At 48.0% G+C, this 118,901-nt stretch overlaps 6 protein-coding genes across 16 annotated transcripts; 2 read left to right on the top strand and 4 right to left on the bottom strand.

Annotated features, from left to right (window-relative positions):
• Nucleotides 1–8,834: 8,834 nt before the first annotated feature.
• ZBTB46 (zinc finger and BTB domain containing 46) lies at nt 8,835–62,148 on the top strand. 7 transcript variants are annotated; one of them, XM_048321580.1, is made up of 11 exons: nt 8,835–8,945; nt 9,393–9,573; nt 15,904–16,031; nt 17,760–17,899; nt 24,434–25,403; nt 40,084–40,365; nt 46,256–46,428; nt 47,580–47,631; nt 47,723–48,034; nt 53,815–53,990; nt 57,278–62,148. In XM_048321580.1, exons 4-11 carry the CDS (start codon nt 17,846–17,848, stop codon nt 57,662–57,664), a joined length of 2,406 nt encoding a protein of 801 aa, XP_048177537.1. In that variant the 5' UTR covers nt 8,835–8,945; nt 9,393–9,573; nt 15,904–16,031; nt 17,760–17,845; the 3' UTR covers nt 57,665–62,148. The 7 variants fall into 7 exon arrangements, with proteins under 7 accessions (XP_048177537.1, XP_048177540.1, XP_048177541.1 ...); XM_048321583.1 differs by having other exon boundaries at nt 9,364–9,573; XM_048321581.1 differs by lacking the exon at nt 8,835–8,945 and adding an exon at nt 8,952–9,261.
• Nucleotides 62,149–62,615: 467 nt separating this feature from the next.
• SLC2A4RG (SLC2A4 regulator) lies at nt 62,616–67,480 on the bottom strand. The gene is made up of 9 exons (XM_048322227.1): nt 67,327–67,480; nt 67,111–67,139; nt 66,049–66,200; nt 65,221–65,330; nt 64,900–65,147; nt 64,430–64,530; nt 64,065–64,323; nt 63,887–63,966; nt 62,616–63,802 (listed from the first exon to the last, which is right to left on the bottom strand). Exons 1-9 carry the CDS (start codon nt 67,478–67,480, stop codon nt 63,691–63,693), a joined length of 1,245 nt encoding a protein of 414 aa, XP_048178184.1. The 3' UTR covers nt 62,616–63,690.
• A 4,014-nt stretch (nt 67,481–71,494) lies between these two features.
• LIME1 (Lck interacting transmembrane adaptor 1) lies at nt 71,495–78,645 on the bottom strand. The gene is made up of 7 exons (XM_048322301.1): nt 78,302–78,645; nt 76,017–76,267; nt 74,130–74,282; nt 73,578–73,626; nt 73,402–73,489; nt 72,821–73,233; nt 71,495–72,611 (listed from the first exon to the last, which is right to left on the bottom strand). The coding sequence occupies exons 3-7, from the start codon at nt 74,243–74,245 to the stop codon at nt 72,225–72,227; spliced, it is 1,053 nt and encodes a 350-aa protein (XP_048178258.1). The 5' UTR covers nt 74,246–74,282; nt 76,017–76,267; nt 78,302–78,645; the 3' UTR covers nt 71,495–72,224.
• Nucleotides 78,646–78,751: 106 nt separating this feature from the next.
• On the bottom strand, nt 78,752–86,377 carry ZGPAT (zinc finger CCCH-type and G-patch domain containing). Its single transcript, XM_048321611.1, has 6 exons — nt 85,307–86,377; nt 84,525–84,658; nt 83,625–83,783; nt 82,462–82,593; nt 81,324–81,735; nt 78,752–80,879 (listed from the first exon to the last, which is right to left on the bottom strand). Exons 1-6 carry the CDS (start codon nt 85,945–85,947, stop codon nt 80,741–80,743), a joined length of 1,617 nt encoding a protein of 538 aa, XP_048177568.1. The 5' UTR covers nt 85,948–86,377; the 3' UTR covers nt 78,752–80,740.
• A 136-nt stretch (nt 86,378–86,513) lies between these two features.
• On the top strand, nt 86,514–98,377 carry ARFRP1 (ADP ribosylation factor related protein 1). The gene is made up of 8 exons (XM_048321618.1): nt 86,514–86,619; nt 87,653–87,752; nt 88,134–88,221; nt 88,691–88,773; nt 89,401–89,482; nt 89,645–89,715; nt 95,833–95,933; nt 97,436–98,377. Exons 2-8 carry the CDS (start codon nt 87,660–87,662, stop codon nt 97,521–97,523), a joined length of 606 nt encoding a protein of 201 aa, XP_048177575.1. The 5' UTR covers nt 86,514–86,619; nt 87,653–87,659; the 3' UTR covers nt 97,524–98,377.
• Nucleotides 98,378–110,006: 11,629 nt separating this feature from the next.
• TNFRSF6B (TNF receptor superfamily member 6b) lies at nt 110,007–117,595 on the bottom strand. 5 transcript variants are annotated; one of them, XM_048321615.1, is made up of 5 exons: nt 117,231–117,595; nt 116,459–116,535; nt 115,603–115,981; nt 113,258–113,452; nt 110,007–110,922 (listed from the first exon to the last, which is right to left on the bottom strand). In XM_048321615.1, exons 2-5 carry the CDS (start codon nt 116,498–116,500, stop codon nt 110,645–110,647), a joined length of 894 nt encoding a protein of 297 aa, XP_048177572.1. In that variant the 5' UTR covers nt 116,501–116,535; nt 117,231–117,595; the 3' UTR covers nt 110,007–110,644. The 5 variants fall into 5 exon arrangements, with proteins under 5 accessions (XP_048177572.1, XP_048177573.1, XP_048177570.1 ...); XM_048321616.1 differs by lacking the exon at nt 117,231–117,595 and adding an exon at nt 116,957–117,062; XM_048321613.1 differs by lacking the exon at nt 117,231–117,595 and adding an exon at nt 116,677–116,893.
• Between the last annotated feature and the right edge of the window lie 1,306 nt (nt 117,596–118,901).

Genomic DNA, 118,901 nt, shown 5'->3' with positions numbered 1-118,901 from the left:
CACACCTTTGCCTCCCAGCTCTCCAGCAGCAGCCATGGCTCTCCCATGGCTGGTTCCTCCAGCCCCTCACAGAAGGCATTAGCAGAACAAGGGAGTTTAATTATCTGGATTTTCTTCCAGGAGGGCATGAACCTGTCTCTCCCTTGAATTTATCAATTGCTGCCAGATTTTATCTCTTGCTTTCAATTTGCTTGTGATGGTGTTTTCTGCACCAGGGGCACCATGTCAGCAGCTCCCTCCTCGCTCACCACAGACACAGTGAATGATCTCTCTCGTCCCTCTGTGCCATCGAGTCCTGGGTGCTTTCTCCAACACCCATGGGTGCTCAAACTGGATTCACATCCATTACTGACCATGGCATTGCCCACCCAGCAGAGCCACGGAGCAAAGTTGGAGCGACGACAGCACCAGGAGTGCATCTCGCCCTGGGGCTCTGCTGAGATCCACGGCCCCACCAGTCATACCCAGAGATGAAGGGCCCCCATTTTCAAGTGACTCAGACTCACCCTTCCTTCCTCAGGAAAACCTGTGATCAGATAAAGCCATCAAACTATCTGGTGAGAATAAACACGCTGCATCTGCACGGATGCAGGCTGTACCCCTGCTAACCCCGCAGAGCCCAGGCAGCCTCTGCTGCCATAACCCCATCCTTCGGAGGGACACCTCCAGCCCCAGGCAGCACAGCGGGGATTGCACACGCATGTGCAAGGCTGGGACCTGCTCTCACTGTGACCAGCACTCACTGGAGGTTGGGAGGCCCAATTCCCAACTGGTACTGGGCACAGCATCTCCCCATCCTCCCTCATCCCACTGGGCTGTATCCATGCTGCACCAGCAAGAAACACATGGACAAAGCAAAGGGCGAGAAGAGGAGGAGCGGAGGGTGGAGGAGAAAGAGGGAGGGAGGGAAAACATTTTAAAAAACCCGCAACTGCCAGCAGATGGGCACTGCCCCCGCCAAGGTGCTGCACTGGCAGGCGGAGGGGCTGGCGAAGAAAAGAGCAAAGGAGGGTGTGAAGATTTCCCTGCAGATTAAACTAAACCCACACTGCTCTGGTGCTCACTGACGCAAGACTGGTCTAGGAAAACGGCGGGGTTGGGGTTTGGGGTTCCATTCTGACACAGGCAGGACCCCTTCAGGTCCCCCAAATCCCCACAGCTCTTAGCCCTGTCTGTGAGATGTCAGGGGTGCTCAGGATCAGACTGTTCCCACACTACATGGGGGATTGCATGACACTGAAGGGGCCAAGAGCCCATCTCTGGAGGCAGCTCTGCTCCCCTCACCCCAAAATACCCTTGGAGGTTGGGAATGAAGGAGCGTGGTGCTAGGATGTGGCTACAGGTGCTAGGGGAAGTTGCACCAGCAGCTCCAGCACTGCCTTCTCTGGGAAAAGCAAGGATGGAGTGGGATGTGAGCAAGACAGAGGGGAAGCACAACAGGGCTGCTTAAACTGATGCTGGGTCCAGCAGGATGTGGAGCTCAGGGCTGGTGTGACAGTGAAGGAGCAGATAATGTATTACAGGGAACTCCTGGAGGGATAATCAAAATGAGTGGGTTGGGTTTAGAAAAGAGCTGAGAACACAGACGTTTTTGTAGGGGGTTGGAACTACTAAACCCAGGAGGAAAGAAAATAAAGAAAGCATCTGTCTTTGCCCACATCCCTGTGCTACTTCCCAGAGATCAGGGGCTCTCCTGGGCTTTGGGGCCAGCGGTGGTTCTGCCTCTGCTTGGGAGCACCCCTGAGCCTGGGTGTGGGTGCTGGCCCCGCCGGCACAGCTCCAGCTGGGACAGGCTCCAGGGCTCACCAGGCACCGGGTGACACGGGGCCCTGCCTGCCCTGGACCCCCACACCCCCAGGGCCGATACCCCCGGCCATGGCCCCGGGCGATGCTGAGCTCTGCCCTGCCTGACCGGAGAAGAGGAAACATCTTCCCGACGGCGGCTGGCTCCGGGAGGGATTTTCCGCTGCCTGTTGGCCACGTGCTGCTGGAGCCAGCTCAGGTGCTGGATCTCCCTGGCTGTAATTTCATCCCTGGGCTCCTGTAACAGCTCTGGCTGGGCGGCACGAGGGAAGTGACCGGGGCGCAGGTCCGAGCCCCAGCCCGGAGCTGCATCCGCCCAGCGTTTCCAGCCCAGCCTTATCTGGCGGCTCTCCCTGTGACTCCCCATTTTCCTCCTCTCCCCTCCTTTCCCCCACTCCACCCCGTGCTCCCGGCAGAGCTTCCTGCAGCAGGGCGAGGGCTGGGGGCTGCGGTGTGCCTGGCCGGACCCCTCCCTGCTGACCCCGGCTCTGCCCAGATAGGAAATCCTGCGGGAACTGAAGCCTGGGAACAGCGGCCGAGTTCTCCCCAGGGCTTGGCAGCACTGGGATTTGGCCTACGGGTCACATCAGCCAGCCGGGCTTCTCTGGGAAAAGCTAGGATGAGCTGGGAGAAACCCTGGGAAGGGCATGGAGACCACCATGAAGTGCTCATGATGGACACCCATCACCTAAATGTGCCATTTACAACAAGAGGATTTTGGCACTTAAATGAGCCACTTTCCCATTGGGAGTGGTGGGAGGAGAGGGCATCACAGCAGGAGGATGCTGACCAGAGTCATGCACGGCCACTGGCGTGACCCAGCTGTGCAGGAACCAGGTGGGTGTTCACAGAAGGCCATGGTGATGCAAAATGCCGTTAGCAGCCTTTGAACAGCTTCAAATATAAAATGATTATTGACAGCCTCATCGCTCCTCCTGACAAGCAATTTAATATAGATTCAAATATTGTGCAAACCCCTTCTTATTTATTTGAGAGCATTTTGTGAATGTTTTTCCAGAGTCCTCCTGATTTTTCTTGTTATTATTTTAGAAAGGGAAGCAACCAGAGATGTGCTGCTCCCCACACCCTGCAGCTCAGCTCCAGCACAGCCCTGCGGGGAACCCTGAAATTGGAGCTGTCTGAGCAAATTCAAGACACTGGAGGTAAAACCAAACAGAAGCATCAGGGTAGGAGCAAAAGGAAGACAAGCTCTCCACACTCTCTGAGCTGAGGAGGTCGAGAATGGAGGTGGGTTAATGCTCCCAGAGTGGAGTGTCATCCCAAGCTCCACATCAACCAGAGCAAAACTTGACTCAGTGTTTAACCCAGCTAAACCCTGGCTGTGGCCTGAGTCGTTAGGAGAACCAGCAATTGCCTGCTGAAACCCCAAACCACACTTCCCAAACTCCAGGAGTTACATATATGTATATTTTAACTGTTGCCTCTGCCTGTTGCCGGCAAGGTTCCATGACAGGCACGGCTTACACGGATCACACTGAGCCAAGGACTTGCATGCAGCCCTGCAATTTCCTTGGGTTCTGAAGAAAACCAAATCTTTGCAAACAGAGGGGTCTATTACAGTGAAATCTCTCTTAAACCCTGAGTTTGTAGGTGTTGCAGTAAAGGGGGTTGGGCCTGACTGAAAGACAAATCAGACTTTGAAGGATGCAGGACCAGGGGGATGTCCCTGCTTCTGTCTCCTGAAAATGGGTTTGTCCGTTTCTAAAGGGATGCTGTGAGCCCCTGGTAATGGCCAGGAAAGGTCTCAGGAGTGAAGGAGGGTGATAGTGGAGGAGGAAGGATCAAAATTTATTCTGAATGTGCTGACGTTTTGCTGTTGATGTCAGGACAAAGCCTGGCCCAAGCACCAGCACTTCCCAGATGTACAGAGGTGACAGTCAGCAAAAAGCTGCAAAAGGAGAAGATCTGGTTAAAGAGCACTGTCCAAAGTGCACAGCAGTGAACTGCTCCTGATCCATACCTGGAATAGGAGGAAACCTGGGAGGGGATGAAGTACCAGAGCACTATGATGCAAAATACAGCAGGAAACAACTCTGAGAAGAACCCAAGCTCAGAGAAAGGAAAGTGGAGATCTTTTATTGCAGGAGGAGGGTGGTGTCAGCTGAGCATGGGGATCTCTTGAGCTCCAACTAACACACAAATGGTCTGCGGCGTCTGGGTGGGACTTGGAGGGGCCCCAGGTTGGCTCCAGGCTCCCAGTGAAGTCTGCAAGAATCAGTGTTTGGCTACTGCTGGGCCACTCCAGGGAGGGGAACAGAGCCAGAGCAGCAAGTCAAGGACAGTGGAGATGGAGCAGCCAGGAGAAGGAGGGGACAGAGCTTGTTGCACCCTCCTGCACCCCCAGTGCCATGGCCCCAGCATCATTCATCCTTATCATCACTGTAGGTCTTGGGGGGAACCTAAAGGGACACCCCAGAGCTGAGCTCACCCAGGCCACAAGAGGTTGGGAGTGGGGGACTGAATTTGACAGCCTGGATGCTTCTCCACTTGAGAAGCTTTGAAAGGGAATGTATTTTTGGAGCATTAAAGATCAACTGTTTGACTCTGGCCAATCCCTTTCAAGAAGAGCACCAAAGGAGGTCAGTGGGATGTGTCTGGTCAAATATTTTGTACATGACCATCATCTCTCACCCCCTCAAGTATTTACAGACCTGAGAGCATTTCCTGCTGTTCCCCCCTGTTGAGTATGTGGCGTCTCTGCTCCAGCAGGATGGTCCTGTGGCCATGAAGGACCACCCCAACACTGCCCTTGGGTGCAGAAAACAAAACGAAATCAGCACGATGTGTTTAGTCCCACAAATGGCAGCAGGTTTACCCAGCCAGCAGTGAAACACAGCGCACGATAATGAGAACAAATCTGCGGGGGTGGTGGTGGTGGTGGGGAGATGGGGTGGAAAGAGGGAGGTTTATTCTCCAGGGTTTTTTTGTAATCTTCACTCACCATATTTAGTAGGCTTGTGACTTGCCCTTGCTAGCTCATGGAGAATTCCCCCAAGTGTTTACTCCCACAGCCTAGCAAATGCCTCAATACACATCATGGAAAAAATACAATCGACATCTTCACTCCCACTAGAGAAGGAATTCCGACTTGCCCGGCACAGACCGGGAGTATAAGCCTGTGAGAGAGACAAATGTTGCTTCATTAGCTCCCCTCAGATGTGGTTTACTCCTCAAATGACCTGGTCAGGGCTGCACCACCTCCCTCCTTTCCTTCACCTAAGGAACCCCTGACCTTTGGTCAGGGCAGTGGGGACAGGAATGTGGGTCCTTTAACCCTTTCCTCCAACATCCACCAGCTGCTCTCCATGCAGTTCACAAAGCTGATGGTCCCGGGATTTCCAGGGATCCAGAGATGCCGTGAAGGCAGGAGCAGAGCTCTGCAAAATGGCTTTCTTCCTGCTGTACCTAGAGAAGAGCAGGATTTGATGGAGAGCCAAGGCTACCTCGTACAGAACATTGAAACAAAATGGGGATCACTGAAAGCAGAGACCACATATCACAGATTGCCCAGGATTGCTTTGGAACCTCTTTTTCTACAAAACTTTAGCAGAGGAAAAAAACAGTAATTAGGCCCTTTGGACTTTGTCAACGTGTTCCCGAATGGCCCACATGACACGGACACACAGGAAATCATTTTAATTTATCAGATGAAGAATCTCCTAAAACTGCAATGAACATGAAGTAGAGGAGAGCTGGAGAGAGGAGCTGAAATGAGAATGCTCAGTGCTTCTGATGATTTGGCATTTCTGACCAGGAATTTCTTTGTCCATATTGGCAAATTTTGGGAATTTCTGCTGAGGGAAGCGGTGGAATCTCCATCCCTAGAAGTGTTCAAAAAACTTGTAGATGTGGCACTTGGGGACATAGTTTAGTGGTGGGTTTGGTAGTGCTGGGTTAACGGCTGGACTCAATGATCTCGGAGGTCTTTTCCCACCTCACCAATTCCGTATTTTTACAAATGGGGCATGGTGTGAATGCAGCACCCAGCCAGCTCTCCTCTGCTGCTGCTCTCCCCTGGTCTGGTCCCATCATACCCCAGCACAGGAGACAGCAGGAAGATGATGCTGACTTATTTGCACTGGAGAGGTCTTGGAGATTGTGCAGGGAGCAATCACAGAGGTGCAGGGACACTGAAAAGGCAGCGAAATTCAACAGCACATGTGCAAGTCCATGGTGCTTAATTTGCCCACTCAGTGAGGATGATCAGCCATGGAGCACTGGCATGTGGTATCAGTGTAGCTGTGCCGGGGGTTCAAATGCTCACATGCTCTTGGTAGAGCAAAAGGAACACCTTAGGGTAACTCCAAGCACTCCTGTGCTAAAGGAATATGATCTTTACCTGTTTTCCCAGTGGCTAAAACCCATCAATAGCGTGATACCACCTGTCTCTGCCAGGGTAGAACCTGTGCTATGGTGGCTAGCGAGGGATGTGGAGTCAGGCTGGAAACACGTGGTCTGTAACCCCTCACATGGTACTACACTCCTAATCTCTCCTTTGCACACTAAAAATCACAGGAACTACCCCCATGACCGTGATTTTTCCTCCAGCTCTTGTTTTTCCACACACATCCTTTCCTTCTTCATGAGGAGAAAGCACCTCTCAGGGCACGCTGAGCTATTGCAGTATTACCCAAAATACAATACAAATACAATACAAACTTCTAATTAAAGGAGAGGGGGCTTGGCAAAAAAAGCTTTTCAAGTCTGCTGAAATCCTTTGTGTGGAACGGCTTTGGGAAATGGGGCCTGCTGCCACCCTCCCCCTCTTGGGAGTGTTCCCCAGGGCAGTGCCCGGGCAGCAGCTGCTGCTGCTCCGGGGGAGTCAGCCCAGCCTGACACACAAATAAATACCACAGGAAGAAATGCTTTCTTCCAACAAAGACCTGGGGAAGAACCCCTGGGTAGAAGGAGAGGAGGGGAGCGTACATCCTGCACCTGAGGAGCTTTGGGGTAGTGGGGGAAGCTTGGTCTGAAATAGAGGAGTGAGGAAAGGCAGGAATGGTTACAGCTGCAACCAGGTATGATGCAGATGTCATGCAAAACAGACATAACTGCATAAAGATAAAGCTCCACTTTCAACAGCCCCTTTAACCTTTGTATTTCAGCCTAAAATAAAGGACAGACTTAAAGCACAGGAGGATTTAATACCTGCAGGCATGGGGGTGACAGATTCACATGAAAACCAGCACGAGTGTTTAGGGTGGAAAAGGGATTTTGTTTGCTCAGCTCTGGTGCTCCTCACCCACAGGTGACAGAGGTTGGAAAATGTGTTCTGCACAGGATTGTGTGTGCAGAAAGAGCAGGTGGCAGAAGGAACCCCCACCCAGTGCCGACTCTGAGTTGCTCAAGTCTAAGAAATTGTGTCCTTGGTTGCATGAACAACTTCTGCAAAGTCTTCATTTGCATTTTAATGGAACTCTTTCTAGGAAGGTGGTGCTTGGACTCTGTTGCAATATAAAATGAAGAGGTAATTAAAAACATGCTGGAGTGAAAAGGCATTTTGTTTTCATTAATCAGGTTTATTCAGAGTCTTTTCAAAATTAAAGGTATTTAGGGTATGTGGGAGGAAACGGGGGGAGGAAAACACATGACGGAACATCCGTTTATTTAAATTACAGATTAAAAAGTGGAAACCACACTTTTTGTGAGGGGATGTCCTAGGGATTAAAAGCACCTTACAGAAATGGATTTGAATGAAGAATAGGCATAAAAGCCAAGTCTAAGATTTCAACAGCAGGTCTGCCTACTTGAACGCCAGAGATGAAGGAAATACATAGGATGAGGGAAAGGAAACCACGGAGGAAATTTTTAAACCTTCGGCACGCAATTATCCAAGCAATTACTGTGATTGCACACCTAAGTCAGTTAACTATGCAAATGACCAACCCCGTTGGTCAGACACGTATTTCCCCAATTTCGGGCGCAATCACAGCACGCAGATGTTGATAAACAGTTTGCGAACGTTTTATCTGCTGGACCAGCTCCTGCTTTCACAATCCAGCGACCGCACAGCATCGAGAGCGATCCCCCCGCTCACCGCAGCCATCGTGCGATCGCGCCGACTTCCCCCACGCTCCAGACCTATCCTGCCCTGTTAAGCTCCGTCCTTTGAAATATAGGGCACTTTCTGTCAGATCCTTCAGCGCGACAGTCAAAAGGGCAAAGCCCTGCCCTTTGTTGCAGCGGGAGGTTTTCCATCGCGGAGCTGACTGTGATCCCCATCCGCTGTGATCTCCATCCTTCCCCGACCACCGGCCTCGTTCTCCGGCCATTACGGGTCAGGGGGCTCCGAACTGCACTTATTTTACATTATTTCATTTCAGGGAATTGTGTGAAATACATCTCAGTGCGTACAAGAGGAGAAAAGTGATTTTTTTTTTTTTTTTTTCTCCCGGCAAGGTCCGGAGGAAGCTGCGGCACTGCCCCGCTCCAATACCCACCATCCTCCATCCCGCCGTGGGGCTTAGGGGACGCGCCCCGCTGAGGGCGCACAGCCGCCCCTCCCGGGACCAGGCGCACCTGCCGGGGGCAGGAAACACCCGTGGAGGCGCAGAGAGGTCCGGAGCAGGAGCAGGACCGGAGTTAGGACAGGGACCGGGACCAGGACAGGGAGCGCTGCCGGGGTCCCGCCGCCGCCCCCGCCTCAGCGCAGCCCCCGCGCTGTCCCGGCGTGCCCCGCGCGCCGCGCGCCCCCGCCCTCCTTCACTTCCGGTGTCCGGCAGTGGCAGCGCCGCCGGCGGCGCCCCCGCTCCCCGGGCGCGAGGGGAGGGGGGCGCGGCAAAGGGGCGTGGCCGGCGGAGGGGCCGCCGCCCAATCACCGCCCGCCGCTGGGGGAGAGTGGGCGGGGACAGCGCCGGCACGCGCCGCGCGGCACCGCCCCCCGCCCCCCCCCCCCCGCCCGCCGCGGGCTCGCGCCCCGCGCGCCCGAGGGAGCGTCGGGAGCGCGCCCGGGCGCCCCCCCCCCCTTCCCCCCCTCCGCCGGGTTCTCCCCCCCCCCCCCCTCCTCCGCCCTCCGCCCCCCCTTCCCCTTCCCCTCCCCACCCGGGAGGAGAGGCACGGAGTGACCGACGGAGCCACCGCTCCGGCCGCTCCGACACCCCGCTCTCCTCCATGGGGCACAGGTAAGCGCGCCGCCCCCCGCCCCCCGGGGTGAGCGGGGGTCGCCATGGCTGCCCCCCCACCCCTCGAGGGGCGGCGGGGAGCCCCCCCCGCTGCTCCCGCACCTCCGCCCCCGGTGTTATCCCCGTTATTATCCCCCTTATTATCCCCGTTTTTATCCTTATCCCCGTTTTTATCCCCGTTTTTATCCCCGTTATTCCCCCCCTGCCCGCTCGCCGCGGGGGGAGCGCGGCCGGTCGCGCCCTGCCCGCCGAGGGGGGCACGGAGCCTTCTTTGGGACGCGATGTCCTATTTGGTGTGGGTGGATGGCTTAACTTGGTAAGTGCCGGGTTTAACCCCCCTCCCCCGGCCCTCCCCTCCCCTCGCTCCTCCGCCCGCCCCCCCCCCCTCCCCGTAACCTCCAAAAGGGGAATTTTCCAGCTGGTAATTTCTGCTGCGTCAACACCCAGCTCAAGGGAGAGGAGAAGAGACAAGGGGGCATTTTAACAGCAGCTCCACTTGCGGATAGCCAGCCTCAATCCCGGCTCCAGCATTAAAACCCTTTCCGCCCCCTAAAAACCAGCATCCGTGCAAGTTGGACCAAGAGTTTGTCAGGAGTGTGGTTCAAAACTGCTTGGAAAAAGGGATGAGGTAATAATACTGGTGAAGCATGTTGTATTTCTCTCTTTCTGCCTGTCTCTCTTTCTCTTTCTCCCTCTCCTCTCCTTTTTTTTTTTTTTTTTTTTTTTTTTTTTTTTTTTTTTTTTTAAGCCAGGCCTGTTTTGGGTTATTGTCTCCCCCTAAAGCCAGACATAGATCGCCTGGCCTTGCCTCCATTTTAATTGCAGGCTGAAATGGGGGAAGTGACCCTCTTTAAAAAAAAGAAATATAAAAAAACCCAACAAGCAAACAAACAAAAAAAAACCTTGAAAAAATAATGCTGTTCCTTTGGGGGGGTATAGGTGGTTTTTGATAAGGCTGTAACAAGTGCAAAAGTGGCTGGAAATGTTCTCTGTCATGCTGGGAAACTAGTGAGGTGTCCTCCCCCCTCCCCAGAAAAAAGTGCTGGTAGAATTTGGTGGAGGGGAGGAGAGGTGCTGGGAAAAGCAGGGGTTGTGCTGTTGGATTGCCTTTGTGTCTCTGTAAATAGACATGTCAGTTCCCAAAGTAATACAAGTAGTGTCTGATAACTCAATCCCAGATGACAAATAGAGAATGGAGCAGATTTTCAGGACTGTAATAGTGGGAGGATTTCTCTTTTGAAACGGAGAGGAAAAAAATGTTGGTACCTCCTGAGGAGGTTCTTCCCCGGCGCGTTATTGTGAACTGGAGCATTCGGATGGAATCCGGAGACATAAACCCATATTTATTTATTTTTACACCTGACCGGGGAAAGATAAACAAAGGAGAGTTTAACAGCTCTTTAATGAATTCCTCATGCTTTTTATTTTGCAATCCCAATGATTCATTTGGCAAGCCTTACAGGACGGGATTATTATCAGCATTGTTTAAAGCCGTGCTAATTAGGAGATGTGTTTAGCAAACAGTGGCATTGTAGACACCTGTACCAAAGTTCTTGCGTGCATTTTAATAGCATCACTGGTATAATTTTTAGCATTTAGTCTCTGTCATAGAGATGCAGGTCTCAGTTTGTGGACTCAATCAAGTATTTATTGAGTGTGGGTTCTCTGTGTGCACAGATCAGCCCTGCTACTAATGCATTTTTCTCAAAAAAGACAGGGAGTGTTTTTTCACTTTTTATTTTCCTGTGGGGATGATAAGAAAAGGCAGTGATACCCAAGAAGAGTGAGAAAAACATAATTTTGGAAGAAGAAGCTTTCTGTGACTGCATAGCTCTCTCACTTTAATCAATACCTCACTTTTATGCTTTTATAGCCTCTTTTAATTGGAATTGGAATTTGACTTTCCCCTTCTAAACTCTCTGTTTGTCAAGTTTTATATTTTGAAATCCTTAGTGATGGAAAAAATGGGTGGAGTGTATTATTAGTCACAATATTTTTCAACATGCGGTGAGGAATTACAGCTTTGAGGTGTTTTTTGGGAACCGACCGGGAATGGGCAGAGGAGCTGCCCCGTGGGCTGAAGGGAGAGCAACAGGACGGGATTCACGGGCTCCCAAATGCACATTGCTGAAAAATATTCCGTGGTTTGGTGCATTCATGGGATAACTGTAGCCAAAATAGAAAACGAATCTTTCGGTTTTGATGCAGTGTGTCCAGGAGGGGGAAACTCACTCACAGCGAAACTTCTCTCGCGGTTGTTTTCATAGACTGTGTGTTTGCCTGGGTGGAATTGAGACAATTTCAGTCTGGTACCAAAAACGGGGCATTCTAGTAACTCTCACGTTAGGTGTGTATGCCTGTGCTTAAAATGCTGCTCCATTCTGGAGTGTGTAGGACTCAGCCTTTGAAAACATGACCTGTACTCAGGGTTCTTGGAGACTGGAGAAAATGGGCCACTTTCTCCCCGTGGTCTTTGTTTTCTGGGACAGTTGTACAACAGTGGATATGTTCTTCGCAAGAGGATTTTTTTTTTTTTTTAATTTTAATATCTGGAAGTGCTTAGAGGAAAACCAGTTTAGCAGCTCCCCCTTCCCCAGCAGCCCTCTGTCAAAATGAAAAATACCTCATGTTTGGAAGATCTGTTAATTGCCTGCTTTTCCTCTGCTGATGTGTTGTGTTGCTGTGAGGTTGAACATATTCTTTTTGTCTTTGCTATCCACTCGGGTGGATTTTTTTTTTTTTTTTTTTAAGATCCATGTTTTTGAAGTTTCTAAGCAAAGTTTCCTGTCCTCCCAGCAGCAGTGCAGAGCAGGCTGACACCCAATCCAAACTGCCACTGCCTGCTTTCAGGGCAGAATTATTTCATAAACAGCTCAACCTTTCCCAGGACATTTTTCCCTTCGTGTTGCCGATTTTACTGGCTGCTCCAGAGCACTCTGTAACGCTTTCCAGACTCCCCCTAAATTGGTAAATAGCATTCACAGGGGTTTTCCATGCTCCTGTGTGCTTAGTTTAATGGGCAAACAGAAGGGCAGGGAGAGGGCTTAGTTTAAGTCTTTGAAGAGCTACCTGCAGTTGTAATGGTTATCCCACATGTCCGTTATAGTTCCCAGGAGGCAGCAATCTGTGTCCATTCCTGGCTGGGAGCATTACCCTGGAAAATTCTGACACTTTACACAGAGAGATTAATTCCGTTTTTTGATATTTCGCTCCTGGCTTGTGTTTGGCTCGAATATTTTGAAGTGTGGGGCTCACCTGTGTTTTGTGTGTGTGGTATTTGAAACTTGAAGTGTGTTAATAGTGAAAGCAAGCGTGCCGCAGGTTGTGCGCAGAGGGGTCACGTTAGGAGAGAGCACGAGGAGCGACCGCGGCTGCGAGGCAGAGGCAGGAATTTGGTCTGCGGGAAGTCCTGCAATCCTAATCCATCCCTAAAGCATCTCTGTGGGAGTTTTTATGATATTTGGGCAAGCACAATAACAGTCAGGGCTCCAGTGTTAAAATTCGTTGTTTCGAAACTTCACTTTATTCCCTTCCTGAGGACTTTTTGTATGTTTGTGTTTGCAGCCCCCTTAAATACGTCCTTCAGTAGTTGGGTTTCTCAGTTTGCTCTGGATCTTCAGTCCTTTAGGCAGGATGAGAAATAAAAGCCTGTATCGCTTCGTGCAGGGCTTCTTTCCATGAGATGCAAGAGGGAAGAATCTCAACTTCCCTAAACAGTTCAGTGGTTTTCTGGTTTGTGCTGCCTTGGTGTATTTGGGTGCACAAGGATGCCCAGTTTAGAGGGAAAGCTGCTCTTTGGGACTCAGTGCCCATCCTCCAGCTGTTGATTGAACGTGCTGGTGTGTAACTTCTTGTTACCCATCTCCCATTCTGTCAAACAGGAGTTCACTCGGCTCTCCCAAACATTTTGTGTTATATTGATGAAAAATTGTGTTAGAAGTGCTTATTCTTCGTAAAGGCAAACCCGTGTGAAGTCCTGGCTGAATTCCCTCTGGGATGTGGTGGAGTCCAGAGGCTCGTGGGTGGGGTTTGCTGTCCCTTACCAAGTCAGCTGTGGTGCAGTTATTTTCTGAACAGTTGCTTTAACTTTCTTTCATAGCCATGTATTTAAGAAACATCAGGCTGCTGTTGAGATGTTGGTTTGGAATAGCTTCTAAGCGCTCCAGAGGCAGGGTGAGATCCTTGACAGCCATTCTAATGAGATGGAAATGTGTCCCACTTGACAGTGTTCAGTTGTGCATAGGTAAGGATGTCCCTGGCACAGGAGGGGAGAGGTGGTTTTGCTGAAATGTAACAGGTAGATGCTGAGTTAGAGCTGAAACTCACCTTTTTGCCTTGATTTTTGGGGATGTGGCTGGCTTTTATTCCAGACCAGACAGTGATGATCTTGTCCTGTTGCTTACTTGACTCATGTGTGCACTTGGGATGAAAAAGTCCCAGTGAATGTTGGAAGTTGCCCTGTGTTTGCTTTATAGTCACTCTGAGTTGGCATCTCCTGTAGTGGAAAGAGGCACCAAGGTGTCAAAAAAATTCTACAAACATACCTATGAGCTTTGTGTGTGGATTAAAATACACTTGTTAATGAAAATATCAGTGTGTAGTACCAGGACCTTACCTGCCCAAGAACCTTACTTAGAAAAGGGTTTTATATATTAAGGAGTATATTTATAACCTCTGTATACTGAAATACCTCGTTATATTTCCTAATTGTTTCCTTGTCATATGTTGGCCAGACTGCTTATTCCATCCAAGGGAGTTTGCTTCCTGGTATTTCTCACCCCGTGGAGAAGAGCTCTGCAGAAAGCTGTTATTTCAGGGGTTTGGCTCGCTCTCTTTGAGGAAAGGGTTAAACGAAATTTGCACCTTTTGCATTGATACAGCATCAGAGGAAATACCTTCCTGACTAGTGCTCAGATCATGCCCTGAAACAGAAGAATCAATGGTCTGTATTGGATTTTAGGTGCTTAAAATACCCAAACCCAACTGGTTAAGTGCTGATAAACAAAGTAGTCAGTGCCCAGTTGCTCCTAACAGTCCTGCTACTATAAGGTCGGAGAATGAGGTGGTGGCTAAATATAAAATGAGCTTTTTGACTTCCTTCTTGTTACCACTGTGTCCTTCTTGGCTTCACTCCACTTCTTTTTTTTTTTTTTTTTAATAGTAGTTGATCAAATCTGGATTATGAGATTTGTGCTAAAAAGTAAACCAGGATCCTTACCCAAGGCATGGAAGGCTTGTACCACGAATTACACGAGCAGAATTAGGTTGTTCTCAGAGCCCCTCATATGTTATCTTTAGTTTCGCACTGGTTGATTCTTTTACTCTTAGATTATTCATGACTCCTTGTGTGTCTTTTCTGTCTTTTAGGTGATCTTTCTCTTGGTTTATACCCCTGCTTTACTTCTTTTTAAAAATCACCTCATGATTCTTCCTCCTTTGGCTCCCTCCCTTTTTACGTATTGAGTTTGGGAACTTTGGCAAAGATCCCCTAATTAAAAAGCCAAAAACCAGTGAGAAAGTTTGGGGGAAACCATTCTTCAGGGCAATTCCCAGTGTGATAAGTTTACAGTTCTCTAATCCTCTTTTTTTTTAAGGTAGTTTTTATGTTGTTTTTTGACTAATAGATGCACAAGGGTAGAGTTTTTTTGCTTAGATTTCTTTTGTGACTTTTTAAAGTAAAAGCTTAAGATCTTGCAGGAGATCTTAGTGAGATCTAATGGCACTTGGACAAGTAAGTGTCATATGAGCCACAGGCATTTGAATTTTTTCAGGTTGTTTTTTAATCTTCACTGCTGGAGTAGCAGATCTATCTGTAGCTAAATTCTTCTATTTTTTTGATGTCACCAGACTTCTCAAGCCTGGTACCCTGTACCAGTTCTGCCAAGTTCTTGCTGTGTTCTGCACGGTCCATGACATGAGTAGTGTTGGATCTGTTCTTCTCCTGGTGCAACCAGATGAGAGAGAGAACAGAGATCAAAAATAGGGGAATGATTCGAGCAACGGTTACTGCACCATGATGGAGAGAGGATGGAGAGACAGGCAGATGGAGAGAGTTGGAAGTTACAGGGAAATGAATAAGGGAAATGCAGAGGAAATCCAAGTGCAGTGGAAATATTACTGCAAGTGAGCAGTTGGAACTGGGTGCACACACCTGTGCCCTGTTGGAAAGGTGTATCCTGTCGTATTAGCAACTTGTTACCCACTGGAATATTGTATTTCAGGCTGCATAGCTTTTACAAGCATGGAAAGTAAAGCTTCTGTTAGTTATTTGTGTCTTCATTTTTGTGTTTGGGGTTTTTTTCCCAAGTTTTTTAATGTTTGCAAGAGGAGCAAAGTGCTTTCCTTGGTACCTTTGTGGATGCTGCTTTGTAGTTGAAATCTGAGGGTCATGCTGGCTTTTGAAGGTTGTGATTCAGTCAAGATGGATGGGAATAAAACTCAAATATCTTCCTTTTGTACAACATGGACACATGATTTTTCTGTAAGCGTAGGCAAATATTTTGGTTTGGAGGGGAATCACTGTAACCAAGAGGTGAGATTAATTCTGACCCCATTTAAAGTGTGTGGGTGGCAGAGGTCACAGAAACATTAACTGAAACTTACATGTCAACTGAAACAATGTTGTTAAATTTTTTTTAAATCCTTTTATAAAGTGCAGGTTTTTTACAGTGACTTTTTCAAAGCACTCCTATCTGGAAGCATAGTCAGAAGTTGTTAATAGTCTTAATATTGGTATGTTAAACTCTTTCTTTACATTAACACAAGGGCCAAATAATTTTTCCTGCATTATTAATTATAGGAATATATTGGAATGCTTCTTGTTGAAATGGCAAACAGTGTTGTAAATGTGCAGTTATTTTAAATGTTGCTTGTAATTATGTGACACTGAAGGGCTTTATATTGAGTTAAAGTTTGGATTTTAATGTTTGCCTCCTATTCTTTCCTTTTCCAAACACAGGACATCTGATGAACTTTTTGGAGCTTCTTACCAGAGACCATTCTCCTCTCTTCATTGAAACATGCACTGTCCAGCTGTGAAACATTGCAAGGTTTATTTTTGCTGACAGGAAAAACTTTCAAGTATCGGTAAGTTCTCATCATTTAGAGATATTTTTGTCTAGTGGTATGGGAAAGAGAAGGAGGACCTGGAGATAACATTGTCATGAGGGCTGACAGTTCTTCATAAAACTTGACTTAACATTGGTAACAAGGGCTCATTTAGAAATCTTAGTTAACTGCAAAGTTGGAGAAATACCTCTGGCTGTTGTGCTCCTTCCTTGTGGCAGAGGTGTCTCCATCCATCACGGTCACTCGGTTCTCATCTGTTTGATCAGAAGAGGAGAACAGGTGCAGAGCTCAAAGCAAGAGGAAAAGGTGCCAGGCTCAGCTTTGCCCTTTTTACCAGTCTGTTCTGGCTCTTTTTGTGCTCTGGGACAGGTGTGAGAGTTTTAGCAGTAACAGCCACAAGTCTAAGTAGAAACACATACACTTTGTTACACTTTGCTACCAAAGTAATTTCCCGTTTGTCTGGGCTGGTCTGGCTCCCTCTCTTCACCACTTTGTTTTTTCTTAACTGTCCGAGTAACAGGACTAAAAAGAGCTCGCCAAAACAATTGCTATGGAGAAGCAATCAGAATTAGAGAAAGGCAAGACTTGGCAGTCCAGAATAGAAACTGAGAACAAAGTCACTGGTGTTTGCTTCAATTGGGTCATATTTGTTTTCAAGATTTTCAGTTCTGCTGTTTGCCATAAGAATGCTTGAATTTTCCTTATTACTTCCTTTGTTTATTAGATATTTTATTTCACCTTCTATAATGGCATTAATTTGTGTTGGAGAAGGTTTCTTAATTTTTATCTTCTGACGTTTCCTTTCACAATCTGTTACTACAGAAGGTCAGTCTTGAAATCACCAGTATTGATTTATAGCTTATTTTCATCAAGAGAGCTAATCTGTGTATTGAAGATGTTTGAAATGCAGAGATCAAAAAAGACTTTTTCATGGCTAACAATATAAAGCTTTGAATAAAATGGACTCAGAAGTGTGAGTTGTAAGTTAAATGTTTGCCAGTGTGGTGTATATGTTATTCTGAAGAAAATAAACTCTGTTTTATATTAGAAAAATAGGTGCTCAAGATGACAGTTTTAATGGATGTGTCCTCACAGACAAAAGCCTTGGTGTAGGTGAACTATTCCTACTCCTTGTACCTTGTAACCATCAACACTCAGGTTTTCTCTGAGAAGCCTATCTGTAAATGTGTCTTACTATACCTAAATAGCTGTATTTTACACAAAACTTTAAAAATCTTGGGATTGTTTGGTCTCTTAACCCAGAATGGTGTCAGCCACTAGAAACTGGCAACTAAACATTTCAAGAGGAAATTCTCCTGAGTGTTCCACTGCAAATTTCTTTCAGGAGCTGTACTGGTAGCTTTTAAACCTCAGTATTTTATAGGTCAGATAAGGTGAGTCTCTTTAAAGAGAGTCATTAAAGTGAGAATGTTTTGAAAAGCTCCCAAACAGGAAACCCTGTTGTTCAAGGGTCTGATTGAAGTTTTAGTAGCTAAAATTAGAGTTTTTGTTCCCGTACCTTTAAGAAGTAACTCTTGTTTACATTATTGCAAAGTGGTAGCCAGGCTTTAATTACTTTCAATGTATTGATGTGCTTGGAGTTGACTTTTTTGGAATTCATTAACTCCTAAGTAAGGCTATCATAATTGTGAGTTTGGAGGGAAAGGACTTCAAAACATCTCACTGTTGTTCAGTCGTCTTGTAGTTTATTGCTAATAGTTTCTTCTGGTTTTGTTTTTGTCATAGTTCTGTCTTTCTCCTACAAGAGTTCACACCAGTGCTGTCAGAAGGTCACGGAACAGGGCACTACCTGTGCTGCTCTGGGGCTGTTGATGTCCTCAGCTGTTGTAGGAGAAACACTAGACCTGGAACCCAGTTTGTTACTGGTAAGAAGTAATTGTCTTGGATTTTATTTGTTTATTTATTCAATATTACAGTTTACATGTCTAACAAAATCAGCAAAAATCACTTGTTACTTTTAAGAACAATATAGCAAAATATGCGTATCTGGTCTTTTCTTTTTTCCCCCCTATTATTTTTAACTTTACAGTTTCTAAATTTCTAATTCTAATTACCTTCCTCCCAAAATACAGAGGACAGCAATTTTCACTTACTTCTTATTTTCAGTCCTGCTTTTCTCTTGAAATTCTTCATGTGCTGTCAGAGCTAATGAAGGTTAATAAATGGATTTTTCTATGAAATCCTGTGTTTTGATTGCACTTTTATGTTGTCCAGCTCCTTCACATTGGTTGACCCATAACTTCAGGGAGATGGTTTGACAAGTCAAAGGCCACAGCCATGTCTCTGGTTTAAAGTTCTGGAGTAGAGAGTGAAATGTGTAATGATGATTCCCTGCTATTTTAAGTTTTGCTGTTGAAGTTAGATTTTGCTTGTGATTCATGTCTGGACCATGGAAACAAAGCTTTAGTGGTATGATGAAATGCTGGAAGTGTGTAGTGTTCAACCCTGCTGTTTGAACTTTGCTCATGGACTTTCTGGATTGTATCTGCTACAGAGATTCTAAACAAAGATTGTTTTAATGCTGTCAGTGATGAGGCACTGTTGGCTTGAAGTTGGAGAAGTTTTAGTGAATCCTGATCAGATTGATGGTAACAAATTTATGTAGGGACTTGAGGTTCTTTTTGCCCTGCAATCAATGACAATTCAGTGGGCCTATCAAATTTGGTAATAAAAACTGAATTAGTATTTTTCTTTAAGTTTACTGAAAATCATTTGCCTCCCAAATCCTTGCCCCTTCTGTACTTCTGTAGTACTTCTCAAACTGAATGATGAAACTTATTTTCTTCCTGTGACTCCCAGCTCATGAGGCTGAACATGCACTGTTGGGCTGCAATTAAACGTTCCCATCCCCAGTCATCAGGGAGAAGTGGTACATGTTGTTTGCATGAAACCCTGAGCTCTGAGTAGCCCCTCTGGCTCAAGGGTCTGGTTTGGTCTGTTTACAAACATCTGCCTCTTTCTCCTCGAGTTCAGAGTTGTGGTTGAAATGACCAACTTGAAACAACAGATGATTGGTTTCGGGAATCAGAATAGGGTCAAGGAGTTTCTTTTTTTGGCAACTGTTAATTTTTGTAAGCTGTTACTTATATCTATTTTGGACAAAGCTGAGCATATGAATATAATTTGGTGTTCTCTAGTATCAAGAAATTAAAACTCTTTCAGAGTTGTGTGCTGCTGTTCCTCAAAGACACTTGTGAGATAACACTGCCCTTGTGAAGATTTGTGCTTGTAAAGCTCCTGAGCAGTGTCTTTGCAGGGAGTTACCATCCATGAATATCCTGAGTCTTCTTTTTCTCTCCTTTACTGTCCTTTTCCGTTCCTAAGGGGTTTTGTTCTCCCTTCTTTTCAGCACAGGGCAGATGGAGAGTAGGAATCCTGTGCATTTCTGTTGTCTTTAATTGAATAAAAGTGAAACTTGCATACACACTGTGTCTTGTTGTGCAAGGAAGCATTTCAAGCCCAATCTCACCTTACAGAGCTCCTTTGCACAGGAATTCAAAAAATGTTGGAATGTCTTGGGAGTGGAAACATGGACAGGACTCAGGGGAAGCAGAGAAGTGGGGTGTGTTTGTTGGGTTTTTGTGTAATAAAGCATTGGAGTGAATTGGAGTTCTTCCTTAATCTGTTTTTACTTTTCTCTGAAGGGAGAGGGGGGAGGAAACAACACATTTTTGGTTAAATTCCAGTTGGCATGTTTTCTCTAGGGAGCAGAGTGGTGGAAGAGTGCACTAGTGAGCATTTTGGTGCTCTTTAACTTGGGTCCTTGGTATTAAGTGTAGAAATGCGCTGAGAAAATTGAAACAAAGTGCCATGTAGTTTAAATCTTCAGTTGCCTTTCATTCTGAGAGAAGAAAAAGTAAACAACCCACCAAATAAATCCTAACAACAACAAATCCCCCCCCAAAAACCTCCAGGCCATTTTTTTCCCTGTTTTCTTTCTGAGGGAAGGAAGTTTATTTTTGTCCCCACTGTTTCTCAGGGGACTGCCCTGTAGAGGATTTTGTGTGCAATTCATTTCTTATCTGTGACTTTTTGTCAAAATTTAAGCAATGCACTGAGATTTAGGTGCAACAAATTTGTGCCCCCTAATTTTAGTGATGTTAAGATTGTGGTTAGGAGACTCATTCCTGGGGTGTGCGCTGAGAAGTTTGCCAGTAAATAAATATTTGTGTAACTCTTCTTGAAACCTTTCCAGTGGGAAGTGAAGTGTGATTTAGATGCTTACTGTGCCTTCAGGTGCTATTTTCATGTTTAAATAACTGTACTGACAGCGCTAAATAAACCACTTCCATAGGTTCACTCTAGCTGGGGTTAAAGATTGTATAAATTATTAATGCTTACTTCAAGACCAGGGTTTTTTTGATATGAAAAATAAAAGCAGGCCCGTAGCTTGACAGAAGCTTGCATGAAAGTGACTCTTAAATCTGCTTGCTTTGTGTTCTTTTTGCTGTTATGTGCAATAGTTTGGTTTGGGACATTTTTTTTTTTTAGTTATTTTTGGAAAAGTAATAGACTTGAATTACTGTACTGCTACAATTTTATTTTGTGGAAAATCTTCAGATGAACTTTCATGGTTCGTTGGCTTCCTGGAAAGCTGTGTTGTGGCCATGTGGCCTAAAGAATTCTAGTAGATGCTCAACTTTGAAAACCTTCATGTACTAAAGAGACCTGAGATAAACCAAAAAATACATCATTAATCTTTGAGGTCTGTTTCTAAGAAATCTCCACAGTTTATTCCATCTTCACTGAGCTTCTACAGAAGTTTGAAGGGTACAGCTTTTCAGAAGAAATGTTTCCACAACACTTTTTAAGTGGAAATAAGTATCCTTACCAGGGGAAGGTTAAAAAAAAAAAAAGAAAAACAAACCATCAACAAGCCACAAAACAGCATGTAAAATTGGAACACAAGACACAGGGTTTTAAAGCTTCCTGAATTTTTAACTACTAGCAAATTGCCTTAAATTTAACTTGGATTAATTCCCTAGGGATCCTTGACATTAAACGGATGTTCTGGTTTGACATGGGTAGACAGAAAACTAATTAATTCCTCTGAATTTGAGGCATATTTAATTTTCTCCCCCAAAGACCTCTCGTTTAAAAGGTACAATGCTGTGACAGATGTTGGATGTGTGTGAGGGAGCAGACCTTGTGACAGGGGAAGATCAAGACATCTACAGTAATAATTCCTGGTTTGGAAACCGTTACATTTTATTGATTCCACTGAACACGGGAGTATCCACTTCACTGCTCACTTGAAAGTGCTATAATGTGCCCACCTCAGTGGCCAGTAAGGAGTCTTGCATAGATTTTTGTGTCTTTGTGTTTAGTAAAAATTCCCTGATATCTTTTCTCTGACCTTATCTTCTATTTCCTGAAGAGATGAGCAAGTGCTCCATCCATCCATCCATCCGTATTAGTCAATGCCTGACCCTCAAACTGCTCCAGTCTAAACCAAAAGTAGCAAGAGACATATTTTAAATTCTGTATTTCTGCCACAGGCAGTTTAAAAAAGGACAAGATGTATCTGAAATGGACTTTTATCAGTGGGGGGGGAACCCGACCTGCTGAACTAAACTGAATAAATGTATGAGAGAGCGGAGAAATAGTCTTGAGGAATTGATGTAATTTCCAGTTGAAGAACGTTTCCAGTTGAGGAAGGAAAAATGTTGTGCCATAAATTCACAAGGGCAAGTAGAGACATTTACAAATACTGTGATGCTAATCTGTACAAAATTGAGGAAGAGAAAATTATCCTTGCAGGAGATTTCCTGCCCCTCCTCCCCACAGTTCCAGGGAGTTGGTGTCTTGGAATATGGATTTTAATATCCATGAAGGAACAGTAAAAGGAAATGCCATATCTAAAACATTCTGATCCTTTCCTCAGTGTGGGCTCTGAGGTTTTCTTACATCTTCCCCTGAATTGTTTGGATATGGCAGCTGTTGGAGACACGAATGGTGATGGACAACTCACTTTATCCTATGTGGCAATTCATATTTCCTAAGGGGACTAAGCTGACTCTTCAACTCCTAAAAGTAGATGCAGTAGTGGTTTCTGGAATAAAGACAAAACTGAACTGTCACTCTGCCTTAAGAGGTGGTTCTTTCCAACATGGAGATGTTGGGAAGTGCTGGCAGTCGCCTCCAGAGCCTGGATTAGAGAGATGCTGTGCTGGCTGGGGCCATCACAACCTTTTCAGGCCAAACACCTGAAAATTTATTTATTTATTTTCCCATACTCCCTAACCTTGATTCTTGGTTTGATTTTCATTGATATGTTTTATTTGAGACAGAGATGCTGTCTGGGTGGGAATTTGGTTTGAGGTCTCTGGGCAGATTTCTGTGGTAAATAGGAGTGTGCAGCTGCACTGGTATTGACCTCTTCTAGTTCAATTAAAAAAAAAAGATTGGCTTCTCTGTGCATTCTGTGCTTAATTCTGCAGAAAAGCTGCACAGCTTTGAAGTGGATGAACACAGTTCAGCCTGTTTGTGTTGCAGGGAGATGGTCCTTCCTCTCTCGAGGGAAGCAAACATTTCTCAATGATCAGGGACCAGCTGGCCTTGCAAATTAGGATTTCCGGGGCTGCAGAGAGGCAGCTCCATCCTTGCAGAACTGGAGGAGCTTGAAGCAGTCTTGCATAACTTGAACTTTTGAATCATCAGGTGGCTCTCTAGGAGAAGGTCCCACCTCACGGATGTTCTGTGGGCTGGGAGGTGCTTTTCTAGCCATGAGTGTTCACTAAACTGCAGCTATTTTGCTCCTGCCGATGATAATAATAGCACAGAGTAGGGGAAGGGGGCAGGGTGCTTGTGGATCTGTGTTCCACAGCCCAGGAAACAGACTTGCTTGTGCCAAGTAAACTTCCTTAATCACGGCTGTGCTGCCCACTGCTGTGAGCCAGTTTGAGCAGATGGGACTGAATTTGTGTGTGAACTCTGTGGATGTTAGAAAGGTGCTCCAGGCTGGAAACAGCCTCCTTAATGCCAGTGCTAACACTGAACCATGTGTGCTTCAAGGCTGTAAGACCTCAGAGATTTTGTTTTTATAAGTAACAACCAGTAGCCTAAATCCAGGCTTCTAATGTGTGTGTCTGCACATAATAACATTTGGAACTGGGTCCAATTTTACAGTTGTGTGTTGACATGTGGACCCTCATATCAATTCTACAGTTGGGACTTTTTATATTGGAACAAATTTTAAGCTTTTGAGTGAAAGGAGTAAGATATTCTTCACCTTGGTGCTCTTAATTAGTTGGACCATAAACCACTGTTACATGGTAAATAAATCTTGATAGTAAGTTCCAAAAAAAAGTGGTAAAACCTAGAGAAAATGGCAGAATTGAATGCAGAAGGATTTGTAAAGCTGTGGCATCAAAGGCAAATATGGAATTGCAAAGATAGTAACTGGAAAAAATTCAATCTGAAAATCCTGGCACTGCTGATTACTGTCAACATTTAGGATCTTGTTTTCTGTTTTGGAATTTAAGAGGAGGATAATCTGGAGCATAACTTACAGGATAACTTGCTGCTGGCACTAAATGGCCTTTTATTTTGGATAATACTGCCAAATTTTATGAAAAGTGATCAAAAGCCCTGTGAATTTTTCTCAGCTTTATGTTGGTCGTAAGGATCCTTTTTTTAGGTGATCATGAGAATTTCTCTACTCAGTATCTGAGGGTTGCTGTGGGGTAAACTTGGAGATGTAAACCCAAGGAAATAACATGTTTATTGCAAAGTATTGCTTGTAAGTAGTAACCTTCAAATAACATTAATTTCATAGTTGTGCTCTATTGCCAGTTTACTTTGGGTGGGGACTTAAAACTTTGTTATCTGTGGTCTTGGATTTGCTTGTTGCTCTTCTGACTTTTAAACCATGTTTATAGCCCCTCTATGGCAGTATAAGAAGGGAAATTCTGGGTTCAATCAGCTCTTGCTCTTTGAGGATTTCTGCTCTTCTGTGTGCTACACACGATGCTTGTTCCCTCGAGGAAAATGTGTTACAGTGTGCCCCTCAGTAGTCTGTGGGCATCTGAACATGATTTCAAGTGTAGCATCTCTTTCAAAACCAAACTCCAACAAATTCACCGTAAAAACTGACAGCTGTTGTTCTCCGGTTACTTCAGATGGGTTTTCTTACAAGTCTGTAGTAACTTCAAGAAACGTTTCTCTGGGATGTTATGAGCCACTGGAGGATTGGCTTCAAATCTAGTCCTTTTTAACATAAATTATTTGAAGTCTGGGCAAAGTAAGGTGCATTTTGTAACGAATGTGGAGGATTGTAGGCAGTAGCTGTATTTGTGGCACTCTTCCCAGATGAACCTGTTGCTTCTTTTGGTACAACCTGGGGTTTGTCTCAGTCTTGTCCTGGATTTTGTAATCCTGTCATTTCCTTCCCCCCGCAGGACTTGTGGAAGAGGAAACATAAAGATCTCCAAATGAATAACCGAAAGGAAGATATGGAGATTGCTTCCCACTACCGTCACCTGCTGCGGGAGCTGAACGAGCAGAGGCAGCACGGGATCCTCTGCGACGTCTGCATCATCGTGGAGGGCAAGATCTTCAAGGCTCACAAAAACGTTCTCCTGGGGAGTAGCCGCTACTTCAAAACCCTCTACTGCCAGGTGCAGAAAACCTCTGACCAGGCCACAGTCACCCACCTGGACATCGTCACTGCCCAGGGCTTTAAGGCAATCATTGACTTCATGTATTCCGCACACCTGGCGCTGACCAGCAGGAACGTCATCGAGGTGATGTCGGCTGCCAGCTACCTGCAGATGACAGACATCGTGCAGGCCTGTCACAACTTCATCAAAGCAGCTCTGGACATAAGCATCAAGTCTGATGCCTCGGAGGACCTGGTCGATTATGAGCTGGGAGCCCCTTCCAGCAGCAGCACGGACGCTCTGATTTCGGCAGTCGTGGCTGGCAGGAGTATATCCCCCTGGTTAGCTCGGAGAACGAGCCCAGCAAACTCCTCCGGGGACTCAGCCATTGCCAGCTGCCACGAGGGAGGGAGTAGTTATGGGAAAGAGGATCAAGAACCAAAACCAGACAGCCACGAAGACATTTCATCCCAGTCTCTCTGGGCTAGTGACATGGGCTATGGGTCTTTGCGTATCAAAGAGGAGCAGGTCTCACCGTCCCATTACGGAGGGGGTGAGCTGCATCCTGCCAAGGATAGTGCAATACAGAGTGGGTTCTCAGAGCAAGGAGTGGGGGATGGCTGGCAGCCCACCGGCCGCAGGAAGAACAGGAAAAACAAAGAAACTGTGAGACATATTACGCAGCAAGTGGAGGATGACAGCAGGGCAAATTCTCCTGTGCTGTCCCTTTTACCTGCCTCAGGATGGCCGTACAGCAGTCGAGACCCAAGTAAGTCATTCTTCCAGTTTTTAGGGATGAAACTGAAAACGTTAATTAGATCTATTTATGGGATGATCTTATCAGCCTCTGAAATAGGAGCTTGCCAGAAACAGAAAAATGTAGAAACTTGTGTTGCCAGCAATTCAGAAGCACCAAGCACTGTGTGGTTCAGTCAGGAGCCTCGATGGAGGCTGGTTCTCCTGTGAAAGTGGTAGTTTTGTTTTGGCCTTGAACAGCCTAAATCACCCCAAAACCACCACTCTAATTGTTGGAATTAATGAGAGAAAAGGTTAAAGGAATTTATTTGAGCAGGTGTGTGCATTGATGTCAAGGTTGAAGAATTTTCCTTGCGCCGTATATTGATGATGTAATTACACCACACACACAGGTGTAATTTAGTCTTACCGATACCATCTTCAGAATTTCCTGATATTCAGGTGTCACTTTCTCTTGGGTAAGAAAACCACCACAGCTTGTCACTGCTTATGGCAGGATAAGTGTTTAGTAACTCTCGAGAACAACATGTTTTTCTGAGGCGCTACTATGGCTTCAAGTGTATTTTGATGTGTGACTACTTGTGGTCTGAGACAAGTGGCTGCGTTTAAAGTGTGTAGCCAGCGAGAAAATTGTTTTCTTGACTTCCCATGAATCTTCAGTAGTTATTTTTTTGTCTCAAGATAACTGTCCCATTTGATTCATTAATCAGTGGCAATAAATAGATTCAGGAATGCTTCTGAACTAGGAGTTTTGGATTTTTTTTCTAAGGACTTTAAGGAAGTGTGTTAGTAAACTGTCTCAGGCTGACTTCAAGAACTTAGTCTGTGCTGTGAGTTAGCCTGTGTTTCATTGCATACCAGAATCCAAGTCATCCAGGAGAAGGGTGTGTGAGATTATAGACTTTTATGTTGCCAAATTTGGATGAAAAAAACAATACAAAGAGTACTGAAAGTCTTAAAAGTCTTTATGGGCTGAAAAAGGAGGCTGAAGTTGCTCACATACTGGAGCTTAAATGTGGTTTTCATTGAACAGTAGCTCTGCAAATGTCTTGAGATTTATTATGCTTTATGGTTATCTGCTGCAGCAAGCTTGCATGTAATTATTCTAATTAGCTGATGATACAATCTAAACAACGTCAGTTAGAAGAAAAATGCGAGATAATTTAAGATAACAGTGATTTATGAAGAATCTCATTTTTACGATGCATGTATTTTATCCTTGTTTTGAGTGAAGACTCAGCATGGATTTCCTGGTCTCTGTTCTCATGCAACTATTTTTCATTTTCCGTGGCATCCCATAAAAACAGCTTGATCACTTGTACTGTCTGAGGGGTGTGGGTCTGGACAGGTATCTGGAGTGAGCCAGACATGTTGGAGTGGCTGCAGAAACAGAGCTGCAGCTCTGAGCCTTTTGGAAAGCTGGGTATAGATTGAGTGTCTTTACTGAAAATAGTGCAGAATAGAAGAGATTATATTACTGGAAGCTGAATGAAACTTAGATTATTTAATTCCTAATTGTTAAGGAATTAAATTGCAGTGCCTGTTTGCAGATGAGAGGAAGGTGGCTTGAGGGGTTGACTCAGCACAGTGCTGAGACAGCACGTCAGCAGGCACATCAAATTATTTGTTCCCAATCTTGTCTGAAATGCAGTTTCCAATAAAGGAGGTGGTTCCAGTGGTGGGAAAAGAGCAGCTGAGTGGTGGTGGCTGGGGGGAAGAGTTTCAATATTCCAGTAGTGCTGGTAAAAGAAAAAGAAAAAATTAATGGCAACACTTCTTGCTGTCCAAACTGAACAGGCTCAGAGGCTGCCTGTGCTGGCAGAGAGCAGCGTGTCCGTGAGGAAAAAGGGGGGGTGTGTGGAGACTGAGCTGCTCCTGGATTCCCCATATTTGCCATCTGGAAAGGTGAATGCAGGTGAAATTCTCCTTTCTGCCCTGCTGGCAAGGGAGGTTCCTCTGCATTGTGGGGTCTGAAATTGTGGGGCGAGTGCCTGTGGGCTTAACAGCCAGGATTGTCTCTGCAAGCCCTGCATGTGTCTTAGGTCAAGTTGGTGTCCTTGGGGATTTTTTTGGTAAGATTTCAAAGGATTTGAGATCCATACATGTTCAGTTTTAGTTAACCATGGACACCTTGTCCATAGGCAGCCTCTCGTGTGGTAAACCTGTGGTTTGGAGGAAATCAGATGGGCACTCAGGTGAGGCTGCTGCTCTTTCACTGCGAAGTAAAAGCAACCCTGTTACCCCAAAAACATCCCTGTCTGGAGCCCTGCAAGCAGCAGGATCTTCTGGTCTTGCATGGGTCTTTCCCATATCCAGCAGATGGGAGATATTTTCCTGCAAACTTCTCCACCTCCTGAGCTACAGGGTTGTGCCTAGGTTGGGTTTTGATACCCCAGGTTTTTCCCTCTCCTGTTAGAACTCAGCAGTGCTGTCGGGGTGTTGCAGACTTGACTCGTAAGTGTGAACAATAATTGATTTTTCTTGTGTGCAATTGGATAATGACACAGTGCAGACACTTGTAACAAGTATTTGGGTTGTGTTTAAATTTCAGCTTGAAGTTGTCTTTGATTTAGTCATGTCAGGTTTCATTTCTTAAAACAGGCTTCATAGTCTAGGGCTCTCTTTTACCTCATTTATTTACAAGTGTCCCTGTCAGCAATGTTCACAGCTAAGATGGAAAGCTGCTCACTTACGGAGGAAATGGGTGTTGAATGTTCTTTCAGAAGTAACTGAGAGGAAAGAAAGTTACCTAGAACTCTTTGTTCTTTGGGGCTCGTTCACTTTTCTGATCTAATCAGTTATTCTAAGATGCTGCTTGCTAAGGCTGAAAGCTCTTGTTGGGATCACTGGGGTGCTGTTTACAAATGCCTCTATACTGCTGGGCTAACACGTGCCCTCTGGAAATGCAAAAGCTGATTTAGGAGAATACTTCTTCAAAGTTCAGTCTTCCTCCTGAAATTGTGCAAGATACTCTTTTGGTCGTGGTTGCAAGCAGCACTGCATTTCAGCAGCATTTTGGAAGGGGAATCTTGTAAGTAACTATTGTGTCACCCTTTGAATTCAGTGATTATTTGGGGCAGGATATTCACAGATGAAAAATATGCTTCCTACTCCTCTGTTATATAGGGTTACTTAATTCCTGTTATATTACAAAGAAGCACATTGCAATCACTGAAACTTTGCTTTTGGAACAACTCAGCTCGTTCATACTCAGCAGTGGTGCTGCTTTCAGTGGGAAAAACATTCTTACCAGTACAGGCAGGTGTATTAAAGTGTTCCAAATATTTAAGTAGACTATTTAAATACAAATCAATGACATCTCAAAAAAAGGCACAGGTTTTATTTAAATTGAAAGGGTAAGAAAATTCTTTGTGAACAGTTGATTTCCCATATGCTGGTGGGGTGCTGTTGAGAGTCTTTGAATTTGACAACATTGGAGATTAAAATAAAAAGGAATGTCTGGAGTAATCTTATTAATGGTAATCTAACATAATGGAAATAGCAAGAGATTGTTAATGTCTGCCATGAAGATTGTCTTTTTCATCCAAGAAGGAATAATCAAATACGATTTGCAAAAGAATACAAATGAAAAACTGAGGTGCTGGATTGAGACCGTGATTCAGCTCTCAGTTTCCCAGGGTGGTGTCAGTCAAGCACAAAGCTTGATGAGCACCATCTTTTCATGCTAGTTCCTATTTATTAATTTGGACTGTCTGTTTAGCATCAAACACATTAGGTTTTCTCTTTCTCATCCTGTTTGGGTTGTTCAGGATGTCAGTCTGTCATTCCTTGTAGGAAACATTCATATATATGTTTTCCTCACCAAGCCACATTAACTTGAAGCAGCAGTTCTCCAAAGTAAACTGAAGGATGGGCTTTTATAAATAATAACTTTCTTCATAACTGAGCCAAGAAGAATTTCCTCCATGGACTTGCCAAAAGAACAGGTCTGCCTTTTATTTTATCCCTTTTTCTTGAATTTCATAGGTTTTCTAAAGAAACATATTGCTGTTTGTTAGTTTTTGTGTCAAAGATGCTTATGAAATTCAGAAGCAGTCGTGTGCCTTGAACATCTTTATTTGCCTTAGGTTCCTGTTCCTTTAACCTTGCTGGATAAAATTTTTACAGGATTACACATCCTGAGTGCATGGACTACAGGATCAGGTGGTGTTTGAAAGGCTCTTGCCAAAGAGGATGGATATCTTCACTGTTAAGCCAGCAAAGTGTTGCTGGCTTTGCCTCTTCACATAATGGAAAACTCTGCCACTTGAAGGGTGTCTTTTGAAGGATTTATTGACGGCTTTATTAATGTGTTAGTTCAAGCATGGTGGTTATGATTCAGGAATTTATTTCCAAGGAAATACTCCCACGCATCTTCTGAGTGTTTGCACCCAAAAGCTGCAAGTGAATTTCTGTGTGCCAATTGACTGTGAAATGAAGCTAATTATTTTAAAAACAGAACAGCCCTTTTTAAAGGTGCTGCAGTTGGGGAACTCTTTCCTTTCCTTTAATATATGTAGTGGAATTTCTGTGTTCTGTTAAGAAGAGCTTCAGAACTTGAGTAAGCCCAGAGTGGTGACCTCCATGGGAAGGACAGGCAGGACTTCACTGTATCCTTCTGACTTTGCAGAGTTCACAGTTCCTTTAACATTTTCCCCATCAAAATCTTTAATTATGCACAAGTTTCCTCCCTCCCGGTGAGGAGACATTCAAGTAGCTCGTTTTCCAGTGACACACATGTGATTGCAGTGGCTGCTGCAGGGAGCTGCTGGCTCCCTGGGAAGCCTGAAGACAGCTGGTGTCATCAGCCTTTTCCCATCCCTTTTTCTGTCTTGGTTTCCAGAGAGCAAATTATGATTACAGGAGCTGTTGGGGAGCACAGATGCTGAACAGTTGGATCACATAGTGAGCTTACATTGCAAAAGGCTTCAGAGACAGGCAAGAAAGAGCTCTTTCCAGATGAGCTCAACTAATTTTCTGCAGGTGAGGTCTCTGGACCTGAGTGCAGGCAGGTGAATTTGTGGATTGCCTTATTACAGGACAATTTTATTCTTGAAAAAAAGTTGGTTTTTTCTCAGCAAGCTACTGGGCTTCCTATAACTTTGTCCCATTGTCAATGCATATCTTCAAATCTTCACTTGATTCATGTTTTCAAGTCATTATTAAATAAGTAATTCCCCTGAAAATTCTCCTGTTTCCATTGTGGTATTTGGCAAGCATATTAGTCCAACTAGAGGAATCCAGATTTTGCAAAATGAGAAAAGGAGGGAAATATGAGTGAGGTGTTGGTACTCAGAATTCAGGTGTTTAAGGAACTCCTAAAGATTTTTGCTCTGTTCTACAAGACAAAAATGAAGGTATTGAAGGAGGTGCTGAGAGAAGTTTTGGAAGCATGTAGTGTTGAAATAATCCAGCCAGAAAAATCACTGGGACAGAATACAGGAAGTTACTCTTCCTTTAAATGGACTTTGCTTTGAAGAAAGGGAGTCTCCAGTCCACCTGCTGTGGTCTGAGTCCTGGTTGCAGTGGGAAAACTTCAGGTGTTTAATGGTTTGTTACAGCCATGACTGAAAACTGGGCTGGCTAAAATTTCAGTTGTCAGATGAATGTCTGATGTCCTAAAAACCAACACAGGCTCAAATTTTAATACTTTACTGCTGTTAGTTTGTTACTTAAACCTCTTTTATACCTCACTTTGGAAAGATCACTTTTTAAGCAGGATAGATATTTTGGATCAAAACAGCTTATTGGAAAGGTGTTGGAGTATTTTTTGAGGGTAGGTAATAGTAAACTACAAATTGCCTGCCACTTGGAAAATTAAGTTCATTACTGCATTTTCCCACCTTCTTTTACAGCCATGACGATGCAGTTATGGTGCAAGGTATTAAAACCGTCTTTGCTACAATTGAGGGGGTTTTGCTGGGGAGATATTTTGACACCATAAGCCCTGGTGGCCAGTGATGCAGCCAGACGTGGAGGGGTTACAGCTCTGTGCTCTTATGCCACCCCCTGAATTCTTTCTTAGCCCGAAATCGGCTTAGCCTGCATTCCTCAGGCTTAGGAGCTGCCCAGGTTTCTGGACCCTCTCTGGAACTCTTGGTGTGCCTGAAGCACCAGTGCACAGCATGGAGGTGGCTGAGAGTTGCCTCGAAATGCAAAACTAAAGGGAAAAAAACCCACGCCGAACACCACTGATCTCTGTGTCCATATGGAGAATTTTGCAGAGGGTGCTCAGTGAATAATTCAGGTTCTCTGTATCACCACAGGTACAGCCTAATGGGGTTATCAGGATACAATCTTTGCAGGAGTAACTTTGGAGTTTGTTATTGAAGGGTTAGGTCAGGTTATTTTCAAGTTTGGAAACTAAAATCGTTGCTTTAAACCCAGACACACTTACTCCCTGGCTACACCCTGGCTTTAAAATGGTTCCACCCTAAACCAGCTTTAGCTCAAAGCTCAGTGTCTGTTTCCTTTCCCCACCCTGCATTCCATTTTCCCCAGGCTCCCAAGCCCTCCTCCTCCTTCTCCTCTTCCTCCTCCCCGTGGTAGCAGTTCTGATTCTGTTAATCTGCTTTAACTCCAGAGATCAGAGGCATTTCCCCTCTCCTGAGTGCCCTTCTCACTATTTTATTTGTTCCTTGTGCTTTTCTTTACAGAGATCTCAACTTTTCCAAAACTTTTTACCCCTTTTGATTCTTTACTTTGAAATTACAAGTGAGAAATCAAGAAGGTTTTAGTATTTTAACATAAATTCTAGTCCTACTTTGCAATCAGCCCTGTCCAGGACTTTAATTTCCCTACTTGCAGTGCTGCTGTTGCATTAAAACATAGTAGGAATTAATTCTTCAGATGCAGTGCCTGGGAATCAAACCCAACCTTCTTTGTACTGGTTTTTGATTTATTTTTCATTCTATCTTTTTTTTTTTTTTTTCAAGGCACTTGTTTCCAAAGGAAAACATTTTATTTCTGTCCCTTCATGTTTGTGTCTGCCTCTGTCCCAAGGAGCAGCAGGGAATAGTGTCACTCCTTTTACTGCCTGAATTAGGAGACTTGGAAAAAGAGGTTAATATTATAGTACTTTTAAAGTGATATAGTACTTTTAAAGTGATTTTAAAGTGACTATCACTTTACTGCACAATTCTCTGCATATTTTGGAGAAACAAGAGTGGCTTCAGGTATTTCTGCACTGCCCAGTCATTCTTGCTCCTGCAAAGATACTTCATTATCCCATTTTAGAAGAGTTTCAGAAACAATTAACTCACCCAGTTTAACCATTCTTCTCTTTTTTGGATTGGTTCTGTTTATCCTTTTTTAGGAAGATCAGCAGTTGGCCAGATTTGCTCTGTAGCGCAAGGAACGGTTGAGTTGAGGTCACTAACAGGAGGTGGGGGAGCAGCAACAAGCAGCAGGGTTTGGGCCAGGAGCTCCTTTTGCTGACCACAGAAAAGTGTCTGCAGAGCTTGATTCAATGGTAGAAAAACAAATATTATGGGAAAGAGATGAAAATTGATTATTTTTTTTCCAGGTGCCTGGAAGAGTGGAGGGAATTTTCCAGTTACTTGTACACTGATTACTGTTTTGAGGAGGATGACAAAGATGGGGATACGCTTGAGCTTTTGGAATACGCTGCAGGAATAGCAACGTAAAACCAGGTCATATTTGCGTAGAACAAGCCTGGTTTATTTTAGCAATAGTGTTCTAGAGCTGGTGAGGAGAATGTTTCTGTTGGTGAAACACAGATAATGAACATCCTATGGCTGTAGGCTAGGAAATTATATTGAAGCCTCAGTTGGCATGGGCTCCTCCTGAGCCCTCCAGAAACAGAAGCAGCATTGGGAATCGGCACTTTCCTGCAGGATTGTGTTTTTCAGAACTCAAATCCTGACAGTGCCAGGTCACCCTGCTTTGAGTCGTGGTGGAAAAGCTGTAGTGGGACTCAAATCTGAAAGAAGAGGGGTGGGAAAGCACAGCCTCAAGGAGACCAAGTTTTTGATTCCATAAGGATTCACTTAATATATCTTACTGCCTTTAACATAAAGGCAGTTTTTAATGATCATATGTGTTGTGGTTAAATATCTATGTTTGCTTGATTGTTTCCTGCTCTAGGAAATTGGAGCTGATTCTGAATGCTGTGCACATTTATTGTATCCACATGTCTGCTGTTATGCTTGTAAAACAGTGCAAATCAAACCCGATATAACTCATGGCATCACTTCCCCGTGTAAATATTGCAGTGGGTGAGAACGCTGGGGTTTGCTTAACAAACAGTGAGTTGTGAAACACTTTTGGAAGATTTCTGTTAGAAAGGAGGAGGGAACTGAAATACAAACTTCAAGGATATTTTTAGCAGCTGGTAAAACATTGTCATTTTTCTGCCAGCCTGTGTGCTCTTTTTTTTTTTTTTTTTAATTCCCAATCAAAAAGCACACTATGAAATGAAAGCTATTTTTTCTTTTTTTTCCCTGAGAGTTTAAAAATTAATTGTCTTTTGTACAGAAGGAGATCAAGCCAAACCTTCCTAAACCTGCACAAGAAACATCATCCCTGGAATTCTAGATAAAATCTACTGTCAAGCAGATACTTGACCCAAATAAGTAGAAGAACCTTAGAAAATTAAATCTTTGATTTCACCTAAGTTTTTTTGGGTCACAATTTGGCAGTGTACCTGAAACAAAAGCTGAGTTTAAGTGGCTCCCACTTTCCTTTGGTATTTAATTGCACCCCCACGCTCTCCTGCAGTTGTTCCGGTGAAAATCTCCGTGCAACCATGTAGAGAACCAGAGAGAGGAACTGATCTGTATTTAAAAATAACTTTTTAAAATAAATCGGTTTATTTTTAACATATTAGTTCCTGTCTCAAGTTCAATCACAGCTATATGTGTGGTCTTGGTACCACTGAGGGGGTAGCAGGAGGAGGGTGCAGGAATTTGGGGTGGGAGAAGTTGCTGATGCTGAGACCTCTTCCCTTTCTGCTTGTCATGTTGTAAACAACAAAAAAACCCCTAAATTTTCCATCACACTGAAAATTATCCAGCTGTGTGCAGGAGATCCAAAACATCTGCCCCAGAAAGTGTGATGCCTGCATCCATCACAGGCTGCTTCCAGGCCCGATGCTGTTGACTTTGTTCATTAACAAGTCGTGTGGTGGGATGTTGTGAACCCTCAAGTGAGTTGTTGGATGGCACCAGGCTGGGAGGGATGACTGGCTGGAAGGCAGCGGTGCCAGGCACAGCAGGAATTCCACCAAGACAAGTGTGAAGTCCTGCATGTGGGACAGGATAACCCTGTGCAGCAGTTTGGGTTGGCAGCCAAGGAGAGTGAAAGCAGCTTTGCAGAAAATGTCTTCTGGTGAGTAAGGAGCTGAAGAGGAGCCTGTGTGCCCTGGCAGCCAGGGAAGGCTGGCTGCCTGCCTTAGGAAGAGCATTTGGAGTACAGGATCCAGTTTGGGGATCTCCAGGCCAAGAAAGACTTTGACAAGCTTGAGCAAGCGCAGCTGAGGCCATCAAGATGATGTGTGTGAGGAGAGGCTGAGACAGCTTGGTTTAAAACCTTGAAGAAGAGAAGGGGGGTGGGTGGATTATCCAGGGCCAGACCCTTGTCAGATGTGCCTTGAGAAAGGATGAGAGGTAATGAACACGAATTACAGGAAGGGAGATTCTGATGGGGTGAAAGGAGGAGATTCCTCACAAAGTGGTCAAAAGGTGGAGGAAGCACCTGGGGAAGTTCTGCTCTGTCTTCCCTGCTGGTATTCACAACTGGGCTGTACAAGCCACTGAAATCTAAATCTAAAAGTAGCTCTGAAGTTACTTTCAAGGTAATTTATTCTGCAATTCTTAGAGATGACTCCAGGTGACAGAGCAGTAACGCTGCCCTAGGTCAGGATGATTTCTCACTCCCCTGTCTGGTGACACCACTTCAGGTGTAATTCCAGCTGCTCCTCTTTCCAGACTGTACTTTCCCTGGTTCTTGCCTTGCTGACAGCAAGACTCCTGTACTCAAAAGTGTCTTTCCTTCTGTTCACCTTTCCACAGTAATTCTGCCAAAATGGGTCCTGCAGTGAGTGAGCTACAGGAAAGGGTCAGGAGCTTTTTGTGGCAGGAGGTGACTTGAATTGCCATCGTCTTTGGAGGTTGTGGGACTTGCAGAGAGTTTACTCCAGGTGCTGATCAGTGAGACCTCCAGTTCAGAAAGGTGTGCTGGAGGAATGGCTCATGAAACACCCCTGCATTCCAGGGGGGCTGAGGAGGGGTTGGGAGTGCTCCTCAGAGATTGCTGAAATTTGCCAGGTTGATGGAGAAACACACAGGAACTGTTTTAAAGCTCTGTAAATGGTAAGTGAGGTACTGTTGCCATCCTTTGAAGGACTCCAGTGCCTGTGGCTGGCTCCCCCCTCACTGCTGGAGGTCACCTCCGTCACACAACCCCGGCATCCCAGAGACTCGGAACACCGAGGGAGAAACATCCCTGCTTTGTGCTCCTGCCACACTAAACAGGGCTTTGAAGAGAGGATGAAAGATTTCTTGGATCCCCTCTTATCTCAAGACTGTAATGAAAAGGGCAATATTGAGAAAGAGCGACCTGGCAAAACATTGCCTTTAGTTCTTGGGGAAAAAGCTTGTTTCTTTGAGTTTTCCAGCAGCCGATGCAACCTTGTATGGCTTTTATTCACGCCTTTCTCTCTTCTCATGGGTTTAGTTCTCCAGCTACTGATTTCTAGATGTTCAACTGTCTACGTAAGAGAGCAGGAATAAAAGATGAAAAGGGGGAAAAATAATTAAAAAAAAAAAAAATGAAAGAGAATAATAGCATTGGGAGTCTGGGAAACCCCACTGGGGGTTTACTGAGAAGGTTAAAACACAGTACAAACAAGAAATAAGTGGTGTGAGAGAAGCAGACGCTGAGGAAGTACTTTGGTAACAGCTGAGTTTAAGATGTAATGAGAAAAAATGATAGAAACAGGGAGAAGAAATATAAGAAAAAGAATTGGTTTGCTTATTAAAGTAATTAATTAAGGTAGTAAATGGAGTCTTTAAAATGGAGCTTTTCCTAGCTGTTTCTGGGATGGCATGTGTGTTTTGCTCAGTCATTGGACTAGGTTTAATGCTTTTTACTGTCAGCTTCTTCCTAGATCTTTGAAAATAAATTATCACATTAACATTTGGATACTTCTAGTACATTGCATTACTTTGATTTGTGCCATAGCCCTTTCCAAGGGGCTGCCAGATGTCTGTAGTGCTTGATTTTCTTTGACAAGTGGAACTTGGTTTTCCCATTCCTGGGTTTGTGACAGGAGCTTGGTTTATAGGACTTCCAGAGCTCACACAGTAGCCACTCTGGGTGTGTTGGGAATATTGTGCTGCTTCTGTTGTCCTGGTGTGAGGTTTATTCCTCTTCTTGGATCTATTAAAGCCTGGCTGGTTTGTGTGGCTGGGAATGAAGTGTGTTTTGAGCTCAGCTGGGACGGGTGACCTCTGTGATACAGTCCTTGTACCCCTGTTATGTGATGCTTTCATGTGTAGGGAAGAACTTTACTATTGTTTCCAGAATTGCATGGAAGTACTGTTGCCAAAATGGTCAAAAAATAGGCCCTGTGTTTTATTTGACAGTAAAAGCTAACAATAAAATATTCATCCAAGTCAACAAACTTAAGAAAGCTTTTCTAAAGCTTCTGTGTTTTGGAAAGTAGGCTGGTGTAATAGAATAACTGCAAAATAATGATTTGCTAAAGAGACTAATGAGCTCAGTTTTCCGAGCAGCATTAATCCCGTGTTTAGCTCGGGATTTCCTGCGTGTGGAGCCCTGAAGTCCCAGGGGCTGTCCCAGCAGGGTGAAAAACGAGCTCTGGAGGGCTGGGATGGAGCTCTGGGCCCCGTGGCAGTGAATAATTGCAGAATAGAAGCTCATTGACTAAAGCCTGGTTTACGTGGGGCTGAAGCGCTGTAGTAAACAGTTTGGATTACTGGGAAGTGACGGATGCTTTCGATTCATATAATTCTTTGGCTAAATCTTGTTAAAAGGAGCTGCATTCTAGAGAAAAGAGAAGTGGTTTTGGAGGCACCGTGGAGAGGAACTTGGTGCATTTTTTGGGTTTTGGTGTGCTGAGAGTATTTTAGTACTTATGTGACTAAGTGGATATTTATTTTGCCATAATGTGTGTTTGATTAGATTACATCAGCTATAAATACTGGGAGCTCTGAAGCATCTATTTCGTTGTCTGTCTCTAATCTTGGCTTTTGAGGAACATTTAATGTCTTGTTGTGGTTACAATTAATCTGCGTGTGTTTTAGCAATTAGTGTTTATGTGCAGCGGGCAGCAGCCGATTCTGGCAACTGTCAATCAGCAGCTGTAACAGGCTCTGAGAAAGGAGGGCAGAAAGCACAAGGTGATTCCCTGCCTGCCTGGTTATTTGGGAACACATTTTTGTGGGCAGACACCCTTTCTGGCCTGAGTTACGTGCTATGATTCCCCGTGTAGGCAGTGGAACAGGGCTGTTATCGTGGCTTTGATGTGATGAAGCTCTCTGTCACCTTACCAGTTTAATGGGCTAAAGTTTAATTTGCTTCCTTCACCACCTTTTGTAACAGCTGCTGGTTTTTTACTGTCTTCTAATTTTTTTTTAATGTAGGCATGCTGGCTGGTTTTAAAAAAATCTTCATTATCATCTAGAAAAGTGGATATCCTGTGAGCTGCTGACAGAGGGATGACGAAATACGTAAAAATTCAAAGTATTTGAATTCTTCTGCTTGGCTAAGATTTAATAAAACTGATAATATGAAATAATACAAGCAAAACACAGATGGAGGAGGGAAAATGGTTTGTTTTAAACAGAGAACATCTCTGGTAGTTCACATTTATGAACTTCCTCCTGTGTTTGTAGCCCCCGGCCTTGGGCTTTCCCTACATCTCCGGGGTGTGGGAACACTCTGCCTGTGATTGCTTTTTCCTTATTGTTTCCTTTGAGGCTGTTTGTTTTTTAAAGGGACAGCCTAGCAGTAGGATGTACTGGCAGAACAGTGCAGCTTAGTAAAACCAATCTGAACATATTCTGGAATCTGATATGCTCTGAGCTGGGACTGAGAAATTCACCGGCTGCCTGGCTCCGCAAGCTGGACACCTTGAGTGAGTCCCCGCATCTTTCTCTGGCAGCCACCACCTGTAAAATGGAGTTAAAAATAATGATCTTCCTTCAGCTGTTTTCCAGGTTACAGGAGGTGGGCACAGTCCCAGTGTCCTCATTAGCATTTTTTAATAAGGCTCTGCAGGTTAATGCCTTGCCCTGGTTTGAAGTTGCGGAAGCCGAGTGCTGGAGTGTCCCCACTCTGCCTCCTCCCCTCTCCTGAGCTTCTGTTCAGGAGTGAGTTTATTGCACTGCTATGTGTGGACAACACCTGAATTCTTTGCCCTGAAGAGCGCAAGGTGAATGTGTGAAAGCAGCAGGTATTAATTTTGTACGTATCCTACCACTGGTTTGAGCTCTAATAGTACCCTCTTGCATTAAGTAGATTTAAATGTCTTTTAAACTAGGAGGCAATAAAATATTCAGGATCTGCGAAACAGCTTCTTTTTGCATCTGATAGCTCATTATCTGAGCCTTCTCTTTGGATATGGGTTTTTTCCCTCTACATTGAGAGGAGAAATGCCACAAAGGCATAAGTTTGTTGGGAAGCTTCAGCTCCATTTGCCAGGTGCTCAGCTGGGCTTTGAGTGTGTCAGCTGTGTTTGCTGCTGCAGATCGTGGAGTAGGTAATTGCAATTTGTTTAATGCACTTTAAAAATGGGCCAACAGCCCTTTTTGTGTGTAATTTTTGTAGTTTCATGTGAAGAATAGAGAGGAGTCTGAGAGTCATTTTCCTTTACATAAAAATACTTAAATTATTTAAGCTGGTAAGAGAGTCAAAGTTCAAACAAAAGAGGCTCTTCAATTAGACCTCCCCAAAAAATACAAAAATAAACTGTGTTTTCACAGGAAGGAATTTACCGTATCATAGCTTTTTTGGTTTTGTTTGGGTTCAGTAATTGATACATTTATACTAATATGTTTTATATTTATACAGTTTCTTTGTAGTTACATGTTGTAAAGTGGCTGATTGGTATCTTTTTTTTTTTTTTTAACTGTATCACTTCTGTATAAAACCCACCCTGTGCTATATGCTGGGAACCACTGGTTACTGTGTATTTTTTAGAGTAGGTGACCCCAAGGGATTTATACTCAGCTTTTAGAGGCTGCTTATTACTGGATTTCTCAAAACCTGCATCATGGGGAAGAAATGAAAGAGTGAAAATTTGGACTACCAGAGTGTCAAATTAGGGAGAAAATAGAACTTTAACCTTTGAATGTAATTTCAGTACTAGCAAACCATCCTGAATTCTTTGTTTAAGATAAATAAATAGTTTTATCCAGGTTGTGGGTAAAATATACATCCCCTCCCTCAGCCCTGCCTTCATAGCGTGTGGTACTGAACTGATGCCCAGTTGGTGAGGCAGGAGGGAACAGGCTGGAAAAACAGAACCCCCAGCTGTGAGGCAGGAAAAGGGGGATGAGAAGCAGCACTGCCACGTGAAAAGCAAAGCCAAAATAATTGTTGCTGCATTCCTGGTTCTGTTTCCCAGATGCACAGTGAGGCAGGTGCATGGTCCTGGTCCCAGGGCCGGGAGTTTTCCCGTGTCTCTGACAGCATCTTCCCTCCTGCAGGTGCTGATGTGGCCGGGACGGAGCCCAGCAGCTCTGACAGCAGGGTGGAGCGGCCGGACCCCTACGCCAACGTGGAGGAAGCGCTGCTGGGCGGGGAATCCAGCTACATCCATCAGCCCCTGACTCCGGACAAGGAGGATGCGCTCCAGGCCGCCACCGTGGCCAACCTGCGCGCGGCTCTGATGAGTAAGAACAGTTTGCTGTCGCTGAAAGCCGACATGCTGGGCGAGGACAGCTCGCTGCTCTTCGAGTACCTCCCCAAAGGCACGCACTCACTCTCCCGTAAGTTGGTGTTCTTCTCTTGGATTTTTTTTTTTTTTGTTTACTGACACTTTAAGGGAAGTCTTTAGCGAGAAGAAAATACACATCACCGCCTCGTTGGTTGCTGGTGATGTGTTTATATCCAGGTTTAAATCCTGCTTAATCCCACTTTCTATAAAATTTGGAAACTTTTGTCTGATATTGACCCATCCTTAATGTTAACTGCTGAAGTCATAGAAGAAAATATTCAGCCTGTAGCGCTTGTCCTCAAATTTGTTTTGCTTGTTTGCACAATGGTACTTACAAACAAAATACAAACTATTTGAGTCATTATGGGAAAGGTTTTGAATCCAAACTTGATTGATGTTGAACAGCTTGAATGTTGCTCCTGCGTCTGTGGAAATAATTGGGGTGTTGTAGATTGCATGATCTTTACTTCTTGCAGTTTAATTTTAGAGCTGTAAGTAATGAGCAGCTATTGATTTTGTTATACTTGCACCTGGAAATGAATGTTCTTCTTCTGGTGGTCTGTTGGAGACAGCTGATGTGAACCATTAGGTGTGGACAGCTGATTTTTCAGCATATTTTCGTGTTTCCTTCATTGCAGCTTGATTGTCTAGTGCATAAAGAAAGAGACATGTTATTATGCTGTGTTTTAGTAATACTCTGAGAAGATATATCATTTGTGAACTAGACTAGAGCAAGCAGCAGCTTTCTGAGTACCACATGTTAATTTCCAGAAGAAAAGGTTCCTTTTCATCTATGCTGAGGAAACTGATCAGGTAAATAGAATGAAAAGTTCACTTAGGGATATCTATTACTCTGTTTTCTTTTAGCTTCTTCAATGGCAAAAGACAGAGAACTTTAATGGTCATAGAATTAGAGAATGGATCATAGAGTCCTAGAATGGTTTGGGTTGGAAGGGACTTTGAACATCATCCTGTTCCAACCCATTTCCATGTGCAGGGACACTTACCACTAGACCAGGTTGCTCCAAGCCCCTTCCAAGTGGCCAGCTGGTCACAGGAGTTGTGTGACAAAGGGAATTAACTGCACAATGCAGTGTCAGACTTAGTGTCTCTTTTCACTTCTCATGTCTGAACAGTGGGATTGTTTTTAAAAAAACTCCAAAAACCTTCAAGTTTCTGTACCTTATTCTGTAGCTTAAATATTTGTGGGGAATGGCTGGTGCAGTGTTCTGGTTTCTTTCACAGTAACTCACTTCCCGAAGGATTTCCAGTTAAATCACATTTCAGATTGGCCTCCAGGGCTGAAAATCCCTTAGTTGCAGTGGAGCAGCACAGATGTGGCTCAGTTCAGTGGCAGGGTTTGGGTGCAGGGAGCAGAGTGCCCTGAGCTGGCACCAGGATGGGTGGGAGCCTGGGTCGATGTGCCACCGCGGGTGATGGATGCACCGCGGGCTCGGATCTGTGTCTCCTGACGGGTGAAATCAGCAGTTTCATCTTCTGTCTTGATAAATTGGAATAATGGTGGCACTGCCCTCTATCCATCATCCTTCTCCTCGTTGGAGGTTTTTAGGTTTTGCTTTAAAACTGAAGCACCACTTGATGTAAAGATAAATGTGTATGAAGCAGTCATAAATCCGGGTTAAAAATTAGAGATTGCCCAACCAGCTGAGAAGCGGAGTTTGGGAATGGGCATGGTGCAGGCAGGAGACCAGCTGGATTTAAAATAAAGCTTGATACATTTAGAAAAGGGGGTGGTTGATAGCTCACTAAGGGGGTGGCATGGCTCAGGAGGTCCTGTCCAGCCTGTATTTGAGGTCCTTATTTTCCAGTCTTCTCACTAGTACTTGGATTTCATTCAGCTGAGCTTCAATTATCTCATCTTTATGGAAGCAAAGTGAAATGCCCAAGTCAAAAAGAAGACCTCCTGCTTGGTCTGTAGCTCTCATAGCAGTTGGGGATGTGGCATTGGCCTGGTAAGAGGGTTTTTATAGAAGCCAGGAGTTAAGAGACATATTTTTCTTTCATCTTATTCAGATTCACAGGTATCAGTTTATTTTAATAACTTGAAAAAGATCTTGTGATATACGATTCCCTTTTAAGTGGTCATTACTGAATACAACAGGACATCAAGCTTGATGAGAATTTTCGGTGTTTAAAATGACAGTGGTAGGCAGATAGTGGAGATGTAAAAGCACAGTCTAGGTTGGTGCTGGCTTTGTAGGTGTTTTTGACATTTTTCTTCAAAAACAATTTGAGGATGTTGAGTCATTTTAAGTCCTGGGTTATATTACAAAAAAAAAAAAAAAGAGGAGGGGGTAGGCAGGAGCACAATGAAAAAGATTGAATTTAACCAGACAACCAAACCCAGCGGTTTTCATCTGTCTTGATTTGAAAAGAAATGCGCTAATTTCAGGGGTTATAAGTGATCAGTCTCTCTTGACCTTAAAGAAGTGAAGTGTTTTTTAATCTTGGCTGCTATCACTGGATTGTCTTCTCTTACAAAGCACTGCAGTACATAACTGCCTCAAGGAGCAGTATTCAGGTTTTGTTTTGGTTTTTTTTTTCTGGAGGAAAAAAGACTTATTGGAGGTGGACAGATGCAAAGAGGATGTTAAACATGTTTAAAATTTGGATGAGCCATTTCTAAAGGGGATATTACTCTCCAAGTTACTGCACACATTAAAAGTTTTCACTTGCTGTTCCACATAATTCATCCTGTTTTAGAAGTTAGGGGCTACCTCAAGGTTTTCCTTTTACCTCATGTTCTTTTTAACTAATTCATTATATGATCATATGAGGTATGAAGTTGACATTCTGCTGGTGGAAAATGAAGCCCAGAATGTGTGTGGGGGGGTGTTGTATCACTATGGTGAATTTCTGAAGTTAATCAGTTCAAACTCATTTAAAATCAGAAGGAAAAACTTAAATATCTTGCCATTTGGTTAGCACAGTTGCCAGATAACCTGCAGCTGAAGGGCTCTGAGAGTTTGATGTTCATGGTGTGTGATCAAGATTGACGTTGTTCATATGCTTGTCAGAAACCTGGAACACACAGGTTTTACAGAAAAAAAATGTGTGAGTTACTCATGGGTAACACCGAGGTTCTCTGGGGAACTGTTGGTTACTGAACCTGCCTGGGTTGTTGCTGGGGGTGCCTTTCAGATAAGACATCCTGAGAGTTTTCCTGGTCTTGCCGTGTTTTCCTGGTTTGTCTCTAAAAGCAGGTGGTGCTTGTGTGATTTCCACTCCAGCAGAGCTGCTCTGCAGAGCTCCTTGGTTTAATAACGTGTCTTATTTCATTTATGAGCCTGAACTTTGGTAGCATTGTTCTGCACGGTTACATCACACATCCAGAAGTCTCAAAGGCTTCAGTCGAGTGTTTTGAGCTGGTTTTGCCAAGTATAATCAAGAGAACAAGGATTTTAATATTCATTAGAAAATGAGGCTGTTAGGTTTACATCCTTGTTTTCTCATTAAAAAAGAAAAGTTTCAGGTCGTGGGGGGGACCAACTCCCTTAAAGGGCGACTTCCACATTTCAGAATAGCACATTTGAAGGCTTTTTTATATGGCTAAGTTTGGCTTTTCCTGTTTACCCTGTTGCAACTGAAACTGTTTATAGAAGCAATTCCTATGAAGCTTCCAGTCCAAGTGATTACATGGTACACAGAGCCCTTTTCTTTTGGGCAAACCAGCTAATAGATTATTTTTAGTTAGTGGTTCATTGGAGCCAATAATTTATCCTTACACTGGATGTTAAGGAATACGTTCTACACAGTGGTCAACTTTCCCAGGAAGAAGTTAAAGGTATTCAGTTTGGTGGAATTTTTGTACATGATAAAAGAAGATTTAGAGGAGAATGGATGCAGTTTTAAATTAGATGTAATAACTTTGCCTTTCTCTTTTCCACAATAGTTTACTGTCTAGCTGTCATGAGAATTCTGTATTCACAAAAATACTGCTAAACCCCTGCTTCATTTTCTGTGTGCAGAGCTGACTGAAAGAAAGTGGTTTTGATTCCTGATTTAGAATTTAAAATACTTTTGACTAAAATTCATTTTAGCACAAGTTTAGGAGGGAAAAAGGTTTCTCACAGTACGAGTCAGAATGGACATAAATCTGCGTTCTTGTGTACAAAGTGTGGGTCATTGATGTGGGTTTCTCTCTTCTTGTGTTACTTGCAGTTGTTGAAACCAAATAAATACTGATTATTGTTTGAAAACTCATCTTTGTTGTGTTGTACATCTTTGTGTGTTTGTACACCTTGGATGATAGTTTATTGCTTCCCTGTGCTCTATTTCATTGCTCATTCATTAGCCTTATTTTTGCTTTAAGAAGTGCAGAGGTTTTTAGGAACCTGTGGAACACTGGGAAGGTGCTAATAAAGAATTCATCAAGCCAGGCCCCACTGGTTTATCTTTACTGTGTGCTAAAATACCATTAGTTCAAAGAAGTGTAACCCAGAGATGCCTTTGGGGCAATTTGAATCAGTTTGGGATGTTCAGGGGTGGAAAAAAAGGAACGTGTGGCTGTCTAGGCAGGAATTCTGCTATGGACCTGTAGAGCTGGATTACTGGTAACAGTTTCTAACAGGAAATACTGATAGATTCCTTTTTTTCCTGAGTTTTGGCTATCTTGAATTTCTGGCATTTTGTTGTCCTACTTTTAAATGACAGCAGCAACAGATGAGCAGCACCTGAAGGAAACCTTGGAGCAGCATTGTTATCCCAGCTGAATAGAGTTAACTAAGTTGGGAAAGATATCGATCTGCGATCAAAGCAGAGGAAAGTAAATCAAACATCCAGCTCGTGGTACAAGAGCAGATTTTCCTTTGATAGCTGATAAAAAAGTAAGGTTTGGGATTGTTCACATTTCGAAACCTTGGTGTGGTTTCACTCAGAGTGCTTTGTTGTCACGCAGATCACAGTGCATTGTATTCGGACACAGTGTAAACTGTGACTTGTTATTTGTAGCTGCATTAAAGAGTGTTTTTTATATCCCTGAAGGTTGCCATCAGACTCTTTTGTGCTGGAAATGAAAAAGCCTTTAGAGCATAGAGTGCTTTAAATACGAATTTGTTTATTTAATGCCATATTTGCTTCTGGTTTTGCCTCCCTGCGTTTCAAAAAGAACAACCTGCTCACTATGTCATTCCAATATTCAGTCAAGGCATGTGCTAAAGTTTGTATAATAATTTATAATGTACACTGATATTGATGACACAGTCTTTATTTGTATTTAGCTTTGTCTTTGATCCTCAGGGCAGTTTCTGGAATATTGTTTTCCATTTGGGTGTTGCTAGAGTGTAGGCGAGGGCCGGACACAGCATGTTTTCCTCTTGAGTTATGGGAGATTTTTAGACTGTAATGACTGTCAGGTATAATTGAACAGTTTTGTACAAATATTTGAACTTCCATCCTTGCTAAATATAGAGTGACAGGAATCCTTTTTCCCATCTTTTGTAAAGCACTTTGAGATCACGGACTGACAGTCCAATATTAAATAAACCACCACGGACAGATCTTGAGATCTGAACCTGTGACATAAACTTTCAAGAAAGTTAGTGGAATGAAGTTTGCATGTACACTTCTTAAAGATGGAAATGTCTGTGTTCAGAATGGTGCTTCTCCAAGAGAAATGTGATTGCTCTGGATATTTGTGCTGCACTGTGTTTCTTTCTCCCGACGGACTCTGTAGTGACCGAGCCCTGCGATGTCACTCCAGTACACACAGACATTTGGGTGGGGAGGCTGGTTTTAAAAAAAAAAAAAACCAACCCATCAACCAGAAAGACCAAAAGCCTGGCATCCCTGTCCTGCTGCATTCCCTCCCACTGACAGAAGATGAGCTGCGAGTGCTGGGGCGCTGCCTTTGCGAGGCCGTTTTTAAAGCCACCAGCTGGTGCTCGTTCACGTGGGTGAGATTCGTTTCCTGTGTTCCCCAGGGCCTGGCACCAACTCGAATCGTTCAAGGGGTGAAAGTGATGGCAAAGTGGAAGCACCATCTCCCCTGCTGCCTTCAGCACACCTTGCCACTCAGAGCCCCCCCGGGATCTGCTCTTCTGGTGAAATGTCACCAGAAACCGGGATAAAAGGAGAGGTGCCTTCCTCAACCCAGGTAAGAACAGGGGCAGAAATGCAAAGAATTTGAAATACAAAGGTGTCTGTTTGATCAAATCCTCCCCAGTTAGGAGTATTTTGAAAGATCTAACACCTTATACTTTAATCTGTGAGCTTTTTTTAAAAAAATACAGGTTATTTTAAAACTAGAAGTTGCTTGAGGGTCAGGACTGGTGCTGTCCCAGTTTTAGTCTTTCTGCCTTACCTCAACAGAACTTCTGTTCAAAAACCTCTGGGTTTTTTAAAATAAAAATGCCCTTTTAATTGTCAATCCCTTCATTTGCATAACACTGCACACTAGCATATAATAATGGCATGAGGCCTCGGCTACCCGTTGCTCACTTCTGGTGTTCTGCATTTGGGTTTCTTGTAACCATCTGAATTTGGACAGAAGTGGGCTGGCTCTCTCTATTACAGAAGTCAGAAGTTTGACCTAAAATCCATAGCTTTCTGCAGCATTTCTTATTCTTAATGTTTTTGAATGATACTTCAATTCTACGAAACAAATGGGTGGAAGCACAGATTTTCCTTTGCAGTCCCCGTAGAGCGAAGTGAGCTGGTCTGCACAGACCTGCCGAGGCTGCAGCACGCCTCTGCCTCATACAGGGCTGCCATCTGCCACACGCTGGCATATCGCAAAGGATTTATTAAAAAAAAAAAGATAAAGTCAGCTTTTATTTAGAATTTGGATCAGCAGTGCCAGAGGGCATTGCAAGAAGGGGAGCTACGCAGAAGGTGTTTGTGTTCTACAGGCTCTTCTGTGTGGAAAGGAAAAGTACCTGTGGAGGGCTAAGGGAGAATTTTCCAGTTCTATTGTATCAACTAAAAATTTTCTGTCCAGCGTTTCCCACTGGCCTGAGTGGGACCTACGAATGCTCAGTGAGAATGGAAACTGAGTAGTTATCCAAGACTTAAACAGGGATGTTGATTACTGTCTTCAAATGTCAAAACCAGATCCTGCAAGATAAGGGCCCAGTTCCCTGCTCTGGCAGTGAAAGTTTGCAAAAGCACTTTGGGTTGCCAGGTCAAATGATTGAGCCTCCCTTAGAGAAGGAGTGAAGGCAGTGACAGCGATGGGAGTCAGAGCTCTGCTACAGGACAGGCTCCTGTAAATGCCTGCCTTAACTTCCCTGTGCTTTTCCTTTGCAGGCTGCCTACGATGGATTGCTGGCCCTTTGGCAGTTTGATAACTCTGACTCAGGTAAGCAGAGAGAAAAATACACTTTTAAGCTGTTGCTGTTTTATACAAGAAGAGGCTGATCCGTGCGTGCGTATCCATGGGTCTGTTTCAGATACGAGCTTCCCAAGGTCAGAAGACATGGACATCACTGCTGATGGGACCTTCCTGGATTCGGCCCTGGCCAAGAGGCTGACCTGTGGCTTCTGCAGGAGGGTGTTCCAGTGTGCTGAGGAGCTGAAGGAGCACATCCACGAGCACGCCTTCTCCATGCTCTTCCCTTTCGACGCACTTGACTGCTCCCGGCCCGGCCTCGCCGACGGCGTTCCTGCCGGCCAGCTCGCCCGCTTCCAGTGCTCCAAGTGCCCCGCCAGCTTCACCTTGAAATCCAACATGGACCGGCACGAGAAGACCATCCACTTCCACTGTAAGAAGATGCAGTGTCCTAACTGTGCCAAGCTGTTTCGTGACAAGACAGACTTAAACCGGCACCTTCTGTCCGTGCACTCAAGCGAGCGCACCTTTGTCTGTCTCTGCTGTGGGAAGGGCTTCGGCACCCAGAAGAACCTCAGTAGCCACGTGAAAATGTGTTACCTGGGCTCTGCCCACCTGGCTGGGCTGGAGCTTTTGGACAGTGTAGGACCGAGCGAGGATCCTGAGGATGTGTAGCTGCTGTTGTTGTATATGAGACACTTCCTTGAACTAGGAAAAGCAAATTGTGCCATGGTTCTCGTGCTGCAAATAAATGTTCCACAGGTGTAATTTCATAGAGTAACTCCCCAGAGCTGATAAGTTGATGCTGTGCTGGTTCCAGATGCTGTGTCACTGCAGCCTTGGTGCAATTTTTGTGCAAAGATAATTTTTTTGGGTTCATAAAACAGGCACTTTGGCTGTTTTATTGGTGTGCTCAATCTGTGTTCTGACACTACCTTCAACTGCTTTATCAGTAGATCTCAAAGTGCTTTATAAAAGAAATGGTGATGTTTTCCTCCGATTCCTCAGGAAAATAACATCCCTCAGGTTGTTGAAAGTGCTGGCAATAGAATTAATAAGAGAATTCAATTCTGAGTTCTGCTCTAGTGCTCTGTCCATTAGACCATTTGGGCATTCCAGGGGTTTTCACTGTGAACTTAGGAGCTGTGGAAGCACTGGGTTGCTGTTTGTAAAGTCTGGTTTTTCATGTCTTTCAAAGGAGAAAAACATGCTGCTTCTTGATATGTGCAATAGGGTATGTTATTTGGGCTTGAAAGTTGTTGCAAGGCTTGCATATTTTACTGATATTATATTTCAGTACTTTCAGGGCTTTTTTAAAAAATCATCCTGGACTATGGCTGTGGTTTTCAGGGATTCTGTACATTTTTGTGACTCGTTTGGTTTACATACTGTAATTAAATTAGGCAGGCTGAGTATGGTGGTGTTAAAGCAGAGGAAGGAGGCTTCACATAGATTTAATTGTAACTTGGGGTGTGCATACAGAATCAGTAATGGCTGTTCCTGGTGGGTAGAAATCTGTAATTCCTATTTCATTCTGTGAAATTCACTTACTTTTTAAAAAGATTAAATATTTCTGTGTCTCTTGCTATATATTTACATACAAAACTAGATTATGGTAACTGTGAAATGAAAGTAGCATAATTAAGAGCAGTGCTTCCCAGCTGCTCTGTGTGCAGCACAGCTTGTCAGCATGTGGGGTAGCTTTCCTCAGTGTGAGAGACAGCTGAGGAGAAAAAAAAAAACAACTTCTACAAATGTTCTCTGGAGTTCCTCAGGGAAGTTCTTTCTCATGATACTGTTGCATCTCAGGGAGACAGAAAATGAGAATACGTAGTTGTGCACAATGTGGACTTAGTGGGGAGCTTCTTCCCAGCCCTTTCCTGTGGAAAGGTGAATGGGAGAGCCCATCAGTTCCTGCTGCCCTTGGGCTTGTAGGGAAGGAACAGGTGTGTTCTGGTGCAGCTCTGCTCCCCCTGTTCCTGCTGGGACTCAGAGCTTCTGGGAGACAGCTCCATGCCATGCCAGGGCTGGGAAGCTGGAGTTTCCCTGCTTGGCTTAGCTCTTACTCTTCATTTGAGCAGGCTGCAGTCAGAATTGAGAATTAAGTTCCTGTGTAATCACCGTAGTACACTTTAATCATTTGGGTTTAAGTTTTATGGTTTCTGCAAAGTCAGGTTCATTTTTTCCACTCTTGTTCCTGTTGACATCTTCGGCATCAGAGATCTCGGCTGTCTGTGAATGTGTGTAGTTTTTAGTGTCAGCTTCCCTTGTGACAGATGTCAGAGTAATTGCCTCATGATTTATTTTGCTCTTAAATAATCAGCAAGTGAGAAAGGAGAAAGCTGAGCTAGAAAACAAAGTTGTAACCCAGTGAATCTTATCTGGAAATTCGAGAGCAGCAGGGAAGGATTTGTCTGAGTTGGGAAAGTAAGATGCCAGCAAAAGCAATTTCAGCAAACTTTAAAAGGTTTCATTATGCGATAATAGTTAATGAGGTTTCATGTTTGTTCATTTTTCTTGTATTTTAGAATTTAATTCAACATGGAATTCTTTTTCTCTAGTCAGGTCAATGCTGTCTCTAATAGAGGTGTCAGTAGTATTTTCCTTGGCCTGTACATCAGAGTGCTTCCTGACTTCAGCACTGGGAATTTCCAGTGCTTCCCTTCAGGATCAGGACTAGGTTTTTTTAATTATTAGAACTGAAGGGTATAACAGGGCAGAGCTTTATTGGGTTTGTGTATAACAGGTGTTAGAAGCAGGATTCTACTGTTAGGAAATGGCAGGGGAAGCTGATGGGAGGTGTGAGTCTGACAGTTAAATTGCACCTTGCTATTTATAACCTTAAGTATAACGAGGATTTAGCGGACAAGAATTCTCCCGAAGTTTGTGAATTCTTTCTAATAACCCAAAGAATGTAGTATTTCAGTGATTATTAACTAGCTGCCAGTTTACAGAGTTAATCCAGAGCAGCTCTATCAGGCATCACTAGTGCTTTTCCTTCACTCTCAGGGATGCAGGAGCCTGTTTCCTTTCACAGCCTCAGTGAAATAAGTTACTTGAGCTGACAATACCAAAGATTTTTTTCCCAAGCATTATTGTGTTGGTTTTAAAAACACACATTTCCATAAATATTTTAGTGGCATTAAGTACACAGATTTTTACTGTGGCACTGTTTCTATTTCCTTCTCCATTTCTTGGTGCTGTGTCCAGTAGCTCTTTACCCGTGGTGCTGCTGTTTATCACCTTGATGATCATGTTAAAGATGATTTCTTAGGGCCTTAATGCTGCTACATTTAATGCTGCTCCATAAAATATTGTCATTTAGACAAAGGATGGTGCTCATACCAAAGCTGGTATTTGTGCATTAAATAGATGTACTGTGGGTGCATATATTTAACAGGACTGTGAAAATGTTAACTCTGCAATACAGTTATTTTTCTGACAATGCTGCTGGTTTTCAGGTGTTTCCTTTTGTAGATACCAGAACTAAATATGTGGCTATTTGGTGCAAAAATAGTTTTCAATAAAGCTATAGCTGCAAACAGTGTTCTGTGAGTATTTTTAAATACAGAAGCTGAAAATGTTGGGTTTGAGTGATTTAAGCTGAATGCAGGCACGAGGGATCTTGGAATCGGACAGAGTCAGGAATAGGCTGTTGGAAATCCATGGATGTGTTGGAAGCAGGTGGCTGGGGAGGAGCCTGCTGGGGGTGCAGGTCATGCACCCAAGGCTGGGTGTTGCCTTTTCAGCTTTGCAGCAGCTCAGCCCTGGAAGGGAGAGATGTGGGCAGGAAACAAGAGCAAGCACCAGGTCACTGAGGGAACAGCAGGATCAGGTACAACCCAGCGATGGTAAATCCCAGGAATAAGGGATTTAGTGGTTTTCTGTCCTTAAAGCACTTTTGCTTCATTATCCCAGGATCTGGTTGCTGTCAGGATCTCCAGTCAGTGTTTTCCAGTGGCTCTGTGTCCTGGCAGCTGGGGTCTGCAGTGTGTGTGGTGTGGAGCAGGGCTGGAGGAAGGAGGGTTCATGTCCCCTCTTGACTCCCTGTGCTCAGTTTACAGCTTGCTCACCTTGTCTACACTCCATAGTGACGGGGTTGTTGGAAGTGTCTGTGTGGCCTGTCACCAAAATCGAGTGGTTACAAAATCAACTGAAATGTATTTATAATAAATAGCTTTGTATCATGAAATTTCTACCTGCTGTAGAAAAATGTGGGCTCCTTGCCTCTGAGTGTATAGATGAGGGAGTGACAAAGCCTAGGAGAAAATAAAGGAAAAAAAATTTCCTGTAATATAAAAGACAAAGAATTTTCATATTCTAGTTGTTAAAAAAAAAAAGAAAGATGTAACAAGTAGAGCTTGCACAAAGCTCTGGGCATCAGGCTGTGCTCAGGCATCTCCTCCAGGAGGTTCCCAAAGCAGTGCAGAGTCATTTCTCACTGCCCCATTGCAGTGGGTGAGCTTTGCTGACAGGTGAATAAAATGTTCCTTACCATTGGCTTTCCCTGGTGTCCTTGTGGCAGCCATGGCCCAAGGGAGTTGGTGTTTGGGGTGTTTTTTTTCCCCTGTAGGCTAGAAAATTCTCTTGACAGCTTTACAAATGGGCTGAAAAAACACCAAGGTACCCAAAAAAAAGCAGTTGTGGGCTGGACCACCACAGGTCCAATCTAACAGAATATTAGATGCAAGGCAAACTGATAATCAAAGGAAGTTTTTCTTCCACAAAGTTATCTGTGTGGAGGATGTGTTTTAATTCTGAGTAGTCAAAACAAATGCTGAGATAAACTTTGTATCACAGCAGCTTTTAAGATCTTGAATCATGCTTTTAGTGTGTATTAGAACAATAGAAAACTACTTAAAATACGTTTTCTGAGATGAGCTGGTGTTGAAATGTTTGTTCTGATTACCCAGGAGGGTGTTACCTTATTTAAAGGTGTCTCTTAGTAGTGTCAGCTGTTTTGCACTTCTATATGAGTGACAAATGTAGTTACTTTTCATGTTGTTTCACCTGTATTGATATACAAGACAAAGTAAATTTTAAAAGCAGAAGAGGAAAAAAAAACCAGCCCACAAACTGGGCATGAAATGGCACTGAGTATGTGGGCTTACCAATTTTCTTTAAAAAGGCCATTTTTCAGTGTACAGTGTTAATTCCAGGGCATTACCTGTGACATACTGAGGGCATGGACTGTGCACACACCTAGTAGGGCATTTATAGTATATATTGCATTTATTGTATGTGTTCTATTTGTAATATTTCATTAAGCATCTAAAAATATTGCCGAGTTCTGGGTCTGTTAGGAGCTAGGGAATAGATCTGGCATTCCCCTGTTCCCCCAGCTCTCCTCCATAGATTGTCTCCTTTACCAGCAGCCATTTACATACACATAAGTTACAGTGATTAACCAGAACTTGCTTTCTTTTTTCCCCCCTCCTTTTAATGTAAATATATTGCTTTAAGAAATAACAATAATTAGGAGAAAAGTGGCTGAAAATGAAAACACTAAAGGGAAGCAATAGAATGAAGGAGAAACAAGAGGTTTAAAGTCATCTCCACAGTGGACAGTCACTTCCAAACTTGTAGTGGGTGGGTGGGTGGTACCCTCAGGGAGCAGCAAATACTCTGTTTTCAACAGCTGTGTTTTGTGTGTGGCACTGTCCCTGTGTCACTGGATAATGTAGAGAGTGGTGGTTGTAACTGTGCTGTTTCCTCTGGGTCATCCTCGGTCTCTGCTCCTTCACCAAAACACTCCTGGGGTGTGTGATGATGTTCTTGCACCACCCCATAAAGAACACTGGCACTGTTGGGGTGCCACCTTCATGGACTTCTGTTCTGGCTCCCTGCTTCTTCCACAAGTAGTATTGTTAGCATTTTAGATCTTGATATTTCAGATAATCCTTTAAAATAAATCAGACCTCTAGCAGGTTGACAGCCCTCTTCATGATCCCTTTAGCAAGCAATGTCTGTAACAGGCTGTTGCTAAATGTTTGTGTGTCAGCTTGTTCAAAAGTTGCTCTGATGGAGGTACTCAACTTCTTAGCTTTAATAATAGAGGGGCAGTAGCACAGTACAAGGATTAAAAATGTGTAGCTGGTTAAGGGGTGAGGGTGTGATTTCACAGTGAACTAATTTAATAGTGCAATAGTCAACGAGAAGTCTGTTTTGAGACGTTCTGAGATTGATCTGTATATTCTGCTTTCTCTCTTGCAGTCAACGAGTTCACAGTCATCAGGAAGAAGTTCAAGTGCCCATACTGCAGCTTTTCAGCCATGCACCAGTGCATCCTGAAGAGACACATGCGATCCCACACGGGAGAGAGGCCCTATCCCTGCGAGATCTGTGGGAAGAAGTTCACCCGCCGGGAGCACATGAAGCGCCACACCTTGGTAAGGGCAGTGCTGGGGACTCAGCCCTTTGGTTCTGGGTAAAGAGAGCAGGAGCTTCACCTCATTTAAGTCTGCAATTTGTTTGCCACACAGGGCTCATCTGAAGGCTTCTCCTGTATCTTTTTTCCCTGCTTTTCCAAGGCCTTGTGGCTAGCTGCCCGTTCATCCTCCTGCTGTTCTCCAAGCTCAGCTAGAGGCTTTCCAGGGTTTAGGCTGGATTTTTTTAGCAAAAAATTCTTCCCTGAAAGGGTTGTTCAAGGTTGCTGCCCTGGGCAATAGTGGCGTCACCATCCCTGGAGGGGTTTAACAAACGTGTAAATGTGGCTTTTGGGGACATGATTTAGTGGTGGGCTTGGCGGTGCTGGGGTGACAATTGGACTTGATCTTGGAGGCCTTTCCCAATCTTAACAATTCTGTATTTCTATGACTTGGTGCAGAAAGCTTTAAAATACATTGCTCAGCAAGAACTTGAGGCAAAACTACTCTGATCTGGCCATGCTTAGTTATCAAAAATACTGTTATACCTTATTAAAGAGGCTGCTCAGCTCTGACTGCAAGGCTGGTGCTGGTATCTGGCTCTTCACAGCTTCTCCAGAAACAAAATATTAAGATGAACGTTGATTATTTTTCTTTTCAGGGTAGAAGTCACTTGCCATCCTAAAGAGGTTCTCAAAGCTTGGTGTAGAGGTGGTACTGTGGCAGAGCAGGTAGTTTCTAGGCAATGATTCCAGCAGCAGTGCCAGCAGAGGGCCTGGCTCACCCCCGACGATGCCCCAGATTCCACACCGGGATCTTGGAGCCCTGTGTGACAATTTCCACAGTGCCCAAACCCCCACCATCTCCTTCCCTTGCTTCCCTGCTCCCATCTCCATTCAGATGAGTCCCCAGCCATCTGCTTGGGCACTGCCTGCTCCCTGAGATGTCCCTTCCTTATTTCCTTGGGGCACTGGAGCTGAGGAGGCAGATCTCAGTGTGAGCTCAGTCCTGCTGCTAGCACACAGGTGTCAAGATCTGTTACTGGTTTTGCAGCAGGGAGCACCCAGTCATGCCAGCTTGTTACTTCCAGCCTTTTATTTCTGAGAACTTTCTCTCTTTAAAATATTTTTTTCATAAATTTAGGATGTTGTCAGCATATTTCCCCTTCTCTTCCTTGGGATATTGTCATTTAATCAGTTAGACTGTCATCTTTCTAATAGCACTCTCCAATACTGAGGGCCAAATGCTGTTTCTGTGTTTAGTACTAATTTGGCAGTAAAGGGAATAAGAATAATTTCTGTTCAGTTGCAGCCAGGAATATGGCTCACTTTGAACCTGCTCACTGAACTGTCAGCATTGGAAAAGAGGGAGAGAGGGGATCAGTTTTTTAACAGATACACAGCCTGCTCTAGTGGAAGATGTTCCTGCCCTTGGCAGGGGGTCAGAACTAGATCAGCTTTATGGTCCCTTCCAACCCAAACCATTCTATGATAATTACAAATTGGTTTAGTACCTGTTTTATAATTTCTTTTTTATATGGCTCTTTTAGCCCTTATTCTGCACCCCTGACCACCTTCTGTTCTCCTATTCAGCTTTTGATGCCTGAAAATCATTCTTGTATGAGTTGAAAGTGAGTGATACCTATAGATCCTGATGGATGACTCTGGGCAGCCCTGTCCAACTGCTTTAAAAAAAGTAATAAAATTTAATGCCTTTGCTTGATGCAGTAGAAGAATGTCATGGGGACTGGCTTGGAGCAGGGGAACCTGCAGCCAGAGCACATCAGAGGCACTCACAGGCTTTGAACACGGCTGGGACTGGTGCAACACAGAACCCGAGCCAGTGTCCTGCAGTAGGGAGGGCTGAGGGGCTACAATGGGTCAATTTGTCCTCTTCCCAAAGAGCTTTAGCTCAGCTGAGTATTCCGGAGCGCAGAGTTGTGGAGAATCAGGTGGTGAGAGCTGATGATCCCATGCTGAGGCAGGAGCAGGCGTCCAGGCAGCTGCTTTAAAGTGAAAAGAAGGACTTTAATCAGCAGAACCTTTCCCACAGGCTGTTGTGAGCATGAAAAGAAGAAACCAGTTAAAAAGGATTAGGGACTGGTGATATGTACCCAAGGCTCTGGTGACTGCTGGGCTGCTCAGAACAACCCCAAACCACGGGCACTGGATCCTTGTGTGCTTCTACACCACTTCCTGAAGTCTCTCCTGAGGATCAGTGGCAGACACCAGGCATCGAGTGCCTGTGCTGTCCCCGTGTGGTGTTAACATATAAAAGAATAAAGAAAAAAAAATAGAAAAGAAAAATACACATTTATAGTAAGTACTGGGCAGCCCTGAAGCAGTCAGGCAGTTGGACTAGAAGATGGTCATGGGTCTCTTCCAACTGAACTGTTCTACATATTAATAAAATTAATATGTATTTTACATGTAGTTATATATGTGTAAGTGAAAGTACCTGATGAGGCTCCTTGTGGTGGAGTTTGAGAATTCTCACTGCTCTGGTTTCCTTTGCCTGAAGAACAGCTGAGTGGTTTGACAAGCTCCTTGCCTTCCATGCAGGGCAAAAGTGGCCAGGGACAGATTTCACCGTTTATCAGGTGTTTTGTGCTTCTCAAAGTATGTAATTTTGCTCATTGAATAATGCAGTTTGACTCTGGAAGTGAATTCTTCTATCCTGCAGAGCATTTTCCTTGCTTCCTGTACTGGCTACATATTCTGTGATAGGTCCACATGCCCAGGATTCTTGCAGAATGAGTTATGGAGGAGAAACATTTGTGTCAAACCAAAGTAGTCAGAAATAAGGTGAGAAGTGCAGTCAGATGCATTTTTTGGGAGATACAGGAGGCATTCCCAGTGCTCCTGTTTTTTGGTTCTGGACAGCAGTGGGATCAGGAGGGAGACCACTGTATCACCATGATTAACACTGTTTTGATTGCGGTTGTTCTTCTCTGGTCTGCACAGAAGTGGTACTTGTGGATTGCTTTTTTTTTCTTTTTAACATTTTCCTCTTGGTGGTGGGTATGATACAACTGTTGCACCCCAGAAAAACAGAAAGAAAAGGAAAGAAAAAAAATTGCAATGAAATTTCCTCTCGGAATGATGAGTGTGATGATGAACAGGCAATCCCAAAGGATTTTCCATTGTGTTTCATACTTGCTGGCTCGAATTAATCATGGTGGGTTTGAGTTCATGGTGGAAGCCAGTCGTGATCTCAGGTTGCAGTTGTGGATTTGCCTTTGCGAGAACATGGGAACAGCTCTCATTCCATCTCCGCTGGCATTCACCTCTGTGATCTTTCTTCTTTTCCAGGTCCACAGCAAAGATAAAAAATACGTCTGCAAGGTTTGCAACCGAGTGTTCATGTCGGCAGCCAGCGTGGGGATCAAGCACGGCTCCCGCCGCCACGGCGTCTGTGCCGACTGCTCCGGCCGCGGCATCGCCGGGCACCTGGACCACAACGGCGGAGAAGGGTCCCCAGACGAGTGTTACCCCGGGGAAGGGCAGTACATGGAAGACCCAGATGACATCAAAGTGGAAGGAGACGAGGAGATGGGAGACGAGGACGACATCAAGTGGAAGGATGACGTGGGGATGTCACAGGATGATGTGATTTTAGATGATGACAAAGATGTTGACTCCCCACAGGAGCAGGACAACTCTGGGGAGAACGACAAGGATTTTACCTGGATTTCTTAGGGATTATTTTTTTGTTTGGTTTTTTTTTTTGTTTCGCTCTGTTGTTTGTAGGGGGAGGGAGGGTGGGGAGGAAGGAGTATGTTGGAAAAACTAAGTAGCCTTGTTGTCGTCCATGTGTGCAAAATAACTCTTGTGTTTTCTAAACAAGTCCTTCTCTGTTCCTCTCAGACACTGTCTTAGCAGTGTCGCTTCCAGCGGCACAACTGACTTCGCCTTCCCCCTTTTTCCTTTCCCTTTTCCCCCTGCGACCCCCTGCCCACGGCCACCCCTCCGGCCAAGCCAGCCAGAGGGAGGTGGAGTCTCTGCAGGTGTGGGGAGGCTGGTGAAGCATGAATCCTCCTCCCCTTCCCACTCCGAACCGAGCACCAGGGAGGTCTTTGTGTCCAAAGCAGGTTGGTTGGTTGGTTGGGGTTTTTTTTAACACCTTGTCTGTGCTAAAATCCCAGCAGCAGTGGAATTCCAAGCTAAGGTTGTGAAAGCAGATGGATGGATGTGTTGGAGGGCTTCCCCTGATGATACAGGCCTTTTGCAAAGTTACTTAAAGAGTTTTAATTTTTTTTTATGGAGCCAAATAGATCAAAAGGCAAGTCAGATTACAGCCTTACGAGTACTTCTCTTGGATTCTTAGCTTCCAAAAGAATCACCATCAAAGACAGATTGTGACTTTTCTTGGACCTACTGGCATCTTACCCACATCCTGTCTTCCAGCTTTGGTCATTCACAGGCACCAAAACGCATGTGGTGCTTCTGGAAGCCCCTTTTGCTCTAGAGGGCACAGGTAGTTCTGTACCTGTCACTCTTCTCCACAAATATCTTCACTTTTCTCCCTTTGCTCTGCTGCCTTTTTCACAAATATATGCAAACTGTAGCAAAACCAGGGCATTCGGCGAAGTGCAGGATGAGCTGGGAAAGGCGAGAAGCCCGAGGTGAGGAGATCCCAGCAGGGTGGAATCTTGCTGCTCCCATCCCATGGACTTTGGTGGGGCCAGGATTTCACCTGGGTACCTTGTTCTTCCTTGCCAATTTCAACACTCTCACTGATCACTGGTAGGTCTAACACCTACTTTATTTACGACAAAAACTTTCAGATTTAGCTGCACTGGTTCCGTGTAAATTTTCGAATAAACCATTTTTTCTTTAAATAAGAACCAGATTTCTCTCCCAGCATCTCCTCAGACTCTGTGGGGCTGCACCAGGTAGTTGAATTCTCCCTGTTCATATCGGCCACCATTGCCTTCTTCCAGCTACACCTAAATAACAACAGCAACAGCGTGTGTTGGAATTGTCTTGTTCCTGAGAAACAGCTTGTTCTACCTTGACCTCTTTGCTTCTGGTGCTTTTTTAAATTAAAAAAAAAAAAAAAAAAGCTGAAGACCTCACTCCTTCCTTGCCATCGAGCAGTTTTCTACGACATCTGTGACTGTGGTACCTTGAAACCTGCCACGAAAGACAACCCATTGCCAGAAGCCAAATGACTTAAGGTGCTATTTTCCTTCCTGCAGGCCTGGTGGTCCATGAGGAAAAGCGTGGTTCCACCCAGCAAAGGAGTTAAAAGTATATTGTACAGTAAACCCCCATAAAGCAAATAATCTGAAAGGATTTAAGCCACTCGGTGCTGGGATTTTGTGGAGTGCAGTGGGAGCCTCAATCCTGGCACCTGCAGGAGCTGGATCTCTCTTCGTTCCCCCGTTCCAGTTGCCTCCTGGGTTTATGGTGTTCATTCCCTTTCTCTGCTCCTCAGTTCCTTGCAGACATTCACCCCCTTCTCTCTGCATCCATCGTCCCAGCTCACCATTGCTTCCACTGGGAGCCTCCAGGCTCCTGCCCCATCGGTTTGGGGGTGCTCAGTGCTGTGGGAATGCAGGTCTTCCTAAAATCCTCTGTGTGGCTCAGTGGGGCCACACCAGCACTGCTGCCGCCCCTTGGAGGAGTTAGGGGGACTTGTTGCTTTAGGCAGTGAGCACGGATAACCCCTTCCTTAAATATAGGAGGAGCAGAGCGGATCATGCAGGAACATTTTTCTTGGAAAAATCTCATTTTGCATTTTAGCTTCTTTTCCTTCTCCTCCCCTACTTAAAAAGCTTTAAAAACCCACCCAGTATATCACAATTGGACCTTTATGTACTCTTTTCCAGTGGTTTTGGGGGGTCCCAGAGTGAGGAGGCTGTTCCCTTACCCCAATTTTGGCTCCCCCAGAGTGTGGGCTCTGTATTTATTGTCATTTACCCTGTAAATATGGAGGGGGTGGGGGTGCCTGAGGTCCTGAACGTGCAGCCTCACCTGTTGTGTGTAGACAAATACATACAGTACTTAAAGATTTATCTGTAGCTTTGCTTTTTATATGTAAAAATCTATTTAAAAGAGAATTTTAAAACCCAAACAGCTCAAACCCCTGGGTTTGTGTGACATTCCAATGGCCCATCCCCTCCGATGCTGGTGTGTGCATCCACCTTCTGAGGAGGACTGGCTGTGGGCCAAGCCCTCCTCTTCCTCCGTGCCCTTGGGTAACTCAATCTTGTCATCAGAGTTACGGAGTGCTGAGCTTTCTTCACCATTCCCTTGGAAATATTCTATTCTTTTCTTTCCTTATATTTAAGGGTGAGCAGAGAGCCGGGCAGTGCTCAGGAGTGTTTCCTAATTGTGCCACTTTTGAGGCTCCTTTGAGCTGAGGATGCAAAAAATAAAGCAAAAGCAAAAAAAGGAGAGAAAAATGGAAAATCCACATAAAAACTTAACTTTTTCACGTTATAACCTCGCACGTGCTTCTGTCCCACTAACACACACCATTTACCAAATAAAACCCTTCTAACACCTGATGTCTATTGAAGTGCTTTGTTCTGATGGAGGTGTGCAGAGTTGGAAGTGCAGGGATTCATCTTTAACCTTCTATGCTCCGACTTGGGTTTGAAAAAAGGAATTTGGGTGCGTTTTTTATGCTGAAACTTTATAAACGTCTTCAGTCGCTCCAGGTGATCGCGTCCCTCCAGCTTCTCTCCAGGGTCTCTCGGATCTACTGCCTATGCAAACTTCTGCTCTTGGAGATTTAAACAAAACCCCACTAATTCTGCCTGTTCTGCATCTTGTCTTTGTATTTCCCTTCAGGGCTTTGTATACTTCACTGAGGTTCCCTTTTTTTAATTTTTTCTAAATATATATATATGTGTGTGTATATATATACAGACTTCGTTCCAAAACAATTAACTCCCTTAGAGGTAAAACATGGATATACTCTGTCTCGAGAACTTGCAACTCATTTTTTTAAAGCATTTGTACATGTAAATGTTCCTCCTCGAATTCCTTGATTACCCTCATTTTTTATTTTAAATCTGAGTGCCAGGAGTAGAGAGCGTTTTGGCCACGGTGCGGAACGGGGCAGAGGGCATCGTCCTGTCAATGCCCTCTGGAAAACATCCCAGGGATCCGTGGACATGGAGAGCATCTTAAAGGATGGAGACAAACGAGGTCCTTGTGTCGATTTGGGATTTCCAAAAATGTTATTAAAATCATGAACTCCCCAGTTTTGTGGGTTTTAAGGTCACCCCAAAGCCTCACAGCTGCAGAGCAGCTTTGCGGGGAGGAAGAGGGGACTCACCTAATGAAGGTTTGCCAAGTGATTGTCCTTTCCCTTTTTTTTTCTTTAATCAAAAATCAGTTTTTTGGACAACAAAACGAGTATTTTTTTGTCCAGAAGGAAACCCACTCCAGCGTTACTTCCCCTTTTGTTTCCTCTCCCCACTCCTGCCTTTAAACACTCCACTTCCCTGAAAGCAAAGCTATGGCTGTGGGGTGGGTGGGTGTGTTTTGGGACTGACCCCAAGCACCCTCCCCTCAAAGCTCCCCCTTTTGCACATCACCCTCGAGGAAAGAAACTCCATGAAAACAATGCAAAAACTGGAATTTTTTTCAATATTCTGAAAGATAATCTAATTTTCGCTCATTCTGTGACACGTGCGACTCCTACGAAAGCCATAATTAATGGTTCCTTGATTTTGTAGATCCTGAATTGTGTTTTGAATTTCAGCCTTTTTTTCTTTTTAGTCCCCCTAGTCAGAGTGCTGTGTGTATGCTTTCATATATATTTATTTTTCAACGTGCTTTAAACCTGTCTACAAAAATAAAGCTGAACAAACACAAAAAGGACGGTGTTTGAAGATTGTTGATTTTTTTTTTTTTTTGCTGGGAATATTCTATATTATACTGACTTTATATTAATTATTATAAACCTGTGTTTGTATTGAAGATGTGTTTAATATTTTGGGGAGGTTGAGGAGATTTCGTAACCAGAAGTCAGTGGGAGAACATGCTGTGTTGTACTGATTTTCTGTCGATGTAGTTCAGGTAAATCTGATTTTATTTTCTAGTTGCTGCCCAGTTCCTCGCCTGCCGGGGGCTGCCCCTCGGATAGAACCTTTGTGATGGGATTTAGCTTAGACATACCTGCAAAAATCAATCAGTTTCAATAAATTGGGAAATTGCTGCTACAATTTTGTCTGCTTTTTCTTTTTTATTTGATACATAATTACTATTTTCTTCCTTGCCCTCTGTGGAAGGATGGGGTGACATGGAGGATCCAGCTGCAGGGTCCTGCACCCCACCCTTGCTCCTGGATGCTGGAACAGGGGGTCCCCAATCCTCAAAACCCCCCTTCCCCCCAGCAGAAAGCCCTGCTCACCCTCAGGCTGGGGGTGCTGCACCCTCCCCCTTCCCCTTCCCCCTCCCAAACAGGCACCTGTTGCTCGTTCCCTCCCTCCCTGCTGCCTGTTGGTGGCAATTTCCTTATTTTTTGGTCTTTATCTGAACTTTAAGTAACTCCCGGGAGGATGCACAGGGTGATGCCAACCCTGGGGGATGTGGGATGCAGGAGGAGGGTGACAGCAGTGGGTTTGGGGGTGCCAAGGGGCCCAGGGTGCCCACCCTGCCTCTCTTAATAGTAACTAAAGAACAGGAATCATTAAAAAAAAAATCCAAATATTTATTTTTTTTTTCCTTTGGATCTGACACATCACATCCCGGGAGGGGACAAGTGGGGGCACAGCACCAGCCTGACCCATGGGGCCAAAGCAGTGTCCAACCCCCTGCAAGGGGGGACCCTGCAATGGTGGGGGGGATCCCTGATGCAAAGGGAACCTTCCCACAGGGCAGGAGGGTGGAAGGGCCACCACCCTTCCCTGTCCCCTCCTTGGATGGGGAGAGGAGCAGGGTGGCATGACCTGGCCAAACCCAAGCTGCTGCCTGGGCTGGAGAGTGACAGGATGAGAGGGAAGAAAGGGTTTAGAGGGGAAAAAGGGGGTTTTTTGGGTAAAAAAGGGGTTTAAGGTGAATTAAACCCCTTAAAACCCACCCAGGGCTGGAGACACCCCGCTGCCGCAGCGCCGCGGCCCGCGCGCTCTTGTGCTGTGGGAGGGAGTAGGTAAAAATATGAATTTTCATATATTTTATTTAAAAAATAAAAACCACACGAAGGAGAAAAAAAAAAAAGTAAAGGAAAACAAAAAGACCCCTCTTTGTGCAGTTTGGCTTAGTGCAAATGGGCGCATTCCTGCAGGCACTTCCCGGGGCATTGCCCCGGTGGGGGCTCCCCGAAACGAGAGAGACAAATGACATTACAAAGAGTAAAAACCCCCCTGGGGGGGGTGAGGGGGGGCAGGCGCCCACCTCTGCCCTGGGCACTGGGGCTGCCCCCCGGGAGCAGGCGAGGGGCACGAACAGACACCCCCTTTTCCAAGCCCCTGCCGGCCACAGGCACAACTTATTTGAGCCATGGGGGCGTCCCCAAACCGGAGTGGGGAGGGGGCTGGGAGCAGCCGGACGCCCCCCGCCAGCCCCTGCCGGCAAGGAGCAGGGTTGGATTTAGCTTATTTTCAAAGGGAAGAAAAGGCAGGGGGGACAAGCTCCGTGGCGGGGGGGCTGTGTGTGTGCATAAAGCTTTTGGGGGGGCCGTTCCCTGAGTCCGGGGGCGCGGCCAGGGGGGCGCGAAGGCACCTCGAGTGCAAAATGTGCAAGAAGGAGGGAGCGGCGGGGCTCCGTCAGTCGAGGAAGCGCTGGCAGGCCTTCTTCCAGCGGCACGCCGTGCACCACATCTCCCGGTGCTCCATGCCGTACACCTTGCGGCACTTCTTGGCCTCCCCCCGCGGCCGCCTGCGGGCAGAGGGGACAAGTCACGACGGGGGGGACACACGCAGGGGAGAGGGGACAGGGTGGGGTGCGACGGCAATGGCTCACCTGGGCACGGCCGGTGGCTTGGGCGGTGGTGGGGTGGGGACAGTGGGGGACACCGGTGGCCGCGGAGGGGTCCGGCAGCCCTGGAGAGAGAGGACACAGCTCCTGTCAGACAAGGCAATGAGGGAGTGCAGCAGCCCCACCTCCATCCCTGTCCCCGCTCCATCCCTGTGCCCCTCACCTGGTACGCGTGGTCTGTGTGGACGTGGCAGCGGCCGGGGGGGGCCGGGGGGCTGCAGGGGGAGGCCAGGGCCAGGTCGAGGATCGGCAGCGCTGGTGGCGGAGGAGCCTCGGGGCCGGGAAAGGCAGGAGGCACCGAGGAGGTGGGAGAGACCGGCGTGAGGCTGGAGAGCCCGTCTGTCAGCGCGTCCACGTCCACGTCCAGCTCCGTGTAGTAGAAATCCTCCTCGCCATCGCTCTGCTCCAGGTCGGCTTTCCGGCTGCAGGGAGAGCAGAGGCTGGCTGGGACACTCTCCCCCGGCATGGCAGGACCCTGCAAGGGTTACCAGGGGGTCTGGGGGTGTCCGGGGGACCCCATGTGCTTACCCAAGGTGCACAGTTCGGATGTGCTTCTGCATCCCTGAGGAGCTGCTGAGGACTTTGCCACAGCTCTTCCACAAGCACTTGAACATCACCTTGGTGGAGTTCTGCAGGAGAGAGGCGTCAGGCTGGCAGCTCCATCCCCATCATCCTCCTCATTCCCAACCTCATCTCCAGCCCCACTGTCATCCCAGCCCCAATATCATCCTCACTGTCATCCCCAACCTTACCCCCATCATCATCCACATCCCCAAACTCATCCCAACCTTCATCCCTATCTCCAATCCCATCTTCTTCATTCGCACCCCAAATGTCATCCTCCTCATCCCCATCCTCACTATCCCCATTCCCCAACTCATTCATGTACCCAACCTCATCCCAACTGTCATCCCTCATCCTTAACCTCATCCTCCTCTTCATCCCCATCCTTACTATTCCCAACTTCACCGCCATCATCATCCCCAGCTTCATCCCACCTTCCTCTTCCGTGGGGTGGGCTCTCCAAAGACAAAGTGGGTGCCGTCGGGCTCATCAGGGCCATCATCTGGCAGTGGGCCAGGCAGGAAGGTGCTGGGGACGTGGCTGGAGAGGGGGGGTGAGGGGGTGGAGGGGGTGGATCGGTCGCTGGAGGGGTCCCAGCTCCAGTCCCCGCTGGTGTTGCTGCTGCTGCTGCAGCTGGAGGACATGGTGGGAGCCTCCTTCCAGACCTCGCTGCCAGGCTCTGCTGAGAAGAGGAAGGTCAGGTCCTGCCTTGGGACACGTGTCCAGGGATGGGGGGGACAGGGACATGCTCTTACCTGGGGCATGAGTGGCCGGTGGGTGCCCAAGCACCAGCGGGCTGGCGGAGAGGCTGGTGAGCACCGCGGCCGCCATCACCTCATCGATGCCTGCCTTGCCCGAGAGCTTCCTGCCAGCAAGAGCAGAGGGGACTGTGTCAGGATGGATGGGCCCCCTGGGACCCTCTATCGCTCTCCCTCCCCCCTTGAGGTGTTGGGACCTCCCACCCACAGTGGCCTGCACCCACCCCACGGTGGTTTGTGTGGGGGCACACGAATGGCACAGAGTCTCAGTGGCCCCATCATGCTGGGGGCATCACCAGGTGGAAAGGCATCCACAGGTGTCCCACACTCTGCAGCACCCTGAGATGCTGCTGACCCCTCCAGGGATCACCCCAGCAGCTGGCTGGAATTCCCCTGAGCATGGCACAGGCAGAGGTGCAGGCAGGCTGCCAAAATGTCACTGCCTGTGCCATGCCAGGGGCAACCCTCCATGCCTGTGGGCAGCACCGTGCCAGAGGGTACTGGCACCTGCATTCTGCCCAGGGACATGGGGATGGCTTGCCTGGGGCCAAACAGTTCCCTGAGGTGGAAAAAAACCTATAAATGATTTAGATTAAAAAAAAAAAAGGCAAGAGGTCAAGAGTACCCAAAATCATTTTGCAAACGGATAACGTGGTGATGCTCCCAGCTGGGAGACCCCGGAGCTGCCACAGCGGGACAGCCGCTCACTGCCGGGGATCCCGGCGTGGCCAACAGCGGCCAAAGTCCTCCTGCAGAAAAAAAACCCTGGCTCCCGCAGTGAGGCCAGTGCCGGTGGGAGGGTGGTGGCCGTGCCGGTGTCCCTACCTGTGCCGGGGCACGGGGATGCACTGCACGGCCGAGTGCAGTGCCAGGCACCGCTCCAGCCCCGCATCCAGCACCCGCAGCATGGCCTCCTGGCTGGCCGGGTCCCGGTGCGACGGCGGCTCCCCCAGCCAGCCCTCGGATCCCAGCGGAGCCTACGGGAGAGACGGCAGCGGGCAGCAGGGATCCCCGAGCAGTGGATTCCGCAGGGATCCCCCTGACCTCGGTGGGATGGGAAGGTGGGTTTGGGGAGCTGGATCGGCGCCTCCAGGCAGGGCTGTGGTGGGACCCTGCCAGCCGCTCAGTGGGTCCCCCTGGGGTAAATCCCAAGTGGATCTCACCAGGCCGCAGTGGGATCCAGCCAGGAGTTCCTTAGCACTCTCCAGATCCCCCTGTGATGCTGCTCCCAGCAATCGCCCACTGGCTGAGCATCAGTAGGGATCCAGCAGGGATCTCCACAGAGCCAGGAGACGACCTGACACCCTCCTGGCAACGCAGCTCTAAAGTGGCAGCACCCACATTCCGGTATAGATCCACACCTTAGGAATCCATATCCCAAGTTTATCCCGCTCTGAGCGGATCACCCGGGATCCAGCGGGTATCCCCAGAGCTGGGAGCACACTTGTGCCTGCCAGGCCAACCCCAGACACCGGCACCCGCTGCCCACGCTCCGCCACCAAGTGGATCCCACTCCAGGCAGATCCCACGTGATCCAGCACCAAGTCGATCCCGCTGCAAGCGGATCCCGCTCCAAGCGGATCCTAGCTGATCTCCCTGGGGCGGGGCTGGGTGGATCCCGGCGGCGGGAGATCCCTGGAAGATCGCAAAGGGCTGCGATCCAGGAGAGACGATCCCCCCGGGGGTGCGGGTGATGTGACCCACGACCACCCCCCGCGCCCCGCCGCCATACCCCCCCCCCCCCTTCCCGCCCCCCAAAGTTTATCCCATCGCGGCGCCATTTTACCGGCGGGGAAAGTTTCGGGCGGGCCGCTGTCAGCTGTCACCGCCCCCCCGCCGCCTCCCCCGGATCCCACCCCGGTCTCCGCCGCCGCCCCCCCCCGGTACCTTGGCGGCGGCGGCGCGGGCGGCGGGCGGCGCGGGCGGGGGCGGCGGGCGGCGGCGGCGGCGGGCGGGCATTAGGACCGCGGGCGGGCGCGGGGGGTCCATGCGCGGAGCGGCCGCGGCCCGGCGGGGGGGGGGGGGGGGGGAGCGCGCTCCGCCGCGCGCGGCCCCGGTGTCGGCGCCGGCCGGGCCGCGCCCCCCGAGCGCCGCGCCATTGGCCGGGCCGCGCGGGCTGGAACGCCGCCGCCGCCTTCCGCGCCTCTGATTGGCTGCGGCGCGCTGCCACTTCGCCGCCGGCGGCCACGCCCCCCGCCCTCGCGAGGCCGCCACGCCCCCCCCCCGGCCGCGCCACGCCCCCGCCGGCAGCGGCCATCTTCGCGTGCCCCGCCCTCCCGCCGCGCGCGCTGCCCGCGGGACCCCCCCCCCCCCCCCCCAAAAAAACACAGCCCCCCAAAGCCTCACCCCACTCCCACCAGGCCGCCCGTGTCACCCCCGTCGCCGCTGAGTGCTCCCCGGCACCCTTGGGGCCACCGTGAAGTCACCTCCCTTTTTCCCGCCAAACTCGCGGGGCTCCCCAAAAGTTGTAGAAGACCCCCGAAAGTTCCGATTTTGTTGTTACGGCGCGGGATTATGGGCGCCCCCCCCCCCCCCAAAAAAAAACCGCGGGGATCCCGCCACCGCGGAGCATCCCGCGGAACGCCCGACGGCTCCTGCGGACTTACCGGGGTGAAATTTGCAGCGTTAAAATTTGGGGGATTCGCGCAAAAATGACGTGACCGGCCGAATTATAGGGACGCCGACAAGTTACAGGGGTTCTTCAAACGTTGCAGAGCTCCTCACAAACTTACACTCTCCAAAATTTACAGGGTACCCCCAAAGTTCTCTCCGAAATTTTATACCCCCTGGAACTTGCCTGTAGGGTTCCCCCATCAGCTCTAGGGCTCCCCCAAAAGTTACAGTGACCTTCTGCTAGAAAGGGGGTGTGGTCTGGATTTTTGGGGTGTGTGCGCCGTTCCCAGCAGGAAAGAAGTCCCTAATTCCACACTCATTCATTCAGTCCTGCCCACCACGGGGAATCACTGCTAAAACCCACACAGAATGGCAGGGCTGGGTGTGGGTGGGGTGCCCGGGCTGCCAGGGGTACAGGAGGTACTTGGGGTACCGAGGTGCATTGGGGGTACACGGGGTGCATGGGGTACGCTGGGCATGTGGGATGAGTGGAATGGCCTGGACACATGGAATGCTTGGAGTGCGTGGGGTCCATGGAATTCTGGGGTGCCCTGGGGTGCCCTGGGCATGTGGGGTAGCAGGGGGTACCTGTAGTGCAAGGGGGTACGTGGAGTCCATGCGGTGCAGGGGGTTTTGGGGTGCGTGGGGTGCTTGGGGAGCTCGGGCTGGCGCCCATCTGCCTTCTGCTCCTCACCTGCCCCAAAACCCGCGGGGCCCCGAGCGCTGGGCGGCGGCCACGGGCCACCGGGTCCTGCTGCTGCTGGATTGACCAACCCGCAGCCTGAAGGCCGGGACAGAGTCCGTGCGGCTGTCCCAGATGGTGGCCCCCGTCTGTCCCCCCCCTCCTGTCTCCCCTGCCTGTCCCTCAGCAGCCCTGGGCTGGCTGACACGGCTGATTCCCGTGGTTCGGGGGCTGTTGGGTTGCTGGGGCGGCATCCCGCGGATCCCCTGCCTGGGGAGGGGATGTTCCCAGCTTGGCTCCTGGGGTGCTTGGCCACCCCGTGTTCCCTGCTGTGGTGCAGGGGGGCTGGAGGTGCCGCTTCCACCCTGCGCCATGCCCTGGTGCTTTCGTAAGAGTGAAAAAAGCAGCACACCAGGAAAGCCCCCACGAACCCGGCCAAGCGCCCGGTGTCGCCCCGGGACGGCCGCCCGCGGGGTCCCCCTGCACGCCACAGGAACTGGGGACCAGCCGGGTGAAGGGCAGTGTTCCCCGGGAACCGGGACACCCGCGGGGCCCCACACCTGCCCGGGGAGCACAGGAGGAGGAGCAGAGCCGGAGCAGCCTTTATTCCCCATCCTGTCCCGTCCCTGGGGGGCCGGATCCCGCCGCCCCCGTTAGCGCAGCCCTGGAGGAGCCTGTGGGGCCCAGGGGAGGCTCCGCGGCCGTCCCCGCTCTGGTTTAATGGTTAACGGCGGCCGAAGCGCGGAGTTGAAGGCTCCGGCAGCTCCGTTCGGTGTTGTGCAACTCCACGAGTATCGCCCGCCCTTGCACAGGGTGCCGCCAGCCCGACCCCCGGCCCGGGCAGGAGGGCGCGGCAGGGTGGCATCCCAAGTTAAAATCGTGGTCATAGCAACTTCTGAGCTGGAAGGGACATGCAAGGATCATTTAGTCCGACTCCTGACCCTGCACAGGGCTCCCCGAAGAATCACCATCCCTGGGAGGTCCCCCCGTGGTACCTGGATTCCCTTGCCGGGGGGGGTTGGCTGCGGACTGGGCTGTGATGCCCCTCGCCCAGGAGGTCCTGCAGAGAGAGCCGGGGCCGTGCCCGCACTGCCCATGTCCCCTGGCTGCCTGCTGGGGGTGCAGAGCTGCCGGGGGACGGGGCCACACGGGTGTGAGCTTCAGGGATGTGGGGCTGGGCGGGGTGCGGAGCTGTTCAGGTGCGGGGCTGGTTTGGCTGGAGAGCCCTGTGCTGCCGTACAGCCACAGAGCTGCTCGGGCTGCGGAGCCGTACGGGCTGCAGGGACATAGGGGGTGCGGGTCCTTATAGTACAGAGCCCCGTACAGCGCCATGCAGTGTGTGACACGGTGCAGGTGTCGCACCGTGCAGATGTCACACCGTGCACCGTGTAATGCGCCTTGCAGCACCGGGCTACATCCTACAGCGTGCGGAACTATACGATGTGCAACCCGTTCAGCCTCTTGCGGCGCTCGCTGGGCTCCTGCTCGCTCCCTCTTGTGGGAACGGCACCGTCCAGCACCGTCCCTCGCAGCACCGTCCCTCGCAGCGCGACGAAGAGCCCCGCACACGTCTGTCCCCGCGGCTGAGACGGGGTACTCCCAGCCCTACCGTCTCCCCTCGCTCTGACCCCAACCCCGACCTTCCCGACCACAGCCCGAGACTCCAAGTCATGTTTTGGGATGGATCCTTCATTCACCCCCCAGATTTCGAGCCTCCAACCGGGGTTCCAGGGACATTTTCCATCACCGTGAGGACTGCGCAGTTTTTCTCTTATTTGAGTCCGACTCTCCCACGTCCCACAGAGATTATGGGCAAGCAGGCAGCCCTGCACGGCTTCTGCTGCTACTGGGGTAAATTGGAGACCAAATTTGGCCACCTCCGCTCTGCCACAGCAGGAGCTTTCCGTTCCCTGGTGCCATTCCAAGCCTGCCTTCCCCCAGGGAGGTGGCGCAGTGGTACCCACATCGCAGCCCACGGGCAGCGCAGCGACCGGAGTGAAGCCACACTGATCCCACACGGAAGTGATGCTCCTGTGGCTGGCAACACAGCCCAAAACAGCTCCCAGGGGGTTCAGGTGGTGTAGGAGGGAGCCAGCCATGTGGGGTGGGATGATGGAGAAGGGGAACAGGGGAAGGGTGCGGCCGGGGGCAGCGCGGGGGGAGCCCACGCGTCGTTCTGGTGCCACTGGCAGCAGGAAGAGTGCGGTAGCACCGGCACCAGCCGTGTTCTATCAGCGCCCTTATCTCGCAGGGGGATGGGAGCTCTCGAGGGCGGCTGTGGTTTGGCGTCGAGCACGGAGCTGACGACGCCTGGGGTGCCTCCAGCTCTAACGCCTTGAGCGGGGTTTGCTGAGCGCCGCGTTTTCGGTTTTAATCTCTTCACCTGCCGCGGTGCAGGGGCAAAGCTGCTGAGGGAAGGCGTGTGGCTTCCTGCCACACAGCCTGGCACAGCACGGCACGACACAGGAGCTGCAGGTTCCACCTGGCTCCAGTGAGCACCGGGCCATCGTGCCACGAGGTCAGGCAGCCGCTGGCCGGCTGGTGGCCATGTGACCAGAGCCACCGTCGTTGCCTCACCAGGGCGTCCCTTGGGGCGGGGATGTGCAACTCCCCACGGGGAGAAGAGGAGTGAAGTTTAAGCCCTGGGGTCTGAGGGTCGGGGTACAGACCCAGCTCACCCAAGCTTTTTTGGCACATGGAGGCCACAGGACCCAGGGGAGTGAGTAATGGCGAGGTAAGCAGGAAGCAAGTGCTGGGCAAACACGCCCTGGCTTCTACCCCAGCCCTGTGCAAAGCTCTGCTCTGGCACAGATCACTCCACGCAGCAGCTCTCGGTGGCTGTGTGTCCCCATTTCAGAGGTGCCAAACCACCCATCCAGGACGGGTGCACTCACAGTCACACTGTGCTCCAAGCTGCTCTCCCAGCACCAGCTGCACCAGCAGCAGCAGCCCTCAGAACCAGGGATTTAGACTCAGTTTAAGAGTGTAAACCTTCTCTCAGGCTTTTAATGGTGTTTGGGAGAGGGCTGCCCATGGAGACATCCTTGCATGGGTCTGAAAGGGTGGGAATGGAGGATGGAGCAGAGCCCACAGCCCACAGCAGGGAAATTTGTGTTGTCCTGTGCAGGGTCAGGAGTCGGACTCAATGAGCTCTTGTGGGTCCTTTCCAACTCAGGATATGCTATGATTTCATGAAGGCAGGGCTGACCCCATCTCCCCATAACAAGGGATGTTCTGTGATGGGAGCAAAGCTTCTCAGGGCTTCCTGGGGGCTGGAGGGAGCCTTTGGCTCCCCCACAGTGTGAAGAGGACAGAGACTCTCAGTCATGGTAGAAACCCGCTGATGAGGGTCTGATCCTGCAGCCCAAGGCACGGGGCTGGCCACAGCCCTGTTATTCCCCCACCCCAAAACATGGTCCCCACCCTGTTCCCATCTCGTGCCAGCACCAGCCCTGTCTCACTGGGGTCCCACACAGCACCCCCAAAATACCCATCTTGGGACATCCCACCATCAACCTGCTGGCACCAGCTGGGCTGGGATGGGACAAGGACACTCATAGAAAAGTAACAGAAAATACATACAGAGAGTGTGTGCAGGGATGCAGCTGGTCTGGTGGGCACAGGGCTGTTGGCACCTGTCCCCCGGCACCTGACAGTGTCCAGCCGGGTGGGACCCTGCTATGGCCCTGCCCCTGCTCCTGGGGGGCTATAGGTTGGTGATGTAAACCTCCAGCCCATTGGCCGCTGTCCGTGCAGAGGCTTTCCGGGGCTCCCCTGCCCAAATGTCCACCACACTCTCGTACAGGTTCTCGGGGACACAGGGCATCCCCAGCTTGCCCCGTTTTGCCGTCTTCTTCCAGTTAATGTCCACGGCCTCATAGTCAGGGTCGGGGCCACGGCCCTGAGCAGTCCATGCTCTGTCGTTGATGGACTCATAACAGGGGTCAGGGGGGCCTGGGGCTGCCGGGGCCCTCTCCTGCTGGAGGGGGGGCAGCCACCCGGAACCTGCCTCCTTCACGGCCCTTTGGCTCGATGCAGGGACCTGGGATTTCTTTCTGGTGGCTTTGCACACCGTTGAGTACATCTCTTCCAGCTGCAAAAGGAATTTTTTTTAGGGTGGGAGTTTAGGGGCAATCCCTGCATCCTCATGATTTTGTCCCCCCCATCTTCTGAAAGCCTCCCAGGAGGATCCTGGCAGTGGATCCTAATTTATACCTTACTCCAAACATGGGCACTACAGGGAGACATGGAATTAAATGACCCCCCAATATGCCCCATCCCTGCTGCCCCCCAGAGTCGTACCTTGGCCTGGGGGGCATTGCCTGCACCATCCCAGCAGTGCTGTGTTCCAGGGGGCCCTGCCGCAGCCCCATCCTGCACCTCCACTGACACCGTCTTCTTCACCTTATGGACACAGGCATAATCGGCTGCCCCATGCACAGCCCGTGGAGGGGACACCTGGGTGCCAGCGGGCATGGGGGGCACCGGGGCGTCCTCGCCCTCCACTGCCAGGCACTCATAGACAGTGTCTGGCGCTGGTTTCCGCAGCGGGGTGAAGAGCAGGTTGGAGTAGGTCTGATCGGGAGCTGGGGAGGCGGCCGGGGGCTCAGGGACGGGGATCTGGGGCAGCTCGCGGTGCAGGAGGCCGGTGCTGTGCAGGGATTCGCCTCCAGGGGCCGCGGGACAAGCGAGATCCAGGCTGGCCGGACGCTGGACTGCGGGAGAGAAGAGGAAATCAGGGGATGCAACAGGTACCAACCCCTGTGCCAGCACAGTGCCACGTCTGTCCATGACACGATGTACTCTCTGGGCAACATGGGGACTGCAGGCAGTTGCCCAGGGCCACCAGCCCCTTGGGCTCCCCCAGCTCCAGGGCCACTCACCGTCGTCTCTGACCTTCACCCGGTACAGCTCGTGCAGCTTCGTGTCCGACTTGCTGAGTGACCGCAGCTGCGTCTGGCGGAGCAGGGCCTGCCGTGGGGGAACACACACCCTCAGGCTGGGCTGAGAGCCCAGACCACCCCCCGGGGCCGATCCTGCCCCCCAAACGTCCTCTTACCTCATCCACGAGCTTCACCCCGTCCGGAGCAACCTTCTTCCTGCCCTTCCTGCAGGGAGAAGGGGGGCTGAGCCCAAGGCAGATGGCAAAGCCAAGGGTGAGGAGCAGGTGCCCCGGGTCCCCAACGTGGCACTCCCAAAACCCACATCCCTGCTCCTTCCCCAGCCCCACAGCACGGTCTGTGCTGGCTGGGGACATCACAATTGCATCCTGCAGCCTTCTGCGCTGTGCAAGGCACCACTGGCACCAACCTCGGCATTGCCCCTGGCATTGTCCATCCCACTCACAACTCAGCCCTCTCTGGGCTGCTCCTCCGAGCTTTTGGGTGTAGGGGGTGTCCCGGGGGGCTGCAGCACACAGGGATGCAGGATCAGCCAGGTAGAGCTGCACTGGGGTACAGGTGGGGGTTTGGGGTGAGCAGATGCCAGTGGTCGAAGCTCAGGATGGGCTCACACAGAGTCTCCACCTGCAGCCACCAAATGTCACCGAGGGGATCCCCAGGCCCATCCCAGCCCCAGGAGGGAAAGGGGAGGAGCCGTGGGCAGCACGTACCGTTTACAGGCAGCGCACAGGGCGCCAAGGTAGACCAGGCCACCGAGCAGGGCCAGGGCAGCGCCGGCCGGCAGGAGCCGGGTCCCTTCTGTCCCCTCGCCGCCGGCTGCAGCCATGGGGGAGCCGCTTCCAACACCACTGCAGGGCCGAGCTCTGGGGACAGAGAACACGAGCTGGGGTTCAGCCGGGAGCTGCTGGGCTCACCACGGCACGAAATGGTGCTCAATCACCCCCAGGGCTTGAGGGACCCCTGCAGCACAGTCCCCCAGCAGGGGGTCTCTCTGGATGCTCTGGACGGGGACATTTCACTGGGTGTCCCATTTTCTGGCCAGCGATTGCCCTCCCCAGGGTCACCATAACACCTCCAGTGCCCAGCCCAGTGTGGACACTCGGCAGTGGGTACTCTGCCACCACAGGAGAAAACTTCAGATTCTGGTTCCTTTTGAAAAAACCAATCCAACAAAACCAGCAGGATTCAAGCTCACAAGTTGCTACGAAATGGTGAAAAGGACATGCCCAGGGGCCCTGAAAATCCTCTGGAGACACCCTAAAAATGCCAGAATGCCTTCTGGGGACACGGGGACAGTACCCCAGGTTGCGGGATGGGGGTGACACTGCTCCTGAGCACAGGGGAGGCCAGAAAGGACAGGCAGGATGACTCAACTTCCTGGAAATAGGGTGAGCTTCAGCCTCTCCTTCCTCTCCCTCCTCATGCCCCGGGCTCAGCAGAATGCATCAGGACATGCTCCTCCTGCAGCAGATTCACACAGACCCCATGTTCCCTGTGCCACCACAACCCCAGGTCTGCAGCTGCTCTCTGCTGTGATGCCAGAGCAGAAAACACCCAATCTTCCCATCCCTTTCATCTGCTTAAATCTGTGCCTTGCCCAAATCCAGCCCTTGTCCCTGTGCCTTCCTCAAGGCAAAAGCCATCCCCTGTAAACTGCGGCAGCGGCAGAGCCAGAGCAAGAGGTGCAGAGGCAGGAGGGTGCTGGGGAGCCCGACACAAAGCACGGATGCTCCCCAGCCTGTCAGGATCACCACCTTCCCCAGGAGGCTTTTGCTGACCCCTGTGTCACCATCCCCATGCCACCATCCCTGTCCCTGCCCGGCTGCCAGTGCACTGCAAACCCAGAGCAAAAGCTGGCATCCCTTCAGCTGCACCAGCGTCGGCAGCGGCTGCGGCTCCCAGCTCTGCACAGCTCAGCTCTGTGCACCCTGCTCTACAAAAAAAGGCTGGCCTGACACCGACACCCAGGAAATGCCTGATCCGAAAGGAGATGGAGGCAGTTCCTGGAGTGAAGCACAGCTCCAAGAAGCTGCGGTAGCTGATCCAGATGGGCCCAGCAGCAGGGTCCCTGGGCACAGCTGGGCAGGACAGCTTCCACGAGCACAGATGGGGACCCAGAGATCCAGCAGGACATGCTGAGCATCCCTTACTCACCCTCTTGCGTATCTTCATCCGGATGACAAAGCCCAGATGAGCTCTGGTGAGAAGCCACCCTGCCTTGTGTAAATCTCAGAAGCTACTGCAGACCTACAGGATCTCCCCTCTCCCCTGCACCCCCAGTCACACAGCAGCATCTTTGGCGTATTTTTACCCCAATAACCAGCAGGTCTCTGCCCATTTGCAGCACCCTTTTATCTGAAAGCACCCTTTTATCTAAGAACTTCCCATGCCTTTGGAAACTGCCCTGACTGAAGCATGAACCCTGGAGAGCAATTATTTCAAGGTAGAAAGTGAGACAGAGAGGTTTTAAGGACTAACCAGGCTGGACAGACTGGCTTAGATCAGAGCTGGGAAGGGGAGGCTGTTCCCTTTCCAACAACGTTTTAATTAGACAACACAGCTTTTCTGTCTGAGCATACACTAATTATACGGATTACCTGCAAAAGGGCCGGTGCGTTAGACAGAGCCTGAAGCTCCTCGCTGGACTCGTTCAGCTCATTAGAGTGATGGAATCGTGGGCTGCAGGAGCAGGGCAGAGCTGAGCAGGCTCTGGAGTTGAGCAGACAAAGTTCTAACGAGGTTCGACGGCCGGAGCTGGTGTGATGTTGGAGTCGAGGTGGAAGCTTTCAGCATGCTGAGGCAGGCACAGATGGGGCAGCTTATCCCACAGCAGGGGGATTTTCCATCCCTGAATTTTGAAGATTGAAGGGAGAGACTTTCTTGAGTAGAAATGAATGCGGAGGAATTCTTCTGGCCTACTTTCTGTAGGGCAGGTCGGTGGTCACTCCAGGATTTCTGACCAGTGAAACTGCCCAGTGCAAGCTCCTCAGTGCTCAGGCTCAGCAGCCACTGGGAGAAGCCACTTCTTGGGACAACACATTGGGTCTCCCAAAATCACAGATTTGCCAGCAGAACCCAGTGCCTGACTGAAGGCACTCAGGTAGGACTGAGCAGCTTTGCAAGGCAAAGTCTCAGCCAGACCTTCTGAAACCTACACCCGAATTTCCTGCCAATAAAGTTATCAATCGATCTCCCAGTCCTGGGGCTGCTCCCAGGGCAGGAGACTCAGCAGACAGCGTTTCGTAAGGCGCCGGCTCTGCCAGCCGAGGTGGCTTTGAAGACGAGGGCGGTCACAGCCGTTGCGTACATGCGACACCACCCACAGCCCTCCGAGGAGGGATCACTCCCCTGTGTGTGACACCCGAGCACAGGCACCCTAAAGGCAGATGGTTTGCTACTCCATGGTGTGGGAGTTTTTTGTGAGTCCTAGAAAAGGTGCAATTTCCTCATCTCGGCTTCATGAAAGCAAGATTAAATTCACTGCAAAGCCAAGGGCTGCTGCTGACAATTCTGCCTGGTCTCTGATTCATCTCCTCTGATAAAACCACACAGTGTTCAGTGCAGGGTTGCAAGAAAAAAGTCTGCGAAGCTACTCAAAGCCTATTTGCACGAAACCAGGAGGAACATTTTGAGCTGATTTCCATCAGCAACTGTGCACACGGCTGCAGCAAACTCTGCTTGGGTACCCCAGGGAGCTGTGCTTCAAAAAAGGCACAAGAAGCAGAAGTAGATGGATTTTTTTCTTTTCAATTACAAAAAGTGAAAGCGCTGTTTACAGTTAGTCACAACACTGAATCTGCCCTAGACCATGGGGTGCAATTTGTGACATGTAAGACTATTTCAAAAAAGCAGGCACAAGATCTCACCCACTTCGCTCATCTCTGTAATGAGATTTCATGGTCAAACACCTCCTGAGGCTTTTGATTTAGAAGGTGCCAACCATACTTCTAAATGCCAGACCCAAATGTCTGAAAACTTGGATGCACACTTCTAGCTGCAGTTCTGATTGCTGCTCACGTGCTGGAGTGGCTTTTGAGAAAACATGACTTTAAAACCTTTGGATGAATGACTGTCTGCCCACACCACAGGGCTTTGCTCAAGGCTGACACCATTTCAACACTTTTCTTTCTTCCCACCCTTCCCTAGTTGCTGAACATTCACTTGGGAAGAAAAATGCTCCTCCAAGGCAAGAACCTGCTCAAGAGGTTTTCTGCAGAGCTGAGCCACAGCAGGAGACCAGTGGAGAGCTTGGAGCTGCTGTTATGGGAAGCCACATTCCACACTACGGGATGGGTGTATTAAGGAGATGTGTCCTCTTGAGAATCATCTGCCTACCACAGTGGCTTTTTTTGCCACAAATGCAGTATTTGTACATCATCTTAGGTTTACAGAAGACAGCATTTCAGTGACCACATTCTCAAGCCTCCTCACCCATAACCAGGAGCTCAGCATTTCCCCGTTGCACACACCAGCAATACTCCTGTCCCCCTACCCACAATACAACTGGAAATTTCCACAATGCCACACACCTCTGAACTGAATTAATTTATCCCAAAAGCAATCAGCTCCCACTCAGCCTCCAGACTCCAGCCATGGGATCCCAGCAGTGCTGCCAAGCTCACCACCTTTTCTTCCCTTTCAAGCCCAGCTGCAGAGCACAAAGCATGGAGTGACACAGCTTGGAGCCCAACTCATAAAGCTGAACCCAGCTGAGGCTTCCCAGAGCAGAGCAGGAATCCTGCCTGTCCAGTCTATCCAGCCCCAACAGCATCTCCAACAACGCTGCAACTTCTATATACATGGCGGGGTTTAAAGTATTTCCGCCTCTGGTTTAGCTGCAGATTCCCCGTTTCCCAGGCACAGGAAAGCCACCACCACTTACTTGCAGGAATTCAAAATCCAGTGAGTGTGGAGCACACGAATCTGATCACGCTCTCCTCCTTGCCAGCCAGCCCGTAGAACTTCATTTCTTTTATCCCACAGCAAGTCCCAATCAGGGGCTCCTGCACATTTCCAACATCCCGATGTGAGCTCTCCCACTCTCTGAGAAGCAGCCGGCTGTGAGCAGACGCGGGGCACACACGGCACAGCTTCCTGGCCTCGGAGGTGGTGGCTTCACCCAGGGGTAGGCTGGGTCTGTGCTCGCAGCCGGGGCGGGAGGCGCCGCGGCTCCCGGGCTCCGCAGGCTCCCGGCACACACGAGCACCCTCTGCCGCGCCCGCTCCCCGCCCGGCTCCTCCCGGCTCCTCCGGCAGCTCAGGGCAATATAAGGAAAGAATGGGGCGCCCCAGATCATCATTACCTTGCAAATGAGCAACGCCTTACAAGGAGAGAGGGGAAAAATAAACACCAACTTTATTCATCAGGGATGTGAACTGCGCTGGGTGAGAGGTGGCAGCCGCTGGAATAGGAGCCTGGCAAGTCAGGCTGTGGAGATCCCAAGGAAGGGTCAAAATATGAGCCAAGACACAGGGCTAATACACCCAGTTCCTAAAGAGATGATGATAAACAGTCTCAGAGCACAAAATAAATCCCCCCCATTTTCTCTGCCCAGCTCAGCTCTCCAGCCATGGGCCACTTCAGTAAGCATCCATGCTAAGCTGGGCGAATTAATCCTTGTCACCACTCAGCACTCAAGTGTGAGAAACAAAGAGTCATTTGTGAGGGAAGGGCCATTGTTAAACCCTTGAGTTGAGCCCCGAGTGTGGAGAACACAAATTCAGAACAATGAGGACAGTACAGCCAATCCCAAGAGGAACCAATGGATGTTGAAGTGCCCAAGGCAGCCCATGCCACTTCCCACATCCACGAAGATCACAGCATGATCCAGGTGCTCTTCAGGAGCAGAGGCTCACTCCCACAGGTTTCCTTAAGATGTTCATCTTGTTAGGTTTTGCTGTCTCACTGCGTTTCTGAGTGTGTCTGCAGCAATGTGAAATCCCACATGACCTGAACAGCTCTGATCATGTCTTCTTCAGTCTCAGATTTTCTGGTTCCTTTGGCAGCCTGACCCTACAAGCAGGCACAGCCCTGTCCAGGCTGACAGCCTGTTTTTTAATCTGTTCTTAGGGATAGATAAAAAAGGAGGTACTAAACGAACCTCTTCTTTAGAAAAATGACTCACAGAATAAAAGGAAAATGGTTCATTAAATTAAAAAAAAATGGTGCCCTTAAGATACTGGCATGAATTGCAAACTTTTTTTTAAAAAAAAGCCTTTACAATGCAAAAATACCACCAGATAATGAAACCAGCATCTCCTCTGAGGCAAGGACTGGCCACCACCAACGCAGAATGTAACCAAGGGGAGAGGACATCCTTCTTGTCCAAACACTTTCCACATTGCAGGGAAGGGTATTTGGCTTGCCTGGCCTGCTCTCAGCCCAGCCCCACCCCAAGCTCTCCCACTGCAGGGCTGCACACTGGGCACACACAGATCTTGCTCTTTGTGCTGATCCAGGGCCCTGTCCAACCTGGATCTGGGTCCTGAGGTTTTTTAGTAAAAGGACCTGTGTTCAGTGAGCCACCTCAGACAGAAAAACCCAACTAATGGTGGCAAAAATCACAAGGTTGGGAATCCCGTTATGCTGCTGGCTTATTCCCCCAGCTGTGGCACTCTACTTGTGGAACCAGGCAGCTTTCCATGCCAAGCCAGTGAGTTTGGCTACAGCATGTCCTGGGATACTCTTACAGTCAAACTGCTGGAATCTGATGCTCCAGGCTGCTGGTTCCCACCTCTGAGCTGTCAGTTTTCCTTCTTTTCCTTACACTAGGGCTACAAAGAACGGCTCCCCCAAAAAATGGGAATTCTCAGATAAATCCCATAGTAAAAACCAGAAGGCAGAGAGCAGCTAAAGCACTTCACCTTTGATGTTTTCACCCAACCGTGCTTGGGACCCTGCCTGCACCTGTGCTTGGCAAGTGGCCACAGACAGAAGCCACAGTTGATGGCAGGATGTGGGGCTGTCCAAGCCCCCTCAGCTGGTTTGTAGCCAGCAGTGTTATCACCTGAGCACCCACAGACCCTGGATGGAGCTGCTACTGCAGGGAAAATGAAGGAAAGAAGTGTGCAAGAGAGCAGAGAACTGTACTCCTTGTAGCTAGGCCTCATCCAAGGCCCAGCTCACTGAATGCTTTCGGGGCTGGATGGATGTGCACTCCTCCCCCTCCCAGAAGAGCTCAGAAGCATCCAGAAACTGCTGCTTTTTTGCCCAGTTTTAGTCAGGGCAGCCTGAGGCCCAGCAGAGCAGGACAGCTCACCCAGGCTCTGAGGCCAGGAGCACCAGAAGGACAATCCCTGCAATCCAACACCTTCCTCAGCACCTAGAACTCAGTCATCTTCTTGTGGGTGTCTGCTTTCTTCTGCTCCCGCTGCAGCCTGGCTTCCTGGGCCTGCAGCTGTCCCAGCTGCTTGTGAGCATCAGCCAGCTTCTCCTCCAGCTGAGCTGCAGCAATGCTGTGCCTGAAAGCAAAAAGCACAGTGGCAATGTCATCCTACATGGTAAGATCAAAGGCTTGCTCCATCCCAGGAGGCTTTGCCCTTTCTTGTAGGATTAGCCCAAGGGACCTGCTGAAAGCCAGGAATAACCTCATGCTCAGCACTATCTGGGCTAGAGAATGTCCTCCTGGGATGCTCAACAGCAGTCCTGCAGAGGTGGGCACAAGAAGGATTCCAGCACCTTTCCTCAGAGAGCTCCTCTTTTTGCCACAGCCCGAATTCCAGTCAAAGGACCCCAGACACATCTGCCAGTGTCCACACAGGTCTGAAGCACACACTAAACTCTCTCCTCCACTTCCCCTTAGGTTTCATCCAGATACATTTCACTTGTTCCTCCCACACCTCATTTCAAGCCCACCCCTCCCCAGAAGCACCAGGAACTCGGTCCCAAAGAGAACGTTTTCCTACCGCCCGATGTTGCGCGCCAGGGCCTGCTGGATTCCCCTGATGTCCCTCTGTGTCTGTTCAATCTTCTCTGTGGTCTGGAAGAGGCTGACACTCAGGGCTTTCTTGGTGCTCTTGCTGGCGTGGTAGATCTCTTTGCTGGTCCTCTGGGGCAGTGCCACCCCCCCAGCCTTGTCCCCGGCACTCTTCCCGCGCAGTTTCTCATTCAGAAAGTCAAACACGTTGCGCGGGGCCTTACGGCCGCCCGGCTGTCCAGAGCTGCCTCCCTTTGCTCGGCATTTCCTTGATTTACCTGGCTCCAGCTTCCCCTGCTTCTTCTTCTGAAGCACCTCAGCACACTGGTCCAGGGACTTCCCTCGAGGAAGCACCACAGCCTGCACTGGCTCCACTCTGCCCTCGCAATTCTTCCCTAAGCCTGAGGAGAGACACCAAGTGATTACAGCATCCCCTCTCCAAGCCACCTCCCACCACAAGCTCACGCTGACAGTCACAAGCTTAGAACAAGCAAAGAGGCTTTTGAGGTACCAGAAGTTAGAATTACTGCCCAAGCCAAGGGCAGCAGCAAAGGCCAGGCCAGGAGCCTTCCACAGCAGGAGATTTATGATTCCAAGCCTGAGGCCATCCATCAGGCCGGCTTCTGTGAAACTGGGTTCAGCCTCACATCCTCAGCTTCTCAAGCCAGGTTCTACCTAAAACTGGTTTGGTTCCTCTGGGAGAACCGGAGACACAGAGGCCCTCCCAGAGCCCCCAAGGCTCGATGCAATTTGGGTGGGAGCAGCGAGTTCAGCAGGCTTTGAAGTCTGTGTCCAGGCCAGGAGATGCATTAACACAGACATCAGAAGCTTTGCAGATCAGCTCACTTCCACCTCCAGCCTTTGAACACTCCACAACGTTCTCATGGCTTTGATCATGAACTTGACTGTGCTTCCAAGTGCCTCCAAAGTTTGCCATTACCATACAGGGGCTGGTGCCCCACAAGCCTGTACTTCCATGAAATGTCCTCCCTCTTCCCTCCAACACTGCTGTGATCTATCACCCTGCTCGAGCCTCAGCCAACAGGCCCTTCAGCACAGCACAGTTCTGGCTTCATCCAAAATATTGGGTTTTTCTTAACAGCTCCAGGACCACCCTCTCCCCTTACCTTTTCCAAACTCATATCCCATCTGAACAAGCAGTTTGGAGCCAATGCCACGAGTATGGGCCTCCCAGCCACCGAAAGAGGAGCTGCACGCAGGGGTCCATTCCCCGTTCTCTGGAACTCCTGAATCTATCACTGTGGCACAGAAGGGGAGAATCAGTGAAACAGGAATCACAAATAAAGCTGCTGTGTGGGCCACCCACACCGTACAAAAAGCCCTCACAGGGCAGTACAATTCACTTCTCCAACCTTAAAAACATTTGGTCACTCCTCCAGCCTTACTTAGTTCCTACTGAATTGTCACCTTCCATGAACACTGCACAGGGAGTGACTGAAATGAGAGATTTCACTTGATTTAATGGACACACTACCTCCCAGTTCCAGGCACAATCACCCAGGAGTTTTATGACCCTTTTCCTTCCTTCCAGGATGGTGATACGGACTAATGTACACATCTGAGTAGAATTTGGCACAGTGGCACCTAATACTTATCCCGTGCCTCCAGCTCCTGTCTCTGGCATGAGGCTCCTCCAGGCCACAGCGTTAGTTTTGTGTTACTAGGATCCAATAATCTCTGTCAGGTTAAATGCAAAGAGCTCTAGGACATGACTTTGTCCCTATGATGCAGCTGTGGCACCAGCAGAGTGACAGTGCTGCCTGTGCAGCTTCCAAGATGTCACTTGGGCACTCTATGTCACCTTTCAGCAGTAAAACAAGGCATGGCTGTTCCTGCAGCCTCATCGAGCACTGGAAGGACCCAACACTCCCATTTCTTTGGGTCTCATACTCCTGAGTCATGGAGTTCCCAGGGATGAGGAAATGATTCACTGATGAACTCAGCTCAGCCAGACATGTAAGAAACAGGCTCAGAGCTTGGAACTCTAAAATATGACACTCTCTTCTTCCACGTGTGGGAAGTTCCCATGGAAACCTCCAGCCTTCATTAGCCCAGGGATTTGCATAAAACAAAGATTTTAGTTTGCAGTTGCAGCATGACAGCCAATTAATTACTGTTCTCAATCTTTCAGGAACACATAAAGAGATCAACTACTCTTCATCAGAGGTGAGACACTCACAGTGAGAGCTCTAGGACAGCCAGCCAGTCCCAGAGAAAGGCAGAACAAAATCCCAAGTCGCTCTTGCTCACACCCTCCCCACTCCCTTACCTTTGGCATAACCAGAATCATCCACACTGTCCCTATCAGACTCATCAGATTCAGCAGCATCTTCACTTCTCAGGGGGGGAATGACGCTGTCCCCTTCCACCACGGCCTCCTTGAGGAGCAGGGAGTCAAATTTCACCGTGTAGTAACCACTGTCCACATCTACAGAGGGAACAGCAAGGACGGGAGCTCCAGTCAGTGCCCAGCACACAGGGAGCTAAACCAGAGTGAGCTCCAGCAGAACAACACGGGACAGGGGGGAGGCACAAGGAACAGGTTCTGAAAGGTTCTGGGTTTAATTTGTGATTTTTATTTCTGTCTGGGAGGGAGAAGCACCCACTGCAATGAAATGCTATTTCCACAATGCCTGTGTTGATACCCAAAGGTTTATCTCTACAAATCAAGAAAGATGGGCTGTTAAGAAATGGAATTAAAAAGAAGTTAGACTCGCTCCCTTCTGACTTAATAACAGTTAAAAGAAAGATGGAAAGAGGAAATAAACCCTCCCTCTTCCCAGGACATAAGGAAGCCTGTATCAGCAGCTGCTGGGCAGGGCCAGCTCCCCTGGTTTTTGTTTAAACAGAGCAGATTATTGCAATTCTCACCTAATTTACATGTAAATTCCTGCAGTACCTCCCTTTTCCCTGGAGCAGTTAATGACCTCGTAGTCATTTCCTTTCCACATTCCTGCTCTTTATACCTCCTGTTTCCCAGCCAATTCCCTCCTCTAGCCTGAAAAAACTCAGACTGTTTCCTCAGCTATGTCAAGATTTTGAGTTCAGGGCCACAACCACATAGTTTACATTTTTCTGTCACTAACCACAAGAGCAAAGTTTTAGATCCACGTAACCCTCAGCCTCCACCTTCCCCCTGGACCCCGGGAAAGCCCCTGTCCCCCCTCACCGGTGATTTTGGCCGTGTACCAGATCCCGTCACTGTGCTTGGCCAGGCAGGCTGAGCCCACCCCCAGACTGCTCAGGTCGGGCTCTTGGAACGGCTGCAGCTCCTCCACGGACACCACCTGACCATGGGAAAACCTGCAGGGAAGGAGGAACAGGAGTTTTCAAATGAAAATCCCTTCCCTCCTCAAAGGAAATGCACACGAGTGTCAGCAGTGATGAACCTTCACCATAACTGGGGATGTTTGACCACGTGCTGCTGCAATTATAAAGCTGTTCATGTTTCACCTTAAACATGTTATTTATATCATGGAATAAGGAATGCATCCCACCCCAGAGACTTTAACTGCCTTGCTAGTGACACATCCAGTTAAAAAGTTCATGGCTTTGGGGATAAACAGGATCAGAGACAGGCAGGGCTCCAGCCCAGCACCTTCACAGACCACTCAGGCTGATCCTGCTGAAGATCCCCAAAAAAGGAGCCTATAAAACCTCCCTGTGCAACTGGAATGTGAGCACTATCCACAGACTCAGGTGTTTTATTTTAAAACACTTAATTAGTTAATTTATCCACTCAGTTATGTAACACCTCTGCAGCTTCCCCATGGGATGTCCCACTTCATCTGTGCACTAGCTAAAGAAACAGCCAAACTGATGCCACTGCTCACCACAGTGCACTTTAAAAACATTAAGGCACAATCTCTCTGGGTGAGAAAGCCACATAGAGCACTTTAGGAGGAGGTTTATCCCTCTGGAACAAGGCCCCTCCCACCCCTCTCTCTTTACCGACAGTTCTCCTTAAATCTGCACTTGTCATCCAGGAAGAACGGGCATGGCTTCAGGGACTTGTGGGTGGGGTACAGATAGAGCACCCTGACCCCGGCACTGCCATCCTCCAGCTCCTCTGTCCCCACAATCATGGCATTGTGGTACTCCAGGGTCCCCCAGGAGCTGTAGTAGGGGGCTTTAACTTTCATCCCACTCAATTCCTCCTCCTCCTCCTCCTCTCTCTCAGACTCCTCCTCCTCTTCACTGCACTTTGATTTGGTTTTATTCCCAGTTTCTCCCTCTCTCTCCGAGGAGATCTCATTATCAGCTGGAGCCTCATCTGTTCCAAGCCCAGCAATGGCTTCCTTAAAAGCAGCGTATTCCTCATCTTGGGCAGAGCTCTCCAGATGGGAATCCTGCCCCGGCAGACCTGCTGGGGAGGAGGAGGAGGCATCTGTGTCCAAAGTGGCCAGAAGTTTGCTCTTTTTCACAGCCACCAGGCTGGACTCGGTCAGTTCTATCAGCTGCTTCAAATCCTCCTGCAGCTGGATCAGGTCCGACTGCTGCGATGGATCCTGGCCCGCCCCCAGCGCCAGCTCCACCTGCTCCAGCTGGGCGTTGTAGGTCTGGATCGCTGCTTCCAGACTCTCTTCATCCATTGTCAGCACAAGGAAGGCGCTTTTGCCCGCGTCCTCTCCACGATCTCAAAACACATTCAGAGTTTACTCAAGCACTTTTGGATAACAAGTCCTCGCCCGCAGAAGCGACATATACCCGCCGTCCCGCTCTTTCCCTCGGAAATCACCGGGGTGATGCTCCTGCTGGAAACAGGCGGCAAGAGGCGACGGCAGAGTCCGAGGAGAGGCCGGGCCTGGCCCTGCGCTCCCCCGCCACGGAGTCCACTCAAGCCCACCGGGCCCGCGCACGGCACCGCTCCTCCCGCAGCCTGGGCGCTCCCTCAGCCCCAGGGCTGCAGCACCTCCCTGAGCCGCCACCACCACCTCGGCGACCCCAGTGCACCCTCAGCCGCCTCGGCCCCTGCGAGCCGCCTCCGCGACACCCGCCATGACACCCCCCCTTCCTGCCGCAGAGCCGCCGCTTCCGGCTGCGCTCGCCAGCGCGTCACCCGCTCAGCGCTCGGGGTCCCCGGCAGGCCGGCGGCGCTGGACATTCTGGGAGTTGTAGTCCACACGCTACCCATGTGCGGCTACCGCAGCGGCAATAGGACTACATTTCCCAGAGCCCCAAGCGCATAATGGCGGCGGCCGGTGGCGCTGGGGAGTCGTAAGAGGCGGCTCGGGCTCCGGCACTGACACCGGCACCAGGACCAGGTGAGGGGCCGCGGGCCTCGGGCTCGGGGCTCTTTTCCTCGCCCGCTGCTCTCGAGAGCTTGGGGCGGCCTTCTGGACCGGGACGTGGCGCTGGGCCGGGACGTGACGCTGGGCCGTCAGGGGGAAGTGGCGGTAGGGCCGGTGTTCCCCTTCACCCGTCACTGGCTGTGAAAGGGAAGGAAAGGGCCGGATCTTTTGGATGTGGAAGGATTTCCCGTGTCCGGGAGGATCTCCCGGGTCGAGGAGGAGCAGGCCGGCGGTCGGGCGCGCCCGGCATCAGTCGCTGTCCCGAAAGAGGAGCGGGCCGGGGTTCCCCCCAGCCGGTGGCCCGGCTGCTCCCCCGGGGACGGCAGGAACCCCCCGCTCTCGCACAGCTGGAGGCAAAGGGTCGCCCCGGTACCTGTGGGATTGAAGCCCCTACCCTTAGGTGCCCTGTCCTCCCTTACCGTGAACCCCCCGATTCCTGCTTTGGAACACTTTTATTTCCCTTTAGGTAATGGTGTTTGACTTCAAAGTGGTTGTTTAAGCACGCTTAAGGCAGCTGCCTCTCAAAGGCTCTGCCTTGAGGTTCCCTTTATCTGTGTTTGAACAGAAGAGTTGTTGCAATGGCGTGTGAGTCAGCTGCAGCACTTGGTGCCAGTGCTTCCTGCATCCCAGCAAAGCTGATCTGCTTTGTGTGTTCAAATTCAGCACCAAAAAACCCAGGTGTGAGCTTCTGTAGATTCTTGCTCAAAATACCTGTTCTTTGTATTTGTATGAAGTTCGCTTCATTTTCTGTGGGTGTTACATGTACTGCAAGAGGTGTTCAAGCCCTTCCTCAGCTCCCCTTTAAACCCCAGATTTGATCTTGAGCTGTTTTCATGATCTCTCTTGGCTCTGTGATTTTCCCTGGGATTGCCTAATTATGAGAGTTCCTGATAAAAGAGTAACATCATTTATTTATCTGGCATTGGGAAAAACTTGCGCTGTGGCATGAGAGGCTTTTGGGAATGACCTGTTTGTTAATGATGTTAATTATTTGCATTTGTTGCAGGAGCAGGATGTATACGCTGCTGTCAGGGCTCTATAAATACATATTCCAGAGGGATGAGTACTGTGTCCTGATCCTGGGTTTGGACAATGCTGGTAAAACTGTAAGTGCTGTTTATCACCCCATGGAGGGCACACGCAATCCTAAACATTCTCCAGGGATAAATCTTCCAACAAGGGTCGATCTTCTTCAGCTCTGTCCTGAGTTATTTTAGTGATGTCACACCAAACAGTCAACTTTTCCCTGTTACTTAAATTACCACAAGTTTTCAGGGATGTGGCTGAGGCTTTGGTAATCCCATAATCGCTTATGATCCCTTATTTCCTTGCTAAAATAGGGAGCAGGAAGAGGAGTTTGTCCAAAATTAGGTAGGGCAGTATCTGCTCTAGCAGGATTGTGCAGAAATGAAAAGGCAGGCTTGGGGTAGGATTACCCCAGCCAGTAAAATGTTTGACAGTAAATACTTTGTCTTATTCCTTTTCAGACCTTCCTTGAACAAACTAAAACCCGATTTAACAAGAACTACAAAGGGATGAGTTTGTCCAAAATCACAACCACTGTAGGCTTAAACAGTAAGTAAATCCACGTGGAATTTTTTCAGCTTTCCTGTGCAGTTAGACAACAGCTGTCTTTTGTTTGAAATATTTAAGAATTCAGAAGGGCAGAATAGTTCCTGGAAGCAGAGATTGTGTCTCCCAACTGCCCAGGTCTTTTTGTAGATAATAAAATAGGCTTTCTTACCTTAGGAGGAAAAACTCTTGAAGTATTAGACCCCCAGGTATCCTATTTCAGTGTTGTCCTCAAACTGTATTTCCCTGCAGTTCATTCCTTGGCCCAATTCTGGAATTATTTGCACTGATACTGCTCTAGATTTGTGATCACTCTGTGCAGGTTTTGCTCTGTTGTTGCAAGTAGTCACTGCCTGTGATTTGTTCCCCTACAAGCTTGTCCCAGCCCAGATTTCTGAGTGGGGTGTGCATGTGTCTGTGCTTTACAGCACCTCTAGTTTTAACTGGATTCTTCTTTCCTTCTTCCCTCCAGTTGGAACTATTGATGTTGGCAAAACTCGGCTGATGTTCTGGGATCTTGGCGGGCAGGAGGAACTGCAGTCACTTTGGGACAAGGTTAGAGATGTGGTTTTGTTTAATTTGATGTGTACAATTTGCCCAGAGAAGCTGTGGCTGCCCCATTCATGGAAGTGTTCAAAGCCAGGGTGGATGGAGCTCTGATCAGCCTGATGTAGTGGAAGGTGTCCCTGCTCATGGCAGGGGGTTGGAATGACTTGATTGGCTGTTTCCAACACAAACCATTCTGTGATTCCATGATTTCTGTTAGAAGTGGTTTTATCTCTTAGAACTGAACCACTACAATCATTTGGTAATCACACAGGCTTATTGATAACCCCAGTAGTTAGCACTAACAATTTGCCAGAGATTCCACTATTTCTGTGCTTAATATTTGCATTATTGGTTACAGACAGCAATTACCAACCCAGATCTGGGGTTGTGCCATAGAGATAAGCTTTGGGGAGACACAGGTGAGGTTTTTCAATCTGGTGTGTTGATCAGGCCTGCAAACAGAACACACCATGCTGTGTGCCTGCATTCTCTCCAGGCACACTGTGAATACAGCTGGCTCTAACTGGTTGATCTCCTCCACATGTACCAAAAATGTACCAAATTAAGATAAAATCATGAAGAGGAACAAGTGATCCTAGTGGATTGACACCAATATCTGTGTTCTCCTTCCAGTACTATGCTGAATCTCATGGGGTGATCTATGTTATTGACTCCACTGATGAGGAGAGGCTCTCTGAGTCCAAAAGAGCTTTTGGTAAGTACAGTGTGAACAAAATAGACCTGAAAGGTTGTATCAAATGAGACTGTAATGCAAGAAAGAGCCTCTGGCTTCATCCCTGTGTCCAGATAATCTGTGCCAGGCATTTGTGCAACTTCCAGAACTGGCTAAACCTGGTTTTGTTTCTGTCCTTTGTAGAGAAGATGATTACCAGCGAAGCTCTGGAAGGGGTTCCCATTCTGGTGTTGGCCAACAAGCAGGATGTAGAGGTAAAATATGGCAGATTTACATACATGAGCAAATAAGCCTTGGAAAGGTGAACTCTGCATTCATGTTAAATTTGTTCCACATTCCTGAGCTGATTCTATGGCACTGTCTCATCACTTGGAGTAATTGCTTTGAATTTAGTTGTGGTTTTTTTCCTTTCTGTTCCAACCCTTTTCCAGTGCCATGAATGAGCTTCTTACAGGCACATAGTTTTGAACTCTTTATGTAAACAGAGCAAACTGCATAGCTATGGTGGGTCTTTCTTGTACCGTGACTGGGTGTATTGATACTGTTTTTTCCTGTTTATTCAGAAAAAAAATGTTTAGTGCGCTTTGTTTATGATGCTGTTTAAAACCCAGGAATAGCACAACAGATGTATGTGAAGCAAGTCATCCTTTCCCCATAACTGGATAAGATCTGTTCAATAAAACTCTTTGTTTGTTGTAGAGCATTCCATCAGTGACAGCAGTGAATGGCAAGGAACTCTCTTTTCTGGTAATATAATATGAATTTTTTCCAGCATATTCAGAACTGTAAAGCTCTTGGTTTGGGTTGACAGTTCGTGGGTGGTGCAGTGTTTAGGTGACACATCCTGGACCATCCTTATCTGCCCCAGCATGGAAAAAAGAGAAGAGAGTGCCTAAGGTGATCGTGGTGTTTTTCATGTTTTCCTCCTTTCCCCTACAATGTACCTGGAATTCCAGGACTGTAGCTCCAGTGATCGTCTCTAGATGGAGCCAGAGGCTTCCAGTAGGATTTAGAGCACCAGCCCTGGCAGCTGGGATCACTGTCTGTTCCAAAGTATGCCAAAACTTCTCAGGTTCTTCCTCTGGACTTTACACTTGTCCGAGTGATTGCACTTGTGGGAAGTACTTGAGACTTCCATTGAAATCACTTGGCTCTCAAGGAGGATTGATTACATCTCATAAGTACAACACAGATTAGTTGTTGGATGATCTAGATTATCTAGTCTTAGAAATAAGAGAAATGTAGTTCCATGTAAAAGCAAGAGATCAAGACAGAACTCATGATTTATGGTCCTGACTTCGCTGTGGTCTCTGGAATGTGGGGAAATGGTCTGTCTTTTTCCTGTGGAAACCAGAATACTGACTCTCATATTCCATGCAACACCACAGCTCTTCTGTTGGGAGCAGCCTGCACTCTAGCCTTGACCTGTTGAGAATGTTCCAGGCAGTGACCTGGAAAGCTGTTCCAGTTTCCCTTGTGACTGTATATACATACTTTGTTACAGGCTGTAGACACTGGCTTTTCTGACACTCTAGCCAGACTAAAGACAAATAATTGATCAAGTGGACATCTTTAAATGACCAGAAAGAGGTATTTGGAACAGGCTTTCAAAAGAAAATCTGACTTCTTGCCCCCTCTGGAGGCTCTGAGACCAGCCCACTGACTTAGTGCCTTCATGCAGTTGCAGAGCTGCAACAAAGAGATTAGCAAAGCCAAACCCACTTTCTATTTGTAAGAAATACCTAAATTGGATATTTAGAGGTCCACTCCTGCAGAATGATCTTGGTTATGAACCGAGCAAAGAGACATCACTGCTGTTAACAAATCACTAAGGGGATTATAGCTTATTTTCAGTAATCACTGAGGTTCACTTAAGGCTGAGAAAACTCAGTAGCCTGTTTCTCTTCCTCTGATTTAGCAGAATGGAAGACCTCTGGAATAACTGATAATTAGTACTGACAGACATTTTTCTGCTCTGGATCTCCAGAAATAAAACTGTAGTAGGGAATTCTCACCAGCATCCCTCTATCCTGAACCACAGTAAGGGAGGATAAGTGGTATCTTAACCTTGCTGGTATTTGGAGATGAAGGATAATTCTTGATGATGATGTCTATAGAGGCCAGCAGAAGGCTCGTGATTAAATACATCAGAAATAGTACGTCTGGCATAGTTTGTTTGTTTCGTTTTTAAGTTTACATTCTGTTATTAAGATAACAAAAGTGCTGATGCAACCTGAAATTGCATAAAGTGTTAAGAATTCTGCTGTGAACCCCAAGGTACACTGTGTCCTCTCAGCACTGCCAAGCACGAGCAGTATTTGGTCGTTCCAGGGGATGAAGTACGTCACTGACTGCAAAACACCAATTCTAATATTCTCACAGTACTGAATGTGATATTTTATTGTATCAGGAGAATGCTCTGTGTTCAGCAGGGCCTTCAAAACTGGATTATTTTATAATTAATTAAAAATCCGAGTCAAACGTGTGTTGGAGGAAGGAGTTTGGGTTTTTAAAGGAGCTATTGCTTTGAAGGTGAAATAAAATACCTAATATCTACTAATTCCTGTGAACTCCCTTTCAACTCAGAATGCCACTTTTGAAAACATGGCTTATTGCAGAAAAAACTGCAAAATAAGAATTGATATTTGCTGTTTCGATGTGAATGCAGCTGTTGAAAGGTTTGCACAAGGTATACATTTCTAAGCTTTACAATGAACTGTTACAGTTTGAGGATAGAATGGTTCATTATGGAACACTATTCAAAATACTGGAAAAACATGACCTGTCAAAAACAGCATTTGAAATTTAACAATCTGAAAATTACTGAGTGTTGAATGATGTCCCATGTCTGGGAGGAAGTTTTGCCATCCTCATCTAAAGACAAATTTTGGAAATTTAATTTGAAGTCTCCAGAATGTTGAAAAGCCTCCTTATGCCTTTGGAAAATGCGAGGAGTCATGTTGAGTAGCAGATACTCATTTCCACACAGCTGTTAGAAAACAGACCTTCTTCATGAAAGCCATTCCACTTTCCAGCTGAAGACCTACCACAACTTCCCTGTAAAATTAGTTTTAATTTAAATTAGCTGGTTTAAATTGAGGCTATACTATTCCTTGTTTAAATTTAAACAAGCTTAAGTTTTCATTTAAAACAAACTCGTAAAAAGGGTAGCCCGCAGCATAGGTCAGGTGAGTCAGACTTTTTGTGAAATAATTTTATTTATGCAATCCACCTTGCTGTTGTTTCTCTTTTAGTTCCATTCTGATGGTTGATTACTCTTGAGATGGCTGAAGAGCCTCTACTTGAGGTTTTATCCATGTTTCCAGTTTTATCCTGACTGGAGACCAGGCAGCAGCATTGTCTGCTGCACTGGATTTGGTGAATGGATAAAAAACTCTACAATTCAACCTTTTTTTGGCTAAAACTTGTCTTGCTGCTTGATAGATTTTTAGGTGTGCCATTGCTGAGTCTTAATTTGGGTAATGCTATTCTGAACCCTTCCTAGGAGGAACTTGGTTCAGTCTTGGCTGGATTATGCCTGGAGGAGCCTTCATCAAAAGATGTTTTGCAGTGTGTTATTTTGGGGAAGCTGAGATGGAAATCTGGTTCGTCATGTGTTGTGTGTGAGGTTCCTGTGAACTGGCTGAGAGATACCATCATTCCTGAAAGGTCACTGTGGATTGTGTTGTTGCAATGGTGCACTGTTGATGTGATCACAGATCCAGCTTCCCTTCCTTGCCCTTAGGTTATGTGTTTGCAGCTGAGAAACAAAACACATCTGTAAACAAATACTTTGTAATGTGCTGGGGCGAAGGGGAACTTGGAAGCCACAGCTGACATTTTCCCTGAGCATGCGAAGCTCAGGTGCCCCTTGCTGAAGTGATGGATAATCTGCCTCATCCTCTGCTGTCACATGAGATTCCCACTGGGGGCTTTCCCTGGAACACTAAATCAAGGCATTGATAGTTTGGTGTTACCCCCTCTGCTGTGCTGCTCTACTTCATCCCAAGGGGAAAATGATTTTCCTCAAAACAGGATTGGTGGTGCAGTGACATCCTGCTGTGACAATTTGAATGGTGCAAAATCTCCTCAGAAGCAAAACTCTTTCTGATGCAGATTTCCATGGAGAGCTGTGGCTGGGCAGCTCTGTGGAAGGTGGAGCAGACCATGGCTCTACCAGAAGGTGGGAAAGGGAAGTTATGACCATGGTTTATGCTGGGAGATAAAAATGGCTGTAATTGTAAGCTGCACTGGGAAAAGTGGACTCTTAAGGGTTCAGGGATGGGCAAGGTGAAGGATGTGGGTTCTCTGTGCTGCTGGGTATGTGCAGGTGTCCTGGTCTGCTGGTGGTGTTGGGAAGTTCATTGCCTGATTGCTTTGCTACCTGTGCAAGTAGATGTTAAGGAATCACGGACAGCATGACTGTGCTCTCTGTTGTTACTTTGTACCTTGAACACTTTATCTGATTTATTTTAAAATGCATCATCATTCAGGAAAGGAGAAGGAAAGGGTAGACTCAAGAAGAATAAATGGATATACTCAGAAGTATATCATTAGACAATGATATTAAACTGTAAGGGGCTTAAAGTATATTTCAAGAAGCATTTGCTCATTTTCAGCTGCCTTGAGATTTAACCATCCTGCTGCAAGGTCTCATTGACTGAAAAAAACAAAGACATGAAAAATAGCTCAAATTACTGACCTGCAGCTCTTTCTCCTTCCCAGCTGTTGGGTAATTGACTTGTCCAGAGCTTTGAGTTAAACCAGGAAGCATTTGGACCTGCCTTTGACACTGTACAAGGCTAAGGGAGCAGCTTTTACAAACCAGTAGAGAATGGTTGGTTGGCTGTAATCTCTGGCCCATCTTCCAGACCTACCGGTATGAATTCCAGCTCTCAAGTCCAGTCTGACTCCCTCTAAAGTTAGTAATTGTTGTTGGTTTTTTTAATTAACTATTTATCCTGTGGCTGACAGCTCGTCTGTATGAACTGCATGTTTGTCAAAAATCCCTAACTAAATTGTTGAGACTTTGGTGGAATGATGTCAATAACATTTTTGGATATGGTTGCTAGGTCACTGATTGAAAGGGCAAGTTTAAAATGCAACTTCGGTCATAAGAAAGTACAGTCATCAAAAGTTGTACAGCTAATGGAGTCAAGGGCACTGGGTGAATTGGGTGTTGTTAAACACCTTACAAGCCATTTCTTAAGATCCCTTCCTATTTTTGAACAATGAAACCTGCTTACTTCTATTGTCCACAAAAATTTTCTGTATTTAATTTCTCCAGAATCAGTGTTTTGCGAATGGATGGCTGGTAACATTAATTTTCATATTTCTGTCTCTCAGAATTTACGTCCACTTGTCCAATCCTCAGGACTCATAAGGGTCCAGTTTGGCATTTGTGTAAACATTTGTCCAAAACACTTATGTGGGCCTCACTGAAGGTTCAAAACACATAACTGAGCATTGTTGAAGGTCCAAAATGTCTTTGCAGAGAGGAGGAAGGGTGGCCTTTTGGCCAGCTGAAGTGCTTAAATGGCTTGTCCAAGGCTTCTTAGGAAAAAGTGAGCACTGAGTGGTCAGGGAGGTGCAAGTCCAGACTTTAGTTGGGCAAGTTTGCTTTTGTTGTAGCTTTAAAAGTAAGATTTTTATGGTGACACCATGTTATGTGTCAGGAAAGTAATCCACTGGTTTATTGAGGGTTCTTGATTTGTGGTGGTGTTCCCAGCAGCCTCCTGGCAGCTTCGCAGAAGTTTAAGACCTGCTGGGGGTCAAGAGCACAGTGACATCAGGCATCAGAAAACGTGCTGCAATCAGTGCTGCCAGTGTTTTCTCTGAATGCAGACAGATGAGTGCTGGTGGGGCATGGCTGTAATGCCAAGGAATGTGCTGAGAACAGGAAAAATCACAGGCTGTTTTGTGAGAGTGCCCAGGGTGCTGGCAAAGCGTCAGCTGGGCTTGTGGCAGGGACCCTGTTTCAACAGGCTTTGTCAATAGAAAAGCTCTTGTAGTGTCCTGGTAAATACAAGCTGTGTGTGACAGTTGAGCAGCTTGGAAGGGATATCCTTCGAGGGGGCAGGTTGTGCTCATTTTCAGGTCTGTTTGCTTAGAAGTGTACAAATTAAGGCTCAGCTAGGTGAGGCAGTGTGTATGTACTGTCAGCAAACAGCACTCTCTTTGGTGAAAAAAGAATATGTTCATTTCTTTAGAATGCAAAGAGGTGAATTTGCTGTGTTGGTGGGTGAGGGGGTTTAACCTCACAGCATTGCCATCCTGACTGAAGCACAACTGCAGACATGGTAGGATTCATTGTGGAAGAAGGTCACCATGTCTTGTAGCACAAACAAGCTCTTCTTTGGTTCCCTTTGCAGACTTGTCTGTCAATTCCTGACATCAAGACAGCATTTAGTGACTGCATTAACAAAATTGGGAAGAGAGACTGCCTGACACAAGCCTGCTCGGCCCTTACTGGGTGAGTATGAGAAGGGGTAGACTCAGAATTGATTGACTGAGCAGCTGTGGGGTGTCACACACAGAGCAGCACTACAGGATTTATTAAGCCTTGAAAGGGAGCTGTGCTTCCTTCCAGCACTGACAGACACTCGTTCAAGAACCTTGGACTTGCCCCAGCTCAATAACTTCCTCTGTAAATCCTGCCTGTGAAACACAGTGCAAGTGTACTTCTGGCTGAGAGCAGCTGGACTTGGAGGCGTATTTATTGTCCTGTATCATCCCTTCTCCTTGCACAATAATCCTTGAAGGTGCTGGTTTGCTGCAGCTCCTGGCTTTTAGGTTAGAATGCAGTTGAAAATGCAGCTGTTGATGCCTCTGCCAGAGAAATGGGTGGTGCTTCACTGTTGCTGCTGTAACTATGCTTCTACTTCCATATTCTTTGGCGTGCAGATGAGCTGTGTGATGGGGATGATATAACAGTCCCCAAGAGCCCTCTTACATGGGAATGCCTGTGGTTTAAAATTTGATGACTAAAACAGACCCTAATTGGGGCTTATGCAGCTGCATGCCACAAACTTGACCAACCCACTGGATTCTTGATATCTTGGCATCATTACTGCGTATCGAGTCTTGCAGTACTTTGCTTCTTTGTACTTTCAGTTCTTTAAGTGAAAAGTGATACTTGATATAAGTCAAAAGTTTTGTTCCAGATAGAGAAACACTCCTGGCTGAATTACTGCCTGGGCTGAATCCAGAGCTTTGAATTTTTTTCTTTTATAAATTTAGCAAGAAATCTGTGTTATCATACAAGGTACTGCAAAGAATAACAAAAACTACTTGAACTGTGGAAAAATATCTGTTGTCTGCATTGCTACAAATCACATACCATTAAGCAGATGAATGACCACAACAATGTTCAAGCACTGACTGGAAGAGAAGTATTAGATAATAACCTTATGAAAAACAACCTTTTCAGCTGTGTTTTTTTGTACAAACATTTCTAGTTTTGATCTGTGTGGAATTTCCTTTCAAAATTCTGGTTTGAGCTTGCACTAAAAGAATAAATAACTCCTGGAAGTCATGGCTAGGGAGCTGGTGGTGACTTGCTTGGCAGCCCCAGCACAGATGGTTACAGAGGGCTGGAACCAGGATTGCAAGATCTTATACAACTAGTGTGAGGTTTGTGGCAAAATAACCTCAAGCCAGCTGTCAGGTGTGTTTGATGCTTGTTCATCCCAAGATTTCCACAGAGTTGGTCACTAAGTTGGGTGTAGACTTTTATAGACATCAGAAAAATAAAGGATGGAGGTATATATTGCTGAGCTAAAAGAAATCAGATTCCTGTTGTTTGCCTGCACGAGAAATGTCACAGAAATGCCAACAAATAACTGGGGTAGGTAGAGCCCTTACCTTCCTCATGTAAGGGCTCAGTTAAGGCCTGTATGATCCATGTTTCTGTTCTTGGTTGCTTCTTGTTGTTGGTTTATTTTAAAACCTTTTCTGCTTGTCTTACTTCCTTAGCAAAGGGGTGAACGAAGGAATTGAGTGGATGGTGAAGTGCGTGGTGAGGAACATCCACCGGCCCCCAAGAAAGAAGGACATCACGTAGGAATTCCGAGCCAGTCAAGGAATGGACAGCCTCTTTCCACACACTTTTGTGTTCCCTTTAAAGAAGGTGATCCACTGGATTCCTATTACACCTGATTCTTTCCTAAGTTTGGAGACAAATATTCTCTTTCTGTGTCTAAAAAAAAACTTGAGCCAAGGATTCCAACTGGGTGGGGGGTGGGAATCTCTTACATTAAGTATTGTCTTTGGCCTGAGAGCATCCTATGTAGCAACCTACACATTGTTGCCGATGCAAAGGACTTAATTTTCTACTATCTTACTCTGTGATTCCTGATTTGTTAGTCTAACAGGCTGGAGGCCGGTGACATGAAGGAGCACCTGAAGGAAATGTGTAGGTGAATGTGGAAGGGGAGGAGCAGCCTGGGGAACAGCTGTCCCTCCTAACTGAGAAGATCCCTTGCTGCTCCAGCCCCATGTTCCTGCAGGGTGTTACTGGCCCTGTTATGCTGCTGTTTGTGTAGTGGGGAGAGACAGCATTGATTAGAACTTGATTTTCAGTTGGGGTGTTGATTCATAACTTTGACCTGTGGTAAAAGCAGATGTGGAAACCAGCAACTACACAGTGGTTATAGGGTCATGGAATCGTTAAGGTTGGAAAAGACCTGATCAAATCCAACTGTGCTGGTTGAAATGGATATTTCTACCAGGATACGGATTCCAGAAGCACTGCCTTGCTCTGACTGCCAGTCTCTGTGCATTCTCTTTAATCCTAAGAGTGATTGGGATCTTCTGTAACTGGACTGAATCAAGGCCCTCTCTGTGATCTTTCTAAACTGAAAAAAACCTCTAGGCAGGGAGAAATCAGTATGCAATAAAGCTTCCTACTTATTTGAACTTCCCTGGCTGAAACAAGTGGTGTTTGGGAATAGCAGTACTTAGCCCGTAGGTTTTCTTTGAAATGTAAGAAAAAACAGAAAGGCAGCACTCAAAAGACAGTGCTCAGTTCTTACATCGCCTACTCAGCTAGCTGAGTGATGCTGATATATCACTATCATTTCCCTGAATATGAGTTTTTACGTGAATTTCATGGTGGTTTGGCAATGGGTGTGGCTCCTCCTCTGTTTTATTTACTTCTGGCACTGGCAAAGGTTCTGTGCTGTTTGCTGACATAATTAAGGGGCCATTAATTGCACTGTACTTGAGCCAGTTAGCAATATTTGTTTAAAGGCTGTTGGGATCAAAGAACTTTCTGCCAGATTTTCTGCGTGCAACTCATTGCAGGTGTTTTTTGAGAGAGAGCATCATTCATTCACTCACATTTGGGTCAAAGCACAAGAGCAGCTGGGCTGTGTCACTAAGCTCATGAAGTTAGTGGAAATAATTGCAAACTGAAGAGCAGAATCTTGCTTCTCAATAAGAGAAGTAAGGCTCCTTCAGACTTAGTGACCCAGTCATTTTTCTTGTGTGCTCTGTGAATGTGGAGGATCTCTTGGAAATCACTCACCCACTGCAGGAAATGGCACTTTTTCTGCGTGCTGCATGTGATGTTGGGCTGAGATTTTCAAGAGTACTAAAGTTTTGGAGAACCAATGGCCATTGGCCATTAATTATTGGGAGCATCTCTCTCATTGGGCTCTTGGAAAACACTTGGAAAGCCTGAGTGTTTTCAAGGTGACTTTGTGACTCTGGCTGTTTTGGTTGGCAGAGTTGGTGTTGACAGTTAAACTGAAGATGGGAAACAGCAACTAATGAAAAAAGTACCTTGCTGAGAGTCAAAACACTTCAGTCAAGTAGCTTGAAATGTCTGTTCTTTGGGACACAAGGGGTTTTCCAAGATTTTCACATACTATTCTCAGATCTCTTGCTCTTTCTTTGCCGTGGGAGACCAGAAAGGAAAAAACAGCTTCTAGACACAAAGAAAAGCTTCTAGACTGTTTTGTGGCCCATATCAGCAGGGGATCTTAAAGCAAATATTTTGACTTCAGCATTCCAAGTTCTCAGGCGTGCAGAGTCCTTTCCCCAGAGACATGCCCAAGCTGAGATAGGTATGTATGAGCATGCTCTGGCCACAACAAATCAGGGAGGATTTCTCTGAAACCAGCAGCATGAAGTTCACACTAATTCAAAGGGAGCTACCAGAGCAGTATCCCAGCAGATGGGACAATTTTTTATATTTTGATCAGAAATTTAATAGTTTACCACATTTTATACTTACAGGAAACTCAGACTTACTTAAAATGCTTTTTTTGTTTCAAGTGACCCTCCTGCCAGATCTCAAACAAAGCAAGAATGTTTCTGAATAGTTTCAATGTAGTCAGTTTTCCAGATTTTTGATATACTTGCATTGCACCTGTTTTGCCCATGCCTGTTCACAGCAGTGTGACTGCCTGAAGAGCTGCTTTATCTTCCCAAGGAGAAAAAGTTTGGTCACCTGCACTTTGCAATCCCTGTTTCCTTTGGCATGCTGTCCATGAGATAAAGGTAAGTGTCTAATAACCTCAGCAGAGATCCCACTTGCCTTATTTGAGCATTGGCAGATGATCACATTTCTCTCACCTATCTGGAATTTCCTATGCAAGCATTCATTAGCTGGTAGCAGTAGGAGACAAGAGCTAAGAAAACACCTCTAAAGCATTTAGAATCCTAGTGAATCTTTGAGTCTTAGTGCTGTCTGTGTGCTGCCAATTCCATCTTCATTTGGAACTCTGTAAGGACACAGAGTAACTGAAGTACAGCAGTTCTGGCTGGTCCAACCTGATCCTGTCCTGTCCTTGTGTAAGGCAGCAGTGACGGCTGCACTGAGGGTCTGCGTTGCAGTGGTGCTGACGTCAGAGCTCACCCCACTTCCCAGGACCTCCCATCCCACAGAACCACAGAAAATGCCAAGACAAATCAGACCCAGCTTCAAAGTCCAGCATCTTAAAGTCCAGAGTCCAGTCTCTGGCTGCTAACATCTGTCTCAGAAAGTGGAGCAAACAGATGTGCTCCTGGCCATCCCTACTCTGCTAAACTGAAATCAAGCCATCATAAAGAAGTGGACTTAACATCCAGTGCTGTAGGGTAGTTTTAGTGGTTAACAGGGCTATTTTTAGTCTCTTCTTCCTTATCATCCTACTTGTGTACTGCTGACACATCCAGCATATCCAACAGTTTGTTTAGGCAAAGAATCTGCTGTCATAATACAGATCACAATCTTGAATGAGTCTCCTCAGCAATGATGTTTTAGCTGTGTATGAGATTGTTGGGTTAGTCATGATTTCCAAGAATGTTCTTGATTAACTGACTGACCTATTAATGCAGGTTTGAAAATGTAAGGCTCAGCTAAAAACCTGCCGTAAAATACTTTTGGAGGGTGCTGAATTGATCTAGGCATTTCACTGGATTTTTAACAGTATCCTGGGATGTCTCTCCTGGCAAATAGTGTTAGTTCAAGGAGAGAACTTCTAGAGAAAGGCAAAGAGTGGTACTGTTACTGCACTTGACAAATACCCCTTTAAATCAAAAAATCTCATTAATGTGGACAATAATTCCTGGCAGCCACAGCCAGCAGTGTCCATATGTGAAGGACAGTGGATTCTCTCTCCATGTCCAGCTCTGCTGCTGCTCCTCCTTTTACCCAAAGCAGCACCACTGGCTGAGTTTGCCTTCAGCTTTGGGGCTGTTTTCAGGCTCCTAAGTATTTGTCATAGATTTCCCCAAAGCAGTTTGGACAACTAATGAAGACAGGCTGAATTCCTCTGCCATGCAGACAGGTTCTAGGCTGGGTGGCCTCTCAAAATTCCCTCCTGGCACAGTTTCCTACTAAAATTTGCCATGAATTTCTCTCCTGAGAGATAAGGGGCAGTGGTGAGGTGCCAAGAGCCTTGCCCCTCTGCTGAGCTCTTACAATGGATGCCAGAGAAACTGGAGCAGGTACTTTTTACACTGGGATTTTATACCACTTGGAAATCCCATGTGAAACATTCCTGATGGATAACACAGTTATTGTTTACTTGACCTCGGGCATTTCTTGCAGCTTTACCCTTGGGGTTTGTTTTTTGTGCTTCTGCAATCCCTAAGGGAGTTGTTTCTCTGCTCCTCTTGTAAAACCAGCTTCCATGACAACTCCTGGGGGCTTTCCATTCATTTCTTTACACACACTCAAGCTTTTTTTATTCCCAGACTTCATGAGGATCTAGTCCCAGCTCTCAGCAGTGTCTGCTCTCGTATAACTTCATCTGCACAACGTCTGATCACAAGCCTTCACCTATTACGTCAGAAGGGAGCTGGTAAAGCAACAAAATGGTACTAAAAAGAATCAGACCTCATGGAAAATGACAGAGATCTGGTGCAGAAAACATGGACAGCACAATATGCAACAGCACTGGAGAAAAAATTACCCAAAGGTTTTCCATAAACGAGGTGCTCATCAGCTGGAAACAAGGAGAGGAGGAACATCAGCAGTTAACTACACAGGGCTGGAATTCTGCCTGACATTCTTTATAAACACAAAATCCGGAGGAAGGAATCTCCTTGTTCCTTCTTGGTTTCACTTTTTCCTTGAAGCTGCTGATGCTTAATGAGTTTCAAAATTTCCGTGTTATGAGTGTCCTCTTGAATACCACATTCCTCACATCATTTCTTGAGGATGTCTGTGCAGTCTCACTTTTCCCATGAGTTATCCAAGGTAGCTGTGAAGGTGAGGCACTGGATACATTTGCTTGGGAACACACAGGATCCTTTCCTTGAGACAAAACCCTTGCTGGACCAATATGTAGTATTCTCACTAACACTGCTAACTCAGGAGTAGTAACTTTTTTGTGCTTGGGCCATCTTGTCTAGGCTGTGCTTTTGCCAAGAAAGGTTGGACTAGATGATCCTTGAGGTCCCTTCCAACCTGGAATTCTGGGGTTCTATGATTCTCCATCATTTCAATATATATCCTTCAGCTGAATGCATTTTATGCTAAACATTTGGAGGAACTAATCCACTCTGACCCCATGTAGCCTTAAGCCATCTGTATTCAGCATATACCAGAAGCACTTTTCTGAGGGCAAACTAAATTCGCTGTAAAATTAAGTGTATCCTTAAGTGCTTTCCTTAAACAGGAGCCTCTGGAGTTGTTCCTGTTGCATCACAGTTCGGTTCACAGCCAGGAACTCCTCTGCCAGTTCTCAGAAGTCAAAGAACCTGATATCATTTCATTGGAGATTTTCATTAGGATTTTTTCTTTTTTGAGTCAGACTCCCACAAAGAAGAAAAACATTCTATAAGCAATCATAAGGAGGAATAAGGAATTTGCTGTTCCCAGAAGCTGGTGTTACGCACAGCACCACCTCACTGCCTGTAACAGTAACAGGCAAAGGAGTGTATGGGCAACTCAGTATTTCAGAGATTCATTAAATGTTCTCAGTTGGGAGGGACCAACAAGGATCATGGAGTTCAACTCCATGCTGAGCTTTTGCTGGTTTTTGTGACCAAAGGCTTTCAGATGGGCTCTTCTGCCAGGGGAACAAGAGGACTTGGGGGATACTGAGGCATATCCAGCCCTGTTAAAAGATTTTGCTCCTCTGACACAAACACGGCTTATTTTTAACTGAGATATTGGCAGTTACACATTAAACCCCCAGTACTGACCACCAGAGCTTTGCCCTGCAGGCACAGCAATGGGGGCAAAGGCAACTGTGGCCTCCTGGGAAAGGACAACTGAACCAAAACCAACCAATCCCACGCAGCAAGGATTAAGCTCTACCCACATCCTCAGCGTGGTGGAAATTTTGACAGCTCATTTCCATGCCACGAGAAGAGGGAGGATCATGGGACAGCCCATACCACAAGCTGTGAAAGACTAGTAACTCCCCTGTGAGTATATGTGGTGTATCAAACGGCAGGGGATCTCTGCAGACAAGAGGTGCTGAATCACAGGCGAGGTTGTTCCTCTGTGACATGACAGCACACAACACAGGAAACTGGGTGAAAGAAGAACTTGGTGTTGTTATTCTCAGAGTTGATTTGTCCTTTCATGTTCAGAGTCGTGGAGTGGGGAATGTACACTCCTATTCTTATCTCCCAAGTTTCCCAGCTAAAGAGCTCTAATCTTAGCTTCTGGGAAGACTGAAAGAAGTCCAATAAACCACCTCCCATGCTGCAGTATCACAGAAGGAAGTAGAGAGAGACAGGAATAGAAACCAGCAGCAGGGAATCTGTGTGATCTGACCGAGGCTGAGCAAGCACATTGGATCAAGTCTCTGAAGCCAGTCTGGGCTCTTTTTCTGGTGCCTTACACTTTCCACTCAAAACCACCCTAAAATCCACATGCCTGAGGCTCAGCAGCACTGACCACCCAACACCCATCCTTGCCGAGCTCGTGTCCTCACAGCCATAGCTGGGAAGTCATCATTCCTTGTGTTTTCATAGGAAAATGATGAAGTCTCCCGGCTCCACTCCCATGTTACAGCTAAGTCACTGCACTGCTGGAGCTCCTCCACGTCCAGACCAAGCACAGGATCTTGGTGCACTACATAGCCCAGGGTGATGCTTGGGTGAGCAGTGACAAAGGATACCACAATAGGAACCTTGATTCTCCCCACATCCACGTGGCACTATGAGGTCTGGGATCCCTGATTCTGCTTGGTCACTTAGACACAGCAGGTTTTCTGCCCTCTTTCCCTAAACATTGTGTAACTGTAATTGTTTTTCAAGGGCAAAGAGTTGCTGAGGGAAGACTCCTGTTGACTGAGACAATAACATGTCAAGGGCTTGTGGTTCTAAACAGGGAGAGTGTTGTGTATAGATATTGTAGTTGTGGCCATGGCTTTGTTACTGAGAAAATTCTTTTAAGGGCACCAGAAAGTTTAATAATATATTCCAATTTTATTCACGCTGAGACGAGGCAGTGCCCAGACCTGATCATCAGAGCTCAAGTCCCTTGGGAGCAAGGTCAGGGGAGCCAAACAATGTGTGACCAAATAGAATCATAAAACATCCCGAGTTGGAAGGGACCTGCAAGGATCACCAAGTCCAACTCCTGGCCCCACACAGACCACACCAGTATCCCACCATGTGCCTGAGAGCATTGTCCAAATGCTGTTTGAGCTCTGGTTCAGGTTTGGGGCTGTGACCACTGCCCTGGGGAGCCTGTTCTAATGCCCAAGCACCCTCTGGGAGAAGGATCTTTTCCTAACATCCAACATAAACCTCCCCTGAGAGCTCCAGTCTTTCCCTCAGATCCCGTCACTGGTCACCAGAGAGCAAAGGTCAGTGCTGCCCCTATAAGTGACCCTTTAAACCTCTCAGGGCAAAACCAACCTGTCCTGTGAAGGACAAGTGGTCTCCCAACACTTGCTTGGAAGCAAACACTAGGAAGAAGTGAGAACTACAGCATTGTGCTCTGTAACTACCACGAGAAACCAAATCCAAGTTTTTGTTAAAAAAAGACAATTTCATGTTAGTATTTCTTTAGCTGCCTTTTAAATGGTTGACTCAGTGCTACAGTATTGTCTGAACAAGTCTGTTGAGCACTAAATATTCTTGAATAATTGAATTTACTCCAGAAGATGGTGATAAGAGGTATCATCATCTGTTCTCAGCTTACTCAGCAGCAGGCAGCAATAATTTGCTTTTTTGGAACATGATTACTCCAAAGACATCCTAACACACTTGGAATGTGTAATCTGGAAAGATCATCCTGTTTCATAGAATCATAGAGCAGTTTGAGCTGGAAGGGACCTTAAAGACCATCTAGTTCCAACTCTGCCATTTTACAAGGGGGACAGAAAGGCCCTTTGAGGACCAACACAGGCAGCTGGACAGTGAGGTGAGGGTGGGGAGTGACCCCCCCAGCCCCTGCTGCACCCTGAGGCCAGACATGGCTTTGAACTGGGGACCCTTCAGCAGCACTTGTAGGGTCATCAGGCTGCCAAAATATGTTTGAGCTTTAATAGGAATATATTGACAAACCAAACTGTTTCCTTTTCATCAATGTTTTTCGTGGAGGTTTTCATAGTTGCATTGAAAGGATTTATCAGTCAGATTCTGGTTTTGGTCAACATGAGGCAAAAACTCTCATTTCTTTAAAAAATACAGGAGAACTGCTTGGGAGGCAGAGTTTCACCCAGCTCTGGATGCACAGCAGTGGTATGAGCCCCACTCAACCCAAGAGCACCTGATCCATCTCCTCACCTGCCCAAAGTGACACCAACTCATCATGGGGTGCCCTGGTCCTTACCACTCAGTTCCCTTGTATCCCCCTGGCCCAATCTGGGACAGGTCACCTGCTGTGCCTCTCCTTGCTCACTTTTGGAGACTTCCCACTGTTAGAAAGCTCCTTGAACACAGAAAAGAGCAGAAAATATAAATTGAGGAGGGGTGGGAATGAGGGCAGGGGATGAGATGAGTCCCTTTGGGAAAAGAGGACCTCCTGACATCCACATTCTCTGCCCCACAGGCTGGGCTGCCCCGGGCTGCACATCTCAGCTCTCTCTGCTCCTGCTCTAGGACAGGATTGACTTCCTCAGGCTCACCTCTGCTTCTCCAACACGGCTGGCACTGTCCCACTCCAGCCCTGGCACCAGGAAGTTTGGGTCACTGCAGTGAGGGATGAGTCTCAGCAGGCACAGCCTGGACACAGCACACAGGATTACAGCCAGAAGGGAAAATGCTACCATCGGAAGGAAAATAGAAGCATGCTTCAAAATAAGATAAAATTGGTGCCTCTGGAATGGTGATGGATGAATGCAAACAAGTTTGGTGTGAGTTAGCACTCCCTGAGTGCTCTCCCACAGTGTGTGGAGGGCTCAACCTGCTGTCAGCTGCTGAGCAACATGGGAGGGTGGGAAAATTTGCAGACAGGAGAGTGAATTTATCTGTCTTACATATGACAAGGTGGCAGCCCCGGGGCCAAGAGGGCTCCAGGCTATTTCAACAAGCTGGATTATGCATTTGCACTGGTTTCATCCTCTCTGCATCTCTCTGCACACCTCGAAAGTTCCCCCCCTTGGTTTCCTCTATCAATCCTGGCTCTCCCCACTTGGAGGTCAAGGCGTGAGCCAGCTATGTGTGACCTCACTAGAAAAACTCCCTCTGACTCCTTCTACTCACGTTAGTCATTCCTTGAGCCCATTCCAAACTTTGCAGCTGGGCCAGCACCCACGGTGCTCTCCTTGGATGAAAAGGGACATGTCTGAACTGCTCCTGCAGCGACCAGGTTGGGAGCACGTCAGCTCCTGCCACCAGTGCTCCGGGGTTTGAGGCATCACCATCAGCCTGAGTCATTGCCACACCTGGCTGTGGTAACAGGTGGCCAAGGAGCCCATGGCACCAACCTAATCCACCTCAGCACTTTAAACCAACCGGTGGTTTTGTGGGATTTTATCTCTTAAGCATTTAACAGCAGAGGGAAGCCTGACGTGGAGAACCGTGTGGGCTTGGCTTTTTATGTAGTGCTTGTAGCATTTGGAAAATTGTCTTCTGTGTACTAAGTATCTGAGTCATCCTGGGATAGCACTGCATCTACTTTTAGATGTTACCACATGCTGTCCTCTACCACAGCTTGTGAGGAAAGGGTCTTTTAAACCATCAGGGAAAAGCTCACGCTGCCAACTCTTCCTCTTCTCTCTCTGGGCTTTGGAAACTACAGTGGAAAACAAAAGGCATTTTTATCCTCTTAACTTCAATTAACTGAAAAGGCAAAATATCTCATGATCAAGCCAGGGTGGTTTGGGAGTGCTCCCTGTGGTCTGGGTGCCAGACAATGGAATTAGAGGTCAAGAATGCTAGGGCTGGCACCACGTGGTGCTTATCCCAGCTTTTCCAGCAAAGCACATTTCCTGGAAGCCCTGCAGGACTCACGTGCCTGGCTGTTTGGCCACCCTTATAAAGGTTAATATTTACCAGAAAGATCCTCCTCAGTCACCCTGCCCACGAGCCCATGTGAGCAGAAAACTCCCTGTGCAGAAATTCCAGCTAAATTGGCAATGAGGAGACCTGGGTCAGAGCGGGGGGGGGGACTGAGGAGAGGCTCCAAACCTCCTGAGTGGGGCACAATAACAACACGTGGGTGCTCTGGAGACACCCTGGCAGAGCAAGTCACCGGTGGCACTGAGCTGGGGAGCTGCTGGTAGCATAGGGCATCATCCCCTGCCAGCCCCTCAGTGCTGCAGTGGCTGCTGGCAGTAAGTGCAGAGCTCTCTGACACAGTCTGGGCCATCCCGTTATTTAATCACCCTCTCCTTCACCGAGCTGAGCTCTGTGGTCCCCACTGCAACCTGCCAAGGCACAAGAGTGCCAGACATGGTGGGGGTCAGACATGCTGGACCCTCACCCAGTGCTAGGATGCCACAGGGCTCAGCAAGGCATCAGTTCCGGACAGGATGGGGAGGAGCTGGCAGCTCTCCTTGCCCTTCCACACCTGCATGTGGGTAGTGACCCTCAGAGGCACAGGGGTGGGACATAAACTCTGGCAAACCTCCGGGTGAGAGCAAGCCTGTCAAAGCATCTGCTGAATCCACTCTGTCTGAAGGGACAAAGATTCTGTGCTGACTGGTGTCCAGGTGGGGTGGAGCACTCGGGATATTAAGTAAAACCCCCCAGATAATAAAAAGGACCCCAAACTTCCCTCCTCTGCTCCAGCATTCAGCAAAAAAACCCTGTTTCCTGGGCTCTCCTCTAGGCCAGGGCAGCCCAGGGGGAGGCTGGGTGCTGGGAGAAGCGGGATCACTGCCCAGGCTGTGTTTATCAGCTGCTGGGCTCTGGCATTGCTCAGCAGGCACAGGGCTGGGCATGGCTGGACCACAACTGCTCTGCTTCCACCTCTGCCAGCACCTGGTTGGACCCAGATCGTGACTGAGCCCCTGGCCACAAGACACCACCAGAGCAGCCACAGCTCACCCAGGAGCCCAGGGACCAGAGCTGACTCCTTGAGACTGGCTGCACAACTGCTGGAAGCCTCCAGTACACACCCCAGGTTTTTCCTTGCTGGTGAGAAGGGCAGCAAACTCCAAAGACAACATGACAGCATGAGCTCAGCCACCAGGCCCCACAGGGACTTCCACCTCAGCACTGAAGTCTTCTATCAGCAAAAAAATTACACACAAAAGGCACCTTTTTCTCTGGAAAAGTCACCCAACTAAACCAGCATCCAGCTTCTTGCCAATAATATTCCTGTTTTCCCTCCCTCTCAACTCCCGTGGTAAATACATATTTGAAGAAGCCAGGATGGTGTGGGAGGCAGTTCCTGCACTGACAACTCTCCATTCCTGTTCCCCTTCAGACCAAGGATGCTGAATGCTCTGTGCTGAGTCAGGATAACTGCAATGCAGCACAATAGGAATCCCTCAAGGAGCTGCAGCCAACGCTGGAGGCTCCGGCTGCTCCAGCCTTCAACCCATCAGCACTGGGTGTCCTGCTTTGCAGTCTGCCTTGGAGCAAAGTGCTGCAGCTGTGCTTCAGTTCTCACAGTGCTCCGATGGAAACCCTCCTCATCTCCTGCCCCAGCTGCTCTTGGTTCCGGCCAAGGGACTCAGAGTAAGTGACACTAAGGAACTGAGCTGCATCCACTGGGATAAAGCAGCTTGGAAGGGCAGAGATCAGACATGGTAAACACTGAGCATTGGGAGGGGGAGTTCTGGTCACCTGTGAAGCTCCTTGGCAGGATTTCAAGGCCAGGCTTGACGAAGCTTCAAGGAGATTGCCAGGATTGAGGGGATTCCCAGGATCAGCCCAGGCTCAACACAGAGGGGTGAGTGCTCCCCTCAGCTGCTTTTCAGCCATTTGCTTCCCTTCTTCCCCAGCTGAACTAACCCAGGATAATGCCAGGGTCCCCAAGCTGCTTCATCCTCAGAGCCCAAAGCTGGGGTAAGATGTTGCAAGTCTGGGATCCCAGTGCAGGGGCACTTCCACATAGCACTCGCTTCAGAGAGCTTTAAACAGCTCCAAGCTGGGGGAAAATATTCCTCTTTTGAACCACAAACTATTCCTGGCAACTGCTCAGCTAAGAAAGAGCTATAAAAAGTCAAACTCATTCACAACATAAAATGTAGTTCTGCGTCATCGTTGCTACAGGCTGGAAAATGCCCGCAGGGGTCACTCTTGTTGACTTCCCTAAGCAACATCTGCTTAAAAAAACCTCCTGCAGTCAGCATGACTGCTCCAAGCCCAGCTCTTGGCTGACTGAGCATGCAGTCAGGTTTGGGGACAGCTCTGGGGCTCAGGGGGACATGGCTGGGTTGACCCGAGAGACATGAGCTTCACCCTTGCCATAAATCCCAGCACAGACAGTCTGCATCTCGCTGGCACACAGCCTCACTGTGGCTCAGGGGGGCAGGAGGGTGGCTGGGGGTGTGTGATCAAAGAATCACAGAATGGTTTGGGTTGGAAGGGATCTTAAAGATCATCTTGTTCCAATGCCTTGCCATGGGCAGGGATGCCAATGTGTGGAAAAGCACATGGGAAAAACAGGCAAGGGTAAGCAGGGTCAGATACGACGATCTGGGTCTCCCACCACCACCTCGAAGTGAGATTAGGAAAGGACTCTGGTGACAGAGAGTTGTATGATAAAATAACTTCTTTGGTTTCTTTCTTTAGAAAACATCTTTCACGCATGGTATAAAAACAGGTAGTTAAGAAATAAATTTCAAGCCAGCTGTACCAGTGTGTTTGAAGCATCCTCTCCCTCCCTGTGCCTCAGCAGCAAACTCCCTTCTCAAACAGAAGCATGACAACAAAATGCAAGCAAATCCTCAGTGGGAAATACTGTTAAGTGACTAAAACCCCCCAAACCCCCAAACTTACACAGTTTAAAACAAAGCCAAACAGTTTTCTATAAATGCGACCAGGTTCTTCCCCAGAAATAATGGCCCTGGATGCAGGTTTTTCTTCTGATAAAATATTGACCCTTCCTGAGGGCTGGAAAATCGGTGAACTCCCAGGAGCTGCCCTGGCTGCTGGCACAGGGATGCTGCTGCTCACACATTCTATCCCATCCCATCCCATCCCATCCCATCCCATCCCATCCCATCCCATCCCATCCCATCAGCAGTGACACAGGTGCCATGGCACGGTGCAACTTCATCGCTCATTTCTCATGCTGCTTTTCAAGTTACGTTTGGAAAGATGAATAAATTAATGAAGCCTCAGAAGATAAAAACCAAAACAAAGAGCACCCAAAAAGTCCAGTTTGTCCTCTCAGGGCAGCCGGAAGCGCTTGCGGACCTTCTCCTCAATAGAGTGGAGCTTGACCAGGCGCAGCGCGACCAGCAGCTCCTTGGTGACTTCGGAGTGCTCCTCCTTCTTGTGAGTGAGGAAAGCCCGGAATTTCTCCTGGATGGCTGCCCTGGTCCATGGTACCTGCTTCTTCGGTGAGCGCTCCAGGATCTGCTGCAGACGCTTCAGCTTCTTGATGGGGATGTTCTGATACACCACGAAGTCTATCATGGCTTGTTCGCAGTCGTCGTCTTCTGCGGCTGGTGGGGGAAAACAGCTCGGAGGTTAAAGGGACACAGGAGAGCAGGGCACAGCCCTTCCATGGCTCCCTGTGGGACATCTGCCCAGGAAGGTGGTGAATGCCCTGGGCCTGGAAGTGTTCAAGGCCAGGTTGGATGGGCCTTGGAATAACCTGGTCTGGTGGAAGGGCAAACTTCCCATCAGTGACGCACCCTATGCGGGGCAGTTGGAAAACAACATGTGAAAGTTCTGAAGAAAGTCAATATATCTGTTCCATGCTCCTCCCCATCAGGGAATAGAGGAAAAGCCCAGACAAATCTGAAGTAGTTGCAGTAAGTATTTACACATTATTTTTCCTGAAAGTTTCTGTTTTCCCACACAGATTTGTAAATCTTGTAACAGGACCCGCCCTAAGCACAGCCCCAATCAGGCGCTGGGATGGGACAGATAGAGCCCTAGCTGGTGGAAGCTGCTGGAGTGCATCCAGCAGAAGGAATGAAAACAGAAAGAATTTTAAAGAGGCCAAGGCCAAAGGATTACTCAACCTGGGAGAGATAAGCCCAGTTTCATGCCATTGCAAACTGGGAATGGTTTCACTGTTATAGTGGGGTGAGTTGGGCTCCACTGCTCAGGCTCTGCCTCTCTGGCAGGCTCGGGTTGATGATGAGCAGGTGCCCGTGTGTATCCTGAGAGGAATCATGATAAACTGGAGTTAAAAAAACCCTTCAGCTCTCACTGCTGGGGCCTTGTCTCTCTATAAATATCTGCAAGGGGCTGGTCTGGCTGCGGGGGCCAGTGCCTGACGCATGTGCTGCTGACACTGCTCTGACCTAACTGTCCCCCACCCCCGGGACCGCTCCCCACTGGTGACGGAGCTTTCCATTCTCGGTGTTGGGATCATGCTCCTGGCAGGGAGCTCACGGTGTGAGTCAGGCTTTGTAAGGAGTAGTGTCTGGGCTGATGGTGCCAGAAGATGAAAAGGCAAGAGCTGCAAGGGGGGAAGTCTCCACGTTCTCTCACCACAGAGGAGAATCTTTTAGAGTCATGGGACGTCCTGAATTGGAAGGGATCCACAAGCTTCATTGAGTCCAAGTCCTGGCCCTGCACAGACCACTCAAAAACCCTACAACATGCCTGAGAGCTTTGGCCAACTCTGTCAGGCTTGGTGCCATGCCACTTCCCTGGGGAGCCTGTTCCAGTGACTGACCACTCTGTGGGGGAGTTTTATTGAAACTTTTCTACAAAGCTTCATCCTGATGGAAAAATGACATTTTTTCACACCAGAACAACCTCCCCTGGATGTGGTGAAGTCCCCATCACTGGAGATTTCCAGGACATGACACTGGATAATCTCATCCAGGCTCATTTTCCCATGAAAGGTTGGACGAGATGAATTATCGAAGTCCATCCCAGCCTGGGCTGTTCTATGGCTTTATGACTGATTATATTTTTGGAAGTTAAGGGTGCAGGTTCACTGCCACCTAGATCCGTCACATGGAATTTGTTTCCCATGTCTGGATCCTCAGGGTAGAGCAGGTGGTTCCAAACAGCTTCCAGACTCACCTCAAGTGGCATCAGGCCCTTGGGATGTTTTTTCAGTCCCTTTCTCACCCGCTAACTTGGAGAGGAAGTGTGTTACAAAGCACCCTTGGAACAGAGCCTTTTGCTCTGCCCTGCACCTTTCCCCTGTTCTTTTGCCAAGAAAGGTTGAACCAGATGGTCCTTGAGGTCCCTTCCAACTCGGGATTCTGAGATTCTCTGATCTGATCTGTGCCCACTGGCTGTTCGTGCCCAACCTTCTGCCTGTGCCACGGCTCAGCACTATGTCTGCACCATCACGGTGACGTGGTTGACACCACGTTTCCACTTTTACACCTGACAGGTCAAAATCCACCCTACACTCAACTCCCATGAACCTTGGGTTCTGCTCCACTCAACCTGCATGAGACCAGGCTGTGGCTGCAATAAAAGCTTCCGGAAAACAGGTGAAGTCGAGAAAAGGGAGCTCAGGAGCCATGCCAGCAGCCAAGCTGGCTACCTCAGCTGCAAAAACTGTGCCTTGTCCCGGCACTCCCAGTTGTCCCTGCTAAGATCCAGCAGCATTTCACTCTTTGTTCTCACTGAGCAGTGGCTGTTGCTGGAGCCCAGCACCCTGTTCTTGCTCTATGGGACTGACACTGGAAGAAGATGAAGGGAGACAGACTATTTTATCCATAATTATTATTAATTATGGACCACTCCATGCTTTTACAAGCCATTTCACCTAATTTTGCATCTAAGTAGGAGAAAGTCACCAGGAAGTTTGCCCTCGTCCTGGCAGCATCAGGGTCCTGGCATGCTGTGCCCATGGCTCACCTGGTCCCTGTGTGGTGTTGCCTCTCTCCAGTCTGCAGGACATGCAGAGGGTGTCATGGTACTTGTTGCCCTGCACGTTGGTGACCTTCCCCTGCTGCTCACAGTCCTGGTGTGGCTGGCATGGATTGGTGCTGGAGTTGGAGGAGAAGAAGCCGTGGGGACAGTCGTGGCACTGGGTGTCCTCAAAGGGGGTACCTGTTCATGGGGAGACAATGGGACCATCAGGTGACAAGCTGGCACAGGAGCAGAGGCAGGAGCTGGGGATGATGCCAGACATCATTTGAGCATGAGGGTGATGTTTTGGAAATGATCCCTGCCTGCAGCTCCCCTGGGAATTGGATGTCCTCATGTAGGGCAAACAGCAGTGCTTCCCCCAGCCTTCTCCCAAACCTGTGCTGGTAAATTGTCAGCAGCCCCCAGACATGAAAGGACAACAAGAGGACATCTCATCTGCTATGAAAAAGCCACCACCTCAGTAGAAGTCACCTGCCAGGCTCGTGGCTGAGCTGCCAAGCCAGCCCTTCGCTTCCTAGAGCCTTTCTTCCCAGAGGCTCCCGAGCAAGTGAAAGTAAAAGTTTCTGTGGAGGTGAAAGGTCAGCTGTCCTCAGCTGCACTGTCACTGCTCCCCCTGGCTCCAGGCCACCGCTTTTGTTGTGTCATGGGCATGATGCCACACAGGCAGGATTGCACAAAGTCTCTTGCCTGGGAGCAGAGGGAAGGGCTCTGGGGGCAGGAGATTGTCCACCCCTTTCACCTCCTCTTCACAAACCAGATTACAAGCAGTTTCTGCCTTGTTGCACTCCACTTCAGGCTGTTGCTTTGGCTTTCCCAGAAGTGTGCTCTTTCAGGTCCTTCCCAACCCAAACCATTCTAGGATTCTAAGGCCCAGCCATAACTCCAACATCTGAGCCACTATTTGCAAATGGGAAATTCCAAAGAAGCCAGTTTGCATGGGGGGACCACACACACAGATCAAAGCCCTCATCCAATCCAAACATCAGCAAGCTCTGCCCGCAGCCCCCAGGCCATACCTTCCCCATCCAAACACCAGCACCGGCAGCCCCAGGGCTCTGCCCACCACGCTGGACACTCAGTCCTTGCTGTGGTGTTCAGGTGGCTGGGCTGGGGCACAGTCCTCCCCACACAAGAATCCATTTGCAAAAAGTAAATAATAATAACAAAAAAACCAGCTTCTCCTCAAATACCCAGCTTGCCTGCATGGCTCCTCTGTCCTAAAGCCAACCCTCCAGACAAACTTCATGTTTAATTTCAGAGCGCTTCCCTGTAATGCTTGGAGATCTTTTTCCCCCTTTGCCATGTTACTGCATTTTGTTGTGTCCTATAGAAAATTAGACCCCAAACCTCAATCATAAACATCATCTGAAGACAACAGGTATTTTTCCCTCTGGCTGGTGAGCCCGGAGCTCTTCCATGCTACACATAGAAGGACTTCAAAAGCCTCCATGCTTCAAAAGCCTCCATATTTCAAAAGACTCTGCTCTTCAAAGTATGAAGCAAGTTGCTGCTGGGTTTGCTGGTGCTGCCCACACTGGTTTTCTGTCCCCTGCTGTGGTTTCCAGGCAGAGCCTGGTCCTCAGTAATTGACGAGTTAACACACATTTGGAGCAACTAAAGGACCAGAGAAATCTGTAGCAGGGAAACAACAGGAAAATTCCCTGAAATATCTTGGGATTTGGGGCAGAGGAGCCATGCATCACACAAGGAGATGGAGCCTCAGACTCATGAATCAAAACAAGGCTGGTTTTGTGGATTTAGAACCTGGCTGTATGGCCATTGTGTGTTTTCAACTCAGCCACTCCAAATTGCTCAATGAAAACCCACAAAACCCAGCCCCAGAGCTACACACATTCACCAGCCCTGCCCTTACATCCTCAGCTGCCTTTTTCAGTCCAGATTCCCAGCTCCTGGGCTGCCCATGCAAGGAGAAGGGAGCTGATGGAGGATCAGGAGCAGCTTGGACCTTTCCACCTGCCTGTGGAAGAGGGTCAGCAGCTGCTCTAGGGATGGACAAGTCACAGCCTGGCTCTGTTCAGGTGAGGCAGGTAACTGGGATTGACACATCCCATCTAAGTGTGGTGCTGGGGTTTTCAAAAGCTTTCAAAGTGATAGCTGGGGAAAAACCCAACCAAATTCCTCCTCGGATAAGAAGCAGGAGCGTGCCAGCAAGGATGGCACTGTGCCAATGAGCTAAAAGGGAGTAGGTCAGGTTATGGGCAAGCACTGTATTTGGCTGCTGTATTTCTCCTCGATTTCTAGCTCCAGCAGAGATTTTGGGGCGTGACAAGAGCCTTGTGAGGATGCACAGCGCCCGTCTGGGTACTTACCTGGCTTCACAATACCAGAGCCTGGCGGGCACTCGGAGTGCCTGATGCAGAACTCCATGTTCGAGTAGTAGCCCTGCTGGCACTGGCAGGCACGGTTGTGTGTGGCATTGCACTGCTGCACCTCCACCTGCTTCTCCCCGCAGATGACGTTGCAGTACCGGCACTTCTCCAGGTAGTTCCAGTACTGAGTGTAGTGCAAATCCGGGCAGGGCTCGCACACCGTGGCTCTGTCCCTGGAGCAGTGCTGTGCCACGAAGGTCCCCGGCGGGCACTGCTGGCACGTGATCCTCTCGCTCGTCACAGCATCCTTCCACTGGTACGTGGGTTGGGCATCGCAGGCCAGCTCAGCCAGCAAAAGGAGGAGAGGGGGAAACATCCACTACAGCAAAGACAGCGCAAAGAGCCCTGAGCTCATCCTCTGGCAGAGGCGGGAGCAGCAAACCCGGCTGCTGCTGTTACAGAACTTGTTATTGTTGATAGCACAAGAAATTGTTCTCCCTCCCGATGTTGTCCCAAGCTCCAGGAGCCGCTGCCCTCCTTTGCCATCCCAGGTGACAGAGCACCCTTCCCAAACCCATTTGTGATGCCTTCACAACCCAGTTTCCCTCATTCAGAACTTGAAGCAGCTCCAGCACGTTTTCCTCCTTCACCACCATTTGCAGTAAGAGACACCTTTGCAAATCAAGAAGCAGAAGGGAGTTTTCCAGACTAGCAGATACAGAGCATGCTCCCTAGGATCTCTGACGCTCTTTGGAAAAACAGATGCTCAGCACAGGACTGAATCCCAAAGTTTGTTTATCCACCCTTTCCTTTCCAGAGCACGCGTGCCCAGCCTGACAAGCAGAAGGTTCATTACCTTGGATGGATGCCTCAAACTCGGCACGTGGCAGGATGGCATCGCACCGAGGGCTTCCGAGAGCCGCGATCAGGAATCTGGGGAGACAGAGAGAATTCCTCAGAGGCTGCTGCTGGCTGGGCCGGAGCTCCTGCAGCAGCAGGTTCAACCCAGCCGGCCAGCGTCAAAACAGACGGAGATGGGGAAGGGCTAATAGGGAAAGGCTGATAGGGAAAGACCGGGTTTCCTCGCCTGCTTTCCTCCGAGGGAGATGCCGGCTCTCCCCAGCGCAGGGACGGAGCAGAGCCTTATAGCGGCTGCGGGTGGGAGGCTCTGACTGCGCTCCGATCACCCACGCAAACACCAGACACGTAGAATCGCCCGGGGGAGGGAAGTCACCCCCAGCCCACCGCAAAAGAGAGGGAGCAGGAGCTGGTGGGGAAACAGCCAAGGTCTCCCTTTCCCCGCCTTCCCTCCCCTTCCCATTCCATCCGCCGGGACCGGCTGCGCTCACCGCACCTCCGTCCCGCACCTCCGCACCGCGCCGCTCCTCGCCGCTCCCCGCGGCCGGCAGCACCTTTATAGACCGGCCCGTGGGAAAGACCCCTCCTGGGCAAGGGGAGGCGACATCACTGCTCCATCCCGGCCCCCGAGCCCTTCCCGATCCCCCGCTGTGGCGGCACCGTCTCCACCTTCCCATCCCGGAGAGCTCCCTCACCCGAGCGTCGCTTTCGCTCTCGTTTCTGCATTTGCCTCTAAAAGTGAAGCTTTCAGAGCAATAAAGTTCATTTACCTGTGTGGAGGGAGGAGGCAGGCGGGATTTGCACAGTTTTTCAAAGCTCTTTAAGTTTTACAGGGGGTTGGTGTGGAATTTTTCTTCTGGCAAGGGGAAAAGGCAGGGAAATTCCCCTGGGAACGTTCTGTTCCCCATCTGTAAACGCCAAATAACTTCCTAGTAACAGCAGTTGCCTCTCGCTGTGAGGACACAGTTTGCCCCGTCCCAGAGGGGCCGGTTCTGGCTGTGGCTGGAGGCAGGGAAACCAGCGCTGTGGGGAGCATCCCTCCGGCTCTGCCCAGGGGCTCCGGGATGAGACCCCATCCCACTCCCGCCCCCTCCGAGGGCACTGACCCTGCCAAAACGGTCCCGATCCTCAGTGCCCGGGCACTGCATTCCTAAAGCTTTAACTCTCTCCTTTCAGGAGCACCGAGGATGACACCAGCTCCAACCGTAACACTAAACACCTACCTTTTGTGGACAACAACATCCAGCAGCTAAGAAGGTCAGCACTTAAATCCCTTACAGGTGACAGTGACATAAGTCTTGGACTCCAAGGACTCAAATGAAAACTGAACTCAGCCTTGCAGGTACAGCCTTGGCAGTGTGTGTGTTCCAGTGCCTGCTTCAAGACACGGACCTCCTGCACTTTGTCTTGCCCTGTCTCACCAGATTCCCTCTGAACAGACATCAGTGAATAGTCAAGAGCAGATGCTTAAAAAGCAAATGCAAAGTCTCTGGAAAGATGAGGGAACCACAATGAGGACCTGAGAGGATGTGGAGGTTTTTCTCCTCAGGAGTCAGCCACCAGCTCATTTTGCAGATCACTACAGAGAATTAACAATTCTGCATTTGCCTCCTGCCTCTCGCCTCCAGCTCTCAACCACTGGGGCTGCAGATGGAGAATCTTATGGGCTTTATTCTGAACATTCTTAAAGACCAAACCTACAAGAGCTAAACACACCATTCACCAAGAAAACCAAACCCAGTTCTCCACTACCCAGGAGAAGGAAACCCCAGTGGTTAGGAGGAATCCAAAGCTCCTTCCATTAAGATCAGTTTCTACCCACCTCTGACTCCAGCAGGAGCCAAGGGGGGTCAGTACTATAGTCCAGCAGCCAGGTCTGGGTGTGTTTATTTGCACTTTATACAGAAAAGGTGATGGGCTGATTTTCACAAGCCACTCTAAAGTGATGTTTCATTCTACTGCTTATCTCGATTCCTTGTAGCTCTCCAAAGTAATCTTGATGTTTTGTAACTCATTTTGACATAATCCCTGAGCCAAGGGCTGCTGGGATTTTGCTTCGTCATAGTGCATCAGATCAGTAATTAATCAGCTAATCTCCCAGCACTGCTCTGACACTGAGGCATAGCCCTCTGAGGACGTTTTTTTGGCTGATACTCACCACTAGACTGGATGCAGTAGAAAGCCCTGCTCTGGGCTCACCCAGCTGGAGAGTTCCAGTGGGATCCCTCTGCCTGCGGCTTGACCACCCGGGAGCCACAGAGCGTTTCCTTCTCCAGAGGCAGAAACACAATTTCAATTTTCCTTCCCTGGCTTTCACATGGAACCCACAAGGTGCATGAAACAATAGCAGGTGATACATCCTGGATGGCACCTGATGGCTGTCCCTGTGTCCCAGCCATGCTCCTGCTGGGATAGAAACAATGTGCCGGGAAACTCTGAGT

Source organism: Corvus hawaiiensis, chromosome 17, assembly GCF_020740725.1.
Source record: "Corvus hawaiiensis isolate bCorHaw1 chromosome 17, bCorHaw1.pri.cur, whole genome shotgun sequence".
Classification (NCBI taxonomy): Eukaryota; Metazoa; Chordata; class Aves; order Passeriformes; family Corvidae; genus Corvus; species Corvus hawaiiensis.
This window is presented reverse-complemented; position numbering and strand designations above follow the sequence as displayed.

What these genes read in the sequence shown, in the direction of transcription:
- ZBTB46 (XM_048321584.1), top strand. Translation starts at nt 17,846, where the DNA reads ATGTCCTCAGCTGTTGTAGGAGAAACACTAGACCTGGAACCCAGTTTG. An exon ending in AGGTGCCTTCCTCAACCCAG is followed by an intron (nt 46,429 to 47,579) that starts GTAAGAACAGGG and finishes TTTCCTTTGCAG; the next exon opens with GCTGCCTACGATGGATTGCT. An exon ending in GAAGACCATCCACTTCCACT is followed by an intron (nt 48,035 to 53,814) that starts GTAAGAAGATGC and finishes TCTCTCTTGCAG; the next exon opens with TCAACGAGTTCACAGTCATC.
- ARFRP1 (XM_048321618.1), top strand. Translation starts at nt 87,660, where the DNA reads ATGTATACGCTGCTGTCAGGGCTCTATAAATACATATTCCAGAGGGAT. An exon ending in TGCAGTCACTTTGGGACAAG is followed by an intron (nt 88,774 to 89,400) that starts GTTAGAGATGTG and finishes TTCTCCTTCCAG; the next exon opens with TACTATGCTGAATCTCATGG. An exon ending in GCCTGCTCGGCCCTTACTGG is followed by an intron (nt 95,934 to 97,435) that starts GTGAGTATGAGA and finishes TTACTTCCTTAG; the next exon opens with CAAAGGGGTGAACGAAGGAA.
- ZGPAT (XM_048321611.1), bottom strand. Translation starts at nt 85,947, where the DNA reads ATGGATGAAGAGAGTCTGGAAGCAGCGATCCAGACCTACAACGCCCAG. An exon ending in AGATTTAAGGAGAACTGTCG is followed by an intron (nt 84,659 to 85,306) that starts GTAAAGAGAGAG and finishes CCTTCCCTGCAG; the next exon opens with GTTTTCCCATGGTCAGGTGG. An exon ending in CTGGCGCGCAACATCGGGCG is followed by an intron (nt 80,880 to 81,323) that starts GTAGGAAAACGT and finishes TTTTGCTTTCAG; the next exon opens with GCACAGCATTGCTGCAGCTC.
- TNFRSF6B (XM_048321615.1), bottom strand. Translation starts at nt 116,500, where the DNA reads ATGCCATCCTGCCACGTGCCGAGTTTGAGGCATCCATCCAAG. An exon ending in CTCTGGTATTGTGAAGCCAG is followed by an intron (nt 113,453 to 115,602) that starts GTAAGTACCCAG and finishes CCCCATGAACAG; the next exon opens with GTACCCCCTTTGAGGACACC. An exon ending in CAACACCACACAGGGACCAG is followed by an intron (nt 110,923 to 113,257) that starts GTGAGCCATGGG and finishes TTCCCCCACCAG; the next exon opens with CCGCAGAAGACGACGACTGC.
- SLC2A4RG (XM_048322227.1), bottom strand. Translation starts at nt 67,480, where the DNA reads ATGGCCGCTGCCGGCGGGGGCGTGGCGCGGCCGGGGGGGGGGCGTGGC. An exon ending in ATCCGAACTGTGCACCTTGG is followed by an intron (nt 64,324 to 64,429) that starts GTAAGCACATGG and finishes CTCTCCCTGCAG; the next exon opens with CCGGAAAGCCGACCTGGAGC. An exon ending in ACACAGACCACGCGTACCAG is followed by an intron (nt 63,967 to 64,064) that starts GTGAGGGGCACA and finishes CTCTCTCTCCAG; the next exon opens with GGCTGCCGGACCCCTCCGCG.
- LIME1 (XM_048322301.1), bottom strand. Translation starts at nt 74,245, where the DNA reads ATGGCTGCAGCCGGCGGCGAGGGGACAGAAGGGACCCGGCTCCTGCCG. An exon ending in GGGTGAAGCTCGTGGATGAG is followed by an intron (nt 73,490 to 73,577) that starts GTAAGAGGACGT and finishes CCCCCACGGCAG; the next exon opens with GCCCTGCTCCGCCAGACGCA. An exon ending in GCAATGCCCCCCAGGCCAAG is followed by an intron (nt 72,612 to 72,820) that starts GTACGACTCTGG and finishes TTCCTTTTGCAG; the next exon opens with CTGGAAGAGATGTACTCAAC.